Here is a 144,179-nt window from a genome sequence, read left to right on the forward strand (position 1 = left end):
GGATGCACGCCAAGACCGTAGAATCCTACGCAGTGCCGTAAGGGACCGCACCGCCACTTCCCAGCAAATTAGGGACACTGTTGCTCCTGGGGTATCGGCGAGGACCATTCGCAACCGTCTCCATGAAGCTGGGCTACGGTCCCGCACACCGTTAGGCCGTCTTCCGCTCACGCCCCAACATCGTGCAGCCCGCCTCCAGTGGTGTCGCGACAGGCGTGAATGGAGGGACGAATGGAGACGTGTCGTCTTCAGCGATGAGAGTCGCTTCTGCCTTGGTACCAATGATGGTCGTATGCGTGTTTGGCGCCGTGCAGGTGAGCGCCACAATCAGGACTGCATACGATCGAGGCACACAGGGCCAACACCCGGCATCATGGTGTGGGGAGCGATCTCCTACACTGGCCGTACACCACTGGTGATCGTCGAGGGGACACTGAACAGTGTACGGTACATCCAAACCGTCATCGAACCCATTGTTCTACCATTCCTAGACCGGCAAGGGAACTTGCTGTTCCAACAGGACAATGCACGTCCGCATGTATCCCGTGCCACCCAACGTGCTCTAGAAGGTGTAAGTCAACTACCCTGGCCAGCAAGACCTCCGGATCTGTCCCCCATTGAGCATGTTTGGGACTGGATGAAGCGTCGTCTCACGCGGTCTGCACGTCCAGCACGAACGCTGGTCCAACTGAGGCGCCAGGTGGAAATGGCATGGCAAGCCGTTCCACAGGACTACATCCAGCATCTCTACGATCGTCTCCATGGGAGAATAGCAGCCTGCATTGCTGCGAAAGGTGGATATACACTGTACTAGTGCCGACATTGTGCATGCTCTGTTGCCTGTGTCCATGTGCCTGTGGTTCTGCCAGTGTGATCATGTGATGTATCTGACCCCAGGAATGTGTCAATAAAGTTTCCCCTTCCTGGGACAATGATTTCACGGTGTTCTTATTTCAATTTCCAGGAGTGTATTACTGCTTCACAATAAGAAGAAGCATCAACAAGGAACTTACCTTTTTATTAAAATTGTTGCTAGTTTTGCACACTTATACCAGGTTGAAGCTTTGAAGGAAGACTCTTCTTGCACGGTAAAAAATATTCCACCACATATTTTACCGTCATAAAATAGAGAACAGAGCAAAAAGATCTATCTTAGTTGATATGATAATTGATGACTACTTAATCTGAGCAGTTCTCTTAGGTTGTTCGCAGATGGTGCTGTAATTTACCGTCTAGTTGGGTCATCCGAAGACCACTATCAGTTGCAAAGCGATTTAGAAAAGATTGTTGTATGGTGTGGCAGGTGGCAGCTGACGCTAAATAACGAAAAGTGTGAGGTGATCCACATGAGTTCCAAAAGAAATCCGTTGGAATTCGATTACTCGATCAATAGTACAATTCTCAAGGCTGTCAATTCAACTAAGTACCTGGGTGTAAAAATTACGAACAACTTCAGTTGGAAAGACCACATAGACAATATTGTGGGGAACGCGAGCCAAAGGTTGCGTTTCATTGGCAGGACACTTAGAAGATGCATCAAGTCCACTAAAGAGACAGTTTACACTACACTCGTTCGTCCTCTGTTAGAATATTGCTGCGCAGTGTGGGATCCTTACCAGGTGGGATTGACGGAGGACATCGAAAGGGTGCAAAAAAGGGCAGCTCGTTTTGTATTATCACGTAATAGGGGAGAGAGGGTGGCAGATATGACACGCGAGTTGGGATGGAAGTCATTAAAGCAAAGACGTTTTTCGTCGCGGCGAGATCTATTTAGGAAATTTCAGTCTCCAACTTTCTCTTCCGAATGCGAAAATATTTTGTTGAGCCGAACCTACATAGGTAGGAATGATCATCAAAATAAAATAAGAGAAATCCGAGCTCGAACAGAAAGGTTTAGGTGTTCGCTTTTCCCACGCGCTGTTCGGGAGTGGAATGGTAGAGAGATAGTATGATTGTGGTTCGATGAACCCTCTGCCAAGCACTTAAATGTGAATTGCAGAGTAATCATGTAGATGTAGATGTAGATGAACTGAAAAAGAAACATAAAGTAGGGCGGATAAAGAATCCAGTTTGTTGCTTTTGCAGTAGCAGCTATTGCCATGTATGAATACATGGCAATCAAGAAGATAAACATTTAGCATATTTCCATTCACTGATGTTCCATGGGATAATACTGTGGGCTAACTCATCAGTTATGTAAAAAGTTTTCTTTGCACTAAAGAATATAATAACTATTATGAATGTGGTTTATAAGCGTACATCTTACAGACATCTGTTTAAAAGAGCTGCACGTATTGATAATGACCTTGTAGTACATTTATTCAATCGTAAAATTTGTTATAAACAACCTATTTCACAAATACAACCTAATTTTCACAAATACAGTATTAGAATTAAGAACGATGTGCACTTCCCACTAGTGAATCCAAAGACATTGCATAAAGAAAAGAAACACACAGCGATAAAAACTCACTAACCAACTGTCTATGGAAATAAAACATCTTTCTGACAGAAGAAGCTTTTCAAATGTAGACTAAAGTTGTTTCTCCCCAAAAAACCTTTCTGAAACATAGATATATCACTGAATTGAAACAAGTAGCCTAACAAATCGGTATTGGCGAGCACATCTTTCCTTCGTTTCCTTCTGCTGTTGTCCCACATTGGCGCAGGGTCTGCATGGTTTTTTACGGATCTGACACGGTTAATTTAAGGGGCTGCTGGATACCCTTCCTTTCGCCTCCCCGTTACCCTCAGTAGAGAAAACGAGTACTCCAACTGTCTGCGTGTAGTGTTATACATGTAACAGTGAGCGAAACTCTTCTAGATGTTTACGAATCGTGAAGCTGAGGAGGGACTTGAGTACCAGCTCGCTATTCATCGAGAGAGATGTGGGAAACAGCGCAGAGACCACATCCCTGCTGGCCGGTACATCCACCCTCGTCGTTAACCTGCCGAGCGGATTAACGACCATCGCCGTTAATCTGCCGGACGGATTTGATCCTTGGCCTACGCACCTCCCCGTCCCGGAAGCTGTGGTTTAAGAAGCAAAGCTATCCGGGAGGGTAAATGGTGAACACCTTTATGTTGGGCATTTATAGTTTTCTCTCTCTCTCTCTCTCTCTCTCTCTCTCTCTCTCTCTCTCTCTCTTTCAAATGGTGAACACCTTTATGTTGTGCATTTGTAGATTCTCTCTCTCTCTCTCTTTCCGTCTCTCTTTATACCTTCAGTCACGAAATTGCTGACTGCATTTTATGTCTCGTCTGTGTTTTGAAAGCAATATATGAAGAAACTTCCTGGCAGATTAAAACTGTGTGCCCGACCGAGACTCGAACTCGGGACCTTTGCCTTTCGCGGGTAAGTGCTCTACCATTTGAGCTACCGAAGCACGACTCACGCTCGGTACTCACAGCTTTACTTCTGGCAGTATCTCGTGTCCTACCTTCCAAACTTTACAGAAGCTCTCCTGCGGACCATGCAGAACTAGCACTCCTGAAAGAAAGGATACTGCGGAGACATGGCTTAGCCACAGCCTGGGGGATGATTCCAGAATGAGATTTTCACTCTGCAGCAGAGTGAAAATCTCATTCTGGGAATATATGAAGACTTTCCTACTGGCTTGCTAGGCCCAACGCAAGAAAGGTTTTTCTGTTGGGGTTGTCTCCCTCAGCCTTTGGAGTTTCTCCTCCACCACAAGGCAGCGGTTCCCTTCTCTTTTAATCCCCAGAAAGGAGGGTTGCCTCATCTGCCAGCTACGCCATTCCGAAGTCTTCCTTCTCCGCTGTCGCTGTCATTAAGGTCTTCACCCGTAACCCTGGGCATGGGTTCCATGTTATACCCCACGGGATTGGGTCCCTGCCTGAACTCAGCCATCCTAGCCTACTGAAGTGTAGCGTGCCCACCCCCGCGACGTGGACGCGCCAGACAGAAATTACCCCAGTGGAGGAGTAGGGAAGGGCAACCAACCTCCCTGGAGCCGGGTTAATGATTGTGTATGGTGCCACAATCAAAGGTCATATTATGTCTAAGCCAGCGAATACATCCTCTAATTTCTTAATGATATTTTAGAGATTTTCTCTAAGTCTCTTTCATTGTTTGAAGACCTGGAGATTATTCCAGAAACGTTAAGAAGCCACATTCATTTTTATTAATTGTCGTCCATAGTTGCAGATGCTAACTGTAGTTACCCAAAATGGACTCTATTTTTTATGTTTATTATTCCCATTTTACGATAACCTTTAATATAGTCGTAAGAAATAAAATTACCGCAATGTTGCGTGAAAGAATAGGTACAAGTGACGATTTCCGTTTCTAGCTTGAGTGATTTCTTTAATACTTCACTGCTGCGTGTCATTAAATTCTCTACGTAAAGTATTAATTGCCCCAGAGTTGTGTCAAGATGGTCGCGACGTCATCCGGATACAACAAGCTTCGTATAATGGAAATAAAAATAGACAAGGAAAGCATGAAGCAGTAATAAAAATTGCTAAGAATAGTTGGGGAGAAACCTCGATGGAACCATAATTATAATATCTATGTCACGCCCAGTATTGGCTAATAACGTTTATTGTGTATATGTCACTACGTTGGATACTATCGGTGCCGCATATGTTCCCTACGTGCTGAACCATCAGTGTCTGGATAGCACGTGGGAGACAGATTATGAAAACTACGTCGACTACTTCTAATCAAGTTATTCATGCTGTTCAAGAAAATTTACCAGCAGCGGTCTTCGACCACATTCTTCTTCCCACAGTTAGCACAATAAAATGCTGACTTCATATTAGTGATATATCTATAATTTACGTTAATTATATACATGCCTATATTTCTTAGTGGTTACTGTTAACGCGTCAGGGTCAGCTGATAGCCGGTTACCGCGTGACGTAAAAGTCATCTGCATCACTGAAGAGGTGAGTGCGGACTCTCTGTCGATTCATATGTTGGCTGAGGTTAATTCAGACTGGGTGAGCGGCATAAGCGGCACGCCCCGTCAGGAAGTGCACTGCCACCTGTCTAAGAGTCACATGGCACGTTGTTAGCATTTCTTGGATATTTTGGGAGAAGCAGCAAGCGCCACAGCCCTTGATCTTATTTGTAATATTCCAGTTCCTAAGTATCCACCCGTTTCTCCTGGATTTAGTTACATGTTTTCTTTCGAATTTCGCTGTGGAAATTTACAACGTTACACCTTTCTGTTCAACAAGAGGTCACTGGTATGCCTCCGGTGAAATGGTCCCGAACACTAACGAGAAACATTCTTTTTCCGAGATACGTGGGTGCCTGACGAAAATCACTCCCACTTGGAGCCTAAAAAGACAAAGAGAATGTTCATAGTGTCTATTGTGGACGCCACTTAATGGTCTACTTAGGCAAACAGTGCGCCCAGCGGAAAACATATTTGTTATCGACAGTATCATTATCCTCTTCTTTACTTTATTCATGCAGTCATTAAGTTAAGTAACGTCAAATGGTGCCGGCTAACTGACATATTGTTAAACTGATCGCTCCAACAGTTTCTATATTCATTTACTTTGCGATTCCACTGTGTATTTTTCAGTTTTTACTTATATTCTAGTTCGTTATTTTATCTCTCCTTGGACATCCTTAAGAATTCAATGAAATCTTTTTCAATCGAGAGTAATCTAGATACTTTTGGTTTCGTAAAATTTGAAGAGTTGGTTTCCTTATAGTAAATTTGAAATAGTCATTGCCTTGTAGAGCTTTAGTTTCCTCCCTCGTTCAGATCCTCAAAAATATTTGTACTGTTACGTAAATCTGACTGGACTGAAATTATTGGTTTATGTCTCGGAACAATTGACTTAGTAGATGGTTAAATTAGATCAGAGGTTTTTGAAGTCTGAGGTTAGGAACTTCAAACGTTGTGTTGGAACTCAGTAGACCTTTAGCTTCAAAGGTAATGTGTTTGTAAGTATTACTAGAACTGTACGTGGACGTGACAAATTAGCTGTAGTTTGTGTCTAACTCTTTCTAAATCTTTGTCAGTTTTTTTTATAGTAACCTCACTGAACATTAAATTTGTTGGCGGCTTATAAAACAGCATTTAAGGCAGAGAGGAAATTAAATTTCTATTCCATTAGATTCATTCACACCGCAAGGACACCGCAGTCCTAAAATTTATATAGATTTGTGGACGTACACTTGAAATCATTTGTACAGTTATAACATAAATTAAATACTCAAAATGCATTACGCCATGCTTTGAAGAGATGCAGTCTGGTGTCTGGAATATCCTCTCTTTCATTTTCGCCTCAGAGTGTAGCTCATGGATGTCTTTCATGAGGTTCTTAACAGTTTACAAAGGATCTCCATAATAATTTCTTTATCTATAGTATAATAGTTATGTCAAAACTAATAAAACCTAAGTTTAACATTACCTAGTTCTAAATCAATTTTTTTTCATTACTAAGTTTCCTATTAGTTCCTAATCTAGTGTTACAATAAGCAGCATAAATTCTGTAATCAACATCTAAAAGAGATATCTCCCAACACTTGCCTGGATTCTTTCTAATTCCTTCTAAGGGCATAAATCACTTTTTTCATTCTCTACGCTTTCGCGAATTTTTTGTTAAAGTAAACACGTCTTAAATAGGTGAATCAGTCGAATATGAAGTACAGACCCTGTGGTGTTACAGCCGTATTTAAAGATTACCCCCTTTTATCCAAAATAATGATATCATGAATTAAGCTTGTTAAAAATAATATTTAATTTTTAGAAAACTTGTCGTCTGTGAAATACAGCGATATATGAACCTTGTTGTTAGTAACTACGGTAAAAACAAAGACGCTGAAATTTACGATACATTACAAATGTAAGGGATTAACGGAAAATAGCTCTCTTGCGATTACGTCTCGTGTGAGTCTGACTTACGTGTGTAGACTCAATGTCCATGAAAAGTAGAAAAAAATATTTTGTTGCATTAAGACTACGTCATTTGAAGAAACTTTTTCAGCTTAAATAAAAATAAAAGATAAAGTTCATTCGATACGAATTAGAACCTGCAATCACTTATCTTTCCCGAAGACCTAAAAGATACTTCATATCTTTTCACGATTAATAAAATACCAGATGAACTGTTTCTAAGCTAACTGTGAGGAGTAGCTACTTTGCAGCTTTGAAGTAAATGAAAGACAGTATTATCATCATTCTTCACTTTTATGAAAGTAACTGAGACTAAACCATAGATATAATTTGGACCCAATTTTCTTGTAATGTTAGCATCAAAGAGAGAGTTCTTATACATAATTATACGGAACTTTAATGCTTTTTAATATCAGATTCAGAACATAAAGTCAGTTTCTCGTAGTCATAGGCGGTAATGTTGTAATTAGCGACATCAGACGAGGACTGCTAGTAAAAGACGAAGTTATATGAGAATATGTAATGCAAATGTATTGGCTGTAAAACTGAATGTTTTATAATTTTGTTGTGTGTATTTCTTTTCATGTATCGACCCACGAATGAGACAAATTACAATAAGAATAAAACCTAATTAACCTGAAGAAGGAAAGAAAAATCAAAAAACACTGATGGAAAAAGTAATTACAACACCAAGGACGAGATGTGCGACGTAAACTGAAAGTTTGGAGGCGTGATTCTAGATCTAAAACATGATATCTATTCACATTTCGCGCCAGTCGCATAAGAGCTGTGCTCGTAGTGTCTCTATTAGAATGCAAATCAGGTTTACTTTAAATACACGCTGTAGCGATCGTGAGTGCTACCTACCTTTGAGACTAGACGCGGTGAGTCGATATTAGTCAAGAATACTTCTAAGGGGACAAAAACGCAATTTTAAACGCCTCAGTGAGTTTGAACGAGGTAGTGCAATGGTGCTACTAGAGGCTGGATGTTGCTTCTGTAATAATACAGAAAGACATGGCAGTAATGTAGCCACTGTACATGACTGCTGGCAGCGGTAATCACGACAATGCACGTTTGCAAGAAGACTGGGAACCGGATACCCACGGGGCACTACCGTAAGGGAAGACAATAGTGTTCGGCCTAAGGGTCTGGCACATCGTACTGTATCTGCAGCACCAACTTCAGCAGCAGTTGGCACCACAGCGACACAATAAACTGTTACAAATCGTACAAATCGGTTACTTCAAGGACAGCTCCGATCCAGAAACCCCGTAGCATGCATCCCACTGACACCAAACGTCCGGCATTTTTGACTTCAGTAGCGTCAAGTGAGAGATAACTGGAGAGTAGCGTGGGGGTCTGTTGTGTTTTCTGATGAAATCTGGTTCTGCCTCGATGCCAGTGATGGCCAAATGTTGGCAAGAAGGAGGCCAGTTGACAGATTGCAACCAACCTGTCTGCGTGATAGATATAATGGACCTACACCTGGAGTTTCGGTCTGAAGTGCGATTTCATATCACCGCAGGAGCACTCTTATTCCACGCACACTGACTGCAAAATTATACGTCAGTCTGGTGATTCGACCTTTTGTGCTGCCATTCGTGGACAGCATTCCAGGGGGTGTTTTCCAACAGGATAACGCTCGCCCACGTACTGCTGTTGCAACCTAACAGCCTCTATACAGTGACGACATATTCCCTTGGCCTGCTCGATCACCAGATCTGTTTCCAATCGAGCACATTTGGGACATCATCGAACGACCGCTCCAGCGTCATCCGAAAACAAAATTGACTTCCCCTATGTTAAACCGAGCGAGGTGGCGCAGTGGTTAGCACACTGGACTCGCATTCGGGAGGACGACGGTTCAATCCCGCGTCCGGCCATCCTGATTTAGGTTTTCCGTGATTTCCCTAGATCACTTCAGGCAAATGCCGGGATGGTTCCTTCGAAAGGGCACGGCCGATTTCCTTCCCCATCCTTCCCTAATCCGAGCTTGTGCTCTGTCTCTAATGACCTCGTTGTCGACGGGACGTTAAACACTAATCTCCTCCTCCTCCTCCCTATGTTAACCAGCCAAGTGCAACAGGCATGGAACTATAGCGCACATACCGACATCCAGCACCTGTAGAATCTAAATGTGTGTGTGTGTGTGTGTGTGTGTTTTGTGTTCTCTCATCATCATCATAGCGAGAGAAAAGTGAAGGTGAAGCCCAGTGCTGGCACGTAGGCTACGTCCTCATCCGACAGAAGGATCACCAACCATCAAGAGTGTCACATGCCCTCACTGCATGAGAAGCTGTGGAGGGGTTTGGTATTTAAATCAGGACACTGGTGCAATGTCCGGTAATCAGGAACTCTGCGCCACCGACAAATAATTGCGGTTTTTTGAGGTTTTATATTTTGTGCTTTATTTTTATTTTTTATGAATATCAACCTTCATAGTCATAAATTCCATCATTCTGAGATGCAAAAGAAAATAATTTTTTTCGCTAGGATGTACACTATGTGAGAAGGCTCAGAAAAAGGAAACGGAGGAAAAAGAAGCAATGCAATACCTTTAAAATTAAAGACAAGGTGCAATATATTTGCAAATAAAGCACGATGAGGTGGAGGACTGCCACTTGCATTCAGAGTTCACAATAGAGGACTCCTTAAGCAAGTGAACAGTAGTGGAACCAATACATATATTTAAAATACGGCCACACACTTCAAAGAAAGAAAGTTATACACAATTTCGGGCCGCAATTTGAGAAAAGTTGATTACAAAGATTTACTGTATATAATGTAAATACGCTGAAAACATTTGTGAGTTTACGTTGGATAAGTTTTGTAACGAACTATGTTGTAGTTAAAACTAAACATGACTAACTAAAGGAAGCTATTCTGAACATTATGTAAGAGGAGAGCTTTATCACCTCAATTACATATTTAAAGAGCTGTATGTTGTAAATAATTCATAATACCACCGAACGTCAAAGTCGGCACTTTTAGAGATTTTCATTGAAAGCAATAGTGCGTTAAATTTGACTTCTAAATAAGAAGTGAACCGTACGATTTTATCAGTTTGCAGCGAAGGACAACAAATCTGGTGCTGGGCACACATAGCAAAGTTTATACTTAACTAATTTGATGTGTCGAATTATTTGAGCATATGTAGCATCGTGTGAAGGAACTCCCATGTGCAACGAAAACCGACTTACTACCAGGCTCAAAAGTCACTTCCGCGAGTGAACCCATAGCGCCCAGCATAATGTCTGCTGCAGTAATAGAAACTTTGGTCGAAGACAATGAGCTGCACTAGACTGAATTACTGCCGTGGAATGTCAGCCATGTGATCGTGCAGTATTCCTAGTCATTGAAAATGCTATGTATCACTGCTCTACTAAGAACACTTTCCAAGTGCATGTAGTGGTAAATAATTCAATACAGTTCACAAATGAAAACATAACAGAGGGAGCATAAAGAAGCATACTGAAACTGAAAACTGTCATAAGAAACATTTGAACAAAAATGAAATATACATCCTTGTAACAATATCTGTACTAATGAAACGTCTTTCATCTGGCTTATTAAGTTATCTGTGTTTTAATAGAAAATTATTGTGTTTCATGTACGTATGAATGATGAGATGCCGGAAATCCGGAAGAACACAGGCTGGCCGTCCTGTATAATGTGCACCTCCTTCGACATCCTGGCCCTCCGCTCCGTGTTCCTCTTCAATTTCGAGGGTCTGCCATCGATCCTCAACCTCTCCAGCAAGATGTTGCGCCTCCTGTTCACCTCGGCAAAGTAATAGATTTTCAACGAACTACTTTTCTCCACAAACTGTTACAAAAAATGGTTTAAAGATGCGTAATGGAAAACTTAAAAAATTTTAATAGCGGCTGAATATTTTCTGCTTTATGACGAATACTGACAGTGATAACTATTTGGAGACAAAACGTACAAGTCTCAACATCTCATGAAAAGTGAAAACAGTAAACTTCATTCTCTACAAAAATCTGGAAGAAAAATCTACAAAGGACTGATCATATTACATTGTAACCAAACTGTATCAAATATGTCGAAACCGTTATCCACAAAATTCTTACAGAAATAAACTAATGTTTTACGTTAGAGTGTAAATATCAAATGTGATTATGAAATGTAAAATAAAATCTGAGACCTGTAAGTCCAGCCCGGGTTTTGACCCCGTTTCCCAGTGTACAGGGCCTGAATACGTGGACGAATAAAATTGTTGGGGCTACCAGCTAAAACACAAGACATAAGTCAAGCACCAATAATCAATATAAAGCAAATGTCTTTGCTGTGAAGACTAATTAAATAAGTCGCAATCAGTTAACTAATAACAGAATTCTAATTCAAATGAAAGACTCTGTATGGTTTATTTATATCGAAACAATAGTAACGCAACTAAAATATTAACCCCTGATATACAAAGTGAAATGATTTTTGCTGTTGAAAACGTTGATCTCAGATGCAAGTCTGCATTCAGAGCTCAACATTTAAGGGGGCATTTGTGGCGTCACAATCATAGTTAAAGAATTTCCCTTTTATACAGAAGAATAATATAGCAAAGTGCGCGTGATAAAAATAATATTAAATTTTCTGAAAATTCGTCGTCTGTGAAAGACGGTGATCTGTGAACGTTGTTATAAGTAACAGTAGTAAAAACAAAGACTCTAATGTCTGTGAAACCATTACTAATGTAATGTACCAATACAAAAGAGCTGTCTTGCGATTAAGTGCCATAGACGATTAGGTCCTGTTGGGAATTGAATCTTTCTTGACCGCAGTCGCTGAGCTGCGTTATTAAATGTGAGTCTGGTGTGCGTGGGTAGACTGAATGAAGATTAAAATTAGAGAAAATAATTTGCTGCATTAAGACTAGGTCATTTGAAAAACTTATTTCATTTTAGATAACAATAAAAAATAATTTTCATTCGGTGCAAGTCAGATAATTAAATCCTGAAGCTTTTCGTTTCGTTTGCGAGTATTTCTAAAGCCATTTTGTGTATAATTGCTATTTGTGTATTACATTCATTACAACCTGCAGCTGTTTGTTTTTATCGGAGTCCGATACTTGCAATTATTCCGGAAGAAAATTTCATTTATTTTTCATGATCAGTAAAATACCAAACGAATTTTTTCCAAGCTAACGTTGGACCGTAGCTATTTCGCAGTTTCAAAGTAAATGAAAGACAGTATTGTTATCATCCTTGACTTTTACGAAAATAATTGAAACTAAATCAAAGATATAATTTGGCTGTAGTTTCCTTACAATTTCACCGCCAAAGACTGGTTTAATAAATTATTTTATTGACATTTAATGCTCTTGATTATCAGATTCAGAATATAAAGTCAGTTTCTCGCAATCGCAGGTGATGTTATTATACCGCAACATATTTTATAAGTCATGGGATAACAGTGTTTTGTTCTGCACCTTTCTCGTGTTCCCGCTTTTTCGTAACTGTTCCCAGTCTTTTCATTTTCTGTCATGGTGACTGAATGTGTTGTTTAACCGAGAACAGAACTTTTTCTTTCGTGTTCAGATAAAAAAATATTCATATATTTTTATCCTTTTCTCTTCGTCGTTTAGGTTCACATTCGCTCGTTCGCTGTAGTTTTGACCGTTTATTTCTTTGTTGTAGAATGATTTATACAAAGACTAAGTCCGTATTCTTCTCGGCGTTATTTCATCTAGGACTTTCCTGTACTTCAGTCTTACTTATATAAAAGGTATCCAGTTTATCCTGACCACGCCAAATAATATTTTGGTCAGAAGCAAAATAAAAAAATGTAATACGACTAGCGTGCTAACTAGGTTTTAAAACTACCTTTTCGGCTGCTACTAACTAGGGACCGCAAGGAAAACCTATTTTTTTTTAATTTTCTATGTTTATGGTACATTATGGACAGAACTCAAACGTACCTGTCCCAAAACAGTTTAATGGAACTCTCAAAAATTCTCGAAAATATCATGTTATAAGATTTACCACCAAGTTTAATAGGCTAAAATAAGGTACGTATTCTTCGGTGAGCAATTCTGCTCCGTGGTAGAGTGGTCTCTCGCTGTGTGGTGGATTTGGGTTCGACAACAGGTAGTACGGAGTTTTTAAACAAAGATGCAACATGAGCTACGAGAATTTACGTAAAGTGTAGAACTCATGAAGTGCACGCGACTGATAATCGCTAGGTGGAGTCTAGTTTCAGTCAACATTACTTTTTTCTCGTTTCTTACCATTCAGTTGCAATACCTAAGCCTCATCAGTATATGCTAATTACCACATACAGTTGAGATTGTTACGATATTATAAGTCTTCTTCTTCTAATAACATATCGTCCGAACAAATCCACTTTTCATTGCAACCAAAAGTTCTAAGTTATAGACCTTTTATAAAATATTGTCAGTCAGTATTGCATAATATAAAAAAATTACAAATTTTTATTTTTTCCATCTTCTTGTATTTACGCTTTACGTTGATACTTATAGGACATACACCTTTGTTTAAAAAGTTGATCTGGTAGCATTCGAACACACGCTCCCCACGCCTCCAGGGGAGTATTCCATCACATAACCACACTCCTTGGCGACAGACTGCCATCTCAGTTTGATAAATTACAAAGGATCGGAAAACCTTCAAAGTCGATCTCATTGGTATTTCCGGGAGTTGAATCGAACCGCTATGGCAGAGGAATATTTGAGTTCTGAACTTCACGTACCGTAACTATAAAAAAAATTAAAAAACTTTAACTTCCATGTGGTCCCCTCAAATCTGAACTGAACTAGATAACACGGTTCCCACGGAATATCAAACGTTAAAAACTCGTTAATGTGAGCCGCAATCCGCCCTTCTATGACTGGCCAAGATAGCAAAACCCAGTACACACACGTTACTGACTACAATGTACCAATAGTGACAGGTCGGTGTAGCGTCGCAGATGTTTAGTACACCAGTGGCCAACGAGGTCACGATTCAACCCTCCTAACGAAAATTATCTTAAAGCGCCACCTCCCTTTTAGTAAAATTCTCCGACACAGGATGCTTCAGTACTAAATGAATATACCTATAGAATCGGCTTGTGGCTAGTTTTTCCTCCTACTTTGGTTCGCGATGGGCAAGGAAACACACTCGCCCACTTTCATGCACTCTTACAAAATATCAAAGACAAACATATCCACATGTATGTACATCAGGGGATTTGCAGTAACTATAACTATTAAAAAGGTAGTCTATTTGCTCTTAAAGGAGCCTTATTTAGATAAGAGTAGTGGTTAAGTGTTGTATGTTGGTGTTTCATAATAGATCCTTACTGCAAGGGCACACAGACGATATATTGTAGGGGGCTAGGTTTCCTCCTACGTTCCTTTGCGATTTGAAAATAGCACACACACACAATTTCATGAACTCTGACTAAAAACCAAATATAAATGCGAGGGATGGAACTTAAATAGTGCCAACTATTTTTATTCACAACCGATACAAAAGGGTTACATATTTGCACATGTTACTGTCCTTCAAAGTAGTCACGAGCGTCGTGTAGAACCCGTTGTCAGCGATGTGGAAGGCGTAGCACACCGTTAGCAGAGCCTGTTCTGTTGATGGGGCGAATGAAGCGGTCTAAAGTTATGGTGATGCTCGTGTACGACTGTGATGGTGTTATCCTAAAGCACTACGTTCCTCCACGGCAGACCGCCAGTACACAGTATTACTGTTCGTTTTTGAAGCATCACCTGCGACCAGCTTTGCGAAAGAAGCGGTGACACTTTCTGCGCAAACCAGCCATCATTTTGCACGACAATGCGCGGGCGCATACAGCGCAAGCTGCGGCTGCTCTGTTCGGTCGATGGGGCTGGGAAGTACTGTAAGCCGGCCGCTGTGGCCAAGAGGTTTTAGGCACTTCAGTCCGGAACCGAGCTGCTGATACGGTCGCAGGTTCGAATCCTGCCTCGGGCATCAATGTGTGTGATGTCCTTAGGTCAGCTAGGTTTAAGTAGTTCTAAGTCTAGGGTACTGATGACCTCATATGTTAAGTTCTATAGTGCTTAGAGCAATTTGAGCCATTTGGAAGTACTGTACCATCCGCCATACTCCCAGGACTTAAGTACTTGTGACTTTAATTTGATTCAAAATGGCAAAAATGGCTCTGAGCACTATGGGACTTAGCATCTGAGGTTATCAGTCCCCTAGAACTTAGAACTACTTAAACCTAACCAACCTAAGGACATCACACACATCCATGCCCGAGGCAGGATTCGAACCTGCGACCGTAGTGGTCGCGCGGTTCTAGTCTGATGCGCCTAGAACCGCTCGGCCCCACCGGCCGGCAATTTTATTCCGAAGGTGAAGGAACCACTTTGTGGCATTCGCTTCAGAACTGTTCGGCAGGCAGTAGATCGCTCCATTCGCACCATGAACGGAACAGGCTCTCTTAACGGTATACTACGCCTTCCACATCGCTGGCAACGGGTTCTACACAACGCTGGTGGCTCTTTGCAAGACAGTAACAGGTGCAAACATGTAATTCTTTTGTATCTGTTTTGAATAAATAGTTGCCACTATTTAGGTTCCAACGCTCGTATATGCATATAACTAGAAATTTTTATGCTTATAATGATATGATATGTTATGAAAATGCAAAAATGCAGTTGTTGTGTCTTTATCAACGATTAAGTATTATTTTGTTCAAACGGTTCACACACTGAAAAACAAAAATGGTCGTGGTGTAGAAATCACAATAATATTCCTCGTCTCACCTGGCGTCGTACTGGCCGAGTTGGATGCATTTGAGGGCGGCGCGCTGCATTTGTTTCTGACGACCTGTGGAATACAGCAAGATGGCAATTCTATAATATCAGTAGGAAAATTAACTAACAACGTGTAAAAAAATTTCAAGTGTAGTTCCGACTTGACCACAGAATTCATTCCGTAAAATTCCGGAACTGCTTGAGAGTAGCATACTGGAATGTATTACGCCAGGCTGAAATACAGCAGACACATTTTTAAACTGTGTCGATAACAAGCGGATGCGATGCGAGTGAGTCGCAGCAGAACACTCGATAGGTACAGGACCAACGTCGAGATATATCGCAATCAGAGGGGCACGCTCAAAAACTCCGTGATATATTATTTTTAAAATATAACATACAATAATAAATTTTTTTGAGCAGCGTTAACTTTTAATTAATACTATTGCACCAAAGCTTCATTTACAATTTATTTTACATTTATCTGCTATTGTAAACACAAACGACCAAGTACTGTTCCAAATGTTCGGTACTAAGGTTGTGTCTTCGATCTCTCAAAACATTTGTATAAGCAGAAAAGGACGTTTCTACATCAACTGAGGTAACGAGGCAGTATTTAAATTTCGGTGTTGTGTTGGCACTTACTGTTCCTGGTAAAAGTTCACCCATCCGATTAATAAAACTATCAATTTGGCACAAGGGTTCAAAGCATGGGCTACTGTTTAAAATATTTTCAAACTTTTCTTTAGGTTTTCTTGAGAATACCTCCAGCAATGAGGAGTTCATTAGAATAATTTCATTCATTAACTGAATAGATATTTTCACCGTCAAACATTGAGTTTCAAGCTTTTTAATACTTGCAGGTATACGGGAGAAGTGAGTGCTAATACAGCTATATCTTTTTTAATAGCGGAATCAAAAAAAACATCGTTACACTAGCGAACTGCCAAAGCCTCTGCACGATCGAAGTCGGTTACTACCCATATAATGTAAAGGCATATTTGATAGTTTTTCTTTATAGTTCTTGATGCGAGCAGGAGCCTTTAGAAACACCTTCTTTGTGGATGAAATCAGTTTATTTACATTCACAAACGTGGAACGTACTTCTTCAGCAAGGCGATGTACTCCATAAGCAAAGTACATCAAATGAGTCAAATTGGGATAAAATACTACTCGAAGGACTTTTCCTGTTTCGATCAGAGCAGCATCTGAAATAAACACAAACACCCTTTCATCTGCAGAGGTTTCTGGAAATATTTTTCTAATACCCTCATTCCCAAATCTGGCGATCATAGAATGATTTGCTTTTTAAGGTTGTTTGCAAAAAGGAAGAAGAAGGCTCTTCTTTTAATGCCCCAACAATTAAATTTGCAATGGAATGGCCACAAGTTTCTGTAGTTTCGTTAACTGAAGTACAGATAATGCTGTCCTTGAGTTCATTGCGTATTTCTTCCTGAAAATTTACGTAAATTGTCGGTATGTAATTTTTACGCAGTTGTTTCATCTGGTATATTTTGATTTAAAGCAATATTTGCGCAGGAAGCCTTTAAGGATAGGTTTGTAAGTTTGTGAAGAGGAATATTGCTTACAATGAATGCTTCACATAGATCCATGTCAAACCGACTTTTTTGATTATCTTTGGACAAATCCATGCTACTGGAACTTACTGTTGTCAGAAGTTGCAGTCGTGGTCCTTTCTTCTGCATTCCTGCGACACAAAGATTTGTCCCTACATGTTGGTCTATCCGAAACTTTTTTTGCATGAAACGTTTTTCTCCAAAACTCGACAATATAAAACAATTCCGTCATACGTAAATGTTCCATTATGGTCAGCTATCCACGTAACCACGCTTCTTTCGTCGGGTGGTATGGCGCACAAAACGTTATCACACTATACGTCGTATACACATTCAACTGTGTACAAGTAATAAATAATAATGTCGTGTGACGAGGGCTTCCCGTCGGGTAGACCGTTCGCCTTGACGCCACTCCTACCCAGCCGGGAATCGAACCTGGGCCATTAGGATTGACATTCTATCACGCTGACCACTCAGCTACCGCGGGCGGATAATTAGAAAGCTAAATGGGCGTGTGACTGAAAGCTTGCGTAGTTTAATTTAATCGTTGCCGACATATATGACATGACAGCGGAGGGGATTAACCGAGGGCCCGGGCCTTTTCCTGTTCCACTTTCGTAATGATTTCTCTAGGCAGTGAACTCTCGGTTAGCGATTGAACGCAGTTCTAGGTCGCAGTCTATCTGTGAGACATCAGCACTAGATCGAGCTAGAGAACTCCCGTCTACATTTTTAAAACATTGTAAACATAAAACGAAAGTATGCATCGTCACTAGTTTTTAGTTAAAATATGCAGTAACCGGTGAAAGGAGCCAAATATGCAAATACAAATGCAACATGCAAATGCTTGCAATCCGGTCTCTAGTAGTAACTTATAAAATATTGTGAGCTTTGACCCTTACACTGTTTATTTGTGACCATTGTCCCTTACACTGATTAAGTTAACTTCTGACTTCTGGCTCGCATCTCAATAGACAATCAATAGTGTGAGACACCACTTGTAACACAGTCCATAGATCGAGCAAAAATCATAGTATTTCTTCTGTCCAAAATAACACGGAAAATAGCTTGGTATATTGCGCAATATGTTAGTGTTCTCCTGATGAAATTGCTTCTGATTCTAAGCCACTCTTTGTGTTACTGGCTTCGGCCACTGACATCTGAACTGTATGTTGGCAAAGCTTATTTCTTGTAACTCTTCATTATTCTTCTCCTTCATCTGTTCAAAGTCTTGATCTCTTACGATGTCCACTTCCGTGTCAAATTTCAGGATTAGTTCTCTACTCAAAATTTCGGTAAGCTATTGCAACAATGGCAATGCAATGGTGTTTTAGGAGGTTTCTAGCGTGTTCTCACGCTATTATTGCATCATCAGCCTCCACAAAACGTCTCCGTAGCCTTCTACGTTTTTGCTAGGAACCACTACGAAAACTGTTCCCTCTCTAAGTCAGTCTTGGACGCTGATCTATAACCAAGTGGGCGAGAGATGCTCTTACATCTTCCGAGTAGGCTTCTGTCCGTTGTTATCCCGTAGTTGGTGGATTGTACTCACCGACAGTTGGTCGAGGCGAAGTCGATATCTTCATCCTCAGCGACGCCCGTAGCGCTGATGGAACTCGCGCAAGTGGAGAGTCTCTAAGGCACTGGCACCAGCTCACATCTTTGCGCCTGTTGTCCTTTTGCCCTGGCCGTGTCTTGTTCGGACGACGCAGCACCTGCCATACCGTTTTATTTTACCACCTCACATATAATGCATGTTTTTTGAGGGAGATTCCCGCGACAGGTGCAGAAACCTAGCCGACAACCCACAAAGTGTTGGCAGTTGCGTTTATGCTTGTATGAGAACTGGTTTAGCGTGAGGAACAATTTTCGATTTTCTTAAAGACTTCGTCTAATTTTTGGCTTTCCAACTGTTGAGGTATCTAAATTTTTCACTGACGATAGAAATGTAACTTTAGTATATATTTATATTGATTTTATTTAGACAAATTTGAGTGTCATTAGTTTTGTGTTTTTCTGTTCCTTTTTCGATGTATGTTACTCATGTCCGCCAACTTAGCAAATCGGATAATGACGCCACCATATGATGGAGCTACGCCACCATCCTACAAAGGTTGTGGCATTAACCCAGGTTAATGCGTCATTTGTTTATGCGATTTTCATCCAACTTAGGTGCCTTATGTACGAGTAAGGACTACGTAGAAGGCACAACGGACTCAAGAAGAGCTGCAGACTGTCATGAAACAGCTTTCTGAGAGAAAATCAGTTAAAAGTGTTTGCACTGGAAACTAAAATACCTAGGTCTATGCTTCGAGATAGCCTGAAAAACAAAAACGCCTCGAACCCCAATAAGTGGAGATCGATTATTGACAAGTTTCAGAATGCAGAACTGACAAAACGAGCCATTTGTCCGACAGACTTTTTTATGGAATTACTATCACAAATTTGGTACGGTTGGCATACAATTTGGCAGAGGAATTTGAAATCAAACATAATTTCAGTCGATATAGTAAAATGGCAGGAGAAGAACGGATATCAGGATTTCGAACGAGAAATCCTCAAATATCTTGTACACACCGTCTGCAAAAGGTATTACCAGAGTGAATGAGTTAAATAAAAGGAGGTCGGACTTTTTTCCAAAATCTAAAATCAGCTATGAAAAAATATAAATTTGAACCGTCCAGTGTTTTCAACATGGACGGGTCATAGTTTAGGGCCTAAAGGACAAAAACAAATTAGAGGTGTGACCAGCTGGGAAAGAGGGTGCAATGTTACAGTTGTGTGCTCTATGACTGCTTATGGACAATGTGTCCCGCAGATGTTTATTTTCCCCAGAAAAAAAATGACTCCCTTAATCCAGAGAGGAGGACGAGCAGGCGCCGTTTGCAAATCCAAACACAGTTGATACTCTAATGAAGGTCTTTCCTTGACTGGCTAAAACACTTCAAAATTTCACTAAGCCGGGAAAGGAAGAGCCACATCTGTTCTTAGTCGATAATCGTGGAAATCACATGTCTCTGAGTACATATAAGATTTTTCGGCAAAACTACATTCATATGTTATCAGTTCCTCAGCATGCATCTCACAAAATACAAATGGACATCACATTTTTCGGTCAACTGAAAAATGCTTTAAATAAGGAATGTGACAAATTCATGCCATCAGATTTATACAGAAAGGTAACACAATATGACATTGCTAACATATTCAATGTTGGATATGTGAATATGGCAACAATTGAGATAGGCGTTCCTGGGTTTGAAAGTGCTGGAATCTCACCATTAAATGCAGGTAAGTTTAAAGAAGAGGTCTTTGCACCATCTCAGTCTGTATACCCTTTCGTGATAAATATTCAAGAAGACGAAGAGGTCAATCACTCCAACACTAACGTCGAATCCGCAGAGCTTCGTCCAAAGTAGGTATATACCGCAACAGAGAACCCATCGTCAAGCAACACAGGACACAACTTTGGAAGCTCAAAGTCTTGGTGTGCACACAGTAGATGGTCTGCTTGGAGATCCTGAGTGCTCTGGAACGTCGTCAGGACGTAAAGTTGGGAAAATGTTTTCTCAAGTGTTGGATGTGGTGTGCATTGTATGTGGAGAGTACGGCTTCAATGAACAAAATGGTTCAAATGGCTCTGAGCACTATGGGACTTAACATCTATGGTCTTCAGTCCCTTGAACTTAGAACTACGTAAACCTAACTAACCTAAGGACATCACACAACACCCAGTGTTCACGAGGCAGAGAAAATCCCTGAGCCCGCCAGGAATCGAACCCGGGAACCCGGGCGTGGGAAGCGAAAACGCTACCGCGCTACCACGAGCAGCGGACGCTTCAATGAATTTTGGGTCAGATGTAAACAGTGTGGACAAAGAGCTCTGAGTGTAGTGGTGCTGATTATCGAGACAATTATATTTGTAACTTTTGCCAGTAACATTAAATTTAACTTCAATCTCTTACATGTGTATTGATGGTTGTAGGCATTAACTGTGTTAAAATAGTGTTTCATTATTTATTAAATTTTTCATTTACTCTTTTGGTTTATTGAATTTTCTACTATGTTCATAGTTTTATAACAGATGGTGGCAGGATTATCCCATGGATATGACGGAATTATCCAGGTACATGGGGAAATCCCATCATTGTGCTGACTAAAAAAAATTTGAATACACTTAGAGTGAAAGGGGAGGAAAAAAAACTGTGGATAACCGAAAAACTGTAGAGTCATATATATCATCTTTATCCAGTTATAATTAATTTTTTTATTGAAATCAAAAATCAGTTTACCTTCAGGTGGCGCTTTTCCCCTGGTCTCCCCTAACCAGCATGATGGCCTTTCTTGCAGTTTTGTTTGTTACAAAGATTTGAGCCCCATTACGTCCTTTTTAAGTGAAGCTCCACATTTTTTAGTCGATAATCCACTTCCTGTCCTCAAGAGGTAAGATGTGTTCCAAATCGTATTGTAATGTACGTTACTGAACACGTCAAACAAAACTGACTTGCAATGAAATGAACACCCTTTGCTGCTAACAGGCGATGACATACGTTAACGTGGACAGATGAAAATGTGTGCCCCGACCGTGACTCGAACGCGGGATCTCCTGCGTATATGGCAGCCACCGAGGACACAGAGGACAGCGCGACTGCAGGGACATTCGTCGTGCCCCCGCCCATTATACTCATTACTCGCGGCGCGTTGCCGATTCCCGTAAGAGTTCGGGCACTGTTTGTGCATTGGCACAGAAGAAGAAGATGGTCAAGTGGCCGGTGAGCCTTAACTACATATATATATATACTAAGAGTGTAATGGGCGGGGGCTCTACGAATGTAGTGCGGGACAATACGTTGAGAAAGAATGTGGGTTTCGGGGGGGGGGGGGGGGGGGGAACGCTTGCCAGAGATAAATCCCTTCAGTCGCGCAATCCTCTGTGTCCTCGGTGGCTCAGGTGGCTAGAGCGTCTGCCATGTAAGCAGGAGATCCTGGGTTCGAGTCCCTGTCGGGGCACACATTTTCATCTGTGCCTGTTGACGTATGTCAACGCCTGTAAGGGGCTAAGGGTGTTCATTTCATTGTAATTTCAATCTAGCGAGGTGCATGGTCACCGATGGAATCTGTCCGAAAGAACAGATACCATCTCAGTATATAAAACTGACTTGGACTCACCTGTACCAGTAGGCAGTGCAAGTGCCTGGGGAAGTGTCACTCATCCACTTACTGGAGTTGACAGTAAACAGATGGAAAAACATGAAAAATGCACACAGGTTATTTACTAAACAATTAGCAGTTTAAGGTTCGTAAGAGTGCAAAGTACAGCAACGAACAGAAGGTAGAAATGCTACTCATCTATGGAGAATATAAGGTAGCTGAACAGTAATAATCGTTGTTTGTTGTCCTTCTGTTTTCATTTATTTAATACCAGTTCCAGCAAGCAGATGATATACGTAATATATGAGAATGAGACGGATAGTACAATACGTATAAGGCTTCTTTATACGCCTGTATCACGTTGTTAACGTCAAAATAGGGAAAAAATTACGAGAAGTAGCGGTAGTCACACACCGTGAATCCAATACAAGTGGATTTTTCTCTGCTTTGGAGAAATCAGCAATGAACACTCCCGAAAATCTGTAGAAATTTTTGTCCGTTCCTGGTAATTTCACGGTATGAAAGCAGCCGCTGCTAGTGAAGCGTATCTGTGCGGGCACGAAAAATATCGCAGGGAAACCGACGCCGACGGCACGTCGCGAACTGAATAAAATATGAGGGCAGGTAGGAGAAAAATCAGGCTTGGCGCCAAATTCGCAGCGCGCGCACGCATCGTGCTGGATATGTTCCCGCTGGGAGTGTATTTCCAGGACAACGACGCCGCACATAAAGGCTCGCCGGCCGGCCGCCTCGCACGTATCTCCGCCGCCGCACTCATATTTCCCATTCAGCGGGCGAGTCTGCGAGCATTGTTTTCGCCCTCGCCGCGAAACATTCCTCACACGCGGCGAGTTTTCTAGTAGCAGGCGGAGGCTTCGCACGTCAGATATCGAGAGAGCGGCCGGCCAATATACGGGGTGAGTGAGGGGCGGGGAGGGGGGGGGGGCAGGATGGAGGAGGGGGAGGGATCGCGGCCTCAGCGGGCGCGGTTTATCTGCTGCCGCACGCTGACATACGGTCTTCACTGCACCCGGAACGGGCCAACTTGACCAATAAAACGGCTTTATCGCCAGCAGAAATGCGCAGACCTCGTATGCTGTATAATTCAAAGGTGGTGCACAGAGGAGGGGGAAAGAACGCGTGGAAACTTTACCGAACTCCAAACAAACATTACCGCAAGTTTTCTCCGAAGGTGTCCCTCGACGACGACACGTTAAGAGGTAAGGCGTGCGACAGGAAGGCAATTACTTGAACTAATATTAAGTTTTAATGTACCTACTGATGTTTCTTGCAACATTTCTCTTGAATATACAGTGTGGCTGAGATTATTGTGGAGCTGCTCACAGATGTCCACTGTGGGCTGTAATTGTAGTACGGCAGACAAACTTGGTAGATTTGCTGATGCGTTAAGGTGGAACCGATTCAGACTAGAAAAAAATCGACGTTTATAAATATCTGTTTATGTAATCGATTAGGAAAGGGACGCGGGGGCAGAAGGGCTCAAACAAGAGAAAGGGGTATGATGTTGATTTTATTATTAACCGCCGCTTATACAATTTGTTCAATATGAGTACCAGAAACGTCGACCTAATGCTTCATTTGTAATACGAAGTGATCAACGGTTGCTCGCAATGGTTATGCTGGAATCTCAGCAACGTGTTTCTGCATATTAGCGACCTTCAGATCAGGGACAGACCGAAAGTGTTGTAAGTAGGCTGTTTAGGTTTTCTTATTGGTAACGCCACGTAGTGCTCTGTATGAAAATCACTGGCTGTGCTGTATGCAGTCTGTGGCTAGTTTGCGTTGTTGTCTGCCATTGTAGTGTTGGGCAGCTGGATGTGAACAGCGCGTAGCGTTGTGCAGTTGGAGGTGAGCCGCCAGCGGTGGTGGATGTGGGGAGTGAGATGGCGGAGTTTTGAGAGCGGATGATCTGGACAGAGACAGTAAATTTGTAAGACTGGATATCATGAACTGATATATATATATATATATATATATATATATATATATATATATATATATATATATATATATATATATAATGACTTTTGAACACCATTAAGGTAAATACATTGTTTGTTCTATATCAAAATCTTTCATTTGCTAACTATGCCCATCAGTAGTTAGTGCCTTCAGTAGTTTGAATCTTTTATTTAGCTAGCAATATTGGTGCTCGCTGTATTGCAGTAATTTGAGTAACGAAGATTTTTGTAAGGTAAGTGATTTCTGAAACGTATAGGTTAATTTAGTCAGGGCCATTCTGTTGTAGGGATTATTGAAAGTCAGATCGCGTTGCGCTAAAAAATATTGTGTCAGTTTAAGCACAGTCATGTATAATTTTTCTAAGGGGACGTTTCAGTGTCGCTGGTGAACGTTTTCTGTTACATATCCCCAGAGCCAAAAGTCACATGGATTCGGATCAGTGATCTTACAGGCCACGCATCTGGAAAAACCTCTGAAGATAAAACGTTCTCAGAAGGTTGCACTAAGCAGATGGAAATTGGAAATCTCTTAATGTAACTTAAACTAACGTACGCTAAGGAAACACACACCCATGCCCGAGGGAGCACTCGAACCTCCGACGGGGGGAAGCCGCGCGGACCATGACAAGACGCCTACACCGCGCGGCCACCCCGCGCGGCTTAAGCAGATATTTCACCGGGTGAGCGAAATGAGGTGTTTGCCCCTTCTTGCATGACAATAGGGTTTCCACACAGTTGCGCTATTCCATTGCACGAATCACATGCTGCACAAGGATGTCTCCGTAACGTGCAGACGTCACTGTACACCTGACAGGACCTCTGGGCGTATTCTCTTCAAAGAAGAACGGATCGAGAATTAAAGTGCTTGTAAATCCACACCACACACTCACATATGGCCAGTAGAATGGCTCTTCCTGCACAACACTCGGTAATTCTGCCTATGCACTGAACCCTGTAATGTAAAATTTGGCTGCACACTCCACAGAATAGTGCCCGGCCAGATGTTGAACATCTGTGGATCATGAGGTTTCAGTGGTCCACCGTCTGTGTCCAGTACGGGTTGTTGTTGTTGTTGTGGTCTTCAGTCCTGAGACTGGTTTGATGCAGCTCTCCATGCTACTCTATCCTGTGCAAGCCTCTACATCTTCAGTACTTACTGCAACCTACATCCTTCTGAATCTGCTTAGTACGGGTACAACTGTAAAGTAAAGAGCAAAACTTTCCGTACTGTTGACCATTGGATGGACGATTCTCGTGACACTGCACGAGCACTAGCACTATCCGGGGCACATTCTGTACGGTCAGTTACAGCAACAGCTACCCCGTCAGTGACTTTCACTGTGGTAGGATTCCTTGTTCTTCCGGATGCCACACCAAGATCACCTATATTTTCAAATTTAATTACCATCATTTTTAAACCACCTATCGACATCGGGCCTTTCGTCAGACCCTTCATTCGGTGATGCTCTCTCAGTGCAGCACTGTAATTGCTGCCGTTCACATAAAACAGTTTCACTAACAACGCACGGTCTCTCTTTTCAATATCCATACTGTGCACTCACGTCATGTCTTACCAAATGACAGCATGGATGTCATACCGTCATAGAGTGTCCAGCGTCTAGTTTTTACCTAGGGGGCACAAGTGAGACTAATGTTTTCCCCAGTGTAAATCGATTTCGTATGAAAGCATTATTGTATCTACGAACTTTCGCTGCCATACGATAATTGCAGCCCACATTGGACCTCCACTAGTAGCTACGCTTTAATTATAACCACTCGTTAGTTTTGAGTGAATGAATCATCCTTCACTCATTCCTTATTTGCTGTACTCTCCAACGTCACATCTCCGTACGGTACGCCGTACGGTGTGTGATGGACGGTACTTCTAACACCACTATCTTTCGGCCCCAGCATCCCATTTTGTACTCGGCAATGGCGCTTGCCCAGAACGGTTGTCATTAAACCTCCGTAGAGGCTCCGAAATTTCTCATTTTGTAATTTTGTGTGGCGTGGACTGGGCGGTTTTTTAGGATAGATGGCCTCGGGCAAGTACAGAAAGGGCAACAGCCTCAAAGGGTGCGGAACAAAGTCAGGACATGCGGGGACCAAGCAGCAATCGGTATTGTAATTGTAAACTGTCGAAGCTGCGTTGGTAAAGTACCGGAACTTCAAGCGCTGATAGAAAGCACCGAAGCTGAACTCGTTTTAGGTACGGAAAGCTGGCTGAAGGCAGAGATAAATTCTGCCGAAATTTTTACAAAAGCACAGATGGTGTTTATAAAGGATAGATTGCATGCAACCGGTGGTGGCGTGTTTGTCGCTGTTAAGTAGTAGTTTATCCTGTAGTGAAGTGAAAGTGGATAGTTCCTGTGAATTATTATGGGTGGAGGTTACACTCAACAACCAAACTAGGTTAATAATTGGCTCATTTTACCGACCTCCCGACTCAGCAGCATTAGTGGCAGAACAACTGAGAGAAAATCTGGAATACATTTCACATAAATTTTCTCAGCAATTTTCTTAGGTGGAGATTTCAATTTACAAGATATAGACTGGGACACTCAGATGTTTTCGACAGGTGGTAGGGACAGAGTATCGAGTGACATTATACTGAGTGCACTATCCGAAAATTACCTCAAGCAATTAAACAGAGAACCGACTCGCGGAGATAACACCTTGGACCTACTGATAACAAACAGACCCGAACTTTACGACTCTGTAAGGGCAGAACAGGGTATCAGTGATCATAAGGCCGTTGCAGCATTCCTGAATATGGAAGTAAATGGGAATAAAAAAAGGGAGTAAGGTTTATCTGTTTAGCAGGAGAAATAGAAGGCAGATTTCAGACTACCTAACAGATCAAAACGAAAATTTCTGTTCCGACACTGACAATGTTGAGTGTTTATGGAAAAAGTTCAAGGCAATCGTAAAATGCGTTTTTTAGGTACGTGCCGAGTAGAACTGTGAGCGCCGGAATAACACACCTTGGTTCAGCAAGCGAAAGCAAAGAGAGCTTCACTGCAAGTTTAAATGCAGCCAAAACCTCTCAGACAAACAGAAGCTAAACGATGTCAAAGTTAGCGTAAGGAGGGCTATGCGTGAAGCGTTCAGTGAATTCGAAAGTAAAACTCTATGTACCGACTTGACAGACAATCCTAGCAAGTTCTGGTCTTACGTTAAATCAGTAAGTGGCTCGAAACTGCATATCCAGATAGAAAAGCAACTGAAATCACTCAACAAGGGAAAGTCTACTGGACCTTACGGGATACCAATTCGATTCTACACAGAGTACGCGAAAGAACTTTCCCCCTTTCTAACAGCCGTGTACCGCAAGTCTCTAGAACAGGGCTTTACAACATACGTGCTCACGGAGCAAGCTGTGAGCAGCAAGGCGCGAGCACCGAGCAGCACGAGCACGCTACCCCCACTACCGGACCAGAGCGGAGAGTGGGGAGAGCCACTTGGGGCACACAACAGCTGCCGCCAGTCAATGTAAATCCGCGGCCACCTGCAGGGATATCACTCACGAATTATTACTGTGACAAATGAAACAAATAAAGGAGAATGTACACGTGCCACATAATTTTATTAGCTTAGTGTATGCCTCTACATTCGTATTAATTTGTGAACTGTTACACAATAAAAGGTGTCACTGAAGTGTGGGATTCTCTGTTATCTTGTACTTTTTGCCCTTTACAATTGCGTCTATGTTCGGAGTAATTGTTCTTGTGCATCGTAGGCGCAGCGTGCAGTTTAAATTTCGATCACACAATGCGTTTCTCAGGCGCGTCTTGTCACATTTCATTGCAGAGAACAGTTATTCACAAACATACATGGAACCGAACATTGATATTATTGTAGCCGCCAGTTTGTGCAAATGAGGAAATCTATCCTGAGGGAAGTGTCTGTAAAATTCCAAAATGTTTTTCTTGTTCTGAAATTTGTCTCTGTATTCTCTGTCACACTGCAGGTCAATAAAAAATGGTTCAAATGGCTCTGAGCACTATGGGACTCAACTGCTGAGGTCATTAGTCCCCTAGAACTTAGAACTAGTTAAACCTAACTAACCTAAGGACATCATAAACATCCATGCCCGAGGCAGGATTCGAACCTGCGACCGTAGCGGTTTTGCGGTTCCAGACTGCAGCACCTTTAACCGCACGGCCAGTTCGGCCGGCTTGCAGGTCAATAATTTCTAGTTGCAGCTCAGGACGAATCTCTTCAATATTCGCTGAATATGGAGAGGAGAACAGATCAGAATCACTGTCTAGTGCTGTCACATCTTGAAAGCGTTGATCAAATTCTTCCTTAAGGGCAACTAAACTATGTGAATAACGTTCACGCCGGCCGGTGTGGCCGTGCGGTTTAGACTCTTCAGTCTGGAACAGCGTGACCGCTACGGTCGCAGGTTCGAATCCTGCCTTGGGCATGGATGTGTGTGATGTCCTTAGGTTAGTTAGGTGTAATTAGTTCTAAGTTCTAGGTGACTGATGACCTCAGAAGTTAAGTCGCATAGTGCTCAGAACCAATCAATAACGTTCACAGTCTTTGTGAACATCTTGCATGGATGATAATTTAGGAAAATGAGCTAGATTTCCTGTTACCAGCTGACTCACCCAAAGTGTCAATTTCATTTTAAAAGCTCGTATTCGATCTATGAAATGAGTAATTAGCAGATCTTTACCCTGTAGTGAAATGTTCAAAGCATTCAGATGGCTACTTAAATCTGCTAAGAACGCGAGATCACATTTCCATGAAGGCTCTTTCAATTCAGGAACACACATGTTATTTATTTCCATGATCATATTTATCTCATCTAATAGGCAAAAATTCGATTTAATAATTCGCCACGACTAAGGCAGTGGACCTCGCTGTAATAAGGCAGGCTACCATACTGGCTTTCTACATCCTCAAGAAAGCTTTTAAATTGTCTGTGTTGTAGCCCATGCTTCCTTATATAATTGGTTGTACGAACAACAACACTCATCACATTTTTTAGAGTGATACTCTTTGCACATAAGTTTTCCTGGTGGATCACACAGTGAACGCCCCTTATTTCATTCGGCACGGTCAGTTTTTGCATTTTCTCCTTCAACAGCTCAACGAAACCTAATTTTTTCCCTGTCATCGCTGGTGCACCGTCTGTAGACACTGAAACTAAAGAATTCCACGACAATCCTATATTTTCAACACTTTCTTCAAATGGTTCAAATGGCTCTGAGCACTATGGGACTCAACTGGTGAGGTCATTAGTCCCCTAGAACTTAGAACTAGTTAAACCTAACTAACCTAAGGACATCACAAACATCCATGCCCGAGGCAGGATTCGAACCTGCGACCGTAGCGGTCTTGCGGTTCCAGACTGCAGCGCCTTTAACCGCACGGCCACTTCGGCCGGCCCAACACTTTCTTCAACACTACTTAAAATATCACCTCCAGTTGTAGTGTTCTTCATGGCTACTACATTGAGGAGCTCCTTCCTCGCCTGAAGATCTCTATTAACACCTCTAATAAATATGGAAAGCTGCACTGTTCCAGTGATATCAACACTTTCGTCCAGAGCTAGAGAATACGCCATAAAATCTTTATAGATATTTGGAAGCTGGCTCCGGACGTCGTCTGCTATGTCCTGTATGCGACGCATAATGGTCATGTTAGATAATGGCACAATCCGAAACTGTTCAACTTGAGATGGACACAAATGTTACGCTGCAACTACCAAACATCTTTTATTAAATCGCCATCAGTGACGGGGCGCAGGGATTTTGCTAAAAACAAAGCAGTTTTGTAGCTCACTCTGAGAGCTGCCTCAGTTGATTTTTCTTCGTCATCCAGATCTTCTTCGGATAGCTTCCTTTTAAGTTTAATATCTTCCTGTGCACGATATGGTCCATCACATTTTCCACTTCCGTAGTCTTTCGCGTGGTACGACATATAATGTCGCTGCAAATTAAATTTCCTAAAAGATTTCAGCGTTTTGTGACATACTAAACATTTTTCAACACCATCTTTTTCTGTAAACAGATACAATTCCTCCCAAGGGGGGTTGAACTACGAAAGCATGGTTGGGGTTACACAACGGCGACTTGACATGATTCTTAACCAGCGAAGTGACTGTTAGAGCTGATCGTAGTACTTTTAACGTTACACAATCGGTGCGAATTCAATAGGCACGCTGCGGTCCTAATCATAAGTGCGCGCGAATTTCCCCTCCCTCCCCTCCCTCCCTACTCCACGACCTTGCACCTGCTCGTGAGCACGTGGCTGAGCAGACGCGAGTACTCGCGCTCAAATCCGGCCAGTTGTTAAGCCCTGCTCTAGAAGAACGGAAGGTTCCAAATGATTGGAAAAGATCACAGGTAGTCCCAGTCTTCAAGAAGGGTCGTCGAGCAGATACGCAAAACTATAGACCTATATCTCTGACATCGATCTGTTGTAGAATTTTAGAACATGTTTTCTGCTCGCGTATCATGTCATTTGTGGAAACCCAGAATCTACTCTGTACGAATCAACATGGATTCCGGAAACAGCGATCTTGTGAGACCCAATCGCTTTATTTGTTCATGAGACCCAGAAAATATTAGATACAGGCATCCAGTTAGATGCTATTTTCCTTCACTTCCGGAAGGCGTTCGATACAGTTCCGCACTGTCGCCTGATAAACAAAGTAAGAGCCTACGGCGTATCAGACCAGCTGTGCGGCTTGATTGAAGAGTTTTTAGCAAACAGAACCAGCATGTTGTTATCAATGGAAAGACGTCTACAGACGTTAAAGTAACCTCTGGCATGCCACAGGGGAGTGTTATGGGACCATTGCTTTTCACAACATATATAAATGACCTAGTAGATAGTGTCGGAAGTTCCATGCGGCTTTTCGCGGATGATGCTGTAGTATACAGAGAAGTTGCAGCATTAGAAAACTGCAGCGAAATGCGGGAAGATCTGCAGCGGATAGGCACTTGGTGCAGGGAGTGGCAACTGACTCTTAACATAGACAAATGTAGTGTATTGCGAATACATAGAAAAATGGATCCTTTATTGTATGATTTTATGATATCAGAACAAACACTGGTAGCAGTTACTACTGTAAAATATCTGGGAGTATGCGTGCGGAACTATTTGAAGTGGAATCATCATATAAAATTAATTGTTGGTGAGGCGGGTGCCAGGCTGAGATTCATTGGGAGAGTCCTTAGAAAATGTAGTCCATCAGCAAAGGATGTGGCTTACAAAACACTCGTTCGACCTATACGTGAGTATTGCTCATCAGTGTGGGATCCGTACCAGGTAGGGTTGACAGAGGGGATAGACAAGATCCAAAGAAGAGCGGCGCGTTTCGTCACAGGGTTATTTGGTAAGCGTGATAGCGTTACGGAGATGTTTAGGAAACTCTGCAAGAGAGGCGCTCTGCATCGCGGTGTAGCTTGCTCGCCAGGTTTCGAGAGGTTGCGTTTCTGGATGAGGTATCGAATATATTGTTTCCCCCTACTTATACCTCCCGAGGAGATCACGAATGTAAAATTAGAGAGATTCGAGCGCGCACGGAGACTTTCCGGCAGTCGTTCTTCCCGCAGACCCTACACGACTGGAACAGGAAAGGGAAGTAATGACAGTGGCACGTAAAGTGCCCTCCGCCACACACCGTTGGGTGTCTTGTGGAGTATAAATGTAGATGTAGATGTAGATAGTGGTCGTATTGCGATACGATGTTGGTGAAGTAATATGTTGTCAGGATCTTCCTGGATGCAAACTCTTTGAACTACAACCGTACATCTCTCTTGTAATCGCTGCAACTTTAGTTTGTCAAGCACCCAGTATCTCTCTCGTATCGATTAAACGATATTGTGACGAATCGTAAAGCTTTTCGACGATTTTCTCTCTCTCTCTCTCTGTCCCCCTCTCCCCCTCTTCTATTAATCTCATCGGGTGGGAGTCCCTGACTGCTGAATGATAATAGTCGGTCGTACAACTGTTTCGTAAGCTACGTCTTTCGTTCATGAATTACATTTTCTTATGATTCTTCCAGTGAATATCAGTCCAGCATCCGCTTTTCCCATTATTTATTCATGTGGTCGTTCCTCTGTAGGCTGATCCTCATAAGTTCACTGAGGCTTTTTGCGGATGATGCTGTGGTATATCGAGAGGTTGTAACAATGGAAAATTGTATTGAAATGCAGGAGGATCTGCAACGAATTGACGCAAAGTGCAGGAAATGGCAATTGAATCTCAATGTAGACAAGTGTAATGTGCTGCGAATTCGTAGAAAGAAAGATCCCTTATCATTTAGCTACAATGTAGCAGGTCAGCAACTGGAAGCAGTTAATTCCGTGAATTATCTGGGAGTCGGCATTAGGAGTGATTTAAAATGGAATTATCATATAAAGTTTATCGTCAATAAAGCGGGTGCCAGAGTTAGATTCATTGGAAGAATCCTAAGGAAATGCAATCCGAAAACAAAGGAAGTAGGTTACAGTACACTTGTTCGCCCACTGCTTGAATATTGCTCACCAGTGTGGGATCCTTAGTGGATAGGGTTGATAGAAGAGATAGAGAAGATGCAACAGAGAGCAGCGCGCTTCGTTACGAGATCATTTAGTAATCGCGAAAGCGTTACGGAGATGATAGATAAACTCCAGTCGAAGACTCTGCAGGAGAGACGCTCAGTAGCTCGGTACGGGCTTTTGTTGAAGTTTCGAGAACATACCTTCACCGAGGAGTTAAGCAGTATATTGCTCCCTCCTACGTATATCTCGCGAAGAGGCCATGAGGATAAAACCAGAGAGATTAGAGCCCACCCAGAGACATATCGACAATTTTTCTTTCCACAGGCAATACGAGACTGGAATAGAAGGGAGAACCGATAGAGGTACTCAAAGTACCCTCCACCACGCACTGTCAAGTAGCTTGCGGGGTATGGATGTAGATGTAGATGTAGATAAGTACACCAAGATATTTTACGGTACCTGCTGTTTCCAGTGATTTCTCATCAATAATGAATCCAATAGCAGAAAATTGCTTTGCTTCTTTATGTGTAACCTGTTACATTTATTTACGCACAGGATGATCTGCCAGTCCCTGCATAACTCATTAATCCTCCACGGTCTTTCTTTAGTAAGGGTTTGTCAGGTGTATAGCCGTGGGCGTGTGTTTCGCTGCTGGAGGTTGCCGAGGGAGCGGGCGAAGAAGGCAGCCAATCAGCTGATAGATCACTTTATTGATGAGCAGGGTCTCCCGTGGATTCTAGCGGTCATCCGACTACCGCAGCGTGCTGGCGGCTGGCGGCCTTCGGCTGCAGTGTGACGGCGCGCCAGCGAGGCGACTTGCCCGTCCCCAGGGTGAACCCTGAGGCAGAGGTTATTGGTTCGCGGCTCGGCGGTGATAGTATCATAGATGCAGCGACGACCGACACAGGCTCTGGGTCGTCGGATGGTCCAGCTGTGACGACTTGCCGACGGGCTGGTCCTGCTGGTTTAATTCGCACTTCCACGTGTTGACAGTCGTAGAAGGTATCCTTTATCGAGGCCACGTCAAAAAGCCTGAAGAGAGGTTGATGGCATCGTGTCGCATAATTGGTAGGTTGGTTGGTTGTACAGCTGGAGTCCCCGTTAAGTCTCTCACGCGGAAGTGCCGGGTGCAGAAGCCGTGTCTATCGAAGATGCTTAGCTGGCACTACATTGGCCAGTGGCCTACGGTGTCGTTTCGGTTGCGGGGATGCAGCCCCGGCTCTACATACGTTCTCGGATATAGTACATGCAATCAGAAGCATATCCATTCTGGATTTACAGGGCAAAAACTGAGCGTTTCCTGATAATATATTCTATAATTTGGTAAAGCACTTACAAATGTGCAAGCGTATTATTTCGTTGAGCAAATTATGGCTAACTCTTATCTTTCGCAGCTATATTTACTACCTCCATAGCTGATTCAACTTCCTGTTGAAGTTTTCAGATGCAGGACAAAGTTCAAATGGCTCTGAGCACTATGGTACTTAACATCTGAGATCATCAGTCGCCCTTAAACGTAACTAACCTAAGGACATCACAGACATCCATGCCCGAGGCAGGATTCGAACCTGCGACGGTTCCGTACCGAGGCGCCTACAACCGCTCGGCCACAGAGGCCGGCAGATGCAGGACACGTAGATACGTTCCCTAAGTGTCTCATCAGCTCCATGGTGTTGCAAATTTGACTGGCTATGGAGAATTTTGCTTTATTGTTGAGTCTGAGAGTACTTTTACGTCACCTTACTCTTGCTGTTTCGTGAATTTTCTTCATTTAGAGTGAACAGTAATACTGTGAGTCAGTCTTTCAATTTACTATGCACTAAGATTTTCAACATGGCTGCGGTTCAGAAAACGTGCATGCAACAGCTTCAGTGGTCTGAAAATAACAGCCAACCAGTGGCAAAAAAAAAGAAAAAAATTATTAAACTTTGACATGGTTTCGACAGTTTTAAAACTGTCTTGTTCACAAGGTATTGTACCTATTAACAAAAATTACGACATTTTGTTCCGGACAGATATGGTATCATTAAAATAAACAAAATTACAGGAAATGTTTAGAAATGATTTTAGTGAAGCATACTCACGTGGAATCACACATCGTCTACGTCCATTGTGGGAGTCGTTGACTGTCTTGTACATGTATCTGTCATCAAATTTTTAGTAAAACTTTTTTAAGATAACACACATTTGACAATGGATCAAACTACGTGTAGTGCGCCACTCGAAAGATTTTTGTATAAGTGAATTTACATATAAAACATGGCATCGCATGCTACAGAGCGTAAATAAGCCACGTACAGAGCTAGTGACATGCGCGGAGTGGCTTAAGAGTAGAGCTTAGCTACAATGAGCAGCGTATGTGGTTTCACAAGTACATACTCATTACTAGAATTAAGATATTAACTAAACCGTTGGAACTGGGAGAGGGGAAGAGGGTAAAAAATGTGCCATTAAACTCATATGCCGTATAAAGAGCCCACAGACTCAGGTAAACATAGCAAACTATTTACAATATAAAAAAAGACCGCAAGAGAAGCACATGTGCGTGAACACGCAACTGTAACAAGCATGAGTGTCAAAGCAAAAACGCTTCAAGGAAATATTATCAGTTTATAGGAGGCCCAATACTTGTATTGATTCCTGACATTAAGAAATACTGTAAAAGAACCCATTGTGACAGAGAAATCGCAGATATTAAAAGACAAATGTAAATTGAGGAAAGAGAAGGGGGTAGGGTTTTGGATCGTCACTTGTGAAGAATCATGCTAAAGAAGTGGCCGTACTGATAAAGCAAACTATGTGAATAAATATACTGTTTTAAAACACGCAGTAAAGTAATGAATAAACTAAGGCACATTAATTAGTGTCTATAAGCCTAGAAATCACGATACGATATGCAAAACAAAACACATTGAAAATTCAAGAAACGGCGGTGTTTCATTACCAAAATCTTGAACAGCCACTTAACTCTGTTCTGATGTGGATATGGTGTGAGCTAGGAAAGAATTAGCTTGTTGCTTGTCGCGAAAAAGAATTTTGTCTCTAGACTGAGTGGAAATTTTGTTTTATGTACCTTAAATACGATTGAGTAGTATGTGTTGATCGTGCATTTTTATCAGTGTTAATTTTATTTTGTAAGACTGACTGACGTAATCGCGTATTATGATGACGTTAATTTGCAGTCGGCAGTTGTGGCCGAGCGGTTCCAACCGCTTCAGTCTGGAACCGCGCTACCGCTACGGTCCCAGGTTCGAATCCTCCCTCGGGCATGGATGTGTGTGATGTCCCTAGGTTAGTTAGGTTTAAGTAGTTCTAAGTTCTTGGGGACTGATGACCTCAGATGTTTAAGTCCCATAGTGCTCACAGCCATTTTTTTGTTAATTTGCAACATTCATTAGTTCCACATCCTTCTTTAACAGTGTCGTAGCAGAAATCGAGGAGCTACACTTGTATTTATCTAGCAGCTGCGTTGTCTTCCTCAGATGCTGTATAACGCCAGAAATATTTTATCGGTTGCTGAAATGTGAACAAACATTCGAATGATCAATTTTCTTTTATTTGGACACACTGTGGAGGTATGAAGTTCCAGTCTGGATCCGATCTCCCCTGATTAGCTTTGCCACTGAATCTCCAAACCCTTTTTGACTGATGTTTAGATGACTCTCTTGAAACTATAGGCCTGAGGTCCTTCCCTAATTTTGCCCCATCTGAAATTGTGCTTCATTTTTAATGCTCTTGTCGTCGATGGGACACTGAATCCCCAATGTGCCTTTATTTGAGTAGTAGTCTTGATAGTTCAGGTTCCTAGGTGACACCTGTGAGCACAAATTCCTGTCTAGCTGTTGTTTGCCATTCCATACCTGTGTTGCATTATGCTTCTGTCTCTGTACTCCAGCCTTGTAGCTCTGAACTTTCAAATAACTTGTACCGTCGAATACTGTTCGGATTATAGTGTGGGTTTTCGTAACTTCTTTGTCGTGTCTAAAGAAATTTCATAATTTTTCGTCGCAAGTCAGTTTGACCTTTAAGCTCTTCCCTAACTCTTCAGAGTGTATTTCGTTATTGCGTTCGTTGTATCTGATTTATTTTTCCATCTGATGTTAAACATGCTCAGTAACTATACTCGAAACACATTATCAGTTACGTAACACCAAATGACATTGTCATTTGATAATGCACATTCAAAAAGAATTATGTGATTTCATCAAACTGCTCATTTTTCTGCAGTCTGTAACATTGCACCAGATCACGTCTTAGACATTGTGATGTTAATAATGTTTCTTGATTCTCCTCGTTTTACCTCCGCTGATAAGTACGCTCTAGTTTTAATAGCACTCTGACTTCCGCGTCGAATATTGTCAAAGATTATAATGCGTTTACTTGGTAAAAATAATTAAATTATCATTTTCTTATACGAGGGTTGGAACTTTAATAGTGGCAACAATTTATTTACAGCTCGTACAAAATAGATACGTGTTTCAAAGTTTTCCTGACCTTCAAAGCAGTCACCAGCAATGTGTATAACCCGTTGCCAGCGATGGTGCTCTTAGCAGTGCCAGTTGTGTTGAAAGTTCGAGGGAGGCGGTCTATTGCACGACGAATTTGTAGCATTTCTGAAGCGAGTTTTGAAATCGAGTTGAGCTCACGAGGGCTTTAGTCAGGGGAGTGCAGTAGGTGGTATAGAACTTAGCAGTCCCATCAGTCAAACAAATCAGTAACAGCTTGCACTGTACGTGCTTGAACGTTGTCCTGCAAAATGATGGTCAGTTCCTACAGAAAGTGTCATCACTTCTGTCTCTAAGCTGGTCGTAGGTTGTGTTCCAAAAATGAACAGCATAGCGACAGAAGTGATGACACTTTCTGCAGGACCTGACCATTATTTTGCAGGACAATGCTCAAGAGCGTACAGTACAAGCTGTTACTGATTTGTTTGACTGATGGGGCTGCTAAAAGCTAAATCACCTACGGCACTCCCCTGACTTAAGCCCTCGTGAGTTCAACTCGATTTCTAAACTGAAGGAAACACTTCACGGCATTCGCTTCATAACTGCTACAAATTCTTCGGGCAACAGACCGCGTCGCTCGAACTGTCAACACAACTGGCACTTCTAAGAGTAGCCTACTACTTCCACATCGCTGGCAGCGGGTTATACACAATGCTGGTGACTACTCTGAAGGCCAGTAAAACCTTCAAACACGTATCTACTTTGTACGAGCTGTAAATAAATAGTTACCACTATTAAACTTCCAACCCTCGTACATAAAGATTGCTAATTCCGTTTAGTTTTCTTGATACAAGTCTATCGGATTACAGCGACAGCTGCCATCTATGACGTAGAATCGTTTAATATCCTGTTTAAATCTATAATTCTTCTCTTATTCTGAGGGATTACATGACTCAAAATAACTTGGCCGTTAAAGGAAGAAAATTAAAACGGAAAGATACTGAGAGATATTGTTTGCATTGCAGCAACATTCTCCAAAGCACTGTTGTACAAATAATAGGAGTGTTCGGCACAGAAGCCTTTCCTCTGTGTTTTCTAAATCATCGAAAATATTTTTCATGTTTTTACTAAATGTATAGAAGATGGAACTACCAGAATAACACACATCCATCTCAACAATCTCTAAGAATATTCCACTCTTCTTGTTTTCACCGAGTGAGTATTTCAGCTATTTACAATGGACTCCGTGTTATTAGGTACTAACATCGTGAGTGAATATGTGCTGTCGGATGCTAGTGTCACATTTCCTGAACACCTGACTATCGATTTGCACGAAGTCCTCGCTCTTCCACCGCAAGTCGTTCCGTCAGCGCTTGTCTGCCCTAAGTATGCCTTTTATGAATGCCTAGACGTCCACCGCAACACGAGACTAAAGAACATTGCACAGTGAAACTAGAGAAAGTAAATAATAACTCGCGCTTCAGTTATAATGCCAGCGATGTGTATTTTGATAGTTAAAGCATCAGCACTCGATATCTCAATAAATACCGATACTGCTGATTACAAATCTATTAGTTTCCCGGGATAAAACGAAAAACGTCGATACTGTCTTACTGATAACAGGTCATGTGACTAGCTGTTGACCTATATATCCGGCGCAGACGTTAAGCTCGAGAATAGCCATCGTGTCAGCCGATGAGACTTGGTTGCTTGTCGCTATTACATTTCATCCTTTTGCTTATTGTCCTACATTATAGTACACAGCACGGTCGTTCGTTTATTATTCCACCGGAAAAAATATATTTAATATAAAATCCCGCAATTCACATGGGATACGTTCCTAAAAATGAGTGATCAAAGATGATCTTTCCAGTTTTTGCTAGAGCTCGTAGTTCACCTCCCAGTCAACTTTATGACAGCAATCGTGAAAAAATTTTAAATAATGTAACCTCTTAGGTCCGGAGGGATGCACTCGTAACTACAGCCAGCTGCTGCTTGTGTAGGTTAATGCTACCGACAAATCTGGTAAACTACTGAATTCTTTATGTCATCCATTGTAATACTCCGTAAATGTTTTTCCAGATGCTGTGCTTTGAATAAAACAGAGGCGTATATGCTGTTTTATCACAAGTTTACTGCCGTTTTGAATATTTTATTCGGGCACGTTCAACTTAATACCACTTTTTATTTCCACATTATTTTATGCTAAACACAAACTCAGCAGTAAAGTGGAATATTCTGTTATGCAGTTCTTGCGTTGCAGTGAACAACTGCTTGAGAGAGTTTTGCACTGCCGTGGGCATGCCGCCGTTACCTATGGCACATATTACTAAAGACACGTAACGACCACACGAAAAACTGTCATTTTATACTTACCTGGGTAGTCCTCTTTGAACGCATAAAAAATAGGTGACGTTCGTAATTTTTTCAGGTAAAATAAAAAGTAATGCTAAATCTGATGATGTAGTTTAATTCCTAACACTTTTGTCTTTCGTCGTCTACATCGAAGGTCCCTGTAATCGCTGCACGAGGTGGAAGGACCCCTTGCAGCTGGAACATTGGTCATCGGTGGGAATTTCTGAAGCACTCCTCTTGGACCTGTAACAAAATAATTTTGTATAAGACATGTTCAATATATTTTCGTTTAGTACACTTAGGAAAATCGCAGAATATTAAGTGCTAACAAAATGGTGATGTGTTGAAACAAATATCACTTTCTTCGCCCATAACATCGAGGTAACAATGTGCACCGAAATGGACTTTTAAAGTTATCGTAAAACGGCAACGTACGTTGATAGATAATTCAGTGTAAAATTCCAGGGTAAAATTACATTCAAAGTCGTGTATATAGTTCTCAGGTTATGTTCCTTGTGAGTTTGAAAACTACCATTTCTTGAAAAATGAGTTTAAAATTCTGGGTTCCTTTTTAATTATGTAGTTAAGTTAAACGTACCTCTAGTCAGCGATCCATGGACCACACAGCAATCCGCGCAGATGCAAAAGGAGATCCTCCTTCGTCTTCTTCTTGGCCATGGTGGTCCCTTGAGCCTCCTTTGCAGCTTCTGCGATCCATTCCTCTGCTCACTCGATGCGCCTGTCGTCCTCTTTTGTACAGAAGTTGTAATAGGTTGGTCCAATCTCAGGTTCCCTCACGTTTATAATTTTCATAATGCCTGTTACGTCGTCGTTGAAATTACATGCTGCCACAACAGCTGCGATTTCTACTATATTTTCTACTGTGAATACTTTTCGGAGACACTTTTTTGCAAATTTCTTGTAACTGGATAACGGAGTTTCTAGCGAACTTGGGGTGAATACTACAATAGCGTATACATCCCAGGGAATGCCTTAAGCGAAAACAAGAAAAAGAGGTCTACCTTAAGCGGATATATTTTACGATTTTACATGATTGTAGTTCACATCCTTAAGCTTTTGTAAGTATTGATAATAATATTCCTCTGTGTAATAGAGTTAGCGGTTACCTTTGAAACATTGGACGTATGACTTAGTTCAGAGCTGTTATTTTTCTACCAACAGTGGTGCACATTTTTTACAAAAGAAAATCAATCGCCAACTGCTCAACAGAATTATTTTTTTTGCGTTTAACAGAATAATCTGTCATATTAGTATGTTCAATACTGCCTGATAAAGATAAGCATACGTCAGATATTTGAAGTGTGCATATCAATATTCTAAGCCAATATTGAACTTCCGAAGATGACAAATTAAACTGTCGAAAGCAGTGAAGTGCAATAAAATATATCTATTGAACAGGTGACAACTGACTTTGTTTCCAAAAATACAGTGAACACTCAGCATGAGGTAACGTTGGTAACAACACATCGCCAGTGCAGCAATATGATGGGTACGGAAGGGACATTGGTAAACCCGGAAAACGAATAGCTGTGTATTAGGATTTTTCAAATTCGCTACAAATTTGCAAACATTTTATCAGTCCATGTACGACATTCTTGGTTTTAACTTCCAGATAGTGTTTGACCTTATCTCGCTTAAACAAAATCGCTCCACTCGGATATTCTGTTATCTTTGGAAACATATGAAACTCAACAGGAATGATATTTGTTCCGCATTACAGATATGCCATATCTTCTCTTGTGAAATTCTGCTACCATTTACGTGTTACACACGTTTGTATAGCGAATCTTGTCATTCTTCATTCGACTTTACCGCAAGGGACTGTTGGTGTCAAATTGATCAAAGCAGTTTATGTAAGGACGCAGTTCACTCACCCGAATTGTTTATTTGAGCAACAGAGAAACAAATTAGAAAATAAATGAACATTTGAGTTTCTTTTTCAATGTTCTGAGCGTGCTGAATCATTCCATTGACAGTCGTTTAATCCAAGTATAATTATAACGTCAGGCCTATCGCCGTTCTGTCTCTGTCATCATAAATTTTTGCATATTTTTATACAGTGGTGCAATTAAAGATCAAATGAAGCATGATAAATTGTGGCATACTACTTAGTCGATACAGAAAAAGACGTTAGTGCCATTTATTTAAAGAAAATTTTATAATGTGTGTTTATACTCGAGTTGCTATTTTTACTTTCAGAACAACTGACGTAATTGCTGAAGTATCCGTTTCCTTGCAGAACGAACCTGCCATTTTCCTAGAACGAGAAAAGAAGGTTCGACAAACGTGGCTCTTTGCAGTAGTCATGGATTTCGCTAGGATTCTCTCTTCCACTGCCTTGTACTTTACTTGTTCCTTTTTTTTCCTGGGGTCTTATTACCACCAGCCTCCCTCCGAGTGCACGGTGAAACATAGGAAGCGATGAGGCGCGAAATGCCACGGCAACGGGTCGTGGTTCTGGTGACATTCCCCACATTGTACTCCACGAAGGCTGCGGTGCCAGACACCTTCGCTCTGCTGTTCCAAACACAAAAGCGAAAGCAGCACTCGTTGCTATGAAGGGTACTGAACAGAGATCCTGCGAGCTTAGATTCGTCTTTCGTCTTGCTTTACTTCGACTTAATTAAATTCCATAGTTGGTACTTAAAAGCTACTGTTTCACACACAAAATCGTTGACACTTCTCGCAGATATAAAAGGCGCACAGTTGTAGCTGTGCTACAAAGGTCACGGTTTCTTCCTTCATTTTCTTTCTTTTACTTGACACCTGTATCAGCTGTGCTGAGATTGGTATGTCCTCTTTAAGACGAAACGAAAGTAATGAGTTTTCTGAATGTTTTATTCCGATATTGAAGACATATCTGTAGTGCCAGCACGCAGTTATTTCTTGTAATTTATTTGTGCCTGACCTGTAGAGTAGTTTTTTGCGCTCAGCATGTCATTGATATTATAGTCTTGGCTTTGCATAATCTTCTGACCCATTAGAAAAGGTTAGCTGGCATTTCTTAATATTAAAATAAATAACGGTGACAACTGTTAATTCAAAATAGTAATTTCATTTAGCTACAGCTTCTTTTGTACATAAGACTGTGGTACTGTTTTTAGTGCTGTATTTCAGTTGCAATGCGTCTTTTATAGTATTTTTCCATTTGACATATACCACAAAATACTATGAAAGAAATAAAAGTGTCACATCGTCAGTATGACATATATGAATTTCTCTTTCTACTTTTAGAATATTTTTTGTGTTCTTTATATGAGTTTAGCATTCCAACGACATCAAAGTAATTGCAGGCGACGCAAAAAATCTGTTGACATGGTAGGGGAACGGAATGTGTTGTGTCTTTACTGGATCAACGGCGCTGATACCACACATCCGTCGGAAGAGCCTTCCTCGGATTTGAAAATAGGTGTCGTGTACACCAGACGTACATACAAACGATTTCTGCTGTACTGAACTAGCGTGGCTTTGAAGGACAGTAGGGAATACTCTGCTCGACCATAAGTCAGGAAGTTATAACATAAACAACAATTTTCAGAAATAAATGTTTTCTTAATATTTACTTTGAAGCTTAATAGATGATGTTCTGCTCGAATTCAATACAGGGAGTTGTTAGAGGAACAACCATTTTCAAAACTAAATATTTTCTGAATCATTCACGTCGTCTTGTAATCAAATTTGTATGTTCTTTCCTAGACGTACCTGAAATATTCCTAAGAAATCAGTGTAGCGTAGCTGTTCAACAATGTAAGATTTTGCATAATGCTATCCCCACCAACAGAGGTCATTTATTGCCACAAAAACAGCACGTACGTTATCGAGAGGTAGTGAAAAACTCTATTCCAATCATATGGTGCTTCTTTAGCTTCATTCTTCCTTTTACTTTACGCTCAGGAGACATTCGTTAGGCAGAGAAGAACCGTCTCATGAAAAACAGTTGCATTATCCAGATAAATATTTTTTGGTGGTATCCAGCACTTACAGAAAGTGTATTCTGACCATATGCTTTTTTCAGACAGAGCCTCGAGTAGAAATTAGTCCTAAAATATCAAGGGGTGGGGGTGAGGGGCACTTCGTGCTCAACTTCTGAAATTATCGTAATCTGGTCTGGTATTTTATATTTTAAAATTTCGAAAGAAACTATTTATTGTTTTTAATTATTTCTTATGTAAGATTCCATTACTGTTTTAAATTTTTCATTATTACTGAACCCAAAAATTTGAGTCCTAGTAATGAATGTTGAAGACTTACAATAAATAATTTCGGTGCTAGATGGAATGTTAAGATCTCTGTAAAAAAACAGCGGATATGTTAAGGTTGGTCTTGTTTTGTCACATTCTGATATAGTTACATTTTTAGCATGGAATAGAGCTTGGGCAGATGGGAGTACATCCGTTCATTAATTAATAATAACGATTTAAGTTATTGGCCTTGAGAAGGCGATAGAGTTTAGCTGTTCTTCAAGGCTGTAAAAGGAGGTAAATGAAAACGAGTTAATTCCTGAGTGGTTTGGACTGTATGGAAACCGCCGCTTACGTAAAAATTAAGCGAGCATAACTCTCGCTCCTTTAAAGAGCTTGCAGTCTTTAACTTTCCTATTTCACGGTCAAAGCATAAAAGAAGAATAGTTTCTTCCGCGTCAGATCATCAGAGAAGCCTTCTGCCTCCTACATACCGACCTAAGGCAAGATTTTTCTAGATCGTAAAGCCAACCATAATCACGAAATATGGCACTAGGAAATAACCCTTTGGAAATCTCTCGCTAATTTAAATCCCCTTTGTGTGCTGCGACTAACGATTGCATCGACAATCACCCTCAGACTGTGGGCACATATAATTTTCGATATCACTAAATTATTTTTCTTTCTCTATGAGGTCAACCATTTTTCTATCCCCATCAGTAAACGCAAGTCATACAGAAGGAGATTTTACAATGTGACTTATAGCAAAAAAGTTATATCCATACTTTTAGGTTCAGGACCCTTCTTACACACCTACACAACTTTAAAATATATGTTGTGAATGCAAATGAAGACAGTTAACCAAATTTGTAGTTTTTTAAATTTCATGTGATTGTCATGAAGTACTCCTCCATATGCTGAAGCATTACGGAAAATGTGTTGGTGTGGCTAAGATTGTGCTAAAAGATATTTTTGATTCTGTGTCGTACTTACACATCAGTACCTATTTACAAAGTATGTTATTAACGAAAGTTAAACGGGCCGGCCTCGGTGGCCGAGCGGTTCTAGGCGCGTCAGTCCGGAACCGCGCGACTGCTGGGGTCGCAGGTTCGAATCCTGCCTCGGGCATAGATGTGTGTGATGTCCTTCGGTTAGTTAGGTTTAAGTAGTTCTAAGTTCTAGGGGACTGATGACCTTAGATGTCAAGTCCCATAGTGCTCAGAGCCATTTGAACCTTTTGAAAGTTAAACACATTTAACGAAATTTGTTTTCTTTCTGGTTTCCTTGGTGGTTGGCACAAAATCCCCCCCTTGATATTACGCCGTTATGGAAACTGCGTTGGTACTGCTAGGGTTAAAACTATATTTCTTCTTAAATATTCTTCTTTTTAAAGCAGTGAAATAATTAAGAAGTGGTTTTGTTCTCCGCCCTCGTGGCAACTCCTTCACCGTAAGTGAACACGGCAGCTTAATCACTCGAAAGTTCACCAAACACAGAACTATAATACCATTGTTGCTTTGTGCAAAACATATTATTATTTCTTATTTGTTCACTGAGGTGCGGTACGACTTTCTATGTACTGTAAAGACACAAGTGCCTTTATTCCCGATAAAGGATTTTGCTTGAAGCGTCTTTTCAGCTCTCGTTAAAGGCTTCCTCGTTCCTTAGGTCATTATTATTTAGTACCATCAGTGCAAGTATGGCAATCTTATACACACATAAAAGCGCCAAAGAAACTGGTACAGGCAAGCGTATTGAAACAAGGAGATATGTTAACAGGTAGACTGCGGCGCTGTGGTCGGCAACGCTTTTATATGACAAGTATCTGGCGCAGTTGTTAGATCGCTTACTGCTGCTACAATTCGAAGTTATGCCATACTGGGACACAGCATCTACGAGGTAGTGATGAAGAGGAGATTTTCCCGTACGCCCATTTCACGAGTGTACCGTCTATATCACGAATCCGGTAAAACATCAAATCTCCAACATGGCTGCGGCCGGAGAAAGATCCTGTGGGAACTGGACCAACGACGCCTGAGGGGCTTCCTTCATTCAATGTGACAGAAGTGCAACCCTTCCGTAAACTGCTGCAGATTTCAGTGCTGGGTCATCAACAAGTGTCAGCGTGCGAACCATTCAACGAAACATCATCGATATGGGGTTCCGGAGGAGGAGGCCCATTAGTGTACCCTTGATGACTGCACGAAACAAAGCTTTACGCCCCGCCTCGGCCCATCAACACCGACACTGGACTGTTGATTACTGGAAACATGTTGCCTGGTCAGACGAGTCTCTTTCCTGATTGTATCGAGGGGATGGACGTGTACAGGTGTGGAGACAACAACATGAATCCATGGACACTACATGTCAGAAGGGGACTGTTCAAGCTGGTGGAGGCTTTGTAATGGTGTGGGGCGTGTGCAGTTGGAGTGATATTGGACCCCTGATACATCCAGATACGACTCTGACAGGTGACACGTACACTTGACAGCAAAAAAGTGGGTCACTGCCAAATACAACCAACATAACGTAGCTGTGTTGCAGGTCCTCTAAACACCAAAACCCCATTGGGTACAGTCGTTTCAAAAAATGGTTCAAATGGCTCTGAGCACTATGGGACTTAACATCTATGGTCATCAGTCCCCTAGAACTTAGAACTAGTTGTTTTCTTTTTTTACCTTTCATTTAGCAACCAATTACGTTTTTTTTAGCTCTCTTTTTTTCCTTTTTTTTTGGATCAGGTAGTGGGCTGGCAGAGGCAAGGTGGGCAGGGGTCGCAACCCGAGGCCTGTCCACGATGTCTCCCCCCTCCCATCCTGGGGATGTGGAGTGGTACAAAGGAAGCAGTTGGTGTATTAGTGTGATTTTTTAAATTTTATTTATTCATTTATTTATTTTTAATTTTTTTTATTTTTTTTAATTTTTTTAATTTTTTTTAACAGTAAGGAACCGAAAACTAGTAAGTGCACTTTTTGCGTCGAGTTGGGGACACACATAACTAAAACCATGCTAATAGTTGTAGAAAAAGGCATAAAGAAAGAGAGAAAAGTGCGGGGCGAAGGAAACCATGAAACAAAACTGAAGGGTGGAATCCATACCACCATTAACCAGTGCTACATCTTGCACCTGATGGGAAAACTAAAACTGCGAAGACCTTTTCGCACCGGGGACAAAAAGAGGAAATGGGGCAAATACTGCTACAGAGTGTGAGGGTTCACAACGAAACGCTCCATTTGCTGTATCATCCAGGTATGACTTCTCGTAATGATGAAAGTAGATCCCACGTTGTACCGTGTAGTGTTCTATCATCGTATTGTAATTTTAGCTTCTCTTACCAGTGATGTTCCAGCTACGTGGAGGGTCGTGGAACGCACTCCACAAAAAATTGGAAAAATATTGTCGATACTTAGGGTTACGGAGGATCTTGGAATGTCGTTCCTGCAAATAGTTCCAAAAGTCTAAAGTGTCCTTAGTGCTGTCTTGAAACAAATAATGCACTGCATGTCCACGAAGTCACGTCATTGCATTAGTTTTAGTGCGTGGGTAATACGTTTCATCCGGGAATTAGATAGTCTTGGGGTCGATATGATTCGGCGTTACCCGAAGGAAGTATGCTGACATTTGCCTCACTAAGTGCCACACTGCTGCAGACACGCCACAGCTAAGACGGTGTTCATCGTTGTCTTGAACGCCACAGCTCGTGCACGTGGGTGAGTCTACCATGTGGATCGCATGTAGCCTTGATCTGGTCACCTGCTTACCGTTGACAGTGATATACCACATCGCTGTGACGTCAGTGTCCAGTGTCACGTGGTGAATTGTCCTCCACACTACTCGCCAGTTGACGTTCGGGTGCTTCCTCTCCACGGCGTTATCGGGTCGTCCACGTTGCAGGTCCCTATAAACCGTCTTTGCCGTCGCCAGTTGAGTCGCTGGTAAGGCAAGTCGAACGTAACTGAGTTCGAGGTAAAAGACACCGATGTAGAAGAGTGAGGAGGGGACGTGGTGTATCGGTACAGGTGGCAACAGGGAGGGCGGTGCTAGTTCCTCTATTAACAAACTGGTCAGACTGTCCGGACGGCGGTGCCATAGTTTGACTAATGTGCTCACATATAGGGCGACCGCTCTGTCATAAACGTGATAAAGGCCAAGCCCTCCCCGATCCGGGGGAAGGGTGAGAGTCTCATTTTTGATCTTGAAAAGCATTCCTGAACTCACGAAGGACCCAAAAGCCGCAAGTATACGGCGAGCTAACATCACCGGTATAGGTAATATGTGGGCGATGTGCGGAATGCGTGATGCTAAATGTGTGTTAACATACTGGGTCCGTTGGACGATGTCCAGGGCACGTAGGCGGTTGTTGGCAATTCCAGTCCGAACATTCCGTAAAAGCCGTCGAAAGTTGTGAGCAGCGGTCCGTCGTATATCGTCTGTAAAGTCAATTCCGAGACATTTCAAACTATCTCTGAGCTGTAAGGTGGCGACACTGTTGTCAGACAATCCGACCCCGATGTTCATCGCCACCGATTTTGCGACGTTGATATGACTACCAGTGGCCATGCCATATTTCGTTATCCAATTCAGTGCGCTAGCGGTGTCGTCACCGTTGCGGATGACAATCACCAGGTCTCAGCGTACGCTTTGCGCCGGAAAGTGTAGCCTCGTAACGTCATACCCGTTAGTCGTTGGCGCAGGCCGCAGAGGAGAGGTTCCATGGCCACAGCGTAAAGTAAAGTGGACAGAGGGCACCCTTGGCGTATCGATCGAGAAATGGTGAGGGGCTGCGAAGGTCGGCCGTTGACGATCACTTTGGACGTCGCGCCACGGAGCAGTCGCATGACGACAGTGACGAATGGCTGTGGGTACCGCATATGGTGGAGAACCGCTTCCAAATAGTTGTGGTCCACTCGGTCAAAAGCTTGACTAAAATCGATTGCCGCCAGTGCACTCTTCAGACGACATGCCCTCGCCAGTGAGATCAAGTCACGATATTCACTGAGTGCTGTTTGAATATTATTGTCGCCTCCTAATGACGTTTGATCGGGTGAGATAACATTTCGTAAGGTCTGGCGTATCCGCGCCGCCAACAATCGAGAAAAGATCTTAAAGCCGCAGTTCAATAGCGTCAACGGACGGTAGTCCTGCAGTCGTGAGCCACCGGACGGTTTGTGAATAGGAATAATCATCCCTTCCACAAGGGCCGCAGGGAGCGGCACGTCCGGGGATAGGAGATCGCGACAGATGTCCGTCCGTCGGGAAGCTAATAAATATTGAAAAGTCCGGTAAAATTCCAAGGGGAGGCCATCAGGACCCGGAGACTTGTTGACAGCTCCTTTTCTAATGGCGTCGATCACTTCTTCTTCTGTAATTTCTTCCATCAAGGCCGCTTCCATTGCCGGGGTGACGGTGCCGTAAATCGTGTGAGAGACGTCCTCCAGTGCTGTCGAATCAGGGGTCTGAGCGGAATAGAGTTGACAATAATGATTGTAGAACGCTGTGGTTATGTCTTGTTGCGTGGTGAGGCGATGACCGTCCTCCGTGTCGATGAAGCGTATCAGCGCTCGTTGGCGACGTTTACGTTCACAAAGGACGTGGAACATTGACGGGCGTTCGCTCGGTATCCGATCCTGCGTCCTCGAGAGGATGACTACCCCCTCTAGGTGGCATCGCATATGAGCGAGGATTTGAGCCTTAGCACGGTGGACCGCCGTTTGTCGTTCCGGAGACGGCTCCATAGCATCGCAGTCGCGCAGGACCCGGAAGTAAAAGTCGAGTGTATGTCTTCGCCAAGTAGCGTGGTCACGACCGTAGGTTATCAACGTTCGCCTCAGTGCCGGTTTGGCGCAGTCCAACCACCAGCGGAGCGCTGTGGGATATGCACGGAGGCGATTTTCACACGAATGCCACGTATCCTCAACGGCTTGGCGGCAATCCGGGTACGACAGGTGAGCGATGTTTAATTTCCACGGGCTGCGGCTTCTCCACACTTGTTGCCGCCGCAGGATGACGGCACAAATGTAAGCTGAGTGGTCCGAGAATGCTGCAGGCCACAGTTCCGCATCCTGTGTTCCAGCGGCGAGAGAGCGTGAGACATAAATCCGATCGATACGACTGGAAGAGTGACTTGTGAAGTGCGTGAATCCCGGTCGGTGGCCGTGAAGATGTTCCCAAGTGTCCACCATCTGCAAGTCTCGAATTAGCGTCCCGAGTTCCGGGCACGGATTATGTCGTGGGAGTTGATCTCTGGGCGCCAGTACGCAATTGTAGTCACCTCCAAACATCAGATGGTCCTGGCGGCCTTGGAAGAACGGGGCGACGTCTTCCGCAAAGAATCGTGAACGTTCGCGACGTTTGTCCGTCCCGGAAGATGCGTAGATATTGATAAGGCGGACACCCAGTACTGTGAGTGCCATTCCTCTTGTCCCAGGCAGAAACAGGTTATCGTCCGCACTATCCCTTCCCGAAGAAGTACAGCGACACTGCTGCCTGTTGGGGAAGCTGGAGAGACGCAAGCATCGTAACCGTACATGCCTGGGAAGTCGTCGACGTACACTTCCTGGAGAAGGGCTATGTCGATGGAAGCAGAGTTTAACATATCCTGAAGCAAGGATAACTTAGCGCGCGTCCGTATAGTGTTGATGTTTATAGTTGCAACGCGATAAGTTTGAGGTCTATCCACAGCATCCGTGTTGGCCATCAATACCCTGGTAAGGCTATCTCGTCACTGTAACTGACGGCGGGAAAGGATCAACACTGGTGGGGTAAATTTCCCCCCGTGTCGTCTGACACGATGGGCAAGGAGTGTTCCTCACAGTCGTCCGCCCAGTCGCCATGAAACACCATCGGCTGTTGGTGGCTGTTAGTGGCTGCTGCGGCACTCGGCGCTGACTCCATCGGCTCTGCTGGCTGGGAATCGGCAGCGGTTGGCTGCTTGTGATCCTGCTGTGCTGGTGCTGTGGTGTCTGAGGGGCTGAAGCCGTCACCACGGCGATCTGTTGAGTTTGAAGTTACAGCGGCCTCTGTACCGCCGGTACCGTCGTCGGAATTTCCACAGTCCATGTCAGATGATCGCTGCAAACACTCGTCCGATGGAGCATGCCGCCGTCTCTTGTGTTTTCGCGGGGAACGCTGTTAACGGACGTGTGTTTCAGTATCTGAATGTGGGTGGATTTCGTCAGCTGCTCCGGTGTCTGCAAGAAAAGCCGCTGTTGGCACAACCCGTGGGTCAATGTCCATCCTGGCATCCACGTCTTCTTGCAAGGTCGGTCGGGTATTATCTTCAGGTGTGGGCGCCGTTGTAGAGGCCGGATCCTGTACTGCAGAAGCCATTTTGGTCTCTCCATTGGGGGCGGCTATCGGACTAATGTCGTCAGCATCGGAAAAGGTTGCTGCCCGTGTAACTTCGGCGTAATTGAGAGGAAGGGTCGTCACCGTAGACGGAGTCATAGATTCACCTGTCGGGATTTGAGTAAGCCGTCGTCGGAGACAATCCGACCGGACGTGCCCTACTTGGCCACAACCAGAGCAAGTGCGTGGCTGACCGTCATACATAATGATCGCCCTACATCCGCCGATGACTAGATATGACGGAACATGTTTGGTCAGTTCAATTTTAATCTGTCGCACCCCGTTAAGAACGGGGTACGTTGTAAAGGTGGTCCATTTTTCGGCCATATGGCTGATCACTTTGCCGTATGGCTGGAAAGCCGCGGTGACTACGTCCAGTGGTACTTCGAAAGGGAGTTCGAAGACGCGTATCGTACGGAGGCCAAGCCCCGCGTGATCGATAGAGACCGCCCCAATATGGCCATCAGAATGTTTGAATTTAAGATCGTTCGCATGTGCGCTCACGATTCTGTTGCACACCTCGTCACTTACTAGCTTGACGTAGGCAACACTGCTCGTGATAGAGAGATGGATACCAATTATGTCTCCCGGGTCAATTTTAACGTCGTCACGTAGAAAACGTTCCACTTCAAAAGCTCGCGGTCGTGCGTGATAGGTTTGAAAACTGATCTTGATGGTGGTTTGTCTGTATGAATGTGCCATGTTGCGTCGGTAGTGATGGACTCTAAATTAGCGACAACGCAGTAGTAAACAACTGCGGGCACTCGCGACCGCGCGGACGGGACGTAAACAAGTCGTCCTCGCCGCAGCGCTGCGGAAAGCAGACTGTGATTAAACCTAACTAACCTAAGGACAGCACACAACACCCAGTCATCACGAGGTAGAGAAAATCCCTGACCCCGCCGGGAATCGAACACGGGAACCCGGGCGCGGGAAGCGAGAAACGCTACCGCACGACCACGAGCTGCGGACTACAGTCGTTTGATTACACACAATGGGTACCGCAAGAGACTACTAGAGACCAAAGGTCTTTATGGCAGTCAGTGTAAGTGTCAACTAAGATCGTCATACAAAACACATCAGAAAACACGTTCTTAGCGATGAGACACCCCATAACACTCATAAACTAACTTTGAGAAAACGGATTATTTTACATATATCGTACAGTAATCCTTAGTCAAATTTAAATACTTGAGACAATCTATGGAGTTACAAAGCTGTACGGCAATTGGAAAAAATTTTTTCGCTCTCGAAAAGGTTTTCCATCCACGTGCTGAACGTCGCTCAACAGTGAGTGACTCTGGAAACTGGATATTGGACGAATCAGTAAAAAAACGCGATTAACGGCAACAATCACTCTACAGAAATCTCAACATTAACAGCGAATCACCAGTAATATCATTGTTCTCGTAACACATCAACAGCTACGTGTACACAAATTTTAACTTTAAATGACGTGAACAACGTCGTCATTCTGGACCTAGATTTAAACCTAGCACCTATAGCCGCTGCTAACTAAGCTAAGCTTTGTTTGTGCCTTATTGAGACCCGATCACTAGGCATAAAGAGACGTGAATTATAGACGTTTGCACCAGTATCAGTAATCAATTCAGATCCTGAAAATAAATGACGAAAATGTTTGAACTGAACTGGGAATATTGTCATAACAGTTACCTTCCTGGGAACTACCCCCAACGACGTTTAACATGGTGTCATTCACAAGGAACAAGGTACACTCATGTTTAAAATTGAAATGCCATCATGTAAAGGTTGTGACAGGGATGCGAACACAGCACCTAATCGGATTGTTAACGAAGTACGTAAAATGAGAAGTTAAGTATCAAATGTTTTCATCAATAGCGAGATGTTGGAACCTTAAATGACAATAGAATTGTTTTTGCCTGACTGGGATTCGAATCCAGCATCTAGCGCCGTCGATTTATAGCCAGGAACAGACGATAAATAGCTATTGTTGGTTCACCATTAGCGAGATGTGCTCATGTTTAGCTAGACATCAGGTGACGAAAAGTTCTGTGCTGAACGGAATTCAAACCCCGCACACGTGGTCATGAAGACACTTTAACTATCAAATTCTTTTCCTGTAATAGCTAGGAGTGGCATGTTTGTACTTTCAATGATATGATGGAAAATACTCTGCTAGCTAGAAGTTGAATCCACAACATATCGTCGTTGGTGATCACAACTAACACAACGTCAAACCCAAATCCGTTTTCGCCAGTAAGATGGAGACCAATGTTTGAACTTGAAAATATGTAAGGAAACGTTTGATCTTGTAATGTTGTGATAAAAAGCTCATCACGTGGCTGTGAGTTGAAACGAACACGTTACAGCTGACAACGCACGAAGAGACGTTGAAAATGCAACTATTTTTCACTAGTTGTTCGGAGTGCACATGCTAGAGCTTGACATTAAATAATGAATATTTTGTGCTGATCAGGATTCGAAACCAGATAGGTGCCTTTCGAGGAGGCCTAGAAGAGTTTGCAATCTTGGGGAACACAGTGAAATCGAATTCGAACCCCAGTCCAGCACCACAATTTTCAACGTCTCAGTTTCAAATAAAGTAAGAGCCTTGTGAACTTACATGGCCATTGGTTCATTAAAATAAATACGTTTTCTAGTTTACGACAGGTTGCTGGTGACAGAGTCTCTGCCTTCCGGGGTTTCTCCATCTCTCACAGCTCAAACGAATGCCGCTCTGCCCCAGTCGGCAGCGAAGGGATGTTATCTTTACTGCGGATATTGAACTACGGAGCTTACTGGCGTTCTGCACTTGGCGTTACTAGGGATGAAGGAGAGTTACTTGTGTGTGTTAAAAATCTGCGCCTGACGTGAGATGTGAACCTACACGTATTACACGTCAATACAATATTAGTCCACCAGACCACAGAACCCCCTGCCAAGCACATAATTATGAATTGCAGAGTATTCATTTAGATGTAGATGCAGATATCAAGGGACGGGTAAGAGGAAGGAGGGCAGGATCTGGGAATGGAGAGAAGTGCAGAAGTGCAAAATATAAGCGTGAAATGCTAGTAAAGTATTGCTTACTTAGATGCGTGCCACAGTTCGTTTTCTCTTAGGATCGAGAGATAAGGAAGGACTGTTTTCAGAACGAAGAATGGGTTATAGGGAAGCGGAGATCAAAGAATACGGTTTCATAGGTGTTGAGCGGAATGATAGAGAAAATGTAGCGTCAATGGAAACCGCTAGATGCTAGATTTGTTTATAAAGTTTTGGGGGAATGGAACAGAAGGGCACTCGCGGCGATAGTGTCAGAGAGAGAGAGAGAGAGAGAGAGAGAGAGACTAGAGGAGATATTAACATAATATGAAATCGTTTGGGTATTGTGTGGAGGATGGAGGGTGTATTCATGGATGGAGGGGAAGAGAGAGATGTATTTGAAATAACAAAGACTACTGCGACAGAGTCCATCTACGGTGATTAGTTTGTAAGTATCTAGGCAGGGTATAAATGAAATCAAAATAGAATATTTAACAAACTGTATATTCAAAAGAAACCCACTTGAATTAAAAAGGCAGCTCAAAGGAAAACTAACCCATATTGTACCTTTTCTGTAGCCACGCTATCTTCCACTAGCTCCCAATGAGGAAAAATTGAAACGTCCCCTTTGAACAATTTTATACTCGAGACTTCCCCTTTAGAACAATTCTACACGAGTGTGCTTTACCTGACACACAATATTTTTTTAGCGCAACGCAATCTGACTTTCAAAAAAATCCCTACGAAAGAATGGCCCTGACTAACATTAACCTATACGTTTCACAAATCACTTACGTCACAAAAATCTTCGCTGCTCAAGCTACTGCAATACAGCGAGCGCCACTACTGCCAGCTGAATAAAAGGTTCAAACTACTGAAGGCACTAACTACTGATAGGGATAGTTAGCAAATGAAAGATATTAATAGAGAACAAACAATGTATTTACCTTGATATCATCATATATAAATATAGCAGTTCATGACAAATTTCAAAACTCCGCCATCTCTCTCCCCACATCCACCACTGCTGGCGGCTCACCTCCAACTGCCCAACGCTACGCGCTGTTCACAGCCAGCTGCCTAACACTACAATGGCGAGTATTACAACAATGCAAAGCAGCCACAGACTGCACACAGCACAGCCAGTGATTTTCATATTGAGCGTTACGTAACGTTGCCAATAAGAAAACATAAACAGCCTACTTACATAGAGAAAACATAAACAGCCTACTTACATAGAGAAAACATAAACAGCCTACTTACATAGAGAAAACATAAACAGCCTACTTACATAGAGAAAACATAAACAGCCTACTTACATAGCCCCCATGCTCCCCACAAAAATTTTTACAAATAGGATTGGGCAGTGGCCAATACAGAATTGAAAAAAATTTTTCATAGTTACAATAACAAAGATATCAAATGCACACACTTATTGATACAACGTTGGTCAAAAGCTAAAATTTTGTCACAGTCCATAAAGACAGTCCTGATCATTCATTACGGTAATCACAGGTTTTTTTTCACAAAGTCTCATTAGTAAAAGAAATTGCACACAGAAGTAGTGGATTTCCATGCAGTCTTGAAGAAGTAGTGTTGTCCTTCCAACGAAAAGACAGTGCTGACTCGACATGCAGACAGGTAATGGGCCACCATGGAGCAAACCCACTGCAGAGTCAGTCGAAGTTTTGTTGAATATTGGTAGGTAAGTCATCACAGAGCGGACCCACTGTAGTCCTGGTAGAGAGTATGGTATTGGTGGGCCACCAGAGGTGCAGACCCACTGCAGTCCTTGTAGAAATAATGGTAAAGATGGATCATCAAAGACGTAGACCCACTGTAGTCCTTGAAGAGATGGCCAGCAGCCATCTGTTGCGACTGTGCAGGTGCACAATCACCATTGAAGAGTCTTGCAGAGAAGATAGCAAGTCCATAAACCACCACTTGTGCACTCACGAAATTTTTTCTTTTTTTTTTTTAAATGTCCGTAGAACCAGCAATGCTGTTATCCAGTCCCTTGCAGAATTATTAACACACGTGCAAACACTAACAGTCCCTACTTCTCACATATTGTCCATATACTATGACCAACAGAAACGTGTGCAGTGAAATGTAACTGACAAGTTAATAATATCATGAACTGGTGACAATTACAATTTTATAACATAAGAATACAATAAAGGTACAAAATACATCATTAAAAAACATAACAATATAGATAACATTTGTAGTAAAACAGGCGTTACAAAAGAATAGAAATAGACATATACGTCAGTGTTACAGGAATTATGACATAAGTAGATACATAAAATATCAGAATAACTTTTGGAACATCAACTTTATACATGAGCACTTAAACAGAATGAATAATGTCTAACATCTTTACAAAGTAAATAACATATTATTAATGCCAATTATATTTGAGGATAACAGTATTCCTCATCATAGTGAATGTAGCTTAATATTAAAAGAACAAAAAATTCTATGAAACTACACAGAGACAGGAAGAAAACAAATACACAAGGGTACACACACACATAGTGGGATAACACCAATAGGAAAGGACAGGGTTCGTTTTCAGTGTAACATTTGGTACTGCAGTCCATCCCAAAGCTTCATTCTATAGATCTTTCGTCTTATTTCAACCTTTGCTTCCACCAAAAAAAATCTTATCCAAGCATGCTTTCTGTATTCTGTTCATATTTCTGTATTGTACAATACTCATTTGGGCCCAAATCCTTTTTATATAACTTCGCAAAGCATTCTTTACCTATTCTCCATAGTCAGTTTCTCATATAGTCTACCCCCTCTTAAGCTAACTTAAATCTACTGAGCTCAGATGCTAAACTAAGGGACGAGGCAATGCAGCAGCACGTAAAACAATTATTATAAACAGCAATGAAAAAAAATGGAAAATTGCAAAGCAAGCTACAGTATAAATTAGCAAAAGTCAAATTCAATAACACTATGCCTGGCAAACAGCAGCAACTTATACCTAAACATGACATAGCGCAAGCAGAAAAAATATTACACTAAAATGGCCATGTCTAATATCTATGTCACATCTTAACATTAGAGTGATGCATCACAATTTATTCTACAAAAGAAATTACCAAGTACTTGAAAAGAAAATTATGAATGCAGTTACTGGTATTAGTCCCTTCTTATTGTTCTCTCCATTCCAAGAGCTCCTTTTTCGAAGAATGTGGATCAGAAAATAATTATTTAATAAATCTGTTGACAGAAAGTGTTCACATTAGCAAATGCATCTAATTTTATTTTATGAAACCAATGCTGCAACACAGCTGGAAAACAGATGTCAAATGAAATAAGCAATTACGCAAACCAAAGCATAAAAACATCATTCAATAGCTATGTGGCATTTCGTAAGTTAGTAGAAATTCTCTCAACTCTCTTAGAAAGACGCTTGTCATAATCAGGTGTGCAGATGTACGAATATTTCCCATCAATTCATAAGCATTTCAGTAATTAGCACAAAGTGCGAGTAATCATATGTTTTCAAGTAACGAGGGTGTCGCATTAGCGATGAAAGGCACACCCTAATGGCTTGTTCTCCAGGTGTTTGACACGTCCCACGTCCCCTTTTTTTTTCTACCTGTGCCGCTGAAAAGGGCTAGCAATAATGGCTTTTTCTCCAGGCGTCTGACACAGCTGGGTGCCCGCGACACATTACGTGCAGGTGGTCACTTAACTTTCTTACGGAAATATTTACCGCTACAGTGACAGCCTCACATAAAAATATTTCACAGGTCAAGAATTAGCGTTGCAAATCTGTAGAAACAAAATCCTATGAATATAAGTGTCCAAAAAATGTTCAGTGGCATTGTGATACATTCACACATGATTCACACATGTCATAACTCTTAAAGTACGATTCTTGGTTTCCAACATCCTTTTTCACAAGTCAAGAGTCCCTACCCACTATTCATTACTCCTTACCTTATTACACATATACGTATCCATCGACACTCGTCATTATTTCGTCATTATAAATATGAAGCATAATCAAATAACTCATATAGCCTCAGCCTATTAATCGTAAACATACCTCAGAAGCATAATACACATCGTCGTCGTAAAAATAACATCATAACACCTCGGTCAAATCTCAAAATCGTCGTAGCTTCCTCCAATAATTAAAAAAAATTCTCTGCTCATGTCAAAAGTGTCATCTGCCTCAAACGTACTTTAAAAATCATAATCCCTTTACCAAATACATCATTCAAAGCTCTCATAGTATCACAATGGTTCCAAAAAAATATGATGAGTTCACACAGTACAGACAAAATACAATTTCGTAAGCGTGAAGTTACCCAACGGTGTAATTAGGTAAACATGTGTCACTGACGTAGTAAAATACATGCTTATCTCTCAGTTAAATGATCAGATCGCTGTGTAATTTATGTTTTAGAGAAATATGGTACCGACGTGTAAAGTTGTATAAGCAAATACCATATTAGCTAGGGTTCCTTGTGGTTGCCACACACATGGTACACAAAGTAGGCGTGTACCCCCCTGAGGATAAATGTAATTATACTCCCAGGTGTTACAAATTACAGCAATGGAATGAAATGTATCACGGAAAACTTTCTTTGTAATTAAAAAATCTTTAAAAATAAGTGTTTTAAGTATAAGATTAATCACTCAAATGCGTGTACTGTAGCGCTAAACTGTGCATCTTGTCGCAACATAATCTCTGTGGAAGTGTCGTAGTTATCGTCCTCCGAAAGCTAAGTTCTGCAGAAGTCAATGTACTTACCACATGATAAACAAAAGTGAAATGCTTTGCGTATAGATACCGTAGTTATTATGCTTATTGGCGTGATGAAGAAAGTACTGTACAGTAACGTATTGTTATGCCGCGAAAAAGGCTGTCTCATTGTTGCTATACCACAAAAGTTACTACTAAAACATGTTTTTCTTTCCAGAAGAATTCAGAAAACTGTGCAGATATAAAACAGATACACCGCAAAAGTAACATTGTAAATTGTCACTCATTAGTAGCGTCGTGATAAAAATCGTGTAGCTGTCACATAAACTAACCTCTGTGTCATCTGGTATCTCTCAGAAAGCACTTTAAATACAGAATGTATTTTCAGGTAACCAAAATGTTGCATTAAAATCTCATTAGCAGTACTGGTAAATGTTCTAAGTATGTGAGCCTTATAGTCGTTACGTAATCGTACAACTAACAAGCAAGAATGTACACACACAATAACACTGTGACGTCTGTTCACTATAACAATGCATTCGTCATTTCTGTTTAAATAAGTTCTCTTGGTTCTGGATTGGATATTTAACTTCAAACATTGTTACATGTTAACAGATTCTAAATCTGACAAAGCATATTAGTAATGTGAAGCGAAAAATTTTATGACAAAGACTAAGTTAAAAAGCAGATTATCTCTCAGTAAGCGGTTTTACATGTGAAGTGTGGTGCAATCCTTTACTCTTCCTAGTACGCAGACTTTCAACTTCAAAGCAATTATCATGTTGTTTACATCGGTAAAGAATGCTAAATCTTTTCTCAAGGCTAGCGTCTTTGTTATTTTTCCCTGAGCCAGCGGCCGCACGCGGCTGCCTGTGGTGCGAGTCATTGTCTGTTCCTTTGTTGGCGCGCGTCGTTATTGGGATTAGGAGACCTAGCTTCTACAAATTCACCTTGCCGAGAGGGCCCAGCTCTGTTTAAAGCTCGCCAGTTCTGATGCAATTCAGGTCTGTCGTTACGATCATATCGTCTGTCGTCATGTCGGTAGATTCCATAGTTTCTTTCTTGTCGGTCACATGGTGGAGAATTTCTCCCTGAATCGTAACTGCGCGCTGAACTGTTGCGTCTGAAAGTATTCTGTCTCCCTTGATAGTATTTATTTTGGTTCCCATATTGTCTGTTTCTCTTATTGTCTCTGTGATAGTCATTACCACGGAGAGGTGATCTTTCCCTGTAGTTATTACTACTCTGCCAACGGTTGTCATACAGGTGGTGTCTGTTTTGGTCACGATTTGTGTTGTGAGAATAGCCTTGTCGTGTAAAGTTATTACTTCTGTCATCGCGGAATTGCGACGGATGTGACCTGTAATTGCTGTGTTCCTGGTTTCGCGTTCCGCGATTGTCAGTGTCAATTTCTAATTCTTGTAAGAGTCCCTGAAATGCATCAATGTCGTCTTTGCAACGTCCTGCCAAAATAATATGTCGTAAATGTTCAGGCAGTTTGATTAAGCAAATGCGGATGAGTTCTGAGGGGCTGTATGGGTTTGAAAGATACTGATTCTTATGCAACATGTCTTCAAAATATTTCATAAGACTGGAAAATTCAGATTGTTCGAAACGTTTCATCATTATGATGCTATGTTTTACACGGTCTTGTGTGGCTTGAGACCAATATGCTGAGAGGAAGGCATGGTAAAACTCTCCTTCACTGTGGCAATCGTGAATGACCGATCGCATTCTTACAGCTGGTTCATTCTCTAAGTAGCCACACATAAATTCTAACCTGTGCTCCAATGACCAGTTGGGAGGGAAACAATGAGAGAATTGATGGAGCCACGCTTGTGGATGAATGTCGTTGGCAGAATTCTTAAACGTTTTGAATTTACGTGTAGTAATGAACAGCTTATAGTCAAAATCATCATGTCGGCGAGTCGCATATCGGTCATTGTTAGGTCGTGTCGGCCGTTCCATCTCAAAATTCGGTGCACATTGCCAATTTCTTTCATAACTTCCGAAATGCCCTGTGTTATTATTTTGCGGCTTTTCCGTATTTCTAAGTCCCTCTTCCCGTGTTGGAGCGCGAGTGTCCTCTGAAATGCGTAATTCTTGTACTACTTGTGCCAACTGATCTTGTACTTCCTGGATTTCTCTTTTGTACTGTGTATTGATTTGATTTTGATTTTGTTTGAATTTTCTTATTTGTTCATACTCTTCTGTGTCAGTGAAGGCTACGGGTCTTGTGTCATTCAGATCATCATCTACCTTTGTAGATAAGTTAGTGACCTGATCCGAAAGTTCGGCTACTTTCTCCGATAGTGTACTTATTTCCTCCATGTGTCTTTCTGAACCAATTTTCAGGGTATCTACTGTGTCCTTTAAGTTTTCCTGAGTTCTTGCAAGTTGCGTAACCGAATCGGTAGATGCAACTGAGTCAATTTTAGCCCACAAGGTCTCATGATTTTCATGAACAATACTTTGCAGTTCTTTTATGGCTGCTTCGTGATTCTGTAATGCATTTTCATGCCGCGAAAAAATAGGCTGAAAATGCTCACAAATTTGTGTTTTTACGTCATTACACACTTTTTGACATTTCAATTCAATGTTATGTAACTCAGTAGTTAAATCTTCACGTGTTTGTTCAAGTGTGGAGTCTAACTTCCGAAGATTTTGTTCCATTGTGTCTAACTGTTGCAGCTTTTGCTGTGTTTGTCTCTGATTTTGTTCCACTGTGTCTAACTGTTGCTGTGTTTGTCTCTGATTTTGTTCCATTTGTTGCATTAGTTGTAATAACAATGCATTAGTGTCTGGAATCTGTTCCTCTACTCTTTTCGGCAGTGCATTTGCACCGGCAACATTCACATTTTGACAAGCTGAAAATGTGTCTTGACTTATTTGAGAAAACGGTGAGGACGCAAAACCTGAATCTACAGTATTTGCAAAATTGTGTCTTGTCATTTCGGATTCCTGAGGCGAGCTGTTGCCGACCGATCGATCGATAATGCTTCCCTGTTCACTACCTGTTTCACTGTCTACACCATTATTTGACGCCCGCTCCATTTCCCTGTGCACAGTTACCAAATTACTACTTTGAACATTAGTTAATTCATTACTCGGCGGCGCCGATAAGCTACGCTCGTCGTCACTATTATTTCTCAATTTAGTTTGGAGCCTAGTGTTACGTTTTTCACACGCCATTATTGTCACAATATTTCACACGATAACACAGAAAATCACAATTTGAATAGCAAAAATAAGAGAACACATTAATATAGCACTGAAAATAATATCTAGTTAATTGCAGCTGCGAAATACTTGGTGCAAATCTACATGCATGCCACAACTGTTTTACAGTACAACAATGAAAGACTGCAACTACAAAGGAGATTCTCTCTACAGTTACGCGCTAGCAATAAACAAAAGCTACACTAAATACACAAACTACAAGAAAAAATCAGAAGATTCCAGTGAGGTATCCTAGGCTAAGGGTCGACATATGAAACATCCCCTTAGTACAATTTAACATATGAAACGTCCACTTAGAACAATTGTACACGAGTGTGCTTTACCTGACACACAATATTTTTTTAGCGCAACGCAATCTGACTTTCAAAAAAATCCCTACGAAAGAATGGCCCTGACTAACATTAACCTATACGTTTCACAAATCACTTACGTCACAAAAATCTTCGCTGCTCAAGCTACTGCAATACAGCGAGCGCCACTACTGCCAGCTGAATAAAAGGTTCAAACTACTGAAGGCACTAACTACTGATAGGGATAGTTAGCAAATGAAAGATATTAATAGAGAACAAACAATGTATTTACCTTGATATCATCATATATAAATATAGCAGTTCATGACAAATTTCAAAACTCCGCCATCTCTCTCCCCACATCCACCACTGCTGGCGGCTCACCTCCAACTGCCCAACGCTACGCGCTGTTCACAGCCAGCTGCCTAACACTACAATGGCGAGTATTACAACAATGCAAAGCAGCCACAGACTGCACACAGCACAGCCAGTGATTTTCATATTGAGCGTTACGTAACGTTGCCAATAAGAAAACATAAACAGCCTACTTACATAGAGAAAACATAAACAGCCTACTTACATAGAGAAAACATAAACAGCCTACTTACATAGAGAAAACATAAACAGCCTACTTACATAGAGAAAACATAAACAGCCTACTTACAAAATGACTAAAAAGAAGACATAACAAAACATTTTAAGGACTCTAATATTTATCCAGAATCCTTCATTATTTCGTACATCTATCATGCGTCTTGACATAGAAGTATAAGCCGGCGGACGTAATAGCCTGAAGAAGCAACTTCCTCCCAGGCTTCCAGGACGCAGCCCCAAAGAGCGTCCGCGCTAGTTGGGTGGTTTCGTGGCCAGTTCTCTGTTAATGTTCTGGCGACCTCAGCCCACAAGTTTTCCTTGCGGTTCATATCAGCCTCCCGTGGCGGCCAGTCCATGACGCTGACGCCAATCGTGGAGAGCCGTTGCTGAACAAATGCAGATTTGTGAAAGGGAGAATGGTCCTGTTGCAGTGTGACGAACCCTTCTGCGTACAGCATTCGCACTGACGGAAGCATCACATTTTCCAATATGTGGGCATACTGCACTCTGTCCAGAGTTCCTTCTGTCCTGTGAAGAATTCCCGCCTGTGAAGAATTCCCGCCCCTCTCGCAGAAATCCAACGCCAGCAGGTAACAGATAACCGGCCACTTCTTCTCGTCGTCATTACATATTCGCGTCGATGGCGAGTCTCTTGCGGCCTGTAAAGGATTCGTGGACCCTCGTTACTGGTGGAAAACACCTTCTCATCAATGAAAATGACGTTGTCCCACGACGCCCTCAGATGGAGCTCCACAAATGCTAGCCGGTATAAAACGTTGTCTTCGCTGAGCTCTTGTTTCACGGCGGATCGTCGTGCATGCAGTCCAGCGTCCCTCAGCCTTCGGCGGATCGTGTCTCTGGAGCCGGGGAAGTTGGTCTCCCGCCGCAACTGCTTCGCGTTCAGAAAGGGATTTTCTCTGCTCCTAGACACTAGGTCCCTGTCTTCCTGCTGTCAGCTCACTCTCTTCCTGCCTGACCCAGGAGCCCTGTTGGTGGTGCCTCTTTCAAGGCAGATCCTCCACCATCTCGTTGTAGTGGTATGTGGTACGCCATACCATCTGCCAGCTCCTCTGATGGAACATCCTCCTTCTTCAATGAGAGCGACGACTCTATCTCGAATACTCCCAGTGAGCCATTACGGCAGACAGCCTGATGTGTATTTCTGCATGCCTTTCTTATTCTGATGCCAGGAGAGGAGGTAAACATATTTACGTCAAACGGAGCGGCAGAGGCAGAGGTATGAGGCGCAGCCGTGCTGGCTCGTCCTGGGCTGTTGGCCCATCAACGCCACCGCCAGCTCGCTCACTTGCGTCTCGCCTCTGTCAGCCTGGCTTGCCCGTAGCTCGCGAGCCGCGGCTAGTACAGACCCGGGCCGCAAGGCCACGATCACCCCTTGAAGGATCATAAGTTACACCAAACCTACCCAAGTCTGTAGTACAAACTAACGCAGCTACAGCTATTATGCTATAACATGTGCAGGCACACCTACAGTTGACAATTCATTCAAATATTTGACGAACAATACGTTCAAAAATACATTCATTTTAAACATATCTACCACAAAATATTTCACCTAGCTAGCAATAGCATGACGCAGGAAACTATTCTTTCTTGTAAGCGCTCTGCATTAGATGTAGCCTTAAGAAAACGTATGTTCAACCACGACAACTAAGCAGAATGTAAAAGTAAACAGGTTTGGCGGCAGCTTCTCCAAATAATAATATATACGTAGTATATAGTACACGTTTTGTGAACTTATTACATGTACTCAGTGTCTCTGAAACAATAGGTGCTACACGACGGAAATTACTTTGTGATGAGGCACTTCATTTACATCTCAATGATACACGACTACTAGAGAACATTGCTCTTTACGGCAGTAAATCCATTTGTAAATCAACACCATGGTATCGCAGATATTAGGCAACACGTTAACAGGGATGCGAAAGGCCTTAAGGTTTGCAACTAAACATGCTACTCCTAGCTACTACTGAATAATAATTTGAATATTAACGTGTCTTCATAACCATGTGTGCGGCGTTCGACTCTCAGTCAGCATAGACGTTTTCGTCACCTTAATTCTAATTAAACGTGCGCACATATCGCTAATGGTGGACCAACATTGGACATTTCTCGTCTGTTCGTCGTTAGACAACGACAGCGGTAGGCGCCGGGTTCGAACCCCGGTCAGGCAATACAACTTCAGTCGTCATTTAAGGTTCCAACCTCACTACTTGTGACAAACTGTGATATCTACATTCTGATTTTACGTACTAATTCAACAATCCGATTAGGTGCTGGGTTCGCAGCCTTGTCACCAGCATTACATGATCGCATTTAAATTTTAAACATGTGCATCCTTTGTTCCTTGACAATGCAACAATATACAACGTCTTTCGAGGTTCAAGAAGGTAATTGTCATGTTAGGATTCCTGGTTTCGTACAAACATTATCGTCATTTACGTTCAAGTTGAGAATTGATAACTGATACTGGTGCAAACGTCAATATTTGACGTCTCTTGCTGCCTAGTGATCGAGTCTCGATAAGGCACAAAGCTTTGCTTGGTTAACAATGGCTTTACGTTCTAGGTTTGCCCCGGATCCGAACGAAGACGTTGGTCATGTCATTTAAAGTACAACTTTGTGTACAGGTAACTGTTGATATGTAATGTGAACAATGATATCACTTGTGATTCGCTGTTAATGTTGGGATTTCCGTAGAGTGCTTGCCGCCGTTTATCACGTTTTCTTTTAACTGCTTAGTATTATATACAGTTGATGCGAAACCTCTCCCCGTTGAACGTTGAAAGACGTTCAGTATGTGTTGGGTAAACCTTTTAGACAGCAAAGAACTTGCTTACAATTGCCATACAACATTATAAATCCATATACTGTCTCAAATATTTAATTGTGCCTAAGGATTACTGAACGATTTATGTGACGAAATTAGTTGTTCCATAATGTTTGAAATGTCACTTATTGTAATTAAGTTTAGTTTACAAACGTTAAGGATTGTCTGATCTCTTCTGTACTATCGCGGTGTTACTTTACATCTGGACGGACTGTCAGAAAGACCGGTGTTCTCTAGTAATCTCTAGCGGTACCCATTGTGTATCTTACAACGACTGTACTGTGGAGGGTTGCGATGATGTGCAACACAGATATGCGATGTTGGTTGCATACATTCAGGTGCAGCCTACACGTTGGAATTCAGGCGTGACCCACTTTTTTTGTTGTCGAGTGTACATAGAAATCTTGCATTAAACAAGAGATTAGAATAAAAAAACTAGAGATGAAACAAGCAGAAATATATGGCAATACTTGGACTTGAGGAAGCCCTCTTCATATCCTTCAGATCAATGAAAGGGCGCCAGTTTGTTTGCACAGTCTAAAACGTCTTGTAATTACCGGAACCGTATTTCTTCATTTCGTCGACTTCCTGGCCGGAGGAAAGCGGCTTTCTGCAGGGTAGAGTACGCACGCACACCGCAGTCCCTACCAGCCGAACAGCCTGGAGCTTAGCAGACGCGGCCAGTATTTAATTTCCGGAGCGCCAAAGTTGGCGGGGAAATGCCAGCAGTATCGAAGACAGCCAGGTGAGAGCAGACGGCGGTGGGCTGCACAGACAAACGACTGGACAAGGTCGCTAGTGTACGCAGTGTCGGAACACATGAAACGGAGGAGGTACGGCTGTAAGATATACGGGCAGAACTGTGTTGATAGTTAAACTTACAACCGAAACTCGAGTTCTCGTGGGAATAAACACAACTGTTTCTCAATGGAATATGGTCGTATTCAACAAGCCATCTGCTAGACAGAGCTGAAATCGTTGGCAGGCCAGCGAATTGTGTCTGAATATCATTCTGCGAGTAACGTCAGGTTTGAATAGGACAGAGAGGTGTGGTGTTTGCAAGATATTTTCTTTGTTTGTCTTCTGGCCCAGATTACTCTTACAGTTGCCGGTTTACCGACTAAAATGTGAACCTAAGAGAAGTAAGATTTCGGTACATGGGTTATTTAAATTAGTCGGTGTTATGACATATAAATCAAACAATATTTAACAGAATCTTTTATTGTTTCATTTCCATATGATCGTGAGGGCAGCAGTTAGACTAACAGCAAAACTAGAAACTACGAAGCAAAATGTTAATGATGATATAGTTACTTGGCTTAAATCGAATTACTTACAGAAGTACAGCAATCACATACTTTTTTGTATAACTTTATTAATGAAAAGACACGTTACTGGCACTCATCCATCTTCAATTGACGTAATAAATTTATATCTTCATTAGTGTAAGTATTTCGAAAGCTGCAGCTTCACTTTGCTAAATAATAATTCGTTAAACTAGCACGTCTTCGAGTTGTCTAGTTACAATTAGTTAACAGTTAAGTTCTGCAATTTTTGGCTGCTTTTTCCACCTTTATATACACAGTGAGAACCCTTTAAGTTCACTGATGCACCACTGCCACGTAGCATTTTCCGTGTAGACGAAGTTATATCGAAAGTCAAGTTACAGTTTTCTAACAAATTTCAAAATTACTTCTTGAGTTGGTTGTGCTTGTAGGCTTAATATTGCTGTCCTTAAAACGTGATACATACCTCTAAATGATTGTTATATGCTTATTAGTTTTTATATGCAGTGTAACTTGTCGCACTAGGTACGTTCCAGTAACAGATGTAAATTGGAAGTATGTAGGAAACCAACATACAGAGATGTTTCAATCAGTAGCATCCCTTGGCACCCAGGCAAGCACAAAACAGCTGATAGCAGAAACGTACAAATTCCCAGCTTACCAAAACGATGCAATAAACACTTTAAAAAAATGGTTAATTCATCAGCTTAGCAAAAATCAACTACAACTTTTGGTGCCTCATTTTCCGACCGAATTCCCTCAGCATCACCTGATGTAATAAGACTTCATTACCATGCTCTCGTTTCACTTCCGTTCATGTTCATCTTACAACCTCATTTCATGATTTTATCCACTCCTTAAAACTGCTCTTACAAGTCCAATTCTGTCTCTGACAAAACTGCTGTTTCACTGGAAAATGTCAACGGTAAATATATATGTAAATTTCTCGTTGGTTTCCATTACAGTTTCTTCAATGCACGGACTGATTAACATCGCGAATAAGCTATACCTTTGCCTCCATCAGTTTTAAACTGCTGCTTCACTTTTCTGTCCGCCGACTCTTACAATTTCAGTCCGGTTTCTTGTACAAATTCTGAACAACCTTTCCCTCCAGCCAACATTCTCAAAAGAATCTCCTAAATCTACAAACGGTACAAATGTGGAAATAACTCTTTTTAACCAGTCTTCTGAAATAAGTAGTACAGTCTGTATTGACTGGTGTGTTTCCTACATTTCTCTGGAACCCAAACTGAATTTTTTTGAAGTCAGTCTAACCAGTTTTTCAATTCATCCATAAACAATTGAGTTTCGTTCTCTTACCACCACGACTTATTAAAGGGAGGGCTCGACAGTATTCACACAGGCCAACACCTACCTGCCTTGGGATATAAATTATTACATTACTTGTGTTTCGCCTGTCTGATGTATCTTACCTCATTAAAAGTATCCGGACATAGATATGTATTGCAGAAATGATCACTAGGTGTCACAAGATGTGTACCTGCCGTTACAAAAGGAGGCAGCAAGTACAGTGTTATCAGCAGAGAAGCAGTAACAGTGGAATGGTTCGGCCAAGAGACCATACAACATGTACTAGTCACTGGATGTCACCTGACTAACACATCCATCAGAAACATTTCAAACCTTCCAAAGTAGCTAGAGTCCTCTGTGATATGACCGCGAAGTGCAAACGCCAAGGAACAACCACAGCTAAACCACGACCAAGAGACCTCATGTACTGACGGACAAAGATAGTCGGGCATTGCGGAGGGTGGATGTATAAAAATCGAATGACATCAGCTTCAGTAATTATTCGTGAGTTCCCAAGTTTTACCAGCAGTCCAGCTACTACAATGACTGTTCCTAGGGAGTTAAAAAGAATGCGCTACGGTGGGCTAGTAGCTCCTCACAAGCTACACATTTCTGTAACCAATGCCAAGCGACGCTGGATGTGGTGTAAAGGGCGAAGCCACTAGGCAATGGATGATCGGAAACGAGTGGTTTGGGGGTACGAATCACACTGTACCCTATAGCAATTCCACGAAGCATTCCCACGGAAGGGGTTTGGGTTTGGTGAATATCTGGAGACGCAACCCTCCATCGTCTGTAGTGCATCAAGTAAAGTATGGTTGAGGTAGTGTTAAGGTAAGGGGTGTCATCCAGTTATTCCCCTAAAGAAAACGCTAAACGTACATACTTTACATTACTGCGTACTACGTACAGTAAAGGAACAGCTATGAAATGATGATTGTTTGTATCAGGTTGACAATGTCCCTGTCGTGAAGCAGCATTTGTGAGGCGATCGTTTGTGAACAAGAAAGTTGCTGAAACAGACTGGCCTGTCCAGAGTTCTGACCTGAATCCAATGGAACATCTTTGGGATGTTTTAGGAAGCTGGCTTCAGTCCAGACCACAGCTACCTTCTCTCGTTTACGCTCTAGAGGCAGAATGAGCTGTCTTTCAGCTGCAGAAATTCAGGCAGCTCATAGCGTCCCTAGTAGAGATGAAGTTGTTATAAAGGCGAAGAGTGGACACACTTCATCCACTAATAGATGTCAGGATACTTTTTATCAGATAGTGCATCTTGCATACAAAGTGGGAAAGATTTGTCATGGCTGCCTTTTCCAAGTATCTCAATAATTCGGAGAGAATTCTCCAGGTGACTTGTTTCTTAGGTCTTTCAGTGCTGTGTCAAATTCTTCTCGCAGTTTCAGGTCTCCCATCACATCCTCGTCCGCTTCCTCTTCTATTTTTATAACACTGTCCTTAAATTTGTTTGCCATATGTAGATACGCTCTACAGGGTGTTTCTGTAAGAGTGTGCAAAAATGTAACAGTACATAGGGAATGCTCCACTAAACATTATGAGGTAGGGGACCTAGGGTTGGAGAAGTCGGCTTAAGGAGATGTGGAATTAAACTTGTCTATCACTTTGTCTAGCATTACTGTTATCCAGCTTATTTACAACTAACATGTGTACAAGTTTACACGTACTGTGTTGTTTATTTACATGTACATTTTTCGTTTCCTGCAAGGAAACGAGGAAGACGAGCCCTATTAATAGAAAGTCATGATGCAGGCCTGTTGTATCGAATTTACATCGTCCCATGATAGGACGTGCTATGAATCAACAACAGAGCCATTCATTACTCAGTGCTTTTCAAAGACTTACAGTACAATACGATGGAGCAGTACCGGGCAGTTTCGCAGATCTCACCGTCCAGCACCCCGCGTATGGAGAAGTACCAGCAATGCTCTCGCTGCTGAAAGGCTATACAGGAAACTATTTCCTAACAGGCATCGTCCGTCACGACGAGTGTTTATTTCTATCGACTGACGAGGGACCGAGCAACATGAAGAAACTCGTACATCCGATTTTGATGAAGAAGTGCCGGAACGTGCTGCAGCGGACCCCACTACAAGTACTCGCGTATTGCACATGAAATGGGCGTTGAACATTGGCGAGTACTCCGCGAACAACAATTAACACCCGCATCACCCACAACGAGTCCATGCAATGCTTGTGACCGACTTTGTACCAAGGGTCGCATTGTGTTAGTGGTTTTTCCAACAATGGATTGATTACCTCCAAACCGTGCTCTTTGCTAACGAGGCCTGATTTTGTCGTGATGGTATTTCGAGCAGCAGGAATAGCCATGTGTGAGATGAGGAAAACACTCACACTGTAGAAGAGTCACACCATCAAGTACGTTTTGCTGTGAATATCAGGACCGTCATTGTACACAACAATCTCATTGGGCCACGACCTGCCACTCTGAATGGCCACCTGCACTTGAGCTTCATGCAAACAGTTGTAGCTGAGTTCCTGGAGAACGTACCCTTGGCTGTTCGTGAGCTGATGTAGATAGAACATGACGGTGCACCGCCTCACTTCAGAGTGGATCTGATTCTCCTTGATTATTTCCTATGGAGATACCTAAAGTCACTTGTGTATGAGACCCCACCTGCAGTGGATTCGGAAATGGGATTAGCTGCCAGAATTGTAGCTGCCTGTGATATGATTCGAGGCTCACCAAGAATATCTGTCATGGTGCGTCTTGTTCGCTGGTGTCTTGGTTGCATTGAGGTTGATGGCTGTCAGTTTCAGTACATTTTGTAAGATACAATACTAATGGTACGTTCATTGTGTCAGTGATGGTATTTGCAATTAACTAATGTAAATAAAAAAGTACACAGTAATGTGATTTTATTCCTATTATCTCCTTAAGCTGGTATTTCCGACCCCAGGCTCTCTGCCTCAAATTGTACAGTGGAGCATCCTCTAAGTCCTGTTAAATTTTTACACGCTCTTATGGAAACAGCCCACATATTCCGTCCATTTTTCAATCTTCCCTTCTTTGTTTGGTACAGGCTTGCCATCTGAGCCCTTGATATTTCTACAGATGCTTCTATTTTCCCATAGGTGTCTTTAATTTTCCTGTACGCTGCCTCTATCTTTCCCAAAATTGTATATGCTTCTGCAGCGTTGCATTTCCCGTGTAGCCATTCTTGCTTTGGCAAGAGGCACATCTTGTCAGTCTCAATATACGTGTCTGCATTCCAATTTTCTTGCTTCAATTGCTGCATTTTGATACTCTCTCATTTCTGAAATCAGGAATTTTTTTTTCCTCTCAAAATCACCCAGTCGTCTTCTATTGCATTTCTTTGTTCTGTTTCTGTCTATTGCTACCTAATGCTCCCTTTAAAGCTATCACTAACATTCGATTCTCAGTTTTGGTTCAATCTCGTCAATTTCCTTCACTTGTGCCCTATCTTCCTGCAATTCATAGCCAATAACCTATGGGCACAGTCCACACTTACCCTTGCAAACGTTTACAGTTTATCGTCCAGTTCCGTTGGATTTCTTGCCATTAGTATTTGAAACCATTCTCTGTCTCCATGTCACTTGCACGTATACAGTCTTCTATACTGGTTTTGTAATGAAGTAGTAGCGGCTTATTAAGCTCTGTGCTGAAATCAGGCTGGTAAATAGATCTCGGCTCTTACCTTCGACCCGTAATGCAATCTTTACGTTCCATAGTTTGTACAGTTTGCGCTCGAGATAAATCTTGAGGAGAAGTTTTTGTGAAAAATATAGAAAGAAATACTTCCTTGTCCTATAACTTGAACAATCAGCTTTCAGAAGTGCGCTAATAGTTCAGAGTACTGGGAATCTAGATATGCTGTCGCTAGCATCCGTAGTTGAATATTAACGTGGAAGTATCCATTAAAAAGGCCTCTTGTTTCCTTAGTTATGTGACGTTTCATATCTTATTTTCCAGGATAACGTTTTGCTTTCGGTATCCGTGGTAAGATTTGTACGTACCAGCTGAGTTTGTATAGATTTTAGGTCTCCAATTCCGTGTTCCAATAAGTTTTTTCCATACCTCCGTCTGGAACAAACAGTTCTCCTACTGGAATGCATCACTCTGGGAACCCATTGTTTGCCGCGTTCTTTGTCGGATTTCAACTTATACCAGGAGTATACTAAATACATCAGCTAGGATACTCTCGTGGAATAAAACTGGAGAAAAGTTCTGCAAACTGTTTCTCAAGATTTTCGCGGTGGTAGTATTCTACAACGTCTTGAAAATGTCCCACGAAATACAATCTGGCCAGTGGTGATGTGGGAATACTTGTTAAGTTTTCCCGAAAAGTTTGCAGTCCCAGCGGAACTATTAATTCAAATATTTAGGTTGTAATGCAGCATTTTATTTTACAGGAACTCACAGGCAACAAATACTAGTGTAAAATAGGGTAACATTATTAGTTCATAGACTCGTAGTTTGTAACCAACGTTAACAGAGTAGTATTCGATACCTAGGAAGCAGTTCTTGCAACAGATTTTCATTGTGTGTCCTTCATTTGCTTGTAGCAGCGCCTATGTGGAAGAATCAGCAGGTATTTCACCGTTGATCGAGGGTCGCCCAATTGCAGCGTCGGCAACATTCCGGTTAGCTACACCCATGTACATCATCCATACTACATCCGAATGGAACAAGGGAGATGTGATTAAATCTTGAAAAAGGGGGACAGTTTCGAAAGTTCTGCTCGTGAGTGCAGTACGAAAGAACAGAAACTATTAACCATTATAGAGAACCACTCACTCCACCCTCTTAAAGGAGCTTGTAGGACTTATACTTTTTCACACCACGTGTGAATTAAGCATTAACCTGGAAATAGACTGCCGGCTTCAAATCTACAGCAAATAACAGATTTACTTATTGTGCATCTAAGTGTAGTAGGTGGTTTGGGGGTATAAATGGTACAAAATTTAGTAGCTAGAGCTGACATACCAGGTAGCAACAGTTGCAGCAATCCAACTGCGCATCGAGTCCAACTGACAGATATGGGTACATCACTGCATGCTGCTTCAACTTTATGCCAAGTTTCAGCAACCACAGTGAAAGGCTCGTGAAGGCATGCCACTCTCTCGCCAAACCATGATCAAGATATTTCTCACAGAATGAGGGATCTGGAGCTCGTAACAGCCACGACAGCAGTAGAACACTCTCCGTATCGAGACAGGTTAGGACAACACCAGCAGCACGTTATCTTGCGCTATTTTGTTGTATGATTATGCCACTGTTACCGGACAAATTGGTAAGGAAAAGGGGAGTAAAATTTTCTAAGTTCGAAAAAGCGGCGTTACTCAACCACATGTAAGTTTCAACAGCCACCAGCAAGGAAGCGCAAAGGTTTCAAAATCGTTACTCGGCCAGGAAGACGGAAACCTCTACACTCTTGAGCGAGAGTTCGAGCGACCCCTGCGGAAAATCGTTAGAAGATTGCAGAACGAACTGCCTTCGTAACGATACGTAAGACACACTAGGTAGGAAGCAATATTGCCAAGCAGGAGTTTGACTAGGCAGTAATGGCACTGTAACAAATTCACTAGGCAAATATAGTTGAACAAAGGACCACTGACGACTCAAGATGAGCGGAACCGGTTTGGTCATGAAGAATGACGTCGTATAGTGAAGCCTCTTCTCGGTGACATACTCCACCCCCACTAGCTTAGAGCCCAATCGATCACTAGTATCGATAGCTTCATGTCGTTTGCGTTAGATTCTCTGGTTGTGGTTTGGTAACACCTTGTGTATGAAATTGTACTACTGTTGGTGTTGCTGCCTTACGAGAAGATTAGCGATCTGGAGCCAGGGATAATGAAATTAAGTACCCAGTACTGAATTCGCCACAGCAACCAGCACTGAAAGGTATTCCAGGGGTCTAACAACACGGCTCCGGTCCAGGGCAGAAGCTTCTCTAAAACCTCAGTGCCACACAAACCTCACGGTCTGTTATGCCGGCGGGCCAATTTCAGCATTTAGCACGAGTAGGGGGACAACCTATGTGCCTGTGCACATTGCATTGTTGCCAAATTTATCCAAAATGACGACGATGACGTCATCCAAGATGGCGGTATGTAGACTTGGCAACATCGCATGACGTCATCCAAAATGGCGGATTTTGGCGGGAGAATAGTCCAATTGTGCTATGTCCACTAACCTAACTTTCAGAAAAAATGGCGCGAATTTTGAATTTTGGCGGAAAAAAGTCCAATTGTGGTACGTCCACTAACCTAAGCCTCCAGAAGAAAAAATTGCGGGAAGATTGAATTCCAACATGATAATGTATGCAAAGACCATACTTGTCTTTTTATTACTATTGATTATCATTAATTATCATTCATTATCATTTATTATCATTCATTATCATTTATTATTATTTATTATTAATAACCTGCCTCCACTAGAAAATTCCCTCCAAATTCAAATTCCAACATGATAATGGCTGCAAAACCTTACTTTTGTTTATTATTCATTATCATTCATTATCATTTATTAACATTCACTATCATTCATTATAATTTATCATAATTCATTATCATTTATTATTATTTATAATCATTTATTATTATTGACCTGCCTCCAGTAGAAAATTCCCTCCAAATTCAAATTCCTACGCGATAATGGCTGCAAAATCGTACTTTTGTTTATTATTATTCATTATCATTTATTAACACTCATTATCATTCATTGTCATTCATTATCATCTATTATCATTTCTTATCATTTATTATTATAGGCCTACCTCCACTAGAAAGTTGCGACAAATTCAAATTCCCTCTTAAAAACTGTACTTGTGCGTATTATTATCATTTGTTATTTATTCAAGATGTCCGATTTTCTCGGTGAGAAAGCCATTCTCCTTACATCCATAGCAAAATTCTATCACAAGTTCAAATCCCCAACACCATAATTGATCACATGTACGAGTTTTCTCCATCACATATCTTTTTTCACTGGTAGCCTATCATATTCGCGTCAAATAATAAACTGCATTTCTAGTAGCGTAATTCACGTCCTTTGATTTTGCAGTGGGGAAGGGACTGTAGATTTTATTTCAAGCAGTACGGTCATCACTTGTTCTCCAACACAAGTCAGCACACACATCTTTGATATCGCAGTGCAGTCACCACGACGTCAGCGCTCGAACTGAATTAGTTCAAATCATCGCCACCCCCTGCCCAGCACGCGGACACACTGCCTACGCCTGTCACGAGAGGTGGCCGGCCACTAGCGCGGGGAGAGAGCCCTGCGATTACTCCCATGTCGTAAACATGTTTTCGCTGGACACGCTGGAACTTGTCAAGTTTGACGTCACAGCGGCCCCTTGTCTGCTCACCACGTGTACTCGTCGCCTCCACACGTTTCCCGCCAAAATTGTCTACCTCAGAGCTGAATCACACAATGGTCGACCGTTCCCTGAGCAAGTCTGAACCTGCAGGTACCGACCTCACACAGCCGTTCGCCACGTGTCCTTGTGCTATCGAGAACGCAATGCTACACTTTTGGCGGCAAAGTCTGCTCGACAGTTGAATCCAACATGACTATATAACAGCACGTTTGGACCACACTAGAATGCCAACTAAATTGACTAGCTCTTGCGCGCGCGTAATAACTGTACAATCACTGCGCCACAGCCTCGCTTACGTCACACACCCTCCATACACGCGACGGACATAGCCTTCTGTAAATACCTGGAAAATGACTCTTTATTTCAGACATTACGGTCATGCAGGTGTGTTCCAACTGACTTCTCCATGCTCACACAGTGAAACTCCAGAGCGCAGCTGACGTACGCGTGGCTGGCTTTTGCCTTCTCCCAGGCCGCCTGATGTCAAGCGGTTTACGGTGCCTGCACAGCCCCCACGGCCAGCGCGCCAGGTAGGCGGCTGCGAGGGACGCCACAAACGGTTCGGCTACGTAAACATCCTCACCCGCCCGCGAGCACTTAAAGCCAGACACGATGGAACCTGCTGACCGCGTACCATACAAAGGATACGTTTGGCGCCAGAGTTTGATATTAAATAATTCAATTTACAATTTCATATACGTATGCAAACATGTTCAACTCCCTAATTTCAACAACTTTTCGAGGACCAGACCGCCACCTCCTCCTCCTCCTAGGAACCAGCGCCAAGTTTGACATCTGCCAGTAAACAAAGCTCACTTGCGCTTCCGCCACCAACCTAAGAAAATTATTTCAAACTAAGCCACCAGCACTCAACCTCCTCCTACACTTTTCTGGTAAACGGACTCACCCTGCACTACGTCCATGGATGGAGGAACGAATTTACTTTATTTACGAATGGAGGATACGTATCACACCGACATGCTCACATCATACAGACCTGCAAAACACTCCTACATAACTCATTTATAATGTTCTACACACGCGCTTGCTAATTGTAAACAGTTAAAAATAACTCATAACACAGCCTACAGACATGCGAACCGCTCGTAAATAATGCAAAACATTTACCTCCAAATAGCCATACAACTGCTAATTTTCGGAAATAATTTCAGTGCGTAGGCTGATGGAAGGAGGAACGAGTGTACTTTATTTATTTGCAACATATCTTTTTGAAACTTTTACTTCTCATAGGTTTTGATATGTAAGGCTGACATAAGGCAGTTTCTGAACTCCAGTAGTGCACTACACTTGGCAACACAACCACGCCCATCAAGATATTTATTCCAGTCCAGACCTGTAACTCCTCTACAGATAAATTTGTCCAGTTATTTGTCTACTCACTCACATTCTGACCAGATTGCCGTTATTGCCCAAAAACAGCTCAGACTGCGCTGTGCTGCTCGGGGAAATAAGGAAGGGCTGCACTCTATTTATTTGGAGCCCTTTTATTTAGTCGTGGAGTATATTTGTCACAAAACACCCGCACTGAGCCCACTGTGGTCATCTGACACAGGCCACAAACACGAAAACAGCTCCTAATTTCACGGCACAATAACAAACAGCTCTTAAATAATGTAGTACACAATATCAGCAGACGAGCTCTGTACTCTTAAACTCTCCAAATAAAGCACCGCACAGTGCACAGACATGCTCGCAAAATAGTGCAACAGACTCGCCCAAACACCACCAGCTGCCAAACCGACCAAAAAGTCTCTGCTCAGCCTCCCCCAAACATGACCTCAACACAGTCGCATTCGCACCTATCACCGGAGAAATTCATACCCCCTATGAGCCTTAGAATACGCTCCAAGTCAGTCCGCGCGCGCCTGCGGTCGGCCGGAAGGGGATTCCAGAGTCCCCAGCCAAGTTCAGCTTCCGAGCGCTCGTCATAGCCGACACATTTCAAAGCTTCATTGTTCTTCTCATGTATACCGCCGGCGTCTCAGGTCTGGAACTGCCTTCACATCTATTGTCAGAATAGCTCATGGCTCCTTGACACACACGATTAACGAGGCCGGGAAAACATTTACTACTCGCATGCAACCGAGATGGTGACGAGAAAACCAACCAGGAGGACAGAGAATCATTCACGTCTAAACTTACATCTGTGTTAAATGATAACAGAGGGTGTACGGGATGATCGATTGAGACAGAGCTGCAACTAGGTACGATTGAAACGTTGACTCATTTATTCTAGAGAAGGACAAGTTGCTGAAGGTAGATTTTTTTTCAGTATTCTGTTCGGATGCTTTAGTCACGTGATATAGCCAGCGTTCCAGTCGTATGCGGCTACGTGTTCGGTATGTGGTTTAAAACACTCTCTACTTGCGATCGTTAACGGTGAACCCGTCAGTCATCAGAGGACTTCCATCTCATGTGTGGTGAAAGTTGACACATTCCTCTAAACGCACTTTGATTTACGCGATCCACACCCTGTCGCATGTTTGGTGTAAAATCGAGACTTCAGCGTCGTAACTAAGTTAGCTGTGGGTATTTGTGAGGGGCTGAAATAATTGTGTACACACTTACCCGACAGACGGGTGTTTACAGAGTTGGTGACGGGATGATTTGTAATTTTCACATGTTGGACGCTGCTGTTATGCGTATCTGTTTGCTTGTAGGATGTACCGGCTGCTAATAACTATCATTTTTATATAGACCTGATGGAGTAATAGTATTATTTCTGACTCGTGATCTGGTGTGATCATTGGGCACTAGACGTGTCCACAAGGCTATATTGGGCTCGTATCATAGAAAGGAAAAGCTTTACGATTGGGATAGAGATAGCTCAGCGTAGGGTGATCTGGGAGAAGGATGTGTGTCTGACAGGTTATTGCCCGTTTTTAAGTGCTGAACGTTCTAGTCTTAGGAGTGTGTGTTTATGTTCTCTCTCTCTCTCTCTCTCTCTACTACCGGAACCTTCGATGCACCGATCATGGACTCTAGAACAATACTTTACACATGATAGATTGGATGATTTGCTTAAAAATCTATCGAACTACGTTGTGTATAAATATCGCTCCGTTCTTGCTATTAAATTAAGGCACTTTGAGATCTGTTACTATAGATCGATATGGTGTGCTAAGCTCCAAGACTTAGTTACATTTCGAGAAATGTGGTGCACTTGGATGGGTTAGGACTAGGAAAGCTCTATTCAGTCAAGAGAGGTGGAGTGTAGCTGTATTCGTCTGCTCGGTTGAGGAATAATTGGGTAGCGATGTTGGGGGTTAGGTTGGTCAATGCCGAGGTGAGGATGATCTTTTAACGAAAGAGGACTAGATAGCTCTGTGACCGCTATACGCATAGAGATTGATCGAGTACTATGCGCGAGGTCTTAGAAATATCTATAGTGCTGTCTGGTATAATTTGATCGTCTTTATGTGTTCGAGAATTAAGTGTGAGTGGACGTGCTGAGCAGTCATCTATGAATGTTCGCAATGATACTTGCAAAGTGGAGGAAGTATGGTTAAGCTATGATACTGAAATTAAGAAAACAAGCTGTCACATGATTGGCCAGTGTTGGACTTACTGTAAAATTTTTCGCGAGATCAGCTGTGATGGATAATATTACAGTAGATCGGTGGTGTCTTATCCATCACATCTGTGCATTGGGTATCACATAATGATTGACTGACAATGGTTGCTTGGGTTGGGGGACAAATTTTGGTTGATGGACTGCAACTTCCGGGGTTGCTAGCACCGAAAACGGTGATCCCGTACTTGTGTGCAAAAATGACCAATCACTAGAAATGGAACGCAGAGTTATAAACTATTCGGTCACTGCGACATATGAGTTTAAATGTAGAGGTGGTCAATCACTTCCGAGGGAGGTCGCTACAACGTTATGCTATCGACTGTAAGACTATGATTTACAAGGTGCAAGATATAGTTTCCTGTGAGAGGCTGTGCATCAGTCTGTGTTAATGTCTGTTTAGAATCAGGCACTGACTTCGAAGTCGCGGCAGAAAGACGAAATGATCGGCAGTGTGCAAAAGCGTGTTAGAAAACGCTGTTTGAACAAGGGCGAGAGGCAGCTTCTCATTCGCTTAGAGTACGGGTGATCAAAATTTAAAGGGGTCTCTGCAGCGTGTGCATATTTAATATGATCTTGTTCATATAGGCATCTGTAGTTTGAGGTGTCGGACTTGGCGAGCTGTTAGGAATCCTTGGATGGTCGCACTCTGAGTTATTCGGAGGAGTATTGTGAATTCCGTAGTATTGTGAATTCCGTTTGTCCGCGCTGGAGGTGGGTCGCATTGGTGCCTTCGTGACTTTTTCACTGTTTGATGGTAGAGGATAAAGATGATACGGTGTTGAGGATCTGTTGTACTTGTACCTAGTTTGAGGCGTACAACATTGCGCGCATTTCCGGCGAATGGTCAAAACAAGGTCCTGTTCTAGTAACTGAGATCGTTGTGTTTATAGACAGGTTGCAGGAGGTAATAGATATGTCTTTCTCCGACTTAAATTGCAGAGATCAGATGGGTGAAGATAGATGAATACTCATCTATGCTTAGAAAGGGAGAATGCTTTTTTATTATTAAGTGAGTTTTGGCAGGAGTGAATATGGTTTTATATGTGAGAATGCTTAAGATTTGTGAGTGGAAATTGTCAGCGAAAGGTGAATGACGTCGGGTTCGCTGGCTGGGGGAGACACTGTTTACATGTCCTGTTGGAGATGCAAGGGGGACATAGAGATCTGCGCTATTCAGGAATCAATTTGTGCACTGTATGTCGTTAGACAATAACTGGAGAGCAGGTATAGGGAGAGCCCACTTCAGCATTCTGGTCCTGGGGCTGAGTGGACGGCTGTTTAGATGGACAGCTATATGGCTTTGACATGCCGCCGGCGGCGCTCGGACACTCGCTTTGTATAGCGCTGTGGGATTCGTTTGAGCATTTAGTACTTGTTTCGGTGGTTATTGGATTAAGAACTGTAATATTGAAGGTCATGTCCTCAGCGGAACCGCTGTGTAATTGAGTAAGTGTGTTTACGTATTTGAAGATACGATTCGCGAATGGTGATGTTAAGTTGATGGCGCAATTTAGCTACCACTGTAAAAAAATAGATGTCTGCTGCTGAAAGAAAGAAAGAAAGAAAGAAAAGGGTGACCTTGCCCCCAGACCTGATGAATGAGTTATTAGTTAAGAGCAAGTGATAGTTGAATGATGCTATGTGTTCGGATAATGGAGTCTCTAAACGGCGGAGCGAGATTTTTTTTATGTGGAAATTTATGTAATCTATAGATAGTGATATTCGACCGCTAGTGACAACTGTTAAGAGAAAAAAATAGGTACAAATCGAGCGCTGGCAGAATATTACGGTAATGGTGCTAATATTTAATTCAAGGTGGAGGTGGTAAATATGAACCAGGCTTTGAATATTGTCGTATGTGCTTGATGCTCTGTATAGAAGTTTGACTCTTTAACTGCGTTTGGTATTTCTGGGTGTGTGTAAAATTAATTTTACTGTTGAAAGTGCGAGAAAGATGAATTGATTGGTGTTTAGATAGAGGCTACGTCTGTTATTCGAAAAGAGGGGATGAGAATGGTAAATTAATTGATGGGCATGGTTTGTGGGGTGATATAGGAGTGTCAAGATAGGGTTGAGGACGTTTGCGTATGTTGATTGTGGGACGGGTGTGAGGTTAGGTGCGATGGGAGGTGTAAATTAGATCTTATTTAAAAAAAAAGTTGTAAAGTAAGAATAATATTGAGAAGGTTTTAGATGGCTGGTCACGTGACGAGGCGAGAGCAGGGATGTGTAGTTATGTTTAATTAAAGGGCCGTGTAATGTCGTGTGAGGAGCAATGCACAGTGTGCTACAGGGTCATAGGATGTAAAGACATGTGCTGCTATGATGTATCTAGCGTATGGAGGCTGCACTTTGATAATTATGCTACGTTGATATAAAGTTGACTTTCACCCGCGTTCGGTGGTAGCGGCTCGGGGTTGTGATGGATTGCGGCCCTGGACGAACGTATGTGTGTGCTTTGACCGCTGACGAGTGCGTTGACCGCGCCAACTCACGCTTGCGGAAGCCGAGCAGGGGCTGTGCGAGGTCTGAAATCAGACGGATGCGTGACTTCACGATCCTGTGGGCAGGGTGCGGAGTGGGGGATACCTGCACACGTCTGCTGAGTTATTTTGCGAGCGGATCTGCAGGCTCTGCTATGCGTTATTAGGATAGTTTACGAGTACTGAGCGTATTATTTAGTAGCAGTTTGCTATAGTGTGTACTGAAATTATGATTGGGTGCGTGTCTGTGGGCTGTGCAACTTGGCTCAGGCCACATCTGGGTGGGTGTTTTGTGACAGCGTGTTAGATACACTGTATGGTTAAATAAGTCGTTCGAAAAAATAAATACAGTATTCTCAATGATTACACGCGCCTGCAGCGCAGATCAGAGTGATTGGTTTTCTCGTCACCATCTCGGTTGCATGCGAGTAGTAAATGTTTTCCCGGCCGCGTTAATCGTATGTGTCAAGGAGCCATGAGCTATTCTGACAATAGATGTGAAGGCAGTTCCAGACCTGAGACGCCGGCGGTATACATGAGAAGAACAATGAAGCTTTGAAATGTGTCGGCTATGACGAGCGCTCGGAAGCTGAACTTGGCTGGGGACTCTGGAATCCCCTTCCCGCCGACCGCACGCGTGCGCGGCTTGCCTTGGAGCGTAATCTAAGGCGCATAGGGGGTATGAATTTCTCCGGTGATAGGTGCGAATGCGACTGTGTTGAGGTCATGTTTGGGGGAGGCTGAGCAGAGACTTTTTGGTCGGTTTGGCAGCTGGTGGTGCTTGGGCACGTCTGTTGCACTATTTTTGCGAGCATGTCTGTGCACTGTGCGGTGCTTTATTTGGAGAGTTTAGGAGTACAGAGCTCGTCTGCTGATATTGTGTACTACATTATTTAAAAGCTGTTTGTTATTGTGCCGTGAAATTAGGAGTTGTTTTCGTGTTTGTGGCCTGTGTCAGATGACCACAGTGGGCTCAGTGCGAGTGTTTTGTGACAAATATACTCCACGACTAAATAAAAGGGCTCCAAATAAATAGAGTGCAGCCCTTCCTTATTTCCCCGAGCAGCACAGCGCAGTCTGAGCTGTTTTTGGGCAATAACGGCAATCTGGTCAGAATGTGAGTGAGTAGACAAATAACTGGACAAATTTATCTGTAGAGGAGTTACAGGTCTGGACTGGAATAAATATCTTGATGGGCGGGGTTGTGTTGCCAAGTGTAGTGCACTACTGGAGTTCAGAAACTGCCTTATGTCAGCCTTACATATCAAAACCTATGAGAAGTAAAAGTTTCAAAAAGATATGTTGCAAATAAATAAAGTACACTCGTTCCTCCTTCCATCAGCCTACGCACTGAAATTATTTCCGAAAATTAGCAGTTGTATGGCTATTTGGAGGTAAATGTTTTGCATTATTTACGAGCGGTTCGCATGTCTGTAGGCTGTGTTATGAGTTATTTTTAACTGTTTACAATTAGCAAGCGCGTGTGTAGAACATTATAAATGAGTTATGTAGGAGTGTTTTGCAGGTCTGTATGATGTGAGCATGTCGGTGTGATACGTATCCTCCATTCGTAAATAAAGTAAATTCGTTCCTCCATCCATGGACGTAGTGCAGGGTGAGTCCGTTTACCAGAAAAGTGTAGGAGGAGGTTGAGTGCTGGTGGCTTAGTTTGAAATAATTTTCTTAGGTTGGTGGCGGAAGCGCAAGTGAGCTTTGTTTACTGGCAGATGTCAAACTTGGCGCTGGTTCCTAGGAGGAGGAGGAGGTGGCGGTCTGGTCCTCGAAAAGTTGTTGAAATTAGGGAGTTGAACATGTTTGCATACGTATATGAAATTGTAAATTGAATTATTTAATATCAAACTCTGGCGCCAAACGTATCCTTTGTATGGTACGCGGTCAGCAGGTTCCATCGTGTCTGGCTTTAAGTCCTCGCGGGCGGGTGAGGATGTTTACGTAGCCGAACCGTTTGTGTCGTCCCTCGCAGCCGCCTACCTGGCGCGCTGGCCGTGGGGGCTGTGCAGGCACCGTAAACCGCTTGACATCAGGCGGCCTGGGAGAAGGCAAAAGCCAGCCACGCGTACGTCAGCTGCGCTCTGGAGTTTCACTGTGTGAGCATGGAGAAGTCAGTTGGAACACACCTGCATGACCGTAATGTCTGAAATAAAGAGTCATTTTCCAGGTATTTACAGAAGGCTATGTCCGTCGCGTGTATGGAGGGTGTGTGACGTAAGCGAGGCTGTGGCGCAGTGATTGTACAGTTATTACGCGCGCGCAAGAGCTAGTCAATTTAGTGGGCATTCTAGTGTGGTCCAAACGTGCTGTTATATAGTCATGGTGGATTCAACTGTCGAGCAGACTTTGCCGCCAAAAGTGTAGCATTGCGTTCTCGATAGCACAAGGACACGTGGCGAACGGCTGTGTGAGTTTGGTATCTGTAGGTTCAGACTTGCTCAGGGAACTGTCGACTGTTGTGTGATTCAGCTCTGAGGCAGACAATTTGGGCGGGAAACGTGCGGAGGCGACGAATACACGTGGTGAGCGGTCAAGGAGCCGCTGTGACGTCAAACTCGACAAGTTCCAGCGTGTCCAGCGAAAACATGTTTACGACATGGAAGCGATCGCTGGGCTCGCCTCCCGCGCTAGTGGTCGGCCGCCTCACGTGACAGGCGTAGGCAGTGTGTCCGCGTGCTGGCCAGAGGGTGGCAATGATTTGAACTAATTCAGTTGGAGCGCGGACGTCGTGGTGACTGCACAGCGATATCAAAGATGTGTGTGCTGACTGTGTTGGAGAACAAGTGATGACCATACTGCTTGAAATAAAGTCTTCAGTCCCTTCCCCCCTGCAAAATCAAAGGACGTGAATTACGTTACTATAAGTGCAGTTTATTATTTGACACGATAATGATAGGCTACCAGTGAAGAAAGATAAGTGATGGAGAAAGCTCGTACATGTGATCAATTATGGTGTTGGGGATTTGAACTTGTGATAGATTTTTGTTATTGATGTAAGGAGAACGGCATTCTCACCTAGGAAAACGGACATCTTGAATAATTAATAAATGATAATAATACATAGAAGTACAGTTTCCGAGAGAATATCGTGTTGGAATTTGAACTTGGCGCAATTTTCTAAGGGAGGTAGGCCTATAATAATAAATGATAATGAATTGTAATAAATGATAATGAAGGACAATGAATGATAATGAATGTTAATAAATAATAATGAATATTAATAAACAAAAGCACGGTTTTGCAGCCATTATCGTGTAGGAATTTGAATTTGAAGGGAATTTTCTAGTTGAGGCAGGTTAATAATAATAAATAAAAATAAATTATAATAATAAATGATAATGAATGATAATAATTGACAATGAATGATAATCAATAGTAATAAAAGACAAGTACGTTCTTTGCATGCATTATCATGTTGGAATTCAAACTTACCGCCTTTTTTTCTTCTGGAGGCTTAGCTTAGTGGATGTAGTCCAATTGGACTATTTTCCCGCCACAATTCAAAATTCGCGCCATTTTTCTGAAGGTTAGGTTAGTGGACGTAGCACAATTGGACTATTCTCCCGCCAAAATCCGCCATCTTGGATGACATCATGGGATGTTGCCAAGTCTACATGCCGCCTTCTTGGATGACGTCATCGCCGCCATCTTGAATAAATTTGGCAACAATGCAACGTGCGCTGGCCCATAGATCGTCCCCCTACTAGCATGGCATACGACATCGAGGTCCACCTGATGGGACAACATGTGCAGTGATTTGGGGGGACTGAGTACTCACCCAAACGGCGTGTGACTCAAACACGCACGACATGATCACCGTCATCTCCAAGCAGGGGTGCAAACGAGGTGCGCCTCTCTCACCAGCGGGCGGCAAATCGCCGCACCAGGGTGTCGTTGACTTCCACTCTGAGCTGATGCAGTACCCTTGGTAGCACTGAGTACTCTTCTGGATTCAGCGACTTCCTCTCCGGATTATGTATCTACCAGTCAGTGCAGAAGACACGGCAATGACTTATATTCTGACTAATAAATGGGATGATCATGAATACTGTTTCATTGCGTCCAACAACGCCACAAGGGATCTCGATCTGCATACTAATAAAACTGTAGGGGTTTCCATCCATCACGAAGACTTCGTAGATAGACCAGAATCACCATCCGTAACACTTCAGAACTGTAACTTCTGCTGACCAGAAATGGCCATGTTGATGTCAAACACCAACCTATATCATTACTCCACCTTCTGGACTCATATGACGTAGACGAATGCGATCTAGTAACGTTAGTTCTCCCCAGAGGCTGCACACACTGATACGTCCATCAAGAGACCTATGCAGAACCAAAAGACACCCGAGAAGAGAATGTGGTGTCACAGGTGACCAGTGTCATCGTTTGGCGCTTTGTTGTTGGAAGCACCACTGTCCGTGTGCCTCTCTCCCAGCGGCGATGAGGGAAGCCGCAGCAGTGGTCAGTGTGCTTACAGTCCCTGGTGCTCCAAGCTGCTTAAATGCCTCTATGGATATTTGTCTTGTTGTAAACAAGTACATTTCCTGACTATGTCTGTCCTCTCGAGCGCTAGTCGCATGGAACAAATGAGATCCTGCAGTGTATCGTTCATGGCTCTCCTCGAGCAGTTGGGTCCACACTGTGGGATTCTCATCAACGCGGTCAGCAATATCACGCAAGACATTAATCGTCTTGCTCACAGGACACGATCCTGGCATTGTGTGACTGCCATACATGCTAATTGAGGTTTCTCCTTATTACACTCTTTTACCACACATAAATAACGTTAACATGCAATTTCCGAGTATGAAACCCGTTGCATATTCGTCCCTTATACAAAGAACGTACATGGTGTCACTTCTACCTGCATTTTTCAAGTTTCGCTGAAATTATCATTTGTATAACCAAGCACGTGAAACACTTCATGCTAATTTTATGGTTAGTGCGAGGAATGGTTTTACTGTTTTAATGACCAGAAGCGTGCATTGTGTATACGTGTCTGTCTGTTCTGTAATGTCATACGGCGATAATAATAGTTTAGGACGTAAGAAGACTTCCTATTGCAGGAATGCAGAAAGGCTATGAGAAAAGGGATAAAATGTAGAAGCAGACAAGTAAGAAGCAAAAATTAGTATTGGGAACACACAATGATGTAGTTCAAAAGCCACTGTAAGTACGTTCGAATCTAATAATAAACTGAGTTTTTTTTGAAAAGTAAATTCCGCTTCTTCTTTATTTAATAGTGATAAGGAGATAGCAAGTGCCACTAACCTAGTGGAACTCTGGCTGCAACGCCAGATTTACACCCGTTTCCCGCAATCCCACTCGGAGCTTCTTGAAGCGCTGGCGGGCTTATTTACATCTGATACACATCTGCAGCTGGCTGCGGAGTGAGGCATTCCGAGCAGACCGTCCAGACGCGAAGGCAGCGAACAAAAGCAAGAGAGTTACCTCCGGGAACTTCATTATGTAAAGCCCCAGCAGTGCAGCAGGTATGTAAATGTGCAACTTCCCAACTTAAAGACCGCTGGCGAATATTGCCTCCTTCCACTGCTCCCCCTCCCTCTCCCCCACCGTACAAGTACGTCTCATCGCAGAGTTTGTTGCAACCACTCCACGCCAGTCCGACTGTAGTCACATTAAAGAGAATCTGAAAGCTCGTATTTCATTCTTATTTGAAATGAAACTTTATTTCCTCATTTTCTGTGAATCTTACTCGAAGGAAAAGTATTAAACCTTGCTGGGAAACGCAAGCGTGAAAAATCACTATGCCATATGAATGCAATATGAGCTTTCATGTATTATTCGTACACACTTGAACTGAAAGTAGTACCCCTTTATAACTTGTGCTATCTGAAAATAATCAGCGCCGTGTGCTCAAAAATGGTTGTTGTTATAAGCCTATAAAGTTTACAAGACTTGTAGATAAACTCAGCGACAGCATTACTGATTATGTGAGGGAATACAGAAATCTTGTAGCTTATTATATCATGGATGCTACAATCAAATTAGTATAGTGAAAAACAGGGCTTAGACAGAAGCCAACAATGGGAAGAAAAAGTGAAAGGCATTCAGTTAGGAAGACCACGTGCAAACAAAACAATGAGAAAACGCCTGGAATTTGCGGATGACCTGGCAGTACTCAGCAACAACAGACCAGAAGCACAAGAAACAATGGAATATTTACATGAATACTCTGCCAAAAGAGGTACACAGGTCTAATATAAATATACGCAGTATATGGAAAGAAAGTACAACACACAAACCGTTCACACGAAGTACAGAAAGGTTAAAAGGGTGGAAAATTTCATGTAGGGGAATGTTTACAAATAAGAGGATCAGACTACACATACAACATAGAAAGAACAGAAAATGAAACTCACATGGGCGCACTACAATAAAAGGAGCTTATCAAGACAGTAAATACTGAGGTACTACAATAAAATTGCACCGCCAGAACATTCTACGCAGCAGAAGCGACCAAAATTGGACCACTCAGATATCACAGAGACAGAAAGAATCCAACGAGAAATGGAATGGAAATGAAGTCCCATGCTTCTTGACAAAGCGTAGAGGAACGATGTGGGAGACCGCACCACCGTACTACGCAAGGTCCTAATGGAGGTGGTTTTGCCGTTGCTTTCCTCCGACCATAATGGGGATGAATGGTGATGATGAAGACGGCACAACAACACCCAATCATCTCGGGGCAGGTGAAAATCCCGGACCCCACCGGGAATCAAACCCTGGACCCCGTGCTCGGAAAGCGTGAACGCTACCTCGAGACTACGAGCTGCGGACACAATGTACTCAGAAAAAATTTTGGAGCTATATAGACAGAAGGTATATGGGTGAAGAGACCAACCAAACAGGTATACCAACATGCAGACAGACCCATAGACACGGTTAGATAACACCAATTAACATTCTCTGAACACGCACGTAATAGTAAAATGTTAAATGAAAGAACTCAATTCAGAGACAAATAAAAGAAAAGAAGAATTAGTGAAACTATGGCCAGAACAAAGGTAACAGGAACACAGTCAAAACATGAAGAGATTTTGGGATGTGAAAATGGAGAAGGAAAAAAGAAGAAATTGGATAATCATGTAACATTCAAGTTCAAACACTTTCTTATATATTATGTGTGCGTTTAGGAGGGGGGTGGCGGGAGAATAAGTAGTGTATGTATTACTGTTTATTCACAAGCACACACACACACACACACACACACACACAATACGCACGCATACAAACACACACACACACACACACACACACACACACACACACACAATATATGTAACGGTGAAGATAAGAAGCACTTATTATCTCAAAGTGTTACTTTTGATGTACGCAGCGTTGTCCATGATTCTTTCTGGATCGTAGGAATGATCTCTACGTTTGAGTAATTTATCTCTTATCTTCTCTACCTTTCAAAATTGCTTTTGTTTCAATTATTTATGTATATCTCGTTTTTCGGCTTGATCAAGTATATATTTCTCTCTTTTCGATCTAGTTCAATACGTTACTATAATTTTCATTAGGTGATGATGCATTCAAATGCGTCCAGATATAACACCTTGATGCCAATGTTGTAATATTTATAGAGAAGTCAGAGTCATGTATACGTCACAAGTGATACAGAACACTGGTTCCATTTTCTTGGACCTTGATTTTACAACCTCTTTTGTCTATTATGCAAAGTATTTGCCATCGGTTACTCGATTCACGCCTGGTTGTTGGTTTGCGTAGGTTCTGTACAGTATTTCACTACACTTTCATCTTTTATTTTGGTATCTGCACCTGGTCTGTTGTTCGTCTTTCAGCAAATTTATTTGCTTTGTTGTAATATCCGAGTCAGCCCTGATCGCGACCGTAATGTCCGTGTACACTTGACAGTCTGTTTCCTCTCTCCCTTACTTCGTCCCAACCGTCAGTGGATTGAACTCTTTTTCCTGGCGGAGTTGGTGACTTTCTGTAACAGAGGACTGGATGCTTCTGTTGTCTTCATCATCCTCATCATTCGTGACAATGGCTAGACTGGACTGCGTAAAAATTGGACTGTGTGAAAATTGTGACTGTACGGGCGCTGATGAACATGCAGTTGAGCGCCCAATAAACGAAAAAAAAAAGATTGAACTCTTTCTCTCCCTTCTTTGATAATTTCCTCTAGCCGCACGTAAACTAGAATGATGAATGTGCACTGTCCTGCTGTCATCTCAACAGAGTCAGCGAAACACTCTTACGAATATCTCTTTGTAACTCTTAGCAGTTAGTGCTGGTCCTATAATTTTTAAAAATTTTCTTCGCCTTCAATTAACGCACAAACATGAAATAACATATAGTTATAGGCTATTGCTATTATTTAAATTAACTTTTTTATGCGATAAAATTAAAAATTTAAGGTACACAAGTATTCGAACTTGTTTTTGTAAAGGTCGCAGAGAATCAGAGTTGCTCTGAGTTTCATTTTCTTGTTCAAGAGCAATACGAGTGTATGCGAAGAACTAGTGCTGTTCATTCACAGGCCAATGATACAACAAAATTGGTACAGAGAACGATTGGGAAAATATGCAATTATGAGAGGCGTTCAATAAATGATCCAATTTTTTTTCTGAAAGCAGGTTGGTTTTATTCAGGATTCCAATACACCATATCATTCCCAGTCGTCTGGCTACAAAACCCTATTATTCAACATAACCTGCGTTCAGTGTGACGATCTTACACACCTTATTAGGAGGGCCTGTGCGTCCGTGTGATACAACTCTGCCGGTCGACGTCGAGCCAACATCTTCCTACATTAATAACCTCCCCATCATCCATACACTGATTCCCGCAGAGTGCATCCTTCACTGGAGCAAACAGATACAAGTGGCAAGGTGCGAGATCTGGGCCGTAGGGTGGATCAGGAATTCAGCAGGCACACACCTCTGAGTACCCCAACTAGTGGACGAGTTTGTCGGCACTACCAACAGAAACGTCCAGTTGGGCAGTGAGGTGTTTGACTGTGACCCGTCTATCACCGCAAGTGGGAGTGTCCTCACGTTCCAGCACTGCAGGAGTCACGTGTGCCAGCGGCCGCCCGGCACGCGGGAGATAGGACAGGTTTGCGCTACCTTGTTGCAATCATGACAGACGCCTCGCCCAACGACTCATCGTGCTTCTGTTCACTGCTAGGTCTCCGTAGACGTTCTCCAAGTGCCTATAATAATCTGCAATGCTCAAATTTTTCACCACAAGAAATTCAATGTCAGTCATTTTGAAGGCTGCGGATAGCGCCTGTACCAGTCGGAACTTCATGAAACCATAGGGCTGAAAGAAGAAACTTTCACGAAGTCCCACAACAAATTCCGCGTTTTGTCAACCGAAATTGGCTGAGAAAAAATGTGTTGCACTACTTTTTGACCGCCCGTGTCGATGGCAGGTTTCATTTCATTTATAATTCGAATTCTGTTTTCCGCAGGTCGTTGAAGTTACCACAAGACACAATCGTGAACTTCTACGGTAATGTTGCCTGCACGGTCCTGGAGTACGCCACGAAACAACATGCAGGAGAGACATACCGATTGAAATCCACTTCCTTTAACGTAGGTGTATGCGAAATCGAAGATCGTTGGTTATCTGCAGCGATAATAAACAGATTCATATTATACGTAGAATTTAAGTCACTGCTTTTTTTACAGCACTTTTATCTTCATATTTGTAGGAACTCGATTTTGCATTAAAAGAATGACCCGGCTGAAAAACAATGATCATTTTACCTGAAACGAAAATGGGCATAAATACTGAAAGTGCTACACATTGCATACAATCTGTTATAAGTAGACCAGAAACAATGTGAATAAAGAATCCTGAATTGTCAGGATTGTCAGTGGTGCTGTCAGTGATTATCTGTAGGTTATATTTACGTTAGACTCTAACTGACAAGGGGAGGCCACGACGTTGGGCTTACAGATTTACTTCAATCTCTGTACACCTTTAGTAGGCTATTAAAACAACATAATATACAAGCAGTAAGGTGCACTAGTGTGGCAATTCCGAGAGACTCGCAAGAGAAGTTTTACCGGTATTATTATGTACCTGATGTGTCTGTGCTTAGGTGCTGGACGTTAGAGTTGGTGATCTTCAAGTGGTTTGTGTTCCAGCTATGTGAGACGAAAGTGTATGAGGCGAAGGGTTGACTCCCGCTCAAGCTGAATTTCTAATCTATATTTTTTCATCACTGGTCATATTATTTAATTTATACGACGTTTGATAGGTAATATAAGTTTTAGTAAATTTCATGTTATTTCACTATTTATAATTTTCAATTAAATTTAATTATTAGAACAAACATATTATAACTATCGACAAGTAAGTAAAGAAATACATTGAGTTTTTCTGAAAATGCATGCCTGTCGTGATTTGCGAAATCCTTTATACATGCAAACTGGTAAGGTACTGAGAACCACTTTGCACCTCGACGCTTGGAGCTTCAGCCAAAGAGGCAGGTCTCATTTGGTAGTTAACCGGCGTGGCTGTGAGACTTTGCTAGTGTAACAAGAACGAATAGTGAGGCCTAGGGCGCTGCAGTCATGGACTGTGCGGCTGGTCCCGGCGGAGGTTCGAGTCCTTCATCAGGCATGGTTGTGAGTCTTTGTCCTTAGGATAGTTTAGGTTAAGTAGTGTGTAAGCTTAGGGACTGATGACCTTAGTAGTTAAGTCCCATAAGATTTCACACACATTTGAATATTTTTCGAATAGTGAGGCGCAAAAAATAAAGGTTTGGGCGTGAGTCGGTCCGTCGTCTAACATGGCGTTTTCATCTTGCTAAGCTTGAACGCTGGTCATTTGGCCACCATGAACTCTGACGTTTGGTACCTACGCACAGACACTTGAGTTACATCATAGACATACAAAACTTCTCTTGCGATTTTCTCGGGACCCTGCCAGAATAGTGCACCTTACTATTTGCAACCACAATTTTCTCAGTTAGGTGGCTAATTATTTATTTGTGGACTACTGAAGACGCCTAAAAACAGAAGATAAACTCTATTTGGCTAAAAACAACAACAAATTCTGTTGGAGAGCAAGAGTAAAAGTTATTCTCATCTACAAGAGCAACAGCATTGAAGCTAGTAATATTTCTCATGTAATGTGGTGAACATTATTGATCAGTAGAAGTTTTTTTTTTTTTTTTTTTGTACAAGACAAACAGCATATAACGTGTTAATATTTCTGTTTTGTTTTCACTAACATTACTAAAGTAGCATTAACACTTCATTTATTAAAAATATAACTGTGTTAAGAGTTCAAATGAGTAATATATTGAAGAGGCATAAACCTGGTAGAGCTGCCTAGCATTGTGTTGCGCCTCCCGCGGGCACGCAGAAGTTCCGCAACACGACTTGGCATGGACTCGACTAGTGTCTGAAGGGAACTGACACCATGAATCCTGCAGGGCTGTCCATAAATGCGTAAGAGTACGTGGGGTTGGAGATCTCTTCTGAACAGCACGTTGCAAGGCATCCCAGATATCCTCAATAATGTTCATGTGCGGAGAGTTTGGTGGCCAGCGGAAGTGTTTAAACTCGGATGAGTGTTCCTGGCGCCACTCCGTAGCATTTCCGGACGTATGAGGTGTCGCACTGTCCTGCTGGAATTGCCCAAGTCCTACCGAATGCACAATGGCCATGAATGAATGCAGGTGATCCGAAAGGATACTTACGTACGTGTCACCTATCAGAGTCGTATCTTGACGTATCAGGGGTGCCATCTCACTCCAGCTGCACATGCCCCACACCATTACACAGCCTCCACCTCCACGAACACTTCCCTGCTGACATGGGGAGTCCATCGATTCATGAGTTTGTCTCCAGACCTTTACACGTCCATCTGCTCGATACAATTTGAAACGAGACTCGTCCGACCAAGCAACATGTTTCCAATCATCAACATTCCAATGTCGGTGTTGACGGGCACAGGCGAAGCGTAAAGTTTTGTGTCGTAAAGTCAGCAAGGGTACACGACTGGGCCTTCGGCTCCGAAAGTCCATATCGATGATGTTTCGCTGAATGTTTCGCATTTGTGATGGCCCAGCATTGAAATCTGCTGCAATTTACGGAATGGTTGCACTTCTGTCACGTTGAACGATTCTCTTCAGTCGTCGTTGGTCCCGTATTGCAGGATCTTTCTCCGGCCGCAGCGATGTCGGATACTTGATGTTTTACCGGATTCCTAACATTCACGGTACGTTCGCGAAAAGGTCTTGCGAGAAAATCCTCGCGTTATCGCTACCTCGGAGATCTGTGTCCCAGCGTTCGTGTGCCGACTATAACACCACATTCAAACTCACTTAAATCTTGATAGCCTGCCATTGTAGGAGCAGTAAGCGATCTAACAACTGCACCAGACAATTGTTGCAGACGGCAGCGCCGTATGCTACCTGTTTACGTATATCTGTATATAAAAAACGCTTCCCTATATGAGTTTCTTTGGCGGTTCAGTGTATAATCCATCTACGGCAAATCAGAACACTGAAAGGCAGAATATTTTGGCAAAATGATTTTTTCTGAGCTGTTCTTTTCGAGGAAAGACAATTTTTTTAAAAAAATACTTGTTTATAATGTTCTGGAGGCATAGCTACACGTACATGAACTAGGGAAAGTTGAGACAATTTATCAGATACACAAACTGGGTGACTTTACCGCTTTTAACATGTTCTGAATGACATTCCGGATGAGAGTGCTGATAATCGAGCGCAACTATGTCATTAATTATAGGTGAATCTGTTGTGGTTTGGCATGAGAGCCAACCCACTAATGGTAGAGGCACGCGTTTAAGCTCACGCAGGCTGGTGTGAGGTCTGGAACAGGACAAGGAAATGAGAACTTAGAAAAACGGACGCAGATGGTGGAATATGTAACTTTAATCCATTAATGTTGAACGTAGCTCTTGTCTGCACATTCTTTACAATATCAATAGCAACTGATAATGGCGCCTTGCTAGGTCGTAGCAAATGACGTAGCTGAAGGCTATGCTACTATCGTCTCGGCAAATGAGAACGTATTTTGTCAGTGAACCATCGCTAGCTAAGTCGGCTGTACAACTGTGGCGAGTGCTAGGAAGTCTCTCTAGACCTGCCGTGTGGGGGCGCTCGGTCTGCAATCACTGATAGTGGCGACACGCGGGTCCGACGTGTACTAACGGACCGCAGCCGATTTAAAGGCTACCACCAAGCAAGTGTGGTGTCTGGCGGTGACACCACAGAATCCCCACATGGATTCGTGGTCAGTTATGTTTTAAAAGTTCACACATAGGACAAAGAGCACAAAGTTTTATATCTACCACAGAACGAGCCTGAGGCACTGCCTCGGTGAACAGTTTGGAAGGGCAATATTCACTTTATGAAGGAAGAAAGGAAGATCGCGGTTCAACGTTCCACCGACATCGAGGCCGTTAATAATAGAACACAAGCTCGGAATATTTCAAGGATGGTGAAGGAAATCGGCCATGCCCTTCGGAAGGAACCATCCAATCACTTCCCTGGAGTAATTTAGGAAAATCGTGGAAAACCTTAATGTGGGCGGTCGGACGAGTATCTGAACCGTCGTCCTCTCGAATGCGAGTCCGGTATGCTAGCCTCGTTCGGTTCCATATTATGAAAACGCGACACCGAACATATGAACTGTTCATGAGGAATCTGGAGATTTGATGTGGTACATTCATACTTCGACATGAAACATTTTAGAGGAATAAAACATAGGAATTTACCCTTTTTCTTAAGTGGTTCTGTGCTGTGTGTGACATTTTGTATGGCAAATGGAGCTCGTCCAGCACTTAATCGATCATCTTAGGCGACACCGTTTTTTCTGTGCCTTTATGTTTATGGCTCAAAGTAAATAGTATTGGCGTATTTCAGAATTTTGTTTTTAGAATCTAGGGAAATTGATCAGATGGTTTGCTCTGTCGCATGTAGTTGCTATCAGAGTCCGTTATGTCTTCCGCAAATTGTAAACGTAATGAACACAAATTTAGTGTATTTTGTGAATTTTTATTGAAAATGTACACGTTTTCTGACACATTGAACTTACGAGAAGTCGTCAGAGTACGTCAGTGATCGTTTGTCACTTCCATAATAGTCTTCATGAAGAAATTTTGGTACGCCATCGAGAAATAACCAGGAGGATAGGCTGAAGGAGAAAAGTAGTGCCTTTTTGTTGCTATGTTACGTTATTAACAGTATTTCTGCGAGAACCTCTTTCTCAGCTGCAGAAATAATAGTGTGCTACGTTAGCTCTGGTTGAATTTGACGTTTGTCCATAGAGTTGCCTGCTTGTCGGGGCAGGAGCTTGCCTGCATACCAGAAGCAGTGACTTCATCAGTGCTCTTGAACCAAGAAGTTTCTGACGAAAATTTAACAATGGGAAATGAAGGTGGCAGGAAATTAAAAAATGCAAGATGATGAGATATTTAAAAAAATTTAAAAAGAGACCCAAATTTCTAAGATAGTTCAACTAGCCCAGCTGTGATTTGTCAGCCTTACCCTCCTCCCCTTCCTCTCCCCTATCCTTTCTTCTAATCAGAGTATAGCATTTTAACAGCAATTAAAACTAAACACCCAATCACAGTGTAGTCTCACAGCATGCATCTCGGCTCTGCTGAAAAGTATCTCAAAGATCGGGTTCTTTTGCACCACTTTCAAAGGTATTTATAAAAATAATTTGTGAATTGTCTAAGTTTCAGTGTTTCCACATCTAAAATACGTCAACAACATACACACACCCACCCACACACACACACAAACACACACACACACAGAAAGAGAGAGAGAGAGAGAGAGAGAGGCACACCCATACATGCACACAGAATGTTTACGCTATGAACGTAAAGGCTTATACGTTAAGCTTGACTAATAACTATGCAATGTTCGATGTCAGTACTGCACATGCTACAAGACACTTGGTACCTTCAAATTAATTAACTGTCACATCTTATTTGTTCTATGGCACTTGTCAAGTGTCACAATGTGTATCCGAAGTCTAAAATCACTGCAGAAATACGTCAGCAATATAAAAAATGAAATAAATATGTCAAGTGTCATAATACTAATGTTCCAACACACACACACACACACACATACACACACACACAGACACACACACACAAGTTAACCAGATGGACAAACGTTTAAGTCAGCCAGAACTAACGTAGCATAGTTTGACTGTTTCTGCAACTGGGAAAGTGGTTCTCGAAGAAATACTGTTAATAACGTAACATAGATACATATATATGTTTTAGGTACCAGTTTTGATGCATATTTTTGAATTTTAAAATGTTGTATTCCAATGTTATTTTCGCGTCTAAACATAAATAACATGCTAAACAGACAGTTGATACTTCGATGCTGGATCTAAATGAGACAATGTAGCAAAACTAGCCTAACCAAGTTTATAAATGCAGACAACACTTGTTGGTTGAAATACTGTGCTAAGCCGGCAAGGACGAAAACATATGGGCAGTCACAATTACTCCCAGATACTGGAAGGATGTGATTAATTCCATTTATCAGGCACGGTGCACCCTCAATTCATTATTTCCGCTTCTCAATTGTTCTATGTTGCTGGTCAGGTATTACCATGATATCTCTACATTTAAAGTACGGAAAGGGTGTTTGCTTTTCAACCTCAGGCTATTTTTATGAAAGTTGACAGAACTAACTGTGTTTTGATAAATTTTCCATTAATACTTAGCCTTAGTAAGCACAACTTAAGAGAGGAAGATGATAATTTCTCGTGTTCTCCACCAGAAAAATAGAATGGAGGATACTGTTGGGCAAATATCACTTTTGTTACAATTCTATCAGGACTACTCCACGTTACCTACAATAACACTTTTCGAGGACCCGCGTACGGTCATCCTGACTTAGGATTTCCCTAAATCGCTTCAGGTAAATGCTGGGATGGTTCCTTTAAAATAGAACAGCCGATTTCTTTCCCCATCCCTCCCTAGTCTGCCAGGACCAACGACTTCGCTCTTTGGTCCCCTCCCCCAAATCAACCAACCAACCAACCAACGTTTCGAGGAAGGTTGCTGTATTTAACAACCGTAATTGTGGTGCCAAGGCATTCTAAAATTCTAGTGTAACGGACTATAATTCCTATAATCAGCTACTAAATAATACCAAAATCTAATCAAAATACTTAATTTTAAATCACACACACACACACACAACACGGAAAAAGGCAAACGACCTGACCAATCATCCCTTAGGGAAGTAAAGAAAAAGATATTCCGACGAGACTTTTTTGTGATGTAGCCCTTAAAAGACATATTTTGTAATACACTAGAACTTCTGCGCTGATTTCATCATACACATCATAGCAAAAGGCTGTGCTGGGACCATATAGAGACGAAACTTATCTTGGGGCAATTATGCAATAATCCCGAGATAAAATGTCTGTTTTTAATAGAATACCATTTTTTCCACTGAATACATAGTGATTACATGTGAACCCCCCCCCCCTAAACACACTCACATGTTAATTACAATCTCTGACAGCAAAATCAAATTCAAATTTTGCACCAATGGGAAACTGCATCATTTCTCAAAATGTGTCAAATTTCAAGCTGAAACACATCATATTACTGTCCTAACTTAATTATTCTATACAATTTTTTAAAAATGCACTTGGCTAACAACAGTTGGCAGTTGATGGTTGGAGTGCTGACACATTATCTGCGTATCCAGTAATGCTGGCAACTGATGTGTTATGCATGGGGATCATATCAAGCTGTGCCGCATCAAAAACAGCCTGAAGATGACGCACTGAAGCAGTGAAGCTGGTAGCGACAAAATAAAATAAAATCATAAGGACGGCTGCAGGTGTTTTTATTTTATCATACAATTAATTCGTCAAAATACATAATAATTGGTTCTATAACTTCGGAAAACAAACATGAGCACTGTTGCTGATTTAACTTACAGCTTATTGTTCACTTGTCGGGATGAATTAGCAAGGTAAACAATGTTTCTTGCACATATAAATTCGTCAAAAACTCGCCTCTAAAGCAGATATCACAGTCAGCCAAACATTACAATGGCCACTTACTAGGGTATTTACCTCATCTTGCTGTTCAAAATGTCGCCTTCTGCTGTCACACATTGGATACTACATGACACTTTCTATGGTGTAGCATACTGAGCCGTAATAATATATATTCATGTAGTTACGAAACAAGTGCTGCAATGCTTTCAGGGTCTCCCAGACACGATAGCGACTTCTTTCTTGGGTATTAACTTCATCTTGCAGTGAAAAATGTTTGACAACTTCTGCAGATAATGCTAAAAATTACAGTAACCCTCAGGCTATGGTAGCAGCTTCATATTGCAATACGGAACATTTGTCGTCTGCTGGTAATTCTAACATGCTGTCACACAGACATGGAGTTCTTATTATAACACTAGATTAGTAACACAGAACTATTTAAATGAAGGAAACATTTAATCTGAGAGGGCATTGTCACTTACATTAAGCGTAAGTCTGAGAAATGGAATTAACAAAATCCTTCCTATAGCTGGCAGTAACTCAAACTGTCTGTTTAATTGTGTGCTTACCTGCTTAGCATAATAGTCAACATGGGTTTTGGGCAGTTTAAGCCTGGTTAAGTTAGTTTTAATGAATCTACTCATTTACGTCCAACATGGCAACGTGAAAAATCAACTGTCTGTTTATTATGTAATTTGTAATTACTTGCGCATGAAAATGGCAGTGCGTCACTTAACTGAGGAATTCACACTGATGTTTCATGCACAGATTTTGACAGATTTGTGTGTGTGTGTGTGTGTGTGTGCGTGTGTGTGTGTGTGTGTGTGTCCGTGTGTGTTATCCTGGTAAGTCACGAATATAGTTAAGTAGTTGGCATAATACTGAGTGTTACTTTATATTTGTATCCTTCTGTTAAAAACAAGAAAGCATTTTGACATTATTAATCTTAGTTTCAGACACATAGTGTTTGTTGCTTCAGTATTTCTAATGTCACAGATGAAACAACGCCTTTTTATGGATCGGCTTCGTAGCATTCTGCCATGTATCAGTTTATAAGTTTTCAGAGGGTGATAGTCGTTCGAGTGCATGGTGACGGTGTAAAACTGAACATCTATGCGTCTAATTCTCGATTTACAGGTTTTGCAAAGGAGAATCGCGTACCTTCCAGCGTCACATAGAAAGAAAGATTTAGTTAGATTCTCTTAGTCGAATTTAAATGTACATTTTGAATAAAAGCAAATATAATATTGTTAAGCTGACATATTTTTAAAGTCCACGAGCTGATCCGTTTAGGAAACGGACCTGTGGCACATATACGAACAATGATAAATTTATGGTGCAAAAATTTATTGTGCACAGTAATGCTCATTCGTCTGCGTCAGCTTATCCTGTGTTATTCGTTTTTCAAATCTAAAATGGGACGTCTGTCTTCAATATCCTTTCTGTCCACAGGCCATAAATACCAATTGATTTCTGTCAGTTTTAATAAATTTCGGTCGTGTTTATTCTTAAGGGTTGCCGAACTTTGGTGGCCTTCTTAAAATTCAGATGATAATTGTCGAATCTGCTTTGTTATGTGCGTATGTAATGTAAGACACTAAGTTTTGTTTGAGACTGCAGTGTTCCCAATTGTACTCTTCAATAGTTTAGAGTTGTCAACTATAGTACAAATGACTGTTCCACACCTCAGTCACCTCTTGTAACCTCGATTGACAACATCATTAACTGTAGTGTTTACATTATTAACGCTAATGTGTTCATTAGTGTTAACAACAATCATGTTTACAAGTCCTGTAAATTGACTCGTTCCGTATCATTTCGATAAAAATAATCGTTCAGATCAGCAATAGAACATATAACTAAGTCTGTAGCTCATCAGACGTACTTACCTGAAACAACTTGCATATTGCTGACTTCCTAACTTTCTCACTGTAAACAGTGTATGGCAAATGGCTCATTTCGCTCATTTCATACAGTGCGGAAGGAATATTGTGTTACCTTCATCTCTCCAGTAGCTGCTTAATCGTATCTGAACAACTTGTTCAATGGTACGGAGACAATGTTGTTCTTTTTATAGAAATCGTAGTGATAGAATTAACATCACCAAGTAAATTTTTGCGGTTTGATAGGGATAGATTCTGAGTGATTTGATATAAGAAGGAAGTTCTGGAATCTCTTGGTATCGTCCCGAAAGTCTACTTTGCTTAGTATGATGTAAGATCCAGAAGGAAGCCTCAGCATCAGTATGACAGTGGTACCATATGAAAACTAAATAACCAATTCAGAAGTTTAAATAAATTCCTATTCTTAAATAAAGCAGAGAAATTATGAAGAAGGAAAGAGAAATGTAGGTGAAGAAATACGACTGTGACAGAATAAGTACAGACACCATAATTCGTCAAAGAGTATTACAAATTGTCATGAGATAAACTACTGCACGATCATGTGGTAGGGTAGAGGAGTGTACCTTGGGATTCTGATCAGATTTCGCCTCTAGCCAGCTCTCTAATGTAAAAACGTGTTCCAAGGTACAACGTGGCCATGTAGCTAGGAACAAATACTCTACGCATATTTAAAAGCGTTGCAGTCGATCTTGTCAGTACTTTATTTAGTCGTCCGTCTGCTGCATTATTACTCTACTTAATTTAATAATGAGTAAGTGAAATGAAACTATGCAGAAGTATTAGCAAAAACCAGTTAGAATTTAAATGCATTTTTAAAACAAGCTACTGGAAGTTAACACAGATTTACATTTTCAAGACAGGTAAAATTGCTAAGACATTAACGAAACTCACAAAGTTTGAAAATACCCCATACTCCATGGTTAAAGATCTTTTCCCGCTTCAAAGTGCACGATGGTGCATGACGGACGACATACGGCTTTACGGTCTACATGTTGTTTGACTAGCTTTAAAAAAAATTAGAATTTTACTTGTAATCAAATTCTGTAACAGTAGAATTAACAGTTTATTCCAAATAACATTAATACAGTACTCAGCACTTAAATGCTTAGAACATGAAATACTTACAAATTCTGCATAAAAAACAACCTACATATCTACATATACATATATACTTCGCTAGCCAGCGAGTGGTGTGTCGTGGAGGGCACAATTCGCTACAAGGTCATATTTCCCCCCTCTGTTCCATTCTCGGATCGCGCGAGGGAAAAACGACTGTCTGATCGCCTCAGTACGAGATCTAATTTCCCTTATCTTTGAATGGTGATCTTTGCGCGATGGAGTGGTGGTAACAATATATGCTCTACATCCTCGGCGAAGATCAAAAATGGTTCAAATGGCTCTGAGCACTATGGGACTTAACTGCTGTGGTCATCAGTCCCCTAGAACTTAGAACTACTTAAACCTAACTAACCTAAGGATATCACATACATCCATGCCCGAGGCAGGATTCGAACCTGCGACCATAGCGGTTCTCGCGGTTCCAGACTGCAGCGCCTAGAACCGCATGGCCACTCCGGCCGGAGGCGAAGATCGGATTTTGGAATTTAGTGAGCAGCCCCCTCCGTTTAGCTCGTCGTCTACCTGCAAGTGTGTTCCACTTCAAACTTTCTATGAGATTCGTAACGCTCTCTCGATGGCTAAATGTACCAGTCACGAATCTTGCCGCTCTTCTTTGGACCTTCTCCACCTCTTGAATTAGGTCCAACTGGTAAGGGTCCCATTCAGACGAACAGTACTCTAAGTCTGGACAAACTAACGTATTGTAAGTAATTTCCTTTGTTGAAGGACTGCATCGCTTCAGGATTCTACCAAGAAACCGCAATCTAGAGTTCGCCTTACCCGTTACTTGTGTAATCTGATCGTCCCATTTGAGATCATTTCGTATAGTCACACCCAGATACTTGACGTATGTTACCGCTTCCAAAGACTGGTCATTTATTTTGAACTCGTACATTAATGGGGATTTTCGAATTGTTATACGCAGTAGGTAACACTTCTAATATTCAGAGATAACTGCCACTCATTACACCGAGCATTTATTTTCTGCAAATCCTCATTGATTTGTTCACAACTTTCGTGTGATACTACTTTGCTATAGACTCTAGCATCGTCGGCAATCAGTCTAATGCCGCTGTCAATACCATCAACCAGATCGTTTATGTAAACCGTAAAAAGCAGCAGACCTATTACGCTGCCGTAAGGCACACTCTGTCTGTTAGAAAACATTCTACCCAACCCCATATGTCATCGGGTAGACCGTAAGTGCGCACTTTTTGGAGCAAGCGACAATGCGAAACTGAGTCGAACGCCTTTCGAAAGTCGAGAAATATGGCATCAACCTGGGAGCCGGTATCTAGAGCCTGTTGTATATCATGCACAAAGAGGGCCAGCTGTGTCTCGCATGAACACTGTTTCCCAAAACCGTGCTTGTTTGTGCAGATGAGCTTCCCTAGAAAGGTCATTATGTCTGAACACAAAATATGTTCCGTGCTTCTACAACAAATCAATGTCAGTGAAATTGGCCGGTAATTATGAGCATCCGATTTTCTACCCTTTTTATAGACTGCTATGACCTGGGACTTCTTCCAGTCCCTTGGAACTTTCCGCTGTTCCAATGATCTCTGATAGATGATGGATAGGAATGATGCTATATTTATAGCATAGTCAACATAAAATATTGCGGCGATACCGTCTGGGCCAGATGCCTTCCTGGCGTCTAAAGATCTTAACTGTTTTACAATCCCAGATACACTGAACACTTTGTCAGCCGCCCTTGCGTTTGTTCGATAATTGAAAGGGGGAATGGTGCTGCAGTCCTCTACCGTAAACAAGTTTTTGATAGCTAGGTTTAGAGTTTCGGCCTTCTGTTTATCACCATGCATTACATTACTCGTACTGTCTGCAGCAGAAGGTATTGAATTGTCTGTAGCATTCATAAAGTTTACGTACGACCAAAATTTTTGGGGTTATTTTTAGAATCTGCAGATAAAATATTGCTTTCAAATTCTTTAAAAAAATCTCTCATTGACCTTTTGACAGCTGCTTTCATTACGAATAATTTCTGTTTGTCAGCGGGGCAGTGCCTAAGTTTAAAACGACTGTGCAAAGTTCTCTGCTTTCTCAGCCAATTCGCCGCGCGGGATAGCCGCGCTGTCTGGGACGTCTTCTCATGGTCCGCACGGCTCCCCCCGTCGGAGGTTCGAGTCCTCCCTCGGGCATGGGTATGTGTGTCTTGCTCATATCGTAAATTAGTTTAAGTTAGATTAACGTGGTGGGCAATACTTTTAAATTCCGAGCAAAGATGCTCAATATCTTTCTGTCCCGTGGTAAATGCTTGGAGCTAACTATCAAGATATTCATTAACGACACTTTTATTTGCTTTCCCAAAGAAGAAAACTCAGGTCTGTTTGTCACCAAGATATCTGATATGTTGCTCTCTCGAGTTTGTTTTCTAACCAATTGCTCGAGGTTCTATGTTGAGAGCGCTCCTAGAATAACTTCACACGAGCCTTTGCTTCTACCCCCTGTGATAAACGTGTAATTTTCTCAGTAAATGGCCACCATATTAAAGTCTCCACCTATAACTAATGGATACTTTGGATATTTATTTCCTGTGTACTCAAGACTTTTCCTGAAACGTTCTGCGACGTTTGTTGCGGATGCTTGTGGTCTATAAATACATCCTAATACAATGGTCACTCCTTGTCTTATTGAGCGCTTAATCCAGACTATATCACAGTCCGACCCAGTATCGATCTCAACCACGTTTAAACAGCTTTTAACTGCAATGAACACACCACCTCACATAGCATCAGTCCTAGGCTTCTAAACATTGTCCAATCCGAGTTCAAAATTCCACTGCTACTTATGTCTGGTTTCAACCAGCTTTCGGTACCTAATACAATTTTGGCTTTACTACTGATTATTTCGGAGAGTAACTCGGGTATTTTGCTACAGACACATCGACAATTTACTAACATGAGATTTAGTGTATTGAAATCCTTTGGAATGACCTGTTTAGGCGAACTAATAATTTTTACTGTTGGCACACCCACATCAGTGTCATTAACTGGTAATTTTTCAGGCCAATGGTCTGTTTCCTGTGGGGAGGAACCTAATCTAAAAAAAAAAAAAAAAAAAAAAAAAAACCCATGTGCACGCCACAAGTACCGCGCTCCCCATGTAGCTGCTTCCTGCGTGTATTGCAACCCTGACGTATCGAGGGGCGTCCTACAACCTCCCACCCCATATCGTAGGTCGAGGAATCTACAACCATTTTCGTCAAAGAGTCGACGTACCTCGCACCTGAGGTCGGCTCAGTGACAGAGAGCTGTCACATCCCCCCCCCCCCCCCCCTTGCACAACCAGTACAGCAGAGGCTGCCCCAGGCACCCCATCCCCACCGCGCCTCAAGGTGGCACTCTGAAGCCTATTGACTGTGGCCAACAAAACTTCCAGCTGCGTTTGGACTGTGGCCAACAAAACTTCCAGCTGCGTTTGGACTGTGGCCAACTCCTCCTGCATCCGCTCACAACAGACACAGTCCCTATCCATCTAGCTATGTGATTTACCATAAGAAACTTAAGGAAACCTACTGCCACATAAGGTTAACAGCTACACTCTACTTGGCAGGAAGGACTCTCAACAATGAAAAACAATAAAAATGTGTGGTAGGACCTAGATCTGGTGCTTATTTTCCTGCTAGAGGCTATCTAGCGAATTCTAAAGAAAACACAGTGACATAAAGTAAACTGCTAGGGGCTATCTAGTGAATTATATTAAAGAAGTAAAGGGTAACCTACGGTAAACTGCACCTACTGATTATCTCTCGTATTTATACTGTAAACAGATATTGTTACACAAACGCGAAAATGACCTAATTACACTATAAAAACAGCCACCTTCAATGTATCGAGTCTAAATGACACTAATAAACGTAAATACTGAATAATGTACTCTGACAGATGCAGGTAGAAAAGAAAACCTCTAGGTAACAATAACAGTTCAGAATGTAAAGCACAAATACGAACTCTACTTCATAGGAACCAATGGGCTAACAGTACACCATCACAAAGGCCCACAACAAGCTAAGGAAATTAAGCAGATGGCGAGACGAGTTTTAGCTTTCTGCTAACTAAACCACATGTAAGAATGGCCCAGAAGTTGTATTATAACACCCATTTACTCAGATATTGTAGTGTAACACAAATTTACCACGTGTTTTACGTGTGTAGCAAAACAAAAACTGTAGAGGTTGGGGGAAACGCTGGTGTGCATTCCTTCGTGTCACAATAAAATAAGTCAACAGGTTGAAGTAGCGAGCAAAAATCATTTATTGCCTTGTACTATATCCTCTAGGTATAACATTCTCTCCTATAGTTTCCTTAATTCTACATCGTTCCCCCTACAAACTTTTATAGCTCCCCTTCTTTGTATATATTTCATTACAAGGCAAAAGTCTCAACCCCTATCAATGTGTCACAGACTCACACCCTTTTTCGTTTGTACCTGACATCAGACCTATGTCCTCTGTCATCTCGTACATAACATGCAACACCTCTGTTCTCCATGAAATGTGGTATTTGTTATTCCACATTAGACAACTACGGATATTTTCTTAATACTCTCACAGATTTTCAAAAAATTGAGTTATTGATAAATTTTTGTTGGTGAGAAGCCCTAATAAAACGTCCCCCGAATTCCTGTAGCAGTCAGGATAGCATTATCCACACGCTTCATATTTTTATAGGGTCATTCATTATTTTCTTAACCGCCTCTATAACAAATTTATTTATGTCCGTTCAACAGCACAAAAAGTGCCCCCACACCGGAAATTCAATGTGAAGGCCGCACCTGAATGTATGCAACCAACATAATATAGCTGTGTAACAGGTCCTCTAGATTCCTGGAGTACAATCGTTTGACAATGCATGATGGGTACCACAAGAGAACACTGCTCTTTGACAGTCAGTCCAGATGTAAACCAAAACCAATACCGTCAAACAACAAATATTAGAAAACACGTTATTAGAGATAAGACAATCTTTAACGCTTGTGAATTAAACTTTTACAAAAATGACACTGCAGAAGTCATATCACACTCATTAAATGACACCACTGTTAACCAAATAGTGTCTGATACAGACTTCACTAGGTATAATATCGAAGTGTCTCCATTATCAGTTTACTAGGCCAAATGTCCGAACCTGCAAATAAATGACGATACTGTTAGCACTGTACCGAGAACCCCATAGACCTTATATTGCCCCTGAGAAGTAATCACGAAAGGTATGCAATAAAAACAACACACAAGTTTGAAACGCCAGAAGTAAAGTTGTCGTCATTTACAGGGAGTAGAACACAGTACCTTTATGAACTGTTAACTAAGCACAGTTAGATATCAGATATTAAACACGTTCACCAACACTGTGGTGTTGGAACCTGAAACAATGATACAAATGATGTTGCCAGATAGGAATTGGCAACTGACACTTCTTGCTATTGTCTTATAGCTATGAATAGACAAGAAGCATTTATTGTTTCTTGACCAAAAAGTGAGACATGAACAGGGTTGGCTAGAGGTAAATCAACGAATAGTTCTGTGCTGCCTAGGACTCAAACCCCCGCACCTATCATCGTTGTTGACCTTATGCGAAGAAGCGACAACTATCAAATTCTCTCTCACTAATAGTTAGGATCACACAGTTCGTAGAGACCTGGAAGGGTTTGGCATCTTGAGGAAACAACGAAATGATGGGACAGAGTTCAAACTCAGAGAAAAATTCGGATCAGAGCTCGAATCCCAGTACAGTGTCAATATTTTTAACATCTGAAGGTCACTTAAGCAATGAAGGTCCTATATCCTTACGTGACGATTGCCTCATGAATTAAAATAACATTACTGAGGTAAGGAAGCTTACTAGCGACAGAGTTTCTGCAAGCAGTGTCTTTCACGTCTGAGTAATTCGACTCTGTTCCAGTCAGTAGCAGATGGACATGTTTAATGTTGGTTTGAAACCACGACACAGTTTGCTTTCTTTACTTGGCGTTACTGGAGGTGAGGAGGGTATGTTTGTGGCTGTTAAAAACTGGTACCTCAGTGAGAATGTAACCCACACATTAGCTATTACAAGCTAGCCTCAGTACAACCAACCACCGAATTTTACATGTTTTACCATCATGTTTTTGTTGTGAGATGGTATGCGCTGCACGGTACAAGAACTGTTGATTACCAGTTGAGCTGTTTTTGTGAATAACCTACTCGTTGTTTAGTAGTCAGCGTCCTGCAGTGCAAACACAAACCCGTGATATCAAACCCATTCTTTTCCTCTCTTTTTTAAGCTGTATTCCGTCTGTCCTCTAAAAGCATCATTCTGACAGAAGGTCAGAGACAGTTTCGTTTATTTTCTAACCAGCCAGTAACAGAAGAAAAGTCTTGTAGAAATATTTGTGTGGAAGGTGAAACACTCCCGATTAAATTCCTTTATTGGGTTTTGAGTGATTTACCGAAGCCGCCAAACAGTTAATTATTATGATTATATGACCGTGTGCTTAATGGATGAAAGGCTATCGGTTTTTCTGCTGTGGTTTCGGGGGTATCTACCTTCGCCTTACACGTCTAATTACAGTTATATCTTTTTATTGGTGCTGATTTTCAGTATTTCATCACACGCAGTGCTGATGGTTAACATTCACAACAATCCTCACTGCAATCCACGGTTGTTGCTGGCCGACGTGGTTGACGCGAAACACGTAATTCGGCACTTGTCACTTTCTGTTTCATATCACTCGCGAATCGGTATTAATGAGAGTCAACCCCACGACGATCAGGAGGACGTGCTCACTCGTAATACTCCGGTGAATTTACTCGACCACCATTCTTGCCCGTCTCTCCAGCACTGCTCCTCACTCGACACTCTCCAATACTCCTCCTCACTCGACACTCGTCTTACTGCCTCCTGCAGCACTTGACAATCGACTCTTGTCTACTATCGACCTGGGCGTCGGACACTAGCATCTATGTTCGTGGGATCACGGATCCCTTACATCGCCGCCCTAAGAACCTTCTTTGTAGCCACAGGCGAAAAAGAATAATAGGAAAAAATTATCACATAGTATATAAATGAAAATGAGGAACATAAGTTCTGGTTCACATACTGAAAAGTTACATAATATCACAATTAATACCCTATTGGCTACGGTAGCAAACTGCCCCTACAGAAACATTATACATTATCAGTATATCTTAATTAACATAGCATGGTAAATATTTTTTCAAACGTTGTCTTACATTCAGTTACCAAAAATCTTCACTTTTAAAGGTTTGTATGGGCCATTAACTACATATTTGTTACTGGTTAATCTTTTATAACTTGCTACATCAAAGACAAGAAAACAAACTAGTTGAGTGCCAGCTACCCCTTTGGTATGCCGTCCTTTCAGCGGGGTTCCTGCCGTCCATACTACTATCACTCTAACTTATAACTCACTTGGTCAACACACATTAAAGTTAAGGAAGAAATTCATAACTTATTCATTTGAGTCCTTAACACAAGCGAAACTGAAAATGAGAACAAAATATAGCATTTATACCTTGACTTATGCAATTATTTTACAATTCCTTACATCTCTACAGATTCAATAATATTAAATGCTCCATTATACTACTAAATATGTCTTACATAACCATTTGCATCGCCATAGCTAATGTGGTCACCCAATGAAAACTTTAAATTATTTATCATTTCATTTTGCCAAATTTTTACTGCCATCGCTAATGCTCAGATGAAAAATATAATATTTCCTATTATACTGACAATAATCCAAATCTGCTATACGGATATTTATTATTCACTACACAGTGCCAGAATTCTGCTTCTAAAGCTTGATGTAAGTACAGCCGTACTAGACTTTGACAGCTAATTGGGTACATGAATTACTCATTACTCATTAAGTTACCCTTTCTGTTTTATCAACATACCTCAGATCAACATGTATACCTACAAACAACTTGCAAACAGGTGTTGCTCATGTGCTAAATGACATACTTCAATAATTCAAACATCTCATACTCAATACATTTCATTACATATAACTCCCTCAACTTAACGGCAACTTCAACTGCAAATAAATATATATCTTCAACCTACATCAATCCTCCATGTACTTCAACACTTCAAACATCTCATACTCAATACACTTCATTACACATAACTCCCTCAACTTAACAGCAACTTCAACTGCAAATAAATATATATCTTCAACCTACATCAATCCTCCATGTACTTCAACACTTCAAACATCTCATACTCAATACACTTCATTACACATAACTCCCTCAACTTAACAGCAACTTCAACTGCAAATAAATATGCGCATCTTCAAACTACTTCAACCCTCCATATTCGCTCCAATAACTACATAAAAATACTACTCCAGGCTACTTGGCCTCTCCATTCATCATATTTCATATCATTTATTCGAACAACTATCTGCTTATGTATTTGTTTATTTATATGTTCATCAACTTACAAGCTGATACATTACTTCAATTCTCTTACAATTGCTTGACCTTTCATGCCTCATAAAACAACTCTATAAGATTGTACAAACTCTTGTTTGACGAATTAGCTTCACATTTTATAAACATTAAATTTCTGATCTGGTTCTCATTTTATTACTTCTGGCACTAATAACTTTTTAATGTACTGACACTAAGCTGATTTTTAACTTATTGATTCTCTGACATCTCACACTCTACATCAACAGTAACTACTTATATTTATTTTAAGTCAACCATAAATCTGCTACATGGTTCCTGACTGAATTACTTGGATGACCACTACCAATCCTAACTACTACACACTAACTTTCTTAACCTAAGGATAGAGAAAGATGGCAGAGGAGTCAAATTTGAAATGAGAAATAAAGTCTCACCTAGCTGGGAGTGTACCAGTCGCCACTTGGTATACCAGCAAAAGAGTTGCTGGCTCCCTACACCTTAAATTGATTTTATTCCATTATCTGGGCTGCCCTTATCCTTAAATGGATAGTATTTTTTATATTCTCAACATGTTCCTTACCTTGAGTATTTGCACATATTCCAATTCAGCTGTGTTTGGGTGATCAATTCTTGTGATCCTATATGGTTCTTTGTAAACATGGTTAAATTTATGTATCTCAGAATTTATTTTCTTCAATTTGGCGTGCACTTTTACTGGCACCAGATCCCCAACTCGATAAGTTATTGGCTTTATCAATTTATGATCTCTCTCCTCTCTCTTCTTTGCTTTCTCTTTCATGTGCAGTTCCATTAATTCTAATTTTTTCTCCCATGTTACATCATTTCCAGGTGGATAAACCAATAGCTCACGAAACACACTATCAGGTTCTTGGTTAATTAAGATCTCACACGGTGCAAATCCCATCGAGTCATGTGGGAGATGATTCCTGATACGTTCAAATTCTCCCAGGTACTCCTTCCATGAGCCGTGCTTCCTGTGACAGTATGTCCTATATAAACAATTTAATTCCTTCATTGATCGTTTGGCTGGATTGGAGGTCAGTCTATATTTTGAGATTGCAATTGGTTCTATCTGATGCCTATCTAGCATTTCTTTGTTTTCTTCTTTGATTTCTTCATTTCCTTTCGACATCTCATCTGAATCGTTGATGATTTCTTTCTTTCCTTTGGACATCTCTTCTAAGCGTTTGTTGGTTTCTTTCTGTCCTTTGGACATCTCTTCTAAACGCTTGTTGATTTCTTGGAGCATCTCTCCCATATGCTTGTCGATTCCTTGGAGCACCTTAAGTATTACTGACTGCGATTCTCCATCCTCAAGACTCAGTTCCTTTCTAATTGGTTTTACCGGTGTCTCAGGGTAACTGGTTGAATGACCCAATGGGCTGTCCATTGACATTCCACTACTACCAATTCCTGACTCATCCTTGTACTCCTGCCCTATCTCCATTTTTCTAACTACCTCCTCCACAACCTTCCCTTTCAATTCAGGATCCATTCTAACTATTCACTATGCATAGACAAAAAAAGAAATAAAATTAAAATAAAATAACCTCCTAGTAACCCAAACACTCACTAATTAGTTAATAACGAAATAATCCTTCACTGTATTGGGTTAGCCCAGACTGGCAAAATAGACTTCTCCATTGAACGGCATAAATAACAGAAGCCTACCCAGATCAAACATCAATGACTGCATTTATACACAAAATCTCGAAGTAACATACACACAACTTAAACCTGTAGTTTACAATAAATAATGCAAATGAAACATTATGCTGTGCTGTACAGCATGAATACACGGGCATATTAGCATACCATGCTTCAAAGCAAATTCGCAAAGAAATGTTAAAAATATTGTTTTTATAATTTCTGCAATAGTCAAATTTAATTTGAAGTTCCTTCCGCACTCTGAAGATAGTGCAATATTAATTAGTCTCGCGCCAGCAAATCGCCCTCACTCACCCCTCGACGCTTGTCGAAGTAGCGATGTTTTGATGTTTGAAGTTGCGCTACTAGTCGTGTTGGCGTTGGCCCCTCCGGAGCGGCGGCTGTCAGGCGAAGCGTCGTTGTAGCTGGTGTGGTGCCGTGTGCAAAGCGAACCTCGCGGCGAATCGCGCTGACGCAGTCTCATAGTTCGGTGGTTCGCGACGGGATGGAGCTGTCGTCACGTATTTCGTTCATCGGCGGGTAAGTGGCGCAGGCGTCGTATACTTCCGGGGTACGCCACTAGATGTCGTACTCCGCGTCGTCGTTGTTTCTACTTCAGCCACTTGGCTCCGGTGTAGTCACTGGTCAGTGTGGTACATCTCCGCGGTCTAAATCCTTGATGTCGCGGCGTGTGGAACCTCTTCACTGCTTCAGATGCTTTCGTTAGCCGCTCACACTCTGGGTGACGTCATCCAACAATTACGCCAAAGACAACACTCGCGAATGCGGTAACAGTTTATGGGTCCACATCAAATTGAGCGATTTACCCCGTTCAAAAAACAATTTTGGATACAAAGTCACTTGAAAACATGTTCCTGATACTTTTGTAACGGAATTTCGGCTGGTTTACTCGCGATTATGCACAAACGCGCCTTTTGTTAGAGTATGAATTTTATAGTAATTCACGCAGGTTTTCGTGTCCATACTTCAATACATTATTTATTAACACTTCTCTTGTCATTTTAACTCGTAAAAACAAAGAATGCAGAAAGCTGAAATAAGTGGTTCATGTAATGTTAAAGCAACACCTTATTCCTCAAACTGGGGGGCTATCAGGTACGGAGTCCCATAGGGTTCGGTCTTAGGTCCTTTACTGTTCTTGATATACATTAATGACTTACCATTCCACATTGATGAAGATGCAAAGTTAGTTATTTTTGCTGATGATACAAGTATAGTAATAACATCCAAAAACCAAGAACTAAGTGATGTAATTGTAAACAATGTTTTTCACAAAATTATTAAGTGGTTCTCAGCAAACGGACTCTCTTTAAATTTTGATAAAACACAGTATATACAGTTCTGTACAGTAAATGGAACAGCTCCAGTAATAAATATAGACTTTGAACAGAAGTCAGTAGCTAAGGTAGAATTTTCAAAATTTTTAGGTGTGTCCATTGATGAGAGGTTAAACTGGAAGCAACACATTGATGGTCTGCTGAAATGTCTGAGTTCAGCTATGTATGCTATTAGGGTTATTGCAAATTTTAGTGATAAGAATCTCAGTAAATTAGCTTACCATGCCTACTTTCATTCACTGCTTTCGTATGGCATCATGTTCTGGGGTAATTCATCGTTGAGTAGAAAAGTATTCATTGCTCAAAAACGTGTAATCAGAATAATTGCTGGTGCCCACCCACGGTCATCCTGGAGACATTTATTTAAGGATCTAGGGATCCTCACAGTAACCTCACAGTATATATATTCACTTATGAAATTTTTTGTTAATAATCCAACCCAGTTCAAAAGTAATAGCACTACGCAGGGTTAAATCTGACTTTGGCACAGAAAGTGGTACATTATGCTGCCACAAAAGTCTTTGGTCACCTACCAAACGGCATCAAAAGCCTGGCAGATAGCCAACCAATATTTAAAAATAAATTCTAAGAAATTCTAGATGACAACTCCTTCTACTCATTGGCTGAATTTTTAGATATAAATTAAGGTAAGGGAAAAAAAACAACTTAAACATTAGTGTCATGCAATATTTTGTGTAATGTCTCGTAATATCTTGTACAGACATCTTTTATTAACCTGACACGTTCCACATCATTACGAAGTGTCGTATTCATGATCTATGGAACAAGTATTAATCTAATCTAATCTAATCTCTAATCTAATCTAAACTGTTTACTGTTTCTCAGTCACTTTTGCACTGTATTGTCTAAATAATGTGCTTCATTCCCGCGATTTCTAATTTCACCATAAATACGCTACATTATACTGTTTCTAGTTGGAATACTATAATTTTTGTCACGGTAACGACAATACCGAATTATTCTTGCACTAAATTTGTCCGATAATAGCAAATGTCTTTCCGCTGAAACCAAAAATGGTGCTTAATAAATCATTGTTCGGATCCGAAGATTGCAACTGTCCTTTTCACGGAAGCCAAGATGAAATACCCCAGATTAAACTCCTTTATTGGGTTTTGAGTGATTTACCGAAGCCGCCAAACAGTTAATTATTATGATTATATGACCGTGTGCTTAATGGATGAAAGGCTATCGGTTTTTCTGCTGTGGTTTCGGGGGAATGATTAAAAGTTTGTCTATTATTAAGGACCATAAAGGTTGCGATGTACAACTGATATATATTTACTACTAACACACAAATTCTGAGGCAGTTGCTACCTTCGCCTTACACGTCTAATTACAGTTATATCTTTTTATTGGCGCTGATTTTCAGTATTTCATCACACGCAATGCTGATGGTTAACATTCACAACAATCCTCACTGCAATCCACGGTTGTTGCTGGCCGACGGGGTTGACGCGAAACATGTAATTCGGCACTTGTCACTTTCTGTTTCATATCACTCGCGAATCGGTATTAATGAGAGTCAACCCCACAACGATCAGGGGACGTGCTCACTCGTAATACTCCGGTGAATTTACTCGACCACCATTCTTGCCCGTCTCTCCAGCACTGCTCCTCACTCGACATTCTCCAATACTCCTCCTCACTCGACACTCGTCTCACTGCCTCCTGCAGCACTTGACAATCGACTCCTGTCTACTACCAACCTGGGCGTCGGATACTAGCATCTATGTTCGTGGGATCACGGATCCCTTACAAAGGGCTCATGAGTGTTTCACAACTGATTTACCCGCAATGCCGGCGTGTAATCTGATGACTTATGTTTTTACTCGTTTTAGTTAAAAATTGATACTCTGTTCATCTGGCTGTTATTGCATTGCTTTTGACTTGGGGCATGTTCCCTGTGGTTGTTTAGCAAAGGAGTGTGGCGAGCAGAGCATCGGGCCTTAGCTAAGTAATTTCTGGTCTGCTTGTCCGGACCATATTGCCCAGCGTGTGGTTTCATATCGAGCAGCTTGAACTGTTTTTTGTTTCCTCTTCATCAAATCCATTTAGTTAATCCTCAATTATTTGTTGTTTTTTAGCCAAACACAGTAAATAAATGTGCGTAGACTTATTTGAAGACTTTTTTCTCAGAAAGTTTGAAGACGTCGTAATGTAACTTCGATTGGTGAAATATCATATTGCTCCTCTTATTAAAATTTGCTGTAAATATTTCAGCAATAGTAACCAGTGTCATAAAAGATTTTTATATGTTTGGAAAGAGAATAACACTTGTTGTAAATTTAAATTTTCGTACTTCACGATTGCATGAATAACTTTTGGAGAACTGAGAGCAAGTATTTGAATTGACAGTCTAATCTTTTGTTATTTGATCTCACAGATATATATGATAAATTGTTGATCGATTACCAGTAATTGTTCTTCAGTAATATCATTTAACAATTTTGTCCTAATATGTCAGGGTCCTGTTGGCCTAGTTAATAAAGTTATTTTTCTGGCAAGTGTTAGTAAAAATCTCCATATGAATTATGTTCAACCCTTCTTTTGGCTGGTTCTTCCACTCCCAGGCAACCTTACGCCAGTAGTGGGTACCAATGCCATTCTTTAAAGCAGTTGTAAATAATCAGCGTATCTTTCTAAATTACCTAATGATCACTCAGCGACGACAGTTTCCCATACACTACAGCTTATCAAGATAAAACTGAGAGAGCTGCTGCTCACTTCTGATTATGAACATCAGCAACCCTATAATGCATTCTAAGGGCTCAGCGTATATGACTTTGGTTTCTGCTGAACATTGAACGTCCAGTATAACACAGTACGTTATGTCAGTCAAACTTTCACTGAACCAGTCACTTAGTTGAGGGAACACTCTGTTTGATCGGAATATGACTGTCGATCGTGGTACCATGGCGAACGCTTTTTCAGAAATCTAAGAAGACATAATAGGCTATGTCTGTTTACTTGCACCTAGTATTCGAGAAATAAGCTATGTGGACAAGATGGAATGTTTTCCTTGAGAGTTGTGATTCATGAACTCATGCTGGTTCTTTCGCAAAAGTTAATTTTTCTTGGAGGAATCCACCTTCTGAAATAAATACGGGAAAATTATGATGTGAAAATTAGCAGGAAGGATACGGTAATGATATCTTCTACTGAAAACTGTTACATTCTGGAGTATAACTGTAATGTTATACACGGTACAGTTACATTCATGCGACCACCGCCTGTGTTCGAGGACAATGTGCAACAACCACTCACAGACGGCACATGGCTGCACTATCAGTGGAGAGGATACAAAGGGTGTCAGGGTGACGCGGATAACAGTTCAGCCGTTCTCGTAATGCGGAAACGGAGCGATTTTCCTGAGGACTAAAACGAAATGACAGTTGCTGGAAGCATTTCCGAAACGGCTAAGTTTATAAGCTGTTTGCGTGTCACTGTGGTTAGAGGATACCGTGCATGGTTAAATGGCGCAAACAAAAACCGGTGGCGAGGCAGCCATTGTGCACCACGGGCCATTGATGACGGGGGCGAACGACGGCTGTGGAGATGTGTACGGGCCAATAGACGTGTGGCTGTTGAGCAACTGACCGCCCAGATGAACCAAGGGGCTGCCTACAGTGTCTACTCAACGACCGTTCAGCGAACTTCACTGAGTATGGGCCTCCGCAGCAGCATCCAGTGACCAAATTGGCACTGAAACAGAGGTTGACAGACTAAAGGCTGAAATAAATGGCTCAAATGGCTCTGAGCACTATGGGACTTAACTTCTAAGGTCATCAGTCCCCTAGAACTTAGAACTACTTAAACCTAACTAACCCAAGGACATCACACACATCCATGCCCGAGGCAGGATTCGAACCTGCGACCGTAGCGGCCGCGAAGGCTGAAAAACTAAATGTCTTTTTCCAAAGCTGTTTCACAGAGGAAGACTGCACCGTAGTGCCTTGTCTAGATTGTCGCACAGTTGACAAAATGTTAGATAACGAAATAGATGAGAGAGGGATAGAGAAAAAAAAATAAAATCACTGAAAAGATGAAAGACCGCTGGACCTGATGGGATACCAGTTCGATTTTACACAGAGTACGCGAAGGAACTTGCCCCCCTTCTTTCAGCGGTGTACCGTAGGTCTCTAGAAGACCGTAGCGTTCCAAAGGATTGGAAAAGGGCACAGGTCATCCCCGTTTTCAAGAAGGGATGTCGAACAGATGTGCAAAACTATAGACCTATATCTCTAACGTCGATCAGTTGTAGAATTTTGGAACACGTATTATGTTCGAGTATAATGACATTTCTGGAGATTAGAAATCTCCTCTGTAGGAATCAGCATGAGTTTCGAACTATTCGTCCACGAGACTCAGAGGGCCATAGACACGGGTTACCAGGTATATGCCGTGATTCTTGATTTCCGCAAGGCGTTTGATACAGTTCGCCACAGTCGTTTAATGAACAGAGTAAGAGCATATGGACTATCAGACCAATTGTGTGATTGGGTTGAAGAATTCCTAGATAACAGAAAACAGCATGTCATTCTCAATGTAGAGAAGTCTTCCGAAGTAAGAGTGATTTCAGGGGAGTCTCGTAGGACCGTTGCTATTCACAATATACATAAATGACCTTGTGGATAGCATCAGGAGATCACTGAGGCTTTTTGCGGATGATGCTGTAGTATATCGAGAGGTTGTAACAGTGGAAAATTGTACTGAAATGCAGGAGGATCTGCAACGAATTGACGCATGGTGCAGGGAATGGCAATTGAATCTCAATATAGACAAGTGTAATGTTCTGTGAATACATAGAAAGAAAGATCCTTTATCATTTAGCTACAGTATAGCAGGTATGGAAGGAGTTAATTCCGGAAATTATCTGGGAGTAGGCATTAGGAGTGAGTTAAAATGGAATGACCATATAAAATTAATCGTCGGTAAAGAAGGTACCAGACTGAGATTCAATGGAAGAATCCTAAGGAAATGCAGTCCGAAAACAAAGGAAGTAGGTTACAGTACACTTGTTCGCCCACTGCTTGAATACTACTTACCGGTGTGGGATCCGTACCAGATAGGGTTGACAGAAGAGATAGAGAAGATCCAACGGAGAGCAGCGCGCTTCGTTACTGGATCATTTAGTAATCACGAAAGCGTTACGGAGATGATAGATAAACTCCAGTGGAAGACTCTCAAGAGAGACGCTCAGTAGCTCGGTACGGGCTTGTGTTAAAGTTTCGAGAACATACCTTCACCAAGGAGTCAAGCAGTATATTGCTCCTTCCTACGGATATCTCGCGAAGAGACCATGAGGATGAAATCAGAGAGATCATAGCCCACGCAGAGGCATACCGACTATGTTTCTTTCCACGAACAATACGAGACTGGAATGGAAGGGAGAACCGATAGAGGTACTCAAAGTACCCTCCGCCACACACCGTCATGTGGCTTGCTGAGTACGGATGTAGATGTAGATGTAGACTGTTGTTCATCAGCGACGAAGGCTGGAATTTGCATCCAATGCCGCAACTGGACGTCCACTAAGCGGCGACAGATGGGCCTTTCATATGGATGACACTATGTATTCCACAGGACAAATGGTCGTTGGCACGTACAGCTTGAAACGGCTGAAAGCAAACAACCTGTAATAAGCGTCCGATAGGCCCAGGCCGATGACTGGAGCGTTATTGTGTGGAGAAAGTTGTGGCATTCCGGGGGTGATCTCGGCATTCTGGAATGCACGATGGATCAGCTCAAGTATGCATCTATCCCTTTGCACCATGTCCTCCTCTACATGCATTTTGTTTTTCCTCGGCACTATGGTATCTACCTGCATGACAATGCAACGTGTCACACACCTCGCAGCTAAGTGCTTGGTTCGAAGAGCACCGGAATGAGCTGTGTTTACCGTACTCACTTGAGTGACAAATTCCCAGGATTTGAACCGAATTTAAAATCTTTGAGACCACCTCCATCAGGCTTTTCCCGCTACGGATCCTCAGTCGAGAAACATGGTGCAGCTTGTAACGGCACTTATATGCGATCTGAGCAGTAAAATGATTTCAAAGTATCGTTATATTTAGTAAAGCTGTGAGTACCGGGCGTGAGTCGTGCTTCGGTAGCTCAGATGGTAGAGCACTTGCCCGCGAAACGCAAAGGTCCCGAGTTCGAGTCTCGGTCGGGCACACAGTTTTAATCTGCCAGGAAGTTTCATATCAGCGCACACTCCGCTGCAGAGTGAAAATCTCATTCTGGAAACATCCCCCAGGCTGTGGCTAAGCCATGTCTCCGCTATATCCTTTCTTTCAGGAGTGCTAGTTCTGCAAGGTTCGCAGGAGAGCTTCTGTAAAGTTTGGAAGGTAGGAGACGAGATACTGGCAGAAGTAAAGCTGTGAGTACCGGCCGTGAGTCGTGCTTCGGTAGCTCAGATGGTAGAGCACTTGCCCGCGAAACGCAAAGGTCCCGAGTTCGAGTCTCGGTCGGGCACACAGTTTTAATCTGCCAGGAAGTTTCATATCAGCGCACACTCCGCTGCAGAGTGAAAATCTCATTCTGGAAACATCCCCCAGGCTGTGGCTAAGCCATGTCTCCGCTATATCCTTTCTTTCAGGAGTGCTAGTTCTGCAAGGTTCGCAGGAGAGCTTCTGTAAAGTTTGGAAGGTAGGAGACGAGATACTGGCAGAAGTAAAGCTGTGAGTACCGGCCGTGAGTCGTGCTTCGGTAGCTCAGATGGTAGAGCACTTGCCCGCGAAACGCAAAGGTCCCGAGTTCGAGTCTCGGTCGGGCACACAGTTTTAATCTGCCAGGAAGTTTCATATCAGCGCACACTCCGCTGCAGAGTGAAAATCTCATTCTGGAAACATCCCCCAGGCTGTGGCTAAGCCATGTCTCCGCTATATCCTTTCTTTCAGGAGTGCTAGTTCTGCAAGGTTCGCAGGAGAGCTTCTGTAAAGTTTGGAAGGTAGGAGACGAGATACTGGCAGAAGTAAAGCTGTGAGTACCGGGCGTGAGTCGTGCTTCGGTAGCTCAGATGGTAGAGCACTTGCCCGCGAAAGGCAAAGGTCCCGAGTTCGAGTCTCGGTCGGGCACACAGTTTTAATCTGCCAGGAAGTTTCATATCAGCGCACACTCCGCTGCAGAGTGAAAATCTCATTCTGGAAACATCCCCCAGGCTGTGGCTAAGCCATGTCTCCGCTATATCCTTTCTTTCAGGAGTGCTAGTTCTGCAAGGTTCGCAGGAGAGCTTCTGTAAAGTTTGGAAGGTAGGAGACGAGATACTGGCAGAAGTAAAGCTGTGAGTACCGGGCGTGAGTCGTGCTTCGGTAGCTCAGATGGTAGAGCACTTGCCCACGAAACGCAAAGGTCCCGAGTTCGAGTCTCGGTCGGGCACACAGTTTTAATCTGCCAGGAAGTTTCATATCAGCGCACACTCCGCTGCAGAGTGAAAATCTCATTCTGGAAACATCCCCCAGGCTGTGGCTAAGCCATGTCTCCGCTATATCCTTTCTTTCAGGAGTGCTAGTTCTGCAAGGTTCGCAGGAGAGCTTCTGTAAAGTTTGGAAGGTAGGAGACGAGATACTGGCAGAAGTAAAGCTGTGAGTACCGGGCGTGAGTCGTGCTTCGGTAGCTCAGATGGTAGAGCACTTGCCCGCGAAAGGCAAAGGTCCCGAGTTCGAGTCTCGGTCGGGCACACAGTTTTATTCTGCCAGGAAGATTCATATCAGCGCACACTCCGCTGCAGAGTGAAAATCTCATTCAGGATTATTATTATTATTATTCATTTCTGCAAAATTCCCTTTTTATCCGTTCTTTGTTATCTCTGTACAGAAACATGCGGTCCATGTAAGTCAAATATTTCTTCATTAATATCTTGAGATTAAAATGAATCCATTGCTATTTGATGTTATTCATTTTAATCACATATCACATTTCAGTAGCCCATCTGGCACAAGAAGCAGTGTGTTTTTGTAACTAGAATTAGCCAACTTGGTCGTGGTCTGTTCAGCCGCCTTTTCGGTCACTTCATTACGATAATAAACAATTATATTTGTGATGTAGAACTTAAATAGTTTATTTGACATAGTCCAATGCACAATTGCAAAAAGAAACTGGCACGTGTTTTATTTTAAATTTTGCGGTAACAGAATTCCATTAACCAAGCCAGTCAATTCCGAAGAAATATTTCATATTCTTTGCTCTTCAACAAAGTCGAGAGGGACATGTGTTTAATTATGATAATATAATAACAATAACAATAATAATAATTATTATTGTTGTTATATTGTCATAAATAAACACATAATACATAATTAAATTCATATAATACTAATAATAATAATAATTATTATTATTATTGTTTTTATCTTGTCATAATATTAATATATTGTAATAATTAAATTCAAAATACATAATTAAATACATAATAATAATAATAATTACTATTATTATTGTTGTTATTGTGTCATAATTAAATAATAACATATAATAATAATAATTATTATTATTATTATTATTATTATTATTATTATTGTTGTTGTTATATTGTCATAATTAAATAAATGTCCCTCTTGACTTCTTTGAAATTGACTGGCTTGGTTTATAGAATTCTGTTACCGCGAAATTTAAAATAAAACACTCACCAGTTTGTTTTTGCACTTGTGCGTTTGACTACGTGAAACAAAATATTCAAGTTCTACATGACAAATATAATTGTTTATTATCTTAATGAAGTGACCGAAATGGCGGCTGAACAGACCACGACCAATCCGGCTGATTCTGGCTACAAAAACTCACTGCTTACTCTGTCAGACGAGCCGTTGAAATGTGATTAAAATGAATAACATCAAAACGCAATGGATTTATTTTGATCTGAAGATATTAGTGAAGAAATATTTGACTTACATGGACCACATGTTTCCGTACAGACATAACAAAGAACGGATAAAAAGCGAAGAGTGCAGAAAGGAAGACGAAGAGAAACCATTAAACAACTGACAGAGGTACGCTCTAATCCGTATTAACAGAAGTTATTAATCAGCGTTATTAAATATTCATTAAATATTCTCGTCCACAAACTATACGAGTTCCTTTCTTGTTATAAAGGTATTGATTTCTGTTCCATAAAACATCACTGCCCATACAGATAAACTGTATTGGCTGAGATAAAAGTAATTGAGTTCCTTCCAGAATCTCGTAAACTCTCTTCCTGTACCTTTCGCTGCGGTCCACGCCCCAAAAGTTGGTTGTTCAGCCTTTCGACAGGTGATCATACTAATGTGACTGGACAGAGTGTGTATGTACCTGAAAAGGATTAAATAAACACTGTCTGGCACGAATTATTACAAAAGAAAGACTGTTTCAACTTTTTTTGTGAGTGACAAACCGATAACAAAGAACCATAAAATGCTGCAGAACATCTAACATACATTCTAAATGAGTAATGCCTTAAACAACGCGGCCGCGGAAACGTTTTTGCCGACCTGCCTATTACGTGAAACGTACTCCTTAAAGTTGAGGAATTTCCTTTGGTGGACCGCACGCAAAATGAACAAAATATTCTGAATGATTTTCATAACCACAATTTTCCAATATTTACAATACTGAACGGTAGTTTTGCGGACGTGTTTTCAAAAAACGTGTGATACCGTGTTTTGAAATTAATGAACAAACAATTTTCAACTGCTGTAGATCTCCATCTGCGTCCATACCCAGTTCTGCCTCCTTTTATTTATTCATTTCGAAACCGCAGTACCTGCGTTCTCCAGCGCAACATGATGTGGTCCACACTTTAATTGAAATACGTGCTTTTTTTTAGTAAAGAACGACGGTAAAAATGTTATTTGTTTTAATTTATAGGACACAAAAGCGATTTCAATCAGACGCGCGCCAGCCGAAATAATGACAGTGGAGTTTTTTGATATACCTACATTTGTATGCCTCGCCGAATGGAGTGCATCAGAAAACCGCAAATCTCGTGATTTGTCGCGGAATGTGTGTTGGCGGTACCCCCTATCCGGGTGCACGGTAGCAATACGGCATGAAACAACATATGTGCTGTCTGGACCCTAAACATATAAACTATTATTGCAATAAGTAATTACATTGATGGTTTTTTTTAATCAAGTTGAAAGGCAGTGGACTCCATTACACTGCTGAATTCAATTAGACGAGCCATATATTTTTCAAATAAAACTCATTGAACTCATCTGTATGGATTGTTTGTCAGATGTTCACAACGGCCGTACGCTCTCTCACGTGTCTCGTGGAACCTTTGTGTCTCTAGAAAATTCTGTGTTGGCAATCTGATGGGGTACAGTAGGTAAAGACACCCTAAAGTGAATAGCATATTTTACAGAGAGTCGAGATATGCTTGTTGAGATGGGTAATAAGGTAGTAATATGGTAGAAGTAAGGGGCAGTTTTCTTTAGCTCATTGAAATTATCAAGTACACACAGACACATACACACACACACACACACACACACACACACACACACACACACACACAGGATAGTAAGCTCTGGATTGAGTATTTAACGGAAAGACAGAAACGGCCTCGGGAAAAAAGGAAGAAGATTAGAATTTTAACTTCCCGACAACAACAAGGTCATTAAGAGAAGAACACAGACTCGAACTGGAGAAGAGTGTGCAACGAAACTTGCCTTGCCGCAACCAAAGGAACCATCCTGACACTTGAGTGATGTAGGGAAACCATACAAAATACGATTCTGGATGGCCATTCGGGACTTAAATCTGGGTCATTCCGTATCAAGTACAACGTCTTACCCACTGAGTCATCTCGATCCAAAACTTTAACTGGAATTGCCATTCCTCCGCGAGTTTAGGATTTATAGGTTCCGTAGATGCACCCTATATACGTCTTATTTAAAATAGTTATGTGGAATCATATCATCGTCAGTAGGCCAGTTCTGAAAATATGGAAAATACAAGCCCGTAGTGAGGACATACAATGTCACCTAGGAAAGACAGTCTGTTCATACAGTGAAATTATTGAACTACATTCATTACTTATATATTACGAATTAAATGCGACCTACATATGCTCACAAAAACTAAATTTGAAATGTTATATACTTTATTGAAGTTGTTGCGTGAACAGTCACCAAATGAATTAAATGTTAAAAAAGGGAGCTCTTCCCGTCTGTGTGGTCTGGAGATAGCGCATTCGAAAATTAAGCTAATGCATTCTTAATGCGAATCTTTCCAACTCGCAGTGATAGCATATAGGTGTGCGCATTCGCTATGTTGATATCACCAACACAGCTGTGGCCGAGCGGTTCTAGGCACTTCAGTCTGGAACCGCGCGACTGCTACGCTACGCTACTTTAGTTAGGTTTAAGTAGTTCTAAGTTCTAGGGGACTGATGACCTCAGATGTTAAGTCCCACAGTCCTCAGAGAGATTTGAACCATTTGAACAAAATTCGTGTGTATATATGTTGTGTGTTTTATCAGTTGCTGCCTCTTGCTGCACTGTTTCAGTTGTCAGTCAGTGAGAGTGGTGAGAGAAAATCTCCAGAGTTGTCACTGTTCACGGGTTAATCGGTCCATGAGGCATCCCCAAAACCCTCAGGGAGAAAAGCACTAACCACAAGGGTCAGGTGTAAGGTTTAGCCTGCCTAGTAGTTATATTGTCATACGGTTAACTGCGGTATCACACGAACTTTCAAAGCTAAAAGTCAAATACAACACAACGGTTGCCAAATGACAACACAAAGTGAAGATGCTTTTATCTTATTTAAACTTTGGAACAAGATTAAAGTTAATTTCCACCAGAAGTGAAATTTCGAATCGGTTTACCTCCTAAATACAGTTTTCACTGCCTTTCATATTCGTTTATTGCAAATGTACTTTAAAGGAGTCTAGTCAACATGATTGTTAATTGGCTTCGTTCAGTGAGCAGTATTATTCTAAGTTGCTGAGTGGTGGAAATGTATTGGTCAAACAGCAACAACTTACTCGATGTGGCGGGCCGGAGTGGCAGAGCGGTTCTAGGCGCTACAGTCTGGGACCGCGCTGCCACTACGGTCGCAGGTTCGAATCCCGCCTCGGGCATGGATGTGTGTGATGTCCTTAGGTTAGTTGGGTTTAAGTAGTTCTAAGTTCAAGGGGACTGATGACCTCAGATGTTAAGTCCCATAGTGCTCAGAGCCTTACTCAATGTCAATACGCCAAACTGTTGACAATGAACGAATATAATCACAAGCTACAAAAGTACAACAGAAATTATTACAATCCTTGTTGCACTGTCGCGTTCACTAATCAGCTACGTTATTAGCACATTTTTTTCATGTGGTTATCATCTCATTTAATTGATGTCTTGTATTGTAAACAAAAATGAATAAATTGTTCGCAACATGTTTGTACAGCTCTCTAACATATTCATAGATGTTGTACTTCGCGAATGATTACCAAAAGAAAAAAGTATATTCCTTCAGCCATCATGTGTCATTCGCTGTTGAACACTTGTTGGCGTACAAAGTTGCTGACGTATCGGATCTAGTTGCCAGCCTACGACAATAACTCGATAGGGGAATCTTTCTCTCTCTCCACAGGATGACCACAGCAGTCGTGTAAAGAAACTTCAATATCTGTTTACACTTTTGTTAAATATAATAATGCCACCATAGCCTGATGATAAGGTTTCACCTCGAACATGTCACTAAATAAATAATGTAGTAGTCAACAGTTTTTGTCATCGGTACACGTATTTGAAAGCCTTTTCGTATTTTTTATATTGGCCATGTTGTGGACGAGTCATTACCCGAAATCGCGCTCTTTCTTTGCTTCCTACACATATTTACTTTTTTTCCAGCTGTTTGTAAATATGTAATTAGTCCTGACGCAATAAAATATATTTGTCTGGTTTCTACCGGTGTCAGTCATCAACTGTAGAAGTCAAACTACTGTTTGAACGTATTTGTCAACCACCACTTCTTTTCAGAACTGTACAACCCCCCAACTGAACAGACCGCTGATGTCATCAATGTTGGCGAAAACCGTAAATCACTTTTCTGGCATAGAGGGGAAACAATGGAAAGTGGGTCTCCACATTAGTAATAAATTAGGTCCCGTACAACCTACGACTGGGAGAGAGAGTAAGCTCTACAAACGTAGCCATTATGTTCCTAAACAGTAAAGCAATACAGAGATGCATACAGTGGCGTGCACTGAATAACGTGACATCTAGGACCCCAACATGGCAAGTTTTGAACGTCTGAGTGGAGTGATGACAGAAACAAAGTAGGTAACCTACTACATTAGGAGAACCGATTGGTAGCTCGTAAGCGCCAATATCTATCCACAGAGGACTATAGAAACTGGCTCGACGGTGATGCAACTGCGTGGCATCTTACAAAATAGCTGCAAGAAGTATGAACTTGTTTAATACTAAACAAAAGAAGTTTTGCTGACGGACAGTTCCACGGAGTACATTAGGCTTCACGTGCGAAGTTTCTGGATATCCATGTGGATAATGACTTGAGGTGATACTAGGAAGAGAATAAACCTAAACTCCCTATTCAGACTACTTTGCACTTATAAATCTGTCTGATTGTGTTAACCTGCACACAAAATTGCTACCATACTCTGCATGCAGTCATTCAATAATGTCCTGCGACATAGTTTCCTGAGGCACTGCTACTATTGTCAAAAATCTATTGATTCCACAGAAGACTACTGTAAGAACGTGTTCTAAGAATTCATAGAGATTCTTACGCCAACCAGGGGTAGCTATAAAGTTTCAGATATTGCCTTAAAATCTGAAACACACATTATTAATGATCCACAATAATAATTATCGTTTTTTGCCAGCCAGTCAACGTAAGACTGATGAGATAGTCCACACAACAAAATCGAGAGCTTTCAACTGACAAATATATGTGCAATTTAGAAATGATGTACCTACACGAGAAACATAAAACTTGAATGCTTCTATTTGACGTGGGTACAAAACAATAAATACTGTGTTATGTAATGACCAGTTTGTTGTTTTCGACTCTAAAGATGGGAGTACAGATGGGTAAAACTCAGTCTTTCACTGACCTAAAAGAAAAACACTAAAGTGCAATACTTGAAAGCCCAAATGCGCCGTCTTTGGGAGGGGTGCGAGCAAATACACACCGCAGGATCTGGGCACCAGGCAGGCAATTCTTGCTCTTGTCTCGTAGGGGAGAGTGGAGCCCGGTCACGTACCATAAGTCTCACGCCTTCTGATGAATCGTCCTGGAATACCACACATACTTTGCGGATGGGACAAAGCAACTTACCCACTGGTCACACGTGGTGATTAATTATCACTAATGCACTTTGTACTCAGAGAAGGAAGTACTATTTTTCAAGCCACTGATCGTATGCCTATAGACAGACTATCTTACACATGTATAACCACACCCATCAACAGTGCAATCCTGTAACCTCACATAGAGTCGATCACAGAAGACAAAGACGTCATTTTAACAGATAGGTATCCATGCTACTTCCACCTGTGATTCACTTAGGCAAGAAATACTGTCAGTAACGCAGACAGGAATGTGCATTTTTCAACAACATCGCAATGTAGGGACTCGCTAGTCGGTCTCCAAGAAAATGACTTTATTTGTTGTTTTATCCTGACATTCATAATAACAAGAAATTATGAATTTCGGGGTAAAACACCAAATAAAGTCATTTTCTTGAAGACCGACTAGCGAGTCCCTACATTTTGATGTTCTTGAGAAATGCACATTCCTGTCTGCGTTACTGACAGTATTTCTTGGCTAAATGAATCACAGGTGGAAGTAACATGGAGACATGTCTGTTAAAATCATATCTGTCTCTTCTGTGATCGACTCTATGTGAGATTACAGGATTGCACTGTTGATGGTTGTGGTTATACATGTGTAAGATAGTCTGCCTATAGACATACGATTTGTGGTTATGATCAAATACAACGTACAACCAGTATAATTTGTGAATTTATCCTCATTGGTACACAATTATTGTTTCAAGATATTCCACGTCGTCTAATGTACAACATTTGTTCGAAAAATAAGATACCTTAGTTCATAAGAAATATATTCGCTGAAGAAAGTTTAATGTAGTAGCTTTAGTTTCTTATAATCCGATTTCACTTTCCGACGTAGTTTCCGACTACTTCCAAGCATTTTTGTCGCGTTGCACTGGCTTCTTCAATCTCTCTGCACAGAGGTTCTTCGCCTGGCAATTGTAACAGGTGACAACGGAGGTCCTGAATTACTTGTTGTCTTCAGACCGTTGTCCATAAAGCAATTGTTTCTTGTGCAAGCAAGGAAATTGTCCTTGTGTTGGAGATAACCACAGTAGAATGGGTGGTCGAAAATTCCTCGACGTGAGTGCTCCATTTTACCGGTACGTGCAGCGACAGACAGACGCAGTTGTCGCGGAGAAAAAAAAATGCCCGCAGAGATATTATCCCGTGACGTCGTTTCTATGGCATTTCTCAGTCTGGTGAGCATTTCGAAGTACACTTCAGCTGCAAATGTTGGCCCACGTTCCGTGAATTCGACGTAAAGAACGCCTATTTCGTTCAAGAAAAAGTTGGATTCATCTTTGGCTCGACACTGCCTAAATTTGTTCGGTGTTGTTGATGCTTAATGCCATCACAGTACTCACTGTTGTTTTATGAATGTGGGTGGTTGTAAAACGTCCACATCTTGTCACCAGTTAAAATATGTCTTTAAGCTTAAGTGAGAACAAATTTTCTCTATCTGCCTCGTTGATAGTAGCACAAAAATACTTTTCCACTTAACATGTTTCTCTCTTTGTGTTGGCCGGTACCATTTTATATATCCATCTTGCACACATTTTGTGTTATTGCAATTTATCCGTGAAAATTTTGTGCTATTCCAATTGATCCGTGACAGTTGTGTAAATACTGATACGTTCAACGCAAAGAAATTCTTCTGCCTGAGTACTAATTATCAGTCGCCGATTAGGCTGCAGATTTGATCTCACTTGTCACAGGGTTTCATTGACCTGGGAAATGGACCTATTACACTGCCAAGTTTCCGCATCTCACTCTTTCTAAACAAAATTTATATGCTCAGACAACTATCTCTGTCACTTCTGAAAGTGAAACGTGACGTGTTTAGTTTATGTCATCCATAATGAACACTGTAGTAGTTCAGTAACCTCTCCATACCTAAACTAACATGAAAATCGAACTATATTGGCTCAAAAGCCTCGCCACTTCTAAATACACATCAAAATCAATGCGAGATGTTCTACACACACCCCAATGCACGTGCTACAGGCAGAAGTGGCAAGACGATGCTATTGACAAGAACGTCACCTGGTGCAATACTCCTTGCCACTGTGCATCACGCGACCTTCTTCTTATGTGGACACCACTATAGTCTCTGACCAATAGTGTGTGATGAGGTAAGGCGTGGAATGTTGCAGGAAATCCATTACTTGTTTTCTGGTGGCAGCCAATGGTGTGAATGGTCTGTGATGTGTTTCAGTCACACATGCCTGGAAAACGAGAAGTCACAGGGTTGAGTCTCGATTAGGTCGCGGCTTTTCCGGTCTGCCTTTCAGCCTAGCCTTCACCTCTCAGCGACGTGAAGAGTCACCAGAAGTGACATGTGCTTTGGATAGCAAATTAAGCTATAGGACGCCTTTCCCTAGATGGATAATTAGGGTCGGTTAGGAACATGCAAGTCGCCGAAGTTACGTCCAATTTAAGGACTTGCACCAAGCTACTGAGCCACACGAATTTATTATTATTTTAGTACGGCGATACTTCTTTATTTTAGTCGGACATAATCGACTGGAAACTTTTTTTTTCCTTTATTGCCATTTCCATTCCCCATCAGGGGCGGGCTGGCAGCAGCATAAGCGCTGCACTTCAGCCAAGAGACATAAATAGACAGGAAGACATTTAAAAACAATATAAAGGAGATAACATGGCGGAATATAGAAACAGAAGCAAACAGGATATACAAAGCGGTGACTGTAAATCGGAGAGAAAAATCTAAAAAAGTATGGTACACAAAAAGAAACCCACAGACAACAGTAAAAGGCACCAGGCAAAGTATGGCCGGAGCATGAAAGTCCGTAGAACGAGTAAAACAGCCACATGACGGACAGCGTAGCAAGGAACTGTCCTGGACACTAAACAGGTCGAGCACACAATTAAAACCCACATCACCAGATGACACTGTAGAACGGCACCGAAACACAACACTAACATAGCACACTGATACCGAATAAAAACCTGGGACAATCTGCATGGGAGCGGGGAGGGGGACAAAGGAATCGAAGAAGGGGAAGGAGGCGAGGAGGAGGGGAGAGAAAGGGAGAGGATGTGGGGGATGCGCCGAAGGAGGGCTGGGAAGGGAAGAAGGGGAAGGAGGCGAGGAGGAGGGGAGAGAAAGGGGGATGATCTGGGGGATGCGCCGAAGGAGGGCTGGGAAGGGACTGGAGAGGAAAATAGTTGAGGAGAGGGTGCAGGGACTCAGGGAGGGAAGGAGGAAAATCCGCTCTGGGAGAAGTAGGGGTGAGAAAAAAGGGGGCCCTGGGGAGGGGAACTGGAAACTTACTGTCGAGTTTGTTTTAACTTCGTTATCAGTTCATTCTTGATCCATTGTCATATCCATATTCCCCCCAAATCTTGATAGTTCACCCTTCGTCCAGCTGACCAAATGGCCCCTTCCAATCTCTGTAATGCGTTTCACACAAATATACAGCATCTCCATGTCCTCCACTGTGATCACTCAACGTCTAACTCTATACATTCTCCTTAAGTACCCATCAAAGTCTGGTGACAACCACTAAAGACATTAGGTTGACTCAACGAGCAATAGATGGCATTCCATTTGCGCATCTATATTCTGAACTGCGAACATTTTAAACGCAAGCAAACACGACTTACTTTATGAATACGTCTTGTATTACCATTGCACGACACAAGTAGTTCGAAGAACATCACCACAAAAACAACCGACTGCTTCTGTAACGTCTATTTATTCAAGGACAATCAGATTCTGTCAAGCGAAGCACTTCAAATCAGGGATGAACAGTACAGAAAGTCAAGGGGTGCTTTATTGGTCTCAAATGCATCGCCATCATCATCATCATCATCATCTGTTGCAGTGGTTTTGTGTTAAGAAACTTTCCTTGGTGCCGAAAACATGATTATCGTCAGCTCCAGAGTTCTTCATTGAAAATAAAAGTTATACAGGTGGCATGAGGTTCTGGCACATTACGTTCTCTGGGAACTTCATAACGTTACGTGAGTTAGTGTTATTATTATTTATCTGATGTCGTTTTAATGTATTACCTTCGAAGTAACTGATCAAAGTAAACAATTCTGTTTATGATTCCTATTTCATGCTACCTAATGAGAGCAGGGAGACCAGTATTGCGTACTTCTTTTGTGATGGGTGTGGTAGTGCTGGTAGCAGTAAATCAATCATCCGAAGTTCAGCTCAAAGAAGAGGATTTCGCCAGACTCCCGTACGTCGCTGATATATCGCATGACAAAAAACTGAAGTACCCAGCAGGGGAGTATGGAACGAAATAAACATCCTGGGCTGAGAGGGTACGTGATTTTATTTCAATGGACGCAAGTAAAACTTACATTCGGTTGGGAAAAGTTTGATAAAGGTGTATCTTCTCCAGAGGCAAGGTGGTGCACAACTATTGTAACTGGCCCTTGACATCCACAATTCAGGCACTGATGCGGAAGTGATGACTAGGTTGGCCACAAAACTGGTCTGAGGATTTTGCTGAAGTAGCAGAACTCTTGTACATTGTTGATTGATTGCCTAATGATTAAGATGAGGATTAAAATATGAAGTGAAATGTAACGGGTTGAGGGGTATGCGACGTTATTGCAGTGATTACAGTTCAGATTTATAAATAATTTAGCAATATAAGCCGACATATTTGCAAAATATTGCGCTCCCGCTGTCCTGAATGCAAGCACTGACTCAGTTTGGACGGGTATCATAAGGTCAGTGTATCATCTCCTGAGGCAAGCTAGATCTCAACTATTGTAACTGGTCCTAGACATCCTAGACACTGGCAATGGATAGGTATTGATAACAGAGCTTGTGCGACATATGATCTACTGGGCATAGATCTGAGGATGTGGCAGCCACGGGAGTACCACAAAATCGTGCAGACATTTTGTTGAGACATTTGCCATGAATGGGCGAGCATTGTCATGTTGAAAAAAGGCTACATGGTACTGTCGCAGGAAAGGAAACACATGGGGACGACGGATGTCCGTGACATACCTCTGTGCCATCAGAATTCCCCTCAATCACTACCAACCATGACTGGAAGTCGTACCTGATGGCTGTCCACCCCATGACGGCACGACTAACACAGCAGTGCCCCTCCAAAACACTGGAAAATACGACCTCTCCCCAGGTCACGTCACACTCGTCGACGATGATGATCCGATGTGGTGCACGGATCCGATTCATCACTACACACAATGCAACGCCATTCACTAGCAATCCATGCTTTCTAGGCATGGCACCACTCTAAAAGCAGCAACAACCTAAACATATGACGGTAATTCACTACCGCACCGCTAAAGTGGCGTGCTTGTAACAAGGCAGCAGGTTATAGGTTTCGTGCAAAGAGAGACAGAGAATATTTTACACTGTCGCCCTTGTTGTCCTTGCTTCTTTTCCGCTCCTCGCGTTACACGGTAGCCCAACCTCGTAATCGGCAACACTGTAGTGATCGCTACAGCTCGCCATTGTTTCTACACCTGACTTTTCATGGAAGAATTTGTATGCTCGGAACACAACCGCTGTCGCTTTTTAAAGTAAAACTTGATGTGAATGGATTACGAAGGGCTTGGTTCACAGTGGTCGAGCCCGGTGGTACAGCAGAAAACTGTATGCCTGGAAGCCGAGCAACACGGGTCGAGTCCTGGGTACTAGGGGAATTAAAGATGTGAAAACAGATCATGAGTCATATTTGGATAGCTCAGATGATAGAGCACTTGTCCGCGGAAGGCAAAGGTCCCGGAATGATTTATTTTTCTTTTATTTTTCCTCAAGGTTCCAACCACCGTTATTTTTTTCTAGCAATTATTGTGCTGTCTTCACTGATGTAAACCAGTTATTTATTATTGCATTTGTATACGTTCCATGAGAAGAAACTTTCAATTCTGCACAGTTATACTGAGCTGCTAGGAAGTTTACTTGTTTTGATCCTTAACCTGTAAATATTTGAGCATGTGGAGCGTAATACGTTTTGGAGTTACAGTATATCAAGATTCCGATACCATATTCTTCCGACTTTGGTCGAATATACGTCTCGAATGAGAAGCGGCCCCTGAATCCTGAAAGCTGCTCATAAATTTTGGTGTATTCTGATGGAAGATACAATTCTTTCATTTTCAAAAAGTTCTCTCAAACACTTCTCGAAGGCTGCCAGCTTATCATTTTATTTCCTCTTATCTCCAATCTACTTATCGTAAAGCCTGAGCCAGTTTAGTAAAAACCGAAAGTGAAACTCTGACATCATTGACCGAAATACTGGTATCCCCGAGTCCTTATCAAATAATTCCTTAGTGCATTTTCGTAACACCTGCTAATAAGGTGTGTACACCGTCCATTTGTTATATATTTTACGAGCTTCAAACAGGAGCGATCTATTTTCAGTTATCTGTGTATTTACTAGTTTATTTTTCAAATTTTTTGTGTGTTCGAGTGCTTACTAGGCACAACCTTTTATTTTGATACCAGTACCGCCGTTGTTATCGACCCTTGTAGCGACTCTCGTATCGTAAAGGCTTTTGTTTGTTTTGGTTATAACAGCTCGGTGTCGGTTAGACAGTCAGTGACAGAGCACATCGAATTCCTGCAGCTAACAAGTCGGTACACCGTTCGTTTGTTACATATTTTTACGAGCTTCAAACAGGAGCGACTTCAGTAATGGATAGGAACTGTGATTGCTGTGTACAGATGCGAGCTCAGTTGGTGATCCTTCGCTCAGAGTTACAGGCTCTGTTGGCTTCCGTCACATAGCTTGAGGCTGCTGCCAAGGGGCATCACTGTGTGGGGTCGGACGCGGGGATGCTAGGGACGTCGAACACATCCCACTTGTCCCCGATCGGTCCACATATGTGGGCAACCCGGGTACTGCTTACACCGAGGTTGACCCCTCATCCACGGTCGAGTGGGAGATAATTCCAAAGTCTGGCAGGCAGCTAAAGACTTTCCGAGAGCCGATTGTAGGGCCTCCCCGGCTCGTTTGACGAACAGATTTCGGGCGACATCTGTGGCCGACAAAGTCTCTAAGCCGGATGCAGTCGTCCACCCTGTTCCAGTGGAAGCTTGTCGGCTCGCAAGGCCAGGGCATTCGCAGAAGGTGGGTTTGCTGGTAGTTGAGAAATCCAACGTTAGGAGCGTAATGGGGCCCCTTAAGAACAAGGCTGCGAAGGAGAGGAAGGAAGCCAGTGTGCATTCCGTGTGCATAACAGTGGGAGAAGGGGGGGGGGGGCATCCCGTTTGTGGAAAGGGTGCTTCTGGATGCCATGAAGAGTACAGGGTGCAACAAACTGCAGGTAGTGGCTCATATCGGTACCAATGACGTGTGTCGCTTTGGATCGGAGGAGACTCTCTCTGGTATCGGGCGGCTAACGGAAATGCTATAGACTGCCAGTCTTTCTTGGGAGATTAAGTCGGAGCTCACCATCTGCAGCATCGCCGATAGGACCGACTGTGGTCCTTCGGTGCAGAGGCGAGTTGAGGGTCTGAATCAGAGGCAAAGGCGGTTCTGTTACGGTGTAGGCTGCAGATTTCTTGACTTCCACCATCGGGTGGCGGGTTCCCGGGTTCCACTTAATAGGTCAGGAGTCCACTACACACAGCAGGCAGCTAAACAGGTATCGGAGGCTATGTGGAAGGCACTGGGCGATTTTTTAGGTTAGAGGGTCTCATGAAATCATAGAAAGGGGGTCTGTCGAAAAGGGGCAGGTAAAACACACTAAAGTAGATGTAGAAACGATTGGTATTGCAGTTGTAAATTGTCGTAGTTGTGTTGGGAAAGGACCAGAGCTACAAGCCCTAATAAAAAGCACTGAAGCTCAAATAATTATAGGTACGGAAAGCTGGCTAAATCCGGAAATACGTTCAGCCGAACTTTTTCAAATGACCTAACAGTATTTAGAAAGGATAGATTAAATACAGTTGGTGGTGGAGTATTTATTGCTGTCAGAAGTAGTCCACCTTATAGTGAAATTGAAGTAGATAGTTCCTGTGAAAAAGTATGGGTATGAGGTTATACTTGACAGTCTGACTAAACTATTAACTGGATCGTTTTACCGTCAAGGCAGTTGCTGCTAGGCTGAATACCGTAACACCCACAAGCATTAAAAAGAAACGCAAAGTACATCTGTTTACAAAAGCTGATAAAAGTGCTCTTAACGCATTTTTAAGAGACAGTCTTCACTCCTTCAGATCTGATCATATAAGAGTAGAAAAGATATGGAATGGTTTCAATTGGCGGTAATTGAGAGATATGTACCACATAAATTAATAAGTGATGCTACTAATCCCCCATGGTTCACAAAACGGGTCAGATCGCTGTTGCAGAAGCAACGAAAAAAACATGCCAAATTTAAAAGAACGCAAAATCCTCAAAGTTGACAAAGTTTCGTAGGAGTTGGAAATATAGCGCATACTTCAATGCGAGATGCTTTTAATAATTTCCACAACGCTACTCTCTCTCGGAATCTGGCAGAAAACCCAAAGACATTCTGGTCATACATAAAGCTCACCAATGGTAAGACGCAATCAAAACTTTCACTGCGCGATAACAACAGTGAAGTCACTGATGACAGTGCCACTAAATCAGGGTTATTCAACACTGTTTTCCGAAACTCCTTCACCAAGGAAGACAAAGTAAATGTTCCTGAATTCCAATCAAGAACAGCTGCCAAGTTGAGGAACATAGATGTAGATGTCATCGGTTTAGCAAAGCATCTTAAATCACTTAATAAAGGCTAGGTGTCCGGTCCAGATTGTATACCAGTCATGTTCCTTTCAGATTACGCTGATCAAATAGCTCCATTTTAAGCAATTATATACAACTGCTTGCTCATAGGAAGATCCGTACCTAAAGACTGGAAAATTCCTCAAATCACACCAATAACCAAAAAGGAAAGTAGGAGTAATCCGCTGAATTATAGGCCTATACCACTAACGTCGATTTGCAGTAGGATTTTAAACATATACTGTGTTCGGACATTATGAATTATTTAGAACAAAACGATTTATTGACACATAGTCAGCACGGATTCAGAAAATATCGTTCTTGTGAAAGACAAGTAGCTCCTTGTACTCATGAAGCGATGAGTGCTATTGACAGGGGATGTCAAATTGATTCCATATTTTTAGATTTCCAGAACGCTTTCGACACCGTTCCTCATAAGCGTCTTCTAACCAAAGTAAGTGCTTATGGAATATCGCCTTAGTTGTGCGACTGGATTCGTGATTTCCTGTCAGAAAGGTCACAGTTCGTAGTAATGGACAGAAAGTCGTCGAGTAAAGTAGAAGTAATATCCGGCGTTCGCCAAGGATGTGTTATAGGCCTTCTCTTATTATTGATCTTGTAAGAGGTCCGAGCAGATGTAATTTCTATGTATTGCTCATGCGCTGCCTGCGATATGCAAGGTATAAGAGAATCTCTGACCAGAGAGCAGTGTTGACTGCGGTAGGAACTGTGTAGCTGTAGAAGTAAGTTGTTGCTAGTCTGCAGTCTGCCCTGGTCTGGTCTGGTGTATCGTGTTGGGTGGCCGGTCGCGGTGCAGCGATGCCGGAGCCTGAGTATTATTCTATAAGGTAAAAAGCAGCCTCGCGTATATGTAGTAATGTCATCTCAAGTTCCATGTAAATGTTTTTAAAATCTCGTAATAATAATCTTTCTCATAAAAAGTAACTTTTAACAACCATTCATTTCAATTTAAAGAATGTACTAATTTCTCCCATCCATGATGATCCCGATTGTTGCAAAACAAAAATCAGTTGCTTCCTTTCATAAATGACAAATCGATCGGCCAGCTTTGCACAGGGCTGTGCCAGAAAACATTATTTTAAGTGCAGATATATATGCGTTATCCGGCGACTTCATTGAGGTAACAATTTTTCTCTTTTTTATTCAGAATGATCTTTCAGGGCCATAGCACAGCACTGCTGACGTCCAAAATTTACCAGGTTAAATTCACAGTCAATTATTGAAAAATTATAAGTGAACGACAATGTAATTGAGTGGTTAGTTACATTGTATTATTACCAGGTTACTGAATTTATTTTTTTTGTTGGGACGTTACACTGAATGTGAACGACATAATTATAATTTTTTACTGTTGAGAGATTTAGGAATTTTTCTGTTTTGAGCTTACATTAAATGGAAAAGAATGTCAATGAATTTTCTGTTTTGAGGTTACACTAAATTAGAATCATATTCATATTAATTATTTTATTTTGTGGGGAGGTTACACTTGGCAACAACCGGCCAGGATCGTATTTCTTTGTGAATTTCTGAGAAGAAGTCATACATCTGCTCTTATTTACTTAAATGTAGTTTGCATCTGGCGCAACGCATTTACTATTTTGTCACTCTTTCTTTCACAGATCATCGGCAATTTATTGCTCTTTGTTGTAATTGTGCTTGTTCCATTTTTATTTCGTCTTTGTTTCATTTTGTGCTTAATTTTGATTTGTGAAAAATGCCGCGAAGAACTGTTAACAGTACATCGCGATGTCCAATGAGTGAAATAGCCAACTCGAATAATTTGACCGATAATACTTGCGACACTCAGTGTAATACTGATAATCCCCTAATTACAGATAATCAGTGCGTGCCGATCACTAGTAATGATTTTTATCCTAATGATGATCAAACAAATTCAATTATGTCCACAGTAAATGTAACAATTGATGACGCAGCACGTTCCGTTACAATGAACGCTAATTTTGACTGGGATCAAGTTATGGCAGTATTGCTACAAATTAATGAATCGTACAAACAACTTAATGAATCATGCGAACAACTTAATGAATCGTACAAACAACGTAATAAAAATCTCGAACAGTGGAATGAAAAACTAAACAACAATTTCAGACCACTTAATGAAAAACAAGACAACAGTTATAAACAATTTAATGAATCGAACGAACAGCTTAATGAAAATTTCAAACAGTCGAATGAAAAACACGACAACTTTAATGAACAGAACAAACAACTTAGTTAACAGATTACAGCCGTTACTGTGCAACGTCATGAGACTAAGGCTTGTGCTAGTAACAGTAGTGAAGAATTTAGATCTGCTGCACAAGAATTAAGTAATGCACATGCAGCCACAACAGAATCATTTAGAGATGAAATTAGTGCGGTTCGTAAACAATGTTCAGAAAACGCAACACAGTTACGCGACGAGTTTAAATTAATGTCAGCAGAACTTTCGCGCACTCTGGATGCGAAAGTCGATTAGAAATTTGAACAACAGAACAGCCAAATTGACGAACGTTTTAAAGTGACAGAAATGAAAAATGTTTCAGTCTCTAACACGTCACAGCATATGCCACATTCCGAACATTTGTCACACTCACATAACCAGTGTAACTTAGGTAATTTACAGAGACTACATGACTTAGAATCCGAAGAGACACAGATAAATAGATTCTCATGCAATCCTGAACCTCTTCACACATTCAGAGACGATAACGTTGATTATAAGCAATTTTTATCCGTAAAAAAATCTAAGGTATTTAAAAATGACAGAACACAAATATATCCTTTGGACTGGATACGACAATTTGCTTTTGTATTTTTATCAGCTTGGCCTGTAATGTAGAAACTAGAATTGGATTGGATACAACAATTTAGTTTTGAATTTTCACCAGCATTGCCTGTAACACAGAAACAAAAATTTATTTGCAGCGTATAATTGACCTCAGGGGATTCATTACGCTTCGATGAATATGTGCCGTAGCGTGCACAGGGCCCCGAGCCGTAGTAGTGCTATTTCATCTTTAGTTTTCTGCACTGCTGCCTTCTCTTCTACTATCCTTTATATCTATCAAAACAGCTCTTCAACTATTGGTCTATCTAGGAATAAGAATGAGTAAAGAAAACCTGATACGACAAGTTTTACCGAAAGTGACAGTTTTCATTAGACACTCGCGAAATAAAAAGAAATACCAGCATCAGAATCTTCATAATTATCAGCAACCGCAAACATTTTGGTAACAATAGAGGTTTTTCCCAACAACAACAACAAAACCAGCAGGTTAGCATACCAAACCAACAATGCAGTCTGCAAGGTCAACCAAGCTTTAATGTTTCGCCGCCTACACGTATAGCGTCGGCTCCACCAAATAATAACGCACAGCAACAAGGAAATCACTACGTACAGAAAACCCATCATTTCAATTCTTATCGCAACGCGCCGTATAGAAATGACTATCATGACAGACGTAAAAGTAATGAGCACGGTTTTCAGCGTAACAGTCGGTCTTACCAAAAGCAAAATCATCCGCAACAACAGACTATCATGAATGAACCAGACAGTCGGTATCATCCCGAACGTAATACGTCAGGAAGAAATCACAGAACAGTACAAATAGTTGAAATGCCACAGCTTCCTCCCGAAAATAACAGCACGTCAGAAAGAATTTGACTAGATACAGTGCAGAATGAATCTTCCAGCAACACAAACACTACTTTTGACACAAAGAATCTTGTTCACGAAAATGTTATTACTTTTGACGACATCCGAGACACTCTTTTGCATGAAAAACCAGTTATTCAAAAAACCATTTCCCACCCTGTCATTGAAGTAAAGATTGGATCATCCAAATTTACAGCAGTAATCGATTCTGGATCACCTATGTCAGTTATAAATGAGGAAATTTTCAACGAATGTAACAAGGAGAATACCTATCCTACGTTACCTTTAGGCAAAACTAAAGTAAAAGGAGCAGTATCTGGTAAAGGAGTAGATGTAAAGTTACAGACACACTTATCATTTTGTATTGCAGGTCATACGTTCCACTCAAATTTTTGGATTGTTCCCATATTGACAACAGACGTTATTTTAGGTACGAATTTTCTGGTACAACACGACGCAATTATTGACTTTCAAAATTCGTATTTAATGTTAAAGGATGAAAATGTACGACTGGCATTAGAATTTCAGCACTCTTTATCTGCAGAAGAACAAACAATTAATCGGACAGAGGTCATTTCTGCATCACGTAACATAGACTGTCATTCCACATTGTTCACAGATACGTATGTTCACAACTATTATACACCAGACGAAGCCGACTATGACGTTATGCAGATGATTTCTAATAAAGTTAAACAGAGCAATGCAAATACAGACGATGAATGCACTCTACTACGCAAAATTCTTTTACAGCAAGCTCCACTTTTTGACAACATCCCTGGTACTATGTCTGGATTTATGTATGAATTTCAAGTTAAACAGCACGCTACATTTAAAGCCAAACATTATCCCATTCCATACATTCACAGAGATCAAGTTAAGAAAGAATTGCAAGCCACGCTTGACCAAGGAATTACTGAACCGGCAGTTAGTCCGTACATAAACCCGCTCCATATTGTTAAGAAAAAGGATGGTTCACTTCGCCTCGTACTTGATTCGAGCCACATCAATGACATTATTATTAATGAAACAGATCGCCCACAGACACTAGAAGACCTTCTACAGAAATTTCATGGTACTGCTATTTATTCCACGTTAGATTTGAAATCGGGATTTTGGCAAATTCAGGTTCATCCGAACTGCAGAAAGTACACAGCTTTTCTCTGTTTTGGTGACTGTTATCAGTTTTGCAAATTACCGTTCGGTTTAACTATTTCTTTAGCAGCATTTATTCGTGGTTTGAATACTATACTTCCGACAGAACTAAAAGACAGAATCACAACGTATGTAGACGACATTCTTATTGCAGAACCTAACTGGTCTGAACACAATTTGATTCTTGAACAGCTGTTACAAACCTTTCATGCACAAGGACTCACAGTTAATCTTAGCAAATCGCACTTTGGCAAAACTTCTATAAAATTTTTTGGACATGTAATTTCACCATAAGGCATTGCGCCTGACTCGGAAAAACTTCAAGCTTTACATGACATTACTGTTCCTACGACGAACAAACAACTACGCAGCTTTTTGGGTTTAATTAACTTTTTCCGTGAATTTATTCACTACTCTGCTTTAGACACCCCTAGATTATGCCAGTTGACGGGTAAAAATACTATTTGGTCATGGGATAGACAACCACATTCTGAATTTGTCAATCTGAAACAAGCTTTGTTGACTGCACCACTTTTATCACATCCAGATCTTACTAGAAATTTTTCCATTGCCACCGACAGTTCTAACACAGCTTTAGGCGTACACATTTTTCAGGAAATTGAAGAAGACGGTAATACAGTAATTAAAAACATCGCCTTTGGGAGTCGCATTCTGTCACCTGCTGAACGCAATTATTCTGTTACAGAACTTGAAACATTATGTGTTGTATGGGCATTTACGAGATTTCAGCATTTTCTTTATGGAAGACATACGACCGTTTACACAGAACATAGGGCGATACAGTTTTTACTTTCCGCAAAATTTACACATGACAGGTTAAGCAGATGGAAACTTTATTTACAGGAATTTAATTTTGCAATTGTTCACATTCCCGGTACACAAAATATTGTAGCAGACGCACTATCCCGTTCCCTCAGCAACAATCAGCAAGACATCGCAACCAACTTCTGCCAAGCAAATTTTAGCGTCATGTATATTCAACAAGTTGCAATCGAAAATTTTATTTCGGCGTCATTACGAGACATAGCACAAGAGCAAAGTAAAGAAAACGTATGGAAAGAAATTAAACACCTTTGACAAGATAGGAATAATGTTACCATCAGAAACCATTACACTGTACGCAATAACCTTCTCTTTCGCCGCTCTCACGCTGACAGCAACAACTGGTTACCATGCATTCCTGACGAACGTATTAACAAATTAATTTGGTATACTCATTTAAGTTACGCACATTAACGGAGCCAGAAAATGTTTTCTTATACTCAGACAGAACTGTTATTTTGCCAACATGGAGAAACGTACTCGACGAGTTTTAGCGTCATGTAAAATCTGCCAGAAAGCTAAATCAGACACGACTTCACATATTCCTTCGTTACATCCCATTGTACCTGTTAAATTGAGACACATGGCCGCTGTAGACATTTTTGGTCCGATTCCCAGAACTAATAGAGGTTTTTGCTACATCTTTGTCGCTGTTGAACTCACTTCGAAATTTGTTACCTTCACTCCGTTACGCAAAGCTACTGCTAAATCTGTTTCGAAAGCATTTGTAAAACATTTTCTATTTCATGTAGGGAAGTAATTTCCGACAATGGACCACAGTTTCGATTTGCTATATGGACACGTATGTTACGAGCAAGAAACATTTCTCTGAAGTATATATCCAAGTATCACGCTTCTTTCGAACCCTTGTGAACGACTAATGAAAGAAATTGGTAAACTATGTAGAATATACTGTCTTTTTTTTTTTTTTTTGGTCATCAGTCTACTGACAGGTTTGATGCGGCCCGCCACAAATTCCTTTCCTGTGCTAACCTCTTCATCTCACAGTAGCACGTGCAACCTACGTCCTCAATTATTTGCTTGACGTATTCCAATCTCTGTCTTCCTCTACAATTTTTGCCCTCCACAGCTCCCTCTAGTACCATGGAAGTCATTCCCTCATGTCTTAGCAGGTGTCCTATCATCCTGTCCCTTCTTCTTATCAGTGTTTTCCACATATTCCTTTCCTCTCCGATTCTGCGTAGAACCTCCTCATTCCTTACCTTATCAGTCCACCTAATTTTCAACATTCGTCTATAGCACCACATCTGAAATGCTTCGATTCTCTTCTGTTCCGGTTTTCCCACAGTCCATGTTTCACTACCATACAATGCTGTACTCCAGACGTACATCCTCAGAAATGTCTTCCTCATATTAAGGCCGGTATTTGATATTAGTAGACTTCTCTTGGCCAGAAATGTCTTATTTGCCATAGCGAGTCTGCTTTTGATGTCCTCTTTGCTCCGTCCGTCATTGGTTATTTTACTGCCTAGGTAGCAGAATTGCTTAACTTCATTGATTTCGTGACCATCAATCCTGATGTTAAGTTTCTCGCTGTTCTCATTTCTAATACTTCTCATTACCTTCATCTTTCTCCGATTTACTCTCAAACCATACTGTGTACTCATTAGACTGTTCATTTCGTTCAGCAGATCATTTAATTCTTCTTCACTTTCACTCAGGATAGCAATGTCACCAGCGAATCGTATCATTGATATCCTTTCACCTTGTATTTTAATTCCACTCCTGAACCTTTCTTTTATTTCCATCATTGCTTCCTCGATGTACAGATTGAAGAGAAGGGGCGAAAGGCTACAGCCTTGTCTTACACCCTTCTTAATACGAGCACTTCGTTCTTGATCGTCCACTCTTATTATTCCCTCTTGGTTGTTGTACATTTTGTATATGACCCGTCTCTCCCTATAGCTTACCCCTACTTTTTTTTCAGAATATACTGC

This window comes from Schistocerca piceifrons, chromosome 2, assembly GCF_021461385.2.
Source record: "Schistocerca piceifrons isolate TAMUIC-IGC-003096 chromosome 2, iqSchPice1.1, whole genome shotgun sequence".
Taxonomy (NCBI): domain Eukaryota; kingdom Metazoa; phylum Arthropoda; class Insecta; order Orthoptera; family Acrididae; genus Schistocerca; species Schistocerca piceifrons.